The following is a 122,694-nucleotide window of genomic DNA, read 5'->3' on the forward strand; positions in this document are numbered from 1 at the left end:
ACAGCAGTAGCTAACACATGTTTTCACTGCTGAGACAGTGGTAGGAATTGATCTTTACAGCATTGATCCCAACAATCTTATAACCATGAGCAAGACCAAAGCACAAGCAGTACAAGCCTATGAGGCTACTATAGCTGAGAAGACAAGGATTTCTTTAAAACATAAAATAATTTTGCTCACCAGGACTCCTCCAAGGTAAAAGTTTGTGGTTTCTCTATCCCTTGATCAAGAATCATATTACTTAAAGATACCTGTGCCCCAACTCAGTAGATACATGTTGGAATTACAAATTCTCATAGACAGACTCACTAATTTGAAAAACTGGGGGATAAGGCTGGGAAAGCTCAAACAAACCCTGTGATTATTTACAGTATTTCAGCAGTGTGAAAATGACAAAAATACGTATGAAACTCTTCGGTTTATGTCATTGTAAAGGTGAAAAACAGATACAAAGTGCGTCTTTACTAGGAAAATTGATTTGTTCTTAACCATTATGACTACCACAACACAAAATCTTAGTGAAGATAAAGGAGCTTATAGTTTTCATACATTTTGGTAGGTTGGGCAGACAGCAGGAAAATCTAAGCCACCTCATGCTAGAAACAGAAGCTGGGTTGTCTTCAGCAGGATTTTAAGTTTATTCTGGTTCTTGGCACATGATCAAGCCACTGCAAGCATGATGTGGGTACAGGGCTGCTCATGATTATCCTAGTGCCTGCTCTTCAGGAAATTCACTCCTTAATGGAGCAGAAGTTCGTACTTATTGGAGAGTGTGGTGTGCAAGGAACAAGTACAGAGCAGCCAAGCTAACACACGGCTCTGCTATAATGAGTTCATGTGACAAAGTCCTGGCATAGCCCAGCTCAGGGAACTCACCTTCTTCCTTATGAAGACAAAACAACTGCATAAATGTGCAATGGGTCTATCTTCTTCCAGGGTGACCTCCCTGTTTACATCACAAATAACTCTCTTGACTGAAGTACATGCATATTAAGAAATCAGGCACCATCTGTTACAAACAACAGCTCAAATTAAATTAGTGCCTGCTAGATTGCTTATCTTACTTTTAACTGTTGAAACTGTAATCTTTAATAACCTTTCTTTAGCTAGTAAAATCTTTTCATTTTTAGGAAAGAGAGCTCTTTTACAGATGCTGATGCTGAGGAGAAGGTAGCAGCTCCACTTGTTCGTTGAAATCTTCAGTGAAAACTCCCAAGCCTTCTCTGACTTCCAGTAACTTGGATATTCCCAATGGTAGTAACAAGTATTTGCAGGTAGTGCTCAAACACCACAACTACTGCTAATAAAGCTAAGCATTGTCCAAATCTCTTCAGAAAATACTGATTGACTTTCAAGGATATCCAGTATTTTGAATTGTGTTGTTACTGGAAAAAACTATGCTTTAAATTAATGACTAGAATCTGAACCAAATCAGATGGTGTTCTCAGTATAATATACTAACTGGATGTGAAAGCAAGGATATTGATGTGACTCAGAAATTACTGTAGCTTCCCACCCTACAAATGTGGCTGTTGCGAGATTTCTGACCATTGTCTGGCATTGCAGTATTTCTAACAGCTTAGTTCATTCACTTCTAGAACCCCAAACCCAGCAGTGGTAACACTTGTCTACTGCAAAGTGGTGGTGTGAGGTTTTATAAATGCTCTGCACTAAGAAAATGTAAACACTATAAAATACAGGAAGCCGGACTGTCAAACCAGAGACGATCAAATTAAACAACCAGTTCTTTATTCAAGCGCTTAGCTACGCCAACAGCTACTGCAAACCAGTGAGCACCTATAGCTATTGATGAAAAGTGAGGGACTTCCAAACCCAAGACTCTTAACTTGGGTGCTCATATATCAAATTAAATTTTTAAAATTCATAGAGACTTGAAAATGCAGAGCTTATATTCTCCGTTTATATATATATGTATATGTATTACTGTGCTTATATATTTACATATATCATATGTATGCGATACACAATTTGCGCATTCTGCTCCTCCATGTCTGTGTTACAGAAATTCTCTTGCTTCCAGGAATAATACGCAGGTGGTTACAGCTTGCTTCAGTGCACACAGTAATGTTAATAAAATCTGACTTCATGTTGTTTAGTTTGAACCTGGACTGTTGTAAAAATCCTGAAGCTCAGTGTCCTTCTGCCCTTCCATCTTGCCATTACTCTTACAGGTTCCCTCTTCAGACCCTTTCCGGGATCCTTTCCTGGCTTCAGTTTGTACTAATGAGTTTTTTTATATACAAGTTTACTTTAGTGCAGATGGTATTTGTCCACAGCCAGAAACACTTCCCAAGATGTACCATAGCTCAGTAAATAAGTTCAAAAAGCATTTTAGTGAAAATAAACAGTCAAATGAAATATTGCTTGGATCAAAACAGAGACTAGCAAGTATCAACCCCTGCAAGCACCATAGCTGCCCCTTTTCACCTCCCTCCTCTTAATTTTAACAATTTGATCTAGTATGCAAGTATAAGAAATCGAAAATTGATTTCATGACTATATATATATGATTTAATGAGACTTGGTAACTCGATCTGCCAACACCTGTGCTGCATTAAAAACAGGATATTGTGCGTCTCTCTAAACTGTACCAGATAAAACTGTTCACTCAGGGTGTAGTGTACTTTGTGTTGCAGGAGTGTGGTAACACACACTCTCACCGAGGACAGCAGGGAGCCCCTGAAGAAATCCTGGGCATGTTTTTTTCCATATAGGTGGACTTTATTCTTTGTGTGCATGACTTAATTTTATTTAATTTGCCCTCTTTTTTCCTTTTTTTTTTTTTTAATTAAAAGGCAACTCAGGCATACTGTGGATTCTTCATGATAAGCACAGTTCCTATGAAAATATGTCACAGTCCCTTAGAAGGGACAATGGTAGGAAGCAAAACTGAACTGTTTTCATTGCAGCTGAAAGCTCTACTATGAAATGTTAACGAACATTTCAGCATGCATTTTCTTCACATGAATGTCCCATTTACCCGTTTCTCTTAGTGGGCTTTAAGAATAGGCATTGATCCCTCAGAAGAAAAGTTTGTATACCATGATTTGGCTCCTGCATTTGATACATTTGAGAGGAACAAAGTTGAGATAAAACCGCAATGAATAACATGGTATCATCCCAAAAATGAGAGTGCTGCTAACGTGTACTGCCACCAAATGGTCAGTTAAATGAAAAGCACCACTTTCCCCCATACACTAGCCAAAACGATGTGTTCCCAGAAATTACTTACGTGGTCTGTTAGAAGAACATGTTTTTATTAATAAAATAATAAACTTGATATAGTACTTAGTGTTTCATGAATAGAAAATAGGAAATTAGCTGTTTCAGATCCAAAGGGAAATTATTATTGGATTAAATAAAAATGCCTAACCTTTTGAAACCCCATTCCTCTCTTTCATTCTTTCTAGAATGAAGTTCTAGCCTTTGTTACTATGTCCTCACTGAAAGCTGAATATCTCCTGTCTGAATGAGGATTTACCCCTTGATTGCTGCACCAGGGAGCCTTTTTTTTCCCTTTTAATACTTTCCTACAGCTTTTGTTCCTCACGTCTGTCAACATTACTTTGTCCCTTCATTATGGCCATAGACAAAAAAAAGCCCTAATCAAGTTATATGCCTTCAATTCAGTCTGCATGGCTTTGTCTACTGAATTAATCTTACCAAGTTCAAGTTCTGGTTCAGGACTTACTCCTGGTACATCAACCTGATGGCTGATGACAGAGCCACAGTGGGCACTGACCAATGCTCTCCTGTATCATAGCAGTCCCACTGCATTATTTATCTCTGTCCTTCGGCAAACAGTGCCAGCCTACAGTAACCAGTCATCCTGGTGCCCATCTCACCTTATTTAAGAGCTTACATTTGCTTCCTAAATTAAATTTTAAGTTCTGCAGAGAAAAGCCTGTTTCTTCTTATATGCTTGTATGGTGTTAAGCACAGCGGGACCCTGATTGGGACATCTGGGTACTATTACAAAACAAAAAAATGAATCATGCCAATAACAACTAGGACTTTAAAAAAAAAAAAAAAAAGCAGCAAAACTTATGGTCAGATTTTGGCTTTTCCAGCATGGGAATGTAAGAAGTGTATCTCCTTTCTCATGGTCTCATGCATAGACTGTACTAATTTTTTTGAGACTTGGGCTAAATTAAAAAACACATAGTAACAAAGATTGATTTATTTGGGTGAGAGTTACTTTTGTACAGTGCTTCATAGAATCATAGAATCACAGACTGGTTTGGGTTGGAATGGACCTTAAAGATCTTCCATTTCCAAACCCCTGCCATGGGCAGGGATGCCTTCCACTAGACCAGGTTGCTCCAAGTCCCATCCACCCTGGCCTTGAACACTGCCAGGCACAACTTCTCTGGGCCACTTGTTGCAGTGTCACCCTCACAGGAAAGAACTTCTTCCTGATACCTAATCTAAATCTACCACTTAAATTTAGGTAGAGTACTTAGTGCACAGGAGCTCAGAGGGAACTGCAGGCATTACCCCAGTACAAAAGTGCTACCACTGGCTCTGACACCAATGAAATCAGATGGAAAGGTCAAGCCTTGCTTGACAAGTCTTCCACCCCAGGCATGGGAGTCAGTACTCAGCTGAGGGAGAAAGCAGCATTCTGCCAGCATGCCATGGACAGCAAAATAGTTAAAACCCTCAGCCAGTACAGTCCTCTGGGCAGCACCATCCTTTCCTATCTGCCTGAATGGGATTTATTTATCAACACCCACAGGTGTGCTAGAGCTAAAGCAGAGAAAGCTGCTTTTGGCATGAACCGCTTGTTCTGTGAGTTTGGATGGGACAAGAAAAAAAGGGAAAGCAGAAGTGGTGAAAAGAGAAGATAGAGAGTGAGATAAAGCACTGAGATTGCTGGTTGTTAGAGAAGACATGTGACCAGGCTGGGATCATATATATTTTATTTCCTGGCACCACTCTTCACAGAAGTAAAGCTGTCACTCCAGCCTACGTTTGGCAGCCTGGTGGACACAGTGCTGAGGATGGATCAAGGCACAGTGGAGAAAAAGGTGAAGCTGATATCTGTGGCAACATGAAACATTTTTTTGTGAGGTGAATGGGACACCCAAGCTACCAGTGCAAGAATGATAGAGGGAGAGAGCAATGCAAAAAGAGCAAATTTAAGTGCTCAACAGGCAATTAAAATGGTAACAATGGAAGAAGAAAGTATCTATAAATCCTTTTTGTCATTATGCACAGCATAATTTGTAAATATGAAGTTAATTTTTTCATTAAAGGAAATGCTGGAATATAAATACCTGCGGCCAAAAGACAGATTCCAGTATGCCAAAACCAAGCTCTGGTATGCTGTTCCAGACAGCTCAGTCACAAAACTAGACCTGGGTTAACACAAATGTTAGTGTACACACTTAGGCATCTGAGCACACCTCATATTTTGTAGACTTATAAAGGAAAGTTAATTTCATTCAATTAAAGATACTTATGAAAAATTATATCCTGGAGGGCAAGACATAACAAATACTGAGATCTTATCCTATACTTGTCTGTGGCAACAACACAGAGTTAAAAAAGAAATTAAGTCAAGGGGAGACTTTAAAAAAACATGGAAATATTATTCTCAGTTTGCATATCCTCTGGAAAAATTATCACTGTGATGGTTCAGGATTAATTAAGAGTTCTGACTCTGTTTTTAAGATAGAAAGCCAAATATCAGTCACAACAAAACAATAAGCATTGTACATAATGTGATAACCTCAAAGAGTCACAACTGCTGTAACTTCCTGAGAGGTCTCTTTCAAACCCTTGGTGCTCATCCTTCTACACATAAAAACCTTCCACAACTGTAGCTCATAAAATAGGCTTGAGCACTAGGACCTTGTCAGCATTGATTTATGGGTCAGCAAAACATTACCTAAAAACCTGGGGAAATAAAACCACTCAGAGAGGACAATGGGTTTTCTTTACAAAACACACATGCTTAATTTCCATGTTTTGCTCTTCTCTGTTGGTTTCACTCAAGGTGCATTGCAAGTTAATCACTTTTATCGTTTTTTGCATATGAGCATCGTCCACATATGAGTATCCTGGAAAATAAACTCTTCTAGAACTCATGAAATAACAGTGTGCTTTTGCTTTAATTGAAGGGGAAAAGAAAAAGAGAAGAAGAAAGAAGCCTTAGCTAAAAATGAAACACTTGTGCCAGATAGACTAGATCTGCATTTGCAATACCCTTGCTTCAGGGTATTTGGATGTATCCAGAGTTTTGATTCAGACCTTAGGGAGACAGAACACAACTGTAAAACTCTGAGATCTGAGCAATGCTTAGAGTGTATTTGGATATAGAGTTTTGGCTGACCTGTTTAAAGGATGATGTTGTACAAGTGATTACTCCATAATCTAGGCAAGTGCCAAGACATATTTAATAGAAAAAAGTAGCCAAGACAAAAGTTGTTCCTTTTCTTCTTTTTCCCATAAAGAATAATAATAATAAAAAAGGATTCTATACTACATTGTAGAGTTTTGCAGATAACGCTCTGCAGAAGCCATCCCCATTTCTCCTAGAAAAAAACAGCATTCAAATTAAAGGGGGATAATTTCAGATTATTTCTGTAAAATAAGACAGGTTTAAGCTTAGTTAGCTACTGCCTGGTGATCTGTTTGGGCACCTTCACCTTATTGAAGATCAAACCCATGCACTGCTCCCAGGGCTGTGCTTTATCTGTCTTTTCAGTTCTTCTCTTGGCCTCTGCACAAAACTCAAGAAGGTTCAGCCATAATTATTATAGTTGTTAGGTTCCTTTGAAATGCTGGACCAAAACTCAAGTGCTGTAAGAAGCACTGTACTGCATTAGCATACTAAACAACAGGGTAAATTAGCAATGAAAAGGCATAATCTAAATATATGACAAGGAATCTGGATTTTAATCTGCCTTCTGCTAGTGGATTTCTTTGAGTATCATATATCCTGCCTGCGTTTGCTTCCACATCCTAGCTGCTTAGTAAGAGGATAATGATCTCAAAGCTTGTTGTAAGAATTAATTAACAACAATAAGAGTGTTGATAAGGTCAACTAGCAGTTTTGTAACAAGAAAGTGATATTGAGCATGAATGAGTCTTTTCCTGATGAAAAGCTGGTTTAAAGAAAACAGATTTAATCAAGAAAAAAATGCCTTTTGGTCAAACCAGAGTGTTGAAAAATAGAAAGTCTATTACTGAAAGAAGAAGCTCCAGATTAGAAATGCAGACATAGTATTCACTGGAAGAAAGCAAGCCCCTGATTGTAAATATTTGTAAACAGTTGCACCAAACCCCAAATCCACCCAAACACAGAAACCGCCTAGTCTTAGAAAATAGGTTAAGTGTATAAATGTACTAGCTAACATATGGATAAGCACTACCACACACACAGCATCACTGCTAAAATATATTAGATGGGCAGGCTGATGGTGAGATACTTCTTGTGGGATGACACACTCGTTAATTCCACTCATGTTTGCAACAGCTTTATGGTAATGGGCTCATTTTGGTTCCTATTCTGAGAAAAACATCCCATCCTTCCCATTGGCATCTTCAACCCTCTAGTAAGTCCCAGGGCATACCTGGAGACATCTAAAAGGGGGAAAACAGTACAGAAAATTACATTTCAGATTAAGCTTCATATGCGATCAACTGAACAATGTATACACGCAAACCCAACTAGCTGTGGAAGGCAGCCTTGCATGGACAGGGAAGAGCTGGGAGGTTGGCACTGGGGAAGGCTGTGCACTGCACTGCTCTCCCTGCTGCAGTGCCACAATGGCTGCCTTCTACTAAACATTGCTATAGGGTGGGAATTCTTGTGTACCTAAACCACTCATGAACAATTCATAAGCATAATGGGAATTAATTGACTAAAATATGTGCTGTTAGGCAATTTGTCTCTAGCATGTTCTCTGAAAGCTATGTCCATTCAATTTCAAATTATTCCAAAGACATATGGATATAACTTTTGATTTCCTCTGGCCCTCAGGACTCTAATGTCTGAGTACTTTACCATCTGTAGCATACTTATTCTCACAAGACCTCTGTGATGTAAAGAGGGACTATTAAATCCATCTTAAGGATGAGGAATGAGAGCCAGAACAATGCTGGGATCAAGCAGGTGATCTGAGCTTGAGCTGGGTACGAATTGAAGCTTTAATGATCATAGACTAAAGCCTTAATTACTGCATGTTTCCCCCCAAGTACTGTCTTTTCTGGGAGCTTTTTCAAGCTAGGAAATTCTGTAGAGTTGGCAAAAATTCTATGAAAAAGATTTATTTCCTTTTTCACAGTCTATAGGACTTTTTTGCAGATTGGAAGACTGGAAGGCACTGGAGAGTGAAATCTGACACAAGTGAAATAGGTTTACAAACATAGCGTGAAGATAACTTCCTTGATATCAGTAAGATTGGAATTGAAGCAAGGCCTCAAGGAGGGAGGGGATGGGAGAATTTCCTTATAGCAGTGGGAAAAAAAAAAATCCACAGGAGTGATGCTCTTCACTTTTCAGATTGTATCAAATTTAAGAGCACTATGTGGCTATTACCCAGCACAGTCAGCTCTCCTGTATGAGCTGCAGATCAGTTTAGTTTTTCAGCTTGATTTGTAACTCAGCCCCTGCTGCCCCTTATTGCTTTCTGTTCTTCTACAAGTTTCTAGGCCTGAAACATACCTTTTATTTAGGTACTAGATCACATATTACATGTATCTAAACCACTGCCCATAGTTACTGCCTTTCAGATTTGCTAATTTCCAAAAATTCTATATTCTCCAGTCGTATTAGGTTGCATTTTTTTCAGGCTGAATCAGTTTGGTACTTCCAACCCATATTCCTTACCTCTCAGTGTGGACTTTCTTATTGTTATGTCTGGCCTCCTTCACGCTCACTTCACAAACCTAATTACTGTAGGTTTACTTTCCTTTTCCATTGAATCAGTATTGACAAGCAGTGAGATAATCCCTGAGTATGGATAATTCACTGCCAGTTTAACCTACTGCCATTAACTGTTACTCTTCATTTATAACCCTTCAGGTAACGAATGTACCAACCACGTGCTTACTTACTTCCCAGTCAGTTTAGAACAATTTTCCAAGTTTTCAAGAAGAAATGGACAAATTCCGCTCTCATATATGGCTAGATTTACTCCATAGATGGTATCAAACAAATCACTGATGCTGATTTACATGCTGCAGCCAGTACCAATAAACAGAGGATGCTATTCTATCTCTCCTTGACTATCCTGATAGGACTGGTTTCATTTTTCAGTAATTCTTTGCACATGAACGATATGTGATGATGCAAGCATGGAATGCAAGAGCACATGCTCAGGCTGCAAAGTATGCATCACATCAAATGAAATCATTGATGGTAAGTGCTATTAGCTCACAGCAAATACACTTAAATCTATAAAGGAAAAAGTTTAAGTTCTTTTCAATGATTTTGCAACTAGTAAAGGCTTAGAGAATACATACAGTCAATTGCCATGGCTTGGATTACTTATGGCAATTTAATTGTAGTTTTGAAATCGAGCATGATAGATCTATACTGTAAACGCTTACAACTCACAGTCCCATTGTCTCTGATATTCTGATACGTATGACGTATGCAAATTTATTATGAACCACTGAGAGCAAATAAAACACCAGTCTTGCCTCTGAGTTGTACTGCATGAGTGAAACTTTGATTCAGGTTCTGATGTGACTTAATTCTACCTGGACTTACTCAGAATATGTTTTTGATTGAATTACACTAATGGAAAAGCTAGAATTGTTCAGTATTCTGGAGCAAAAAATGAGCAATTTGAAGATAGGTTTTACTGATTAAATGGCATTCTCTGAGCAAATTTTGAAATACTCCTTAAATAATTTTTTTTTCTTTTCTTTTTTACTGGGTAAGGTGCTGTTTCTGAGAAAAGGCAAAATGAAGCCACAAGAGCTTGTGGCAAATGAAATGATTATGGACACCCATACCCCTATTACTGATTCATGTATTTACAAGAAATCCTTTAAACATGTTGCCCAAATGCAAATGCTAGTAATTATATTTGGCCTTCCTAAATATTCCCATTATTGTTTCAGATGAAGACATTTTTTTTAACTTCCCTTACTCAAAAAAGCTGTTATTCCTGGCATGGTATGGCTACCCTATTCTTCTTCAGCAGTAACTGCACTTCAATGGTGGGTGAAGAATGATTTTTATACATACAGTCTGTAAAACTCTTTGGGATCTGTCATGATGAAAGGTGCTCTGTGTACAACACTATTATTAACTTATTGTATTTCATCAGGTTATTCTATTTCACATCATGTCACTCTACTGAAAAAGCCCTGCCAAAAAAAAAAGCTGTGCAATTTCATTAATTGAGAAAACAGACTCCTTCAAGAGGCAATGTAGCATGCAGGTAGCTTGGAACTCCCCAAGAGTTCAGGCTGGCATTGCCAGAGCATGTAGGGACATCTGCGGTTTCAGTGTGCGTTAGGTGTGAAACACTGTGTGTTATAACGTACAGTGAGATGAAGGATATCAACTGAATTGTGAAGGAGGAAGGATAGGAACTGATTATGAAGAATGCTTAATATATCAACTTTTGAATTAATACCTCTTTAGAACTACTGGAAATGATCATTTATATTTCATTAGTTTATGCAGATGGATGTCATTTGGCAAGTTCTGAAACAGTTGTTTAAGCTTTTTAGCAGCTCTAATAGAAAACATCTGAGTCTTCCTAAATGGAAAGCTTCTATTCAATTTTTCATTACTTTAAGAGATAAAATAAAACCATTTGTTATTTTCATTTATTTTACTGGAAAGTCAGTGCCTTTTTCCTTCAATAATCCTCTTTTTTTCCCCCCCTAGCTAGCTATCTGTAACGCTATAAATTTTATCATGTAGTTTTTGTAAAAATTATGGAAGACCATTGCAGCTAAAGAACAAATCCAGTGAAGGTCAAACTTAGTATCTGAATGATTTTTTATAACACTTGTGACTGTGACTCCTAAAGTCTTAATCACGCCGAACCAACTCCTAGCTTTTTGAATGTATTCCAGAACAGGTCATTTTAAAGAAGGAAGTTAGACCCAGAACCAGATCTAATGGATTTTCAAGTAAAAAAAAAAAAAAAAGCAACTCACATTGGCGCTTTATTACTGGTTTTACAAATTCTTACACAAACAAACAAGTACTACTGTGATTAATTTATTGTATTTACAAGGCCTCATAAATCTACAGGCATTCTGTGACAATATAATAACAAGGTTTTTTTGAAGGTTGTAGCTAATAGTCTATCTAACACACTTTCCTTAAGGCTGAACTGCAGATTTGTTCCACATCCTAAGAAAAAGGCAGTGCATTGCTGCACTGCCGCTAACAAAGACCAGAGATGTGCTTGCAATTTTGGGGACCACTTTCTGCTCTGGCCACCTCGATGATGTGAGGAGGCAGTGATTACATCAGATCTCTGACCCTTAAAGGGTGCGTTATATGGAAGACTGGCCAGCACAGCATGCTCTCTCCTCTTCTCTTTGCACTTTTCACACTTCCAAGCTATCAGATGGACCTAAATTACTTTTCTTATTTTAACTGAAAGGAAAAGCAAACCTGTCAGAGATGGATCAGATTGATTTTTAAATCACACTGTTCTGGGCACAGGGGAGTTAAAACTTAACAAGGGTGATTCTTTGGGCAGAACTGTTGATCTGCTTGAGGGTAGTAAGGCTTTACAGAGGTATCTGAACAAGGCTGCATTGATGGGCTGTGGCCAGTGGAATGAGGTTGAACAAGGCAGAGTGCCAGGTCCTGCATATGGGCCGCACAACCCCATGCATCACTACAGGCCTGGGGAAGAGTGCCTGGAAAGCTGCTCACGGAAAATGACCTGGGGGTGCTGGACGTGGGCCAGCTTGTACCCAGGCAGCCAAGAAAGCCAACAGCATCCTGGCCTGTATCAGCAATAGTGTGGCCAGCAGGGCCAGGGCAGTGATCATCCTCCTGTACCGGGCACTGATGAGGGTGCACCTCAAATCCTATGTTCAGTTCTGGATGCTTCACTACAAGAGAGACATTGAGGTGCTGGAGCAGAGAAGGGGAACGGAGCTGGTGAAGGGTCTGGAGCACAAGTGTGATGGGGAACAGATGAGGGACCTGGGGGTGCTTAGTCTGAAGAAGAGAAGGCTCAGGGAGGACGTTATTGCTCCCTACAACTGCCTGAAAGGAGGATGGAGCTAGAAGGTGGCTGCTCTCTTCTCCCAAGGAACAAGTGATAGGACAAGAGGAAATGACCTCAACCTGCCCCAGGAGAGATGTAGATTGGATATTAGGAAGAATTTCTTCATTGAATGGGTGGTCAGGCATTGGAACAGGCTTCCCAGGGAAGTGGTGGAATCACTGTCCCTTAGAAGTGTTCAAAAATTGTGTAGATGAGGGCCTTAGTGACATGGTTTAGAGGTGGTCTTGGCAGTCCTGGGGTAAGTCTGCCTGAAAAGCAGAATTTCTCACTTTCCAAAAGTCAAAAAATTGCTCGAAATTAGACTAGACTGAAATAACTTTTCCTAGACTGCTTTCTGGGGAAGGCACCAGCTAGCAAATGCACCATGGCCATAACCTCTGCAGCTGTGAACTCCTTATTAGCAGCCCATCACAGTCACTGGAATAAGAGTGGTACCTGGGTTAAAGCTATTGCTGCTGTACACTACGTGGCAGGCTGTACTCTCTTCACAGCTCTTCTTTAAATGCATAATAATGCAGTGTTAACATAGAAATAAAAATCTATGTTACAGCAGGATAGTATAGGTTAAATTGAAAACTAAGGTTTCTGATTTCTGAAACAAAGGCAGCTATACCAGAATATTTTTACCACACTTTTGCTAAAATCTTATTGGGCATTCTTCTCAGCCCCCTGTGGCTGTAAGCACAATGGGTGGACTGAGGCATTCGCTGTGCCTATGCTGCTTGGCTTTAAGTCAGCCTTCTTAACAGTATCTCAGTGGCATTTTCCCCAGGCCAATTCCCTTTGTTGAGTTGTGGTTTGGGTTTTTGTTTTTCTTTGTAGTCTTTATTTTTTTACAGGAAAAAATATATGTCACTGAAGAACCACATGAGAAACAGTCTTTGTGACATATCCTCCATCTCAATGGAAATGCCCCCAGTGTTTCATCTTAATGAAAATACTGTAGGGTTGCACTGAAATATATAGCTTCTTATAAGTAAATTCAAGCAAAACCAGAAAAAACATACTTGCTACCCTAGAGTGAAGTATATTAAACTCCACTCATTCATTTTGTTAGAAATGACTGATGAAGGAGAAGATCAACAGATGTAACACAATAAGAAAGAAGGTGAGAAAGTTCCAGTGGAAGGGAGGAGTGCTGGGCAGAGGATGTTGAACAGCTGCTTGCCCCAGTGCCTTGTGTGGCCCCAGTGCCCTGTACGGACAGAATGAAGGTGGTTTTAAGACACCTGTCCATTCAAGACCAGTAAGAGACTAATCACATGGGGTGAACTATATTTTCTGAAAAGGTGGGGTAAGCTTTTGCAAATTGCACTGTGTTCTTGTTGGTAATAATTTGGGTTTCACTACTTTGTAGAACTATCATAAAGAATTAACAATTATTTTACCTTTAAAGCAAATAAATCTGTTAGTTACTGACAATAAATATAACTGACTAGCAAACACAGTGCATAATGGTAATAATTAAATCAATAAATTCCATATATTCGTATTTATAGAGCTTCTTTCAGACCTGGAATGTACTCTTAGTTTAAGACTTGGTTAATCCACACTACTTCTTACACAATTTTAATCTTCCATTAATGGTCAGAAGTTTATTTTTTGTTTATGACAATTACATGGTTATTATGGGTCAAGCAGGAGGCCTTAGGAAAAATGCTGGATGGAAGAGAGGGGGAAGTGCTTTGAATGTTGATACAGATTTAATTCAGAACTCAGTTCTTCCAGGCTTTTAATGATGTTTTCTTTCTGGAAAGACATTAGAGTCGTTTAATTCATGTGACCTCTATAGCACTGAGGACAATGCTTTGATTTTTTTTTTTTCTTTACTATGCTTTCTGTTTCACCTTTTTTATCTGTTCTATTTAGAGGTCTTTGTTACTTATCAGATGTGATGTTCAAACTCTGCTGTAATTACAGCTTTTTTTCTTTCTCACTTTTTGTTTATTAATGTTGATACATTAGATTGTCTAAATATTTTGAGAACTCTTCAGGGATTGATAGAGGGCAATTAATATCAACTGTTGATATTCTCTTTTCTTTTTCCTGTGCTCTCAAGATCTTATCTTTAACCTAGATTAAAGGGATGGGAGAAGGAGAGGAATTCAAATCATTTGGACAAGGATTTAGAATCTAAATGTCTTCAAAGTTGTGCTCAGCTGTTTTGTTTTAGCCTTCTGCAGCGACAGGAATCATCTGAGGACTTTGGATTTGGAGCCAGGTTTGGATTCCTTGGAAACGCCTCACACACAGAGGCAAAGATAAACACACAAACATACACACAAACGTTCAGGCTGGATGGGTCACCTCTAGCTGCATATTTATAAAATTAATCTGGTATCATAACAAGGTTAATAGCGGAATAATCATAGGAAAAATAGATGATCAGCGAAAAACTAGGAACCCTCTAATTGCTGGAACAGTATTGCTAGACCCTGTTCCCTCTTCTATAAGCCAGTCTGGCACGTAAAGCCAGGATATTAATTTTATGGATGAAGCAAAAAGTCTTCTAGAAAACACTAAAATTTTAAATGCTAAAAGATTCTGTCTGTCTCTAATGAGATAAAAGATGGCCCTGAATGTGAGCTCAGCAGTTATAAGTGCACCAGATGCACTGCACTTATTCATGCACACAAACCTCAGTGGGGCAGACAGAATCCCAAACCAGTGCAAGACCTGTTTTACAGAAGCCTTTTCCTAGAAAAAATTGGGCAACACCTGTTAAAGCTGGCAGGAGCTAGAGAAAGCTCTCTTTGACCCCAAAAGTGTGGGAGGTTAGAAAGATGCACTTGGTATTGACTAGTGGACAATTACTAAATGCTGGCAAAAGGATAGCTAGGTACATGATCTGGAAATACTTAACCAAGAGAGCAAAAAGAAATTCATACAGAATCCAGGGCACATCAGTTGTAATTCCCCTTTCCTCTTTAGTCAACTTTGCATTTCTCCCTTTTTTTCGTTTTTTCATATTTCACTTTTTTTGTACTTCTAGTTTATTGCTCAGTGTTTGGGGGTGGTGGGATCAAATTCAAATCAAGATCTGAATCTCATCTATCATTTTTGAGCTACTGCTGGACCCCATTTTGTAAGAGGTTGGAAGGACTGGAACACAGGGTGATGTGCAGAGCATGTATTTCCACCAAGGGAGACTTCCCACAGCTCTGGCCCCTGCCAGGATTTAGGGGTTCTACATTCTCCACTAAAGATGCATATTGTCCTTACCCAAGACTTCCTACCTTTCCTTCATCTTCCTCTCTTCAACTTCCTGTTTTTCACACCCTCAGCTCAGCACCTTGTTTTGTCTCCCCTCCTTCCATTACTGCTCTGCCTCCCTAACCTGCTCCATGCCTCTACACCTGCTCCATCCTCTCTGGTCTGTAGCACCTGTTTGCAGGCATGCTTGGACCATGGAACATGCCAGGTAGCTTGCTGTCGCCAACCTCTCTATAAAAGAGGAAAGAATTATTGTGGGGTAGAAGCCCACATATTGCTTTGGCATATGACAATTGAAAGACAGAAGAAAGGCTAAACAAACCAGATCTGAGGGGCTGATAGGAAACTAAAATTGTTTGGCCTGCCTGGGATTAGCCTTGTTAGCATTTGCATTCTCGCCAGTTTCATCCCACCTAAACCCAGGGAGCTGGACAAGTACCTTAATTAGGAATGTATTATTTTTTAACTCCCTCTAGAAAAAGAAGGGAAAATCTTTCCCAAGTGTTATTCAGCTCACCCTGAGCTCTAGCAACCCCCATCCCTCTACCCCATTCAAAAATGTCTCTCTTTCTTAATAGACCATTAAGGTAGCCTATGGCAAATATGCTCCTAATTCAAGTCCCTCAGATAAACTGGGTAAATCAGACCTTCACATTCAGCTTATGCCACACAGACCTTAAGTCTACATCCATAAAACTGAGGAAGAATGAGAGGTAAAAACCTACAGACAAGAAAGTGATGCAGCCGAATCCTATGTGATGCTTTTATACAGCCAGTTAACATAGTGCATGTTGTTGCATGAGCTGGCACCATGCATTTGCTTGTTGGGACATATGGTAAACAGAGAAGCCACAGCTCAGCTCAGTGCTACAGGCAAGAAACGTGCCGGTCTTTGTTTCTTACATCCCCGGAGACTCAGCCAGTAAGAAACAAATGTTGAGATGTCTGAAAGAAACCCACCAAAATGGGTCAAATAGTGGAATCAGGTCTCCTGCTTTTCAAGGAACATACACAAATACAGAAATTTTCTGCACCTGAGCAATTTGCAATCTCGTGGGTTAAAAAAAAAAAAGAAAAAAAAAATCCAGATAGGAAGAGCCCTGACCATTGGGCTACTTCCAGCTGTGGATCAGCATTTTGTGTTCCAAACTCAATACCTGAACAGAAAGGAAAAAAAGCAGACCATGGCTGGAGACAAAACATGAACTTAATGTGTTTTTTTTTCAGGGCTGACTGAAAACATTTAATACCACTGCATTCAGAACAGTGAAGTGTTTTGGCATCCAGACCATTAAGAAAAAATTACCTGGTTCTGATCTCACAAATATGTAGAATAGTGTTAACCCCATTGAAGAAAATGGTGTTAGGCTGGTGTTAGGGTAGTTTTTCTGAAAAGAAATTCACCTTCTATTATTGGTGACCAAGATTATCCAGGTCTTACTTAATTTCCTATTAAAGTGTCCCATTTTTTAAATACCCATTTAATATGTAAAAATCCTCTGGCTCTGTCATTTTCTCTTCCACAGTTAGTTATTTTATTCTACTGACTAATGAGGGACCATTTATCGGCTGACAAGTTGAGGTAGGCAATAAATGTGTGGTCTTGAGCACAGGGATATGTTGAGAACTGAAGTGTTGAAGAATTACACTTCCCGTGGAAATCCTCAAAATAATAGAATCACAGAGGAATTGACACTGGAAGGGAGCTCAAGACATCACACAGTCTGAGCACTTGCTCAGAGAAGCATTACTTCCAATGTCAAGTAAGGCTGCCCAGTGCCCTGGTAAGCTTTGAATGGAGATTCTATATCCTTTCTGGGCAAATTGTTCCAGTACTTGCCTGATACCATTCTGAAAATGTTTTTCATGGCACCCACAGCAGGTGTCCAATTATCTTGAACTGATTCAGAGGTAGAGTGCTTGCTTCCCAGATTTAAAAAAAAAAAAAAAAAAAAAAAAAAAAATTAAAAGAAAATCAAGTCTTGCCTAAGCCTTTCTTTGGAAGAGATGAAAAAAGTAATATTTTTTCTGGAAACTTTTTTAAAAAATGCTACAAAATTAGATGCCTTCTTTTTACCCCTTGTGAAAGTTGTTCGTGGAAGAGCAGTCTCTCTGGGAACTGGGGTAGCTGGAAAATCTATAGATACCAGAGCAAAATTAAAATTAAAGGGGCAGATAATGGAACTACTAATATTTTGGGGGGTTTTGGACAAATCTGTTGCAGAGTAACCACAATTTTATGTTTTACACTCAGCACTGTGCATTGGAATTAGAACATGAAAAGTCAAGAGACATATAGCTAATTCCCAGCACATCAATGACCAAGGTGGGCAAACTCTGGGAGAGTTTTGCAGCAGATGTCAGTGACAGGCACACACCAGTCCATCCAGATTTCTCACCTACAGAGCGGTATTATGTTTCTCCTGCAAAAATATAGATGCTTTACTTAATAGGGTGGCCAAAGGCATCTGAGTGATTTCGATTTCTTTAGAACACCTCCCAGAACCACACCCTTCATTAATGCTAAGTGGCTCTGTTGCCTGGGACTTTTGTCCTGTCATGCCCTCTTTCCACCTTGACGTATTTTTAAGCTTTGTGGTTATGGTGATCTAGTACACGAGATCTAGTCTGCGTGGGGATGAAATTATATAAACTGGTCTTAAAAAGGATACTTCCTAGAGTAATTTTATGTATTCTAACCATATTTAAAGCTTCTCCTTTGGGTTTCAGAGTACTCTGAAAGCTCTCATACGCTAGGAAATACTTAGTTTAAAATATTGTTTACTCTGTTTGAAGTCCCTCGGTTCCTACAGAATAGAAATACAATCTGTTCTTGATAATTTACAGGAGTTTTCCCCTTTATATTCTAATAGTTAAAGCTGAGATACCTTCCCCCACATTTACTAAACTGTAGCAATGTCTCTGAAACCTCAGTAGTCTGACTTCAACAATAAAACATTTTGACAGTGGTCAAGACAGAACTGAAGATGTTCCAAGATGAATATGTAGAACCAGTGGTAATGCAAAGTCTTTGAAGGATATTCTGCTTTTCCATACCAGGTCCTGATTTTTGAAACTGTTGCTCTATCTCATTCATGTGTTGGTTATGAGCGGCAGATCTATATACAGTCCTTTCAAATACCAGTCTTTGAATATGAGTACATGAATTTTCTTTCAGGGCTGCTAAAAGCAGTGTGCTACAATTTGCGGTGGCCTCCTGAAGAGACAAAAAAAAGAATAATAATCCATAGTTGCAAGAGGCAAAATGACAAATCTCTGCTCAGCCACATACAAAGGCAATGCCAAAGATGAGAAGTCTTCACAGCTTGCATGTATAGCTAAAGTGATGCTGTAATTTGCATCAAGCATTACATTATCTCTGCTGGGTCAAAGAGAATTGTGAAAAACTAAAACAGGTACACATGAGGTAAAAACTAGGTTGAGACTGGTCAGTAATTACTTGAAGTTAATTCTGGCCCTGTTACCTTCCGTTTCACAATCTCTGAGATCCCAAGAGAGTGCGCAAACCAGGATTATCACATATCAAGAGAGTACAAAACAGACAAGACAGTAGAAGTGATTCCCAAACCAGAGTTCCTCATGTACACTATACTCTTTGTCATACATATGCTGGGTTGTAAAAATAACTAACAACTCATATGCATCTTGCTGCATAGAAAAAGCATTGCTAGATTAAACAACAACTTCTGGAAAAAGGTTGCTCCATTTTCTCTTTGTTCAAATCCAAGGAAAAGATCCAAAGCAAAAGCTTAGGTCTACTACAGGCTTGTAAGCTACAGGCTCCCACTAACCCCATTTATTTCTGTGCAGATGAGTATGTGCTTCATTCAATCTTCATAATAAAGAGGCTAAAACTGGACATAACCAGTTTTGAATGGACAGATGTGGGAGCTGTGTGAAACTGGGATGGGAGTTCAGGAAGACAGGTCTGAAAACAGGCATTTCCCTCAGTCCTGAGAAGCATTCCCAAGATGCTTTTACCAAAGGAAAAGTAGCTACAGAAGCACTGAAGAAAAGAATGATTACCCTGGGGTCACTGGAGGAGTCTGTGTAGCATTTGAGCCCCTATTAGGTTTGTTATAGATCACATTAATTTCCCAGGTCTGAGACCTCAGTACTGAGCCCAAAGGAAATTCCATATCAATTTCTACTTTGGAGAGTTTACTTTTACAAGGAAGTTTTATTCCAGACTAGTTGAGTAATCCATAGGCCCTCACTTCATGGTAGGAGGTTACTGGATATTCAAGAGATTTCTTCTTGTAACTTCAAATACCACTTCTTTAGTTCAACTAATCACTTGTGAGTTTTTAATTTGATAAACTAATCACAGGGTCTAGACTTAAAGTACAGGACAATTTTACTTCCTAGGAATCACCTCTAGGTCTGCCCACAATCGTGGTCTGTGTATGGGGGTACCAGCACCCTGACGCCAACTATATAGGTCAGCTGATGATGTACATGGACAGCACATGAAATGCACGACTTCATTAACTTGTAACTTCATTTCTTTGACAAAAGCATGCCCATCTTTATGCACAACTTTTAAAACTTTCTTTTTTATTTTTATATTGAGAGAACAATTAAACTCTGTAATTGGACACCTGAAGTTCTTCGGAAATCTGGGTTCACTTGTCTGTTCTTAAATTTATAAATGACTAACAAAAGACTTGATCAATCTGAGTTCTACTTACATACCATTGTTATATTCTCAACCCTTAGTTAGTAGACCCATGAGCAGTTTATTTTGGCTTAAACCCCACACTGCTTCTGAAATAAATGATTCCACTTTCCCACTGCTTGCTCCCACCTGCACCTTCTCTCCTGAGCTGGCATCAATGTTGGTGCAGCTGCATGGTGAACCGATACACTTGCTTTGTAAAGTTTTTTTTGGCTGCTGCTAGACAGCTTTCAACAGTTACCACATTTGATGGCAAGGCTGGCTACACTAGCTGAAAGCGCTTGCAGAATTAAAAATGTTACACATGTACATACTACGGCATCAAATTCTTTTGTTAGCCTTTTAACACAAGGCCAGTAATCATTAGGATCAGGTTTATTGAAGTTTATTTATTGTTTCATTATGAATAAAAAGAGGTAATTGATAACTCATTATCTGCAATACTTTAAGGGTATTATGAATTTTTGCGAGACCTGTAAGTGTAAATTCTTCAAAAGGGACTGTAAATGTCCTCACTGCAGAAAGCACATAAAGCTGCATGAAACTCAAGCCTGCAGATGCCACACTGCATGTAGTAAGTAGACATGGTATGCTTCAAACTTTCCAGCTATTATTACTTCTCACGGTTTAGATATATAGGTTTAAGGGGACCTCACAAGATTATTTTTAGGATTAGCTATATATTCTGGCCAGCCAGGAAAACCTGAATTTCAGTAGTGGTTTTATCCCTCCATTTAAAACAGAAAGGCAAAGAGACATACATTTATTTTAATTAACATTCAATTTCCATTTGTATGAATCCTGCAAAATTTGAGTAAGGGACATCAGCGCTCTGAGAAAGACCAAGGTTTGCAATTCCCAGAGCCCTACGAAGTTGTTGTACATCGGTACAGAGTATGCTTCTCTCAAGCTGTTATGGGCGGCACATTTACCACATATTCTGGAGACATTCTGCAGTGTATCTAGATTCATTGCAAAGGTGAGGAAAAGAAGGGCTGCTGATGTCTGTCCTTCAGAGCAAACACCAACCAGGAGCGAGTATGTGCAGGTCCTACTGCTGCCTGGAAAGAGAGGTTGCAGATCCCTGGCTGTGGGTATGTATATTTATTAAATAAAATTTCAAAAATTAAAAGTACTTATTCAAAATAAAAATCTGAGGATAGGAGAAGGCCTGACTAAGGAAGAGAAGGAGGCCAGAGGGCAGTCTTGAGGCTGAAATGTGCTGGGGTAAAACAACTGGGATATGCCCTGAATTTAACCAAAAAATAAACCAAAACCCAACAAAACAAAACAAAACAAAAACACCAAAAACCCCAAAAGAAAAAGGGTAACACCATATTTTACTCAAATAGGATTTATGATAGTAAATGTTTGTCTTTAGCTGCTAATTGGAAAAAAGTTGCCACAACTGCAGTTTTCCCTAATATCTTTACCAAGCATACCACTACTCAATCTCCATGGTAGCGATAACCTGGTAAATCATCTGAGTTAATCCACGGAAACATGATAGTGCTTCTGCTCATGGAAGGATTATACTGTTCTGTTAATTTTCATTTTAATTATTGAATAGCCTTATTCCAAATACAGTAGTGGAAAAGCAGAAGCCTTTTAGGAGACTTTAAGGCTTATATCACACAACTTTCATGTTATTAACAAATTCAGATTCAGTTTGTGAAATCATCCATTTGAACCAATTTACTCTATGTATGTACTGAAGGCCTAAGGAAAAGAAAGTCTTTTAAAATCCATGTTCTCACTGAATATCTATTGGCAAGAGCAAGTTGATGAGGAAAATACCACACATGACCTCTGTAGTTCTAAATTTTTTCCAGAGTTGCCACTTCCCAGTACAAGGACTCTTGTGTATTCAAAGCCTGCATTTTGTTCACACATGTGCTACCGTATGTCTGGACTGATTGTCTACATCACTGCTTTCTCCTGTGCCACACTGGTGTCACTATTTCAATGTTGGTTTTAGTACCTGGGTCTCCATGTACTAAATATAAGAAAGAGTTCAACTATTAAAACTTTCTTACTTGGAGTTTTAAAATATGCAGAAGTGATCATTATTTAGACATGCACAGCAAATGCACAATACACCTATAAATTGATGGGACAATTTCAGTTAAGTTTTGATAAGATTTAGGTGTCTAATCTACTCCCAGATGATCCTCCTATAGTCAGTGAAGCTCTACAGCTGCCTCTAGACAGCAGGTATCTTAGGATAAGTATCAAAATTAGGTGGGTGTAAGACCTGATCTGCTTTCTAAAGATGTCTCTACCTCTTCATTAGCTATAGGAGATGCCTAGCCAACAAATTAGGACTCATTAAGTAACCCTGGACAGCTAAAATTAGGTCAAAGTACTTCCATCCTTTCTGACAGACCTCAGCTCAGAACCTTCTCACAGAAACAGCTGCTGCTGTAGCAGCTTTGCCACTTCTCTCCACTAAAGCTCCAGTTTAGTCTTTTATTTTTCATTTTTATCTTAGCTCTTGCAGTTCCTGTGATGCCTTTGAAATCTCCTATGAGTTGTCAGTACCACTTAGACTTAAAGAGACTGTGACTCAAAAGCACCAAATGGATCCTGGCACGAAGACTGTCCAACAGCTTCACAATTCCTCTCAGGTATTCACACACCTATGGTGCTTGGAGTACTTCTCTGGGTTTTACTCAGCAACAAAGCTACATTTTCTGCGTTATTTCTGTTGCCTCAGTGTGCATGCTGGAGTCCCAGGTTTCCTGTTATGCATCATTAGCTTTGTTATCTCTCAGGACATGGAAATTTTCTTTTCTCCTACGTTACCAGCTACACTGAGCCAAATTGAGGTCTGCCCTACGTTAAAATCACTTAGCCAGAATCCTTAAGATATCTTCCAGTGTTTCCAAGGCATTAGGCTTTTCAGTTGATCCTTGTTCCTGTACTGTATTTATGTTGGTCAATGTTCTTGGAGCTCAGCAGGGAAAGGAAGTGGACAATCTTGGTCCTGAATCCTCAGCCTAACCCACAGTACAGCACTCTTTGCTTTTTAAAAAATATTCTATAACTTCTACAAATGAAATGGGTGTTGACTGCATATTTTTGTGTATTTAATGAAAATTAGGATAAAACCTTGGGATTTTTGTTCTCCTTTCAAGGCTAAGAAATAATAATAAACTTCACCAACATTAAGAGAGTTCACTTACATTCCATTATGCAGACAGGTTAAGAATATTTTTTTCTTTTGAAATCTTAACATCCCCAGATCTCTCTGTGATTAGAATTCATTTCAATATTTCTGTTGAATGCAGAGTTTAGGGAAAGTAAAAATATTTTTGCCCTAAGAATAAAAAAAGAATAAGACATAATTTGAGAACTGTAACACTGAACAGTTCACTCTTTACTCTAGCTCTGTAAGTACAATGACAGAGTGACCATTTATTGACATGTTCATTTCAGAAACAGACTACACATTGATCTGAAAATAAGATGTCAGCTGGTGCCCTCATGTGGATATGTGTGCTGTTATATTATAATAGAAAACGAAAATTTTAGTCAAAACAATGCCATAGAAACTTTAGGATCTCAGTTTTGCACGCAGAATTTGGATGGTTTGATTAAGGTATGCTTTCTCTATTTGCTAGCAATGCAGTCTGTCCCATACTTCTTAGTTGTAAGCAGAATTTGCTAGTTGGATGGCAGATTGTAGCATGGCTTTTAACCTAAATATGAAATGCAAAACTGAATTCATTCTTAACTGTGCAGTCACTACCTATCTTCCCTACAAGAACTATTGATTCATACTAAAAAGTAAAAGTTATCAGGTCACTGGCCTTCAGAACTAATCACACAACTTTTTTTTTCCAGGGTCTTAAAAAAAAAAATTCAACAGACTAAAATCTTTCTTAAAAAAAAAATGTCTTTTTTACTTACAAAGAAAGCATTCCAGTCATAAAGGAACACAGAGAAGAACTGAATAAGCACAGGCCACACAGGCTGATGGAAATAATTCCTGTTTGATCAACCTTAGTGGAAGACATTTTAAGTCGGGATCTAGCCATGTTTTTCTGGAAATGTGTGGAATAGGCGAGTAATGAGCATAAAACATGTCCAGTAGGAATACTAATTCAGTTTGTAGTGACTAATTCAGTCAGCTCAACACATCATTGACTATATGATGATTAACATCTGCAGACTGTCAGTAAGGCTACTACATAGAAAGTAGGTATGAGAGATATGGGAGGCATGGGAACACAGCATGAAGCAAACTGCAGACAAACCCTGAGGCAGGGTCAGTGCAGATCTTCTCCTAGTATCTCTTGTGTCACTGTCTCTTTGGAGTGCTTACAAAAGTGTACACATTTTTCACTCTATTATCAAAAATGCTAAAGTTTAAGTGTACAATTAATCAGCATTTTTAAATACAAGCCCAGTATTCTACAGAATCATGAAAAGACTGAAGACAAACCACCTAGAACACTTTAACGTGTATCAAAAGAATTCAGCAGGTAATACAACCAGAACCTAAATCTAAGGTACACTACCATTTGCAGAATATCCTATCACAGTTATGCTGTGTGTACTCCCAGTATATGAAATACTGCTAAAACTTCAACAAAACTTCCATTTTCAAGTTGAGCAAAGCAACTACAATGGTTATAAAAAACTAATAAGGAGGGTACCCACGATCTGTAATCTGGTAGGACAAAACTCAAATTCTGAACTGGTTAGTAAAGAGGTTGGTTTTATTTTCATCAGCCACCCACCGATCAGGTAACTCCTGTGGGATTTCACTGGCTTCAGCAAATTCATATTATAACATGTTTCTTACCTTGTGCAATGTTTCAAATCCTTACACATCATGATAATTAAAAGGCCAGCAATTTAATCTGGGAATATAAACTAAAACTGTACTTCTTATCTGCAGGCATTTCATGTCTCCCTGTGCTAGGTGCTTTGCAAAGGAGCACAGAAGCCAAGTGAAATACTACAGACAAGAAATTTCATCTTTCTAAATGTAGTATCAGAGACATGACCTGTCGATTGGGTAACATTCAAAATTCTTTGCCTTTGCAACTACTTCGTTACATGAATTTGGGGCTTTTGTAGTTAATAATGAAGTTTTGGAATTACAATTTTTTTCTTTATAATGACAGATAACACATTTAATATTTTTAATATTTAGATTATCCAGATCAAATGACAGCTGAGTAGCCCAGTAAAAGGCACTTTAAAATATGAGATTCTATGGGTTAAAACTTGTGTTTTCCTTTGGCATTGAATGTTGCAGAAATAGTTTTTACCATTTATTTTTGAATGCCCTAATGCCGTTTCCCTGCATTCTTCAGAGCATGCTTAATGATCATCCAAACCCCCATAGGTAGCTTTATTTGAATGATGCTGGCATGCATGTTGGTTTAATATAACCTTTAGCTATCCTTTGGGGTAAAGGACAGTATGGAAATGAAAAGAGGTCATCTCTTTAGTAATAATGTAGCTGTCAATGGAAAAGGAAAATACTTTATGCAAAACCTGAAAATTTATGGATTTTTAAAAACCTTATTTAAGAAGTTACATATTTCACTTACTGCTGTTGTGCAACGAAAATAAAAAGAAATTCTTGTAGGAAAGACATGCCCATAAATGAGACAGTTGAACAGAAAGAGTTGTGTGCCTATGAATTATAGTTTCAGACTGCTTATACTCTGTATTCTTTCTCTGTATTTGTGCAATGAATTCGTACTGGAAGGCCCTCTTAAATTGGGTGATCTATTGGCTTAGGGAGCTAACGATTAATTCCAGATGTGGTCATGCTCTTCTAGCCCTTCAAAAAGTAACTACTGCACCATCTGTTTTGTAATAGACAATTTCAAAGAGTGCCAAGGGGAATGTTAAAATCATTGGTCAAATGGCCACATATACCTCGCACACAGGAATCCTAAAGGTCATAGTGCCTCAGACAGATTCATATTTTCACATTTTTCTCTCCATTGTTCCACCATGGAAACTAAAGGAACAGCTCTCCTTCCTCCCAAAATAGGAAGGAGATGTTTTCCAGATTATTACCAGCGTTGACATAAGATGAGGCCAAATTCAGAGCTGAATTCAATGGAATGACTGGAATCCATGGTGACATATCTCTTATACCTGCCACACTTTTGGAGCTCTGTAGATTACTCCAAACAGCTTTGGCTTTCCTTTCTCCCCCCCCTTTTTTTTTTCTTAATGAATTCACTAGAAGAAGAATAATGCTAAACTGACTTCAGATCTGGCTGGTTGCCCGAGATAAATAAAGGGTGCAACAGGTAATGAAGGGTTATTCCAGATCATGGTAATTTTTATTTTTCCTGGTTATTTCAGGAAGCTGGAAGTAAAGAAATGGTGTCTGTCTTCTAAATACTGTTATGCATCAATATCTACATCTCGGGTGTACAACAAAGATGCATGTCTAGCACCAACATAACTTAAATTCTTCACAACAGTAAAACTGAAGTAAAAGAATTTCTCTTAAGACTTCCTAAGCATAAATCTTAACATTAGAGCAGTAACTCATGATTTATACCAAACAGTCCTGAGAAAAAGTCTAAAATGAAAACAAAAGGAAACAGAAAATCTACTAGAGGTTAGACAATCACAATCTTTTGCAGTCCCAGAGAGTTACTTTTGCTGCAGTGACATTAAGTAAATCATTGGTAAAAAGGAAAAAAAGATTAACAGTATGTCTCCAGTTCATTCTTCTCGTTGTGTGTTTTCTTTTTTTTTTTTCCCCCATTACACAGAGTCATGTTTTATACCAATTTTTGTAATAAGTTATTTTAAAAACAGCTTAGGACTTGCAGGCTACCCCACCTAACTTAAGTTTTGTTGACTTTGCTGTGCTCTATCCATTCAACAGCACACTGTAGAAACAGTGTAAGTGTAAGCTTAGTGTTGGGTATACTCTAGCTAGATAGTAGAGCTCAAAGTTTGCTGCTGGTAAGTAAAAAATAAGTTAATAGGAATCCTAACTGTTTGACTCTCTTTAGTATTATTAAAATCGAATTTCTTTAAGTCATAGTCTATTTGGGTGGTGTAAGAGAATTCCATACAGTCAGATTAGCACTTTTTCGGTATTAAACATTATTAAAATAAAGGAAGGTTGAAAAGCAGAATATGAAATGTCTGCTTTGGAGGGCTTCATCACAGCTTCATCTCAGCATTACGAGAGGCTGACACATATAGTGGTGTGGGAGAATGCATACACACCTGTTAGACAAAGCAAAGGCCCCATGGCTCTGGACAAGATTTAATTTAAAGGGTAAGACTCAGTAAATAACACTTAAAACTAGATTATATACATTGTAGCTACTTACACCGAAAGTTGAAGGAAGAAAATGGCTCTGAAAGAAGGATCCAAACCAGAAAATATTTTAAGAGAAAATCATGTGGAGCTAGCCTATAGAAATCATAGAGACAGATTTGAAATCCCAGTCTCTAGAGAGCTAACGTATCTTCTCCAGAACTACAGAAACAGCTTCCATTCTTATGCAGGTGTCTCTACTCCTCAAAAAAAACCCACACAAATAAAGGAAAGCAATATGAACCAAAATTCACTCTTGCAAACTCAGCAAGTAGTTACACCTCTCACTGAGGCTGGTATTCCTGGAAGAAGAGACCTCCAGAATGAAGAGGTATCTAGGAAGAGTTTTGGTTTACACATTCATTTTACACCTCAGCTTAATTCATGCTGTTAAGAACATTTAATTTCTCTGTGTATGTTCTAGAACATAGCTAACAGATTATCCTACTCTACTGCTGTCCTTCCTAGGCACAAATTCTGCCTTTAACTAAGGCCTGAAGACTGAGCCATCCTCTGAAAAATACTCCAGAATTAGCTTAGGTGAGTTACTAATTGGAGCTCAAATAAGGAAAACCCAGAAATTCACTGCCAGTAGCTCCTCTCTCCTTATTTCATAGTGGACCTAACTCTAAATTCAACCCTAAATACAAGGATAAATCTTTCAAAACTCACTTTTTTCTTAGAGGCTAATTTGCTCCAGGTAAGCCCAGCACTCAGTCACCTCACTTTAAGGACAGACAACTGTGGCACATCTTTTGCACAGGGCAAACATGCCAGCCACTTGCTAGCTGGGTCATATATACCTTTTCAAAGTAATTTATTTCATTTAAGATGTATAGATCCAAAATTAAACAGCCCAGAGAAGAAAGAAAGCAATCATTTTACTCACTTGACACATGCTGTCTTGGGGAGAGTTCAATTTGTAATAGTAGTAAATCATTCACAAAAAAAAAAGAATACAGTTTAAATCACTTATTTGTTCCACACAACAGAAGATTACCATGTGGTGTACTAACTCCATGGAAATAACAGTATTTCTAGGGCATATTTTTCTGGAAGAATTTATCACTGTAACTTTTGCTGCCTTCGTACTTCAGAGGCAAGAATTATTACATAGAAAAGTCTGTTTCTTAGCCATTTTTTGAAATGACTGGATAGTAATCCTGTATTTGAAGGTGCTTTATTTGCCCCCCCCCCCCCCCTTTTTTTTTTTTTCTGACATTATTGCATCCATCTAGGACAGACGTTTTCCACCTGTCTGAATCACAGTAACCAATGACGATGTCAAAAACCAGTTTCCCTGGCTGACCTGGCAGGAACAGCTCTTCTTTTATTGTTGTAGGGTTACAAGTGTTACCAGGCAAGCACAGAAATAACCCTGGCCACCCACAAAAATGCAGTTTTGCAGTACAGCTGCTGTGGGCCTGGCCGCAGCATCTACCACATACTCCATGCTGTGTTCTCCTCCTGCGTGGTGCACAACGGCAGGAGGCTGGACATTGTTCCTCCACCACATTTCCATGCAGGGAGCTCCTGATGGTGTATGATCGGCCAGGGAGAGACAGTTGCCACAACCACCTCCACACTGAAAAACAGCCTAACCCAGAATCCTGTATCAGCCTTTTGGAGCTTTTACATGTTATGTATACCTATTACGTGCCTGTGTGGTGCATGTATAACATGCGCAGGGCAGTGGACACGTTTGAAACCACTTGCAACCCCTACGCACTCTGCAGACAGAACCCATATGATAACCCGTCTTAAAGCAAAAAACTAGAGGCTGCGTTTGGGCGATAAACACACAGCCTCTCACCTTCTGCTCTCCCACCATCTCCCACCTCGACTCACACCTCTGTTACCGTCGGTGCGAGGGAAGCGGAGCGATCCCGAGCTGCACTACACCGCTGAGGCAGGGTTAGCCCGCCCCGCCCCGACCCTACCGGAGCGAGGAGGCGCCGCGCTCCCAGCCTAGGCCGCAAGGGGCGGTCCGGGCACGACGCCTCTCGGCCGGGCGCAGGCGCCACCGTGAGCCCGCGGCGGAGGGCTACCCGCCCGGGGACGGGGCTCCATGCGCTGCCAGGTACGTGCAGCCGGCCGGTACCTCTGGGGAGCGGGCACCGGCTGCAGGAGAGGCGGGTACCGGGGGAGGGGGACGGCGGGGCTTACTCAGCCCCGCTCTTCAGCGAGCAGAGGCGCCCGGCGGGCGAGGCCTGCGCGGCGGGAGCAGTACACGGTTCCGCGCTGACAGACACCCTCCCTCGGCCCTTTCCCATGCTCTTTCTGGCAGCCGGGGGAATGCCACAGAGCTTTATCGGCATTAAAAGAAAAGCAACCCAAACCGACAAAACCAAACGCAGGGAAAACTTTTCCTCACTCCTGTTTGGTTTCGGTTGTTTTGGTATTATCGGAGAAGTTAACGTGCAACAGCGTTGTTTTCCTTCGGTAGGCCCCGCTCCCCTGACGCCGTTTGTCCCCGGGCAGGTCTCGGTGTTGTATTTCGCCCGGAGCGCGGAGCTGGCAGGGCTGCGGAGTGAGACCCTCTCGGTGCCACGCGAGATCACCGCGCTCCAGCTCTGGGAGGAGATCGTCAAGTTGCACCCCAGGTAGTCGGCAGAGCTGGTGCCGCGGCTTCTTTGGTAAACACAGGTTCAGCATTTGGAGTTGAGCTGGAACACGTATCAGTACTTCGGTACCATAAACCCAGCATTACCTTGTTCTCATAACCTGCAGCAAATGTGCTGTGTTTTGGCCAGCTGGAAATGCTGTAGCTTTAGGTATAAACAGGGAAAGGCCCAGGTCCAGTAAATGTACACGAAAGTTAAGCATGAGGGGTACCTTGAGGCATGTGGCCTGTTGTCTAGGAGGGCCACAGTGTGGTAAACATGCTGCAGGTGAGAACTGAGCTGTGTTATTAACCTGTGGAGAAGGTGAGATGGCTCAAGGAAGACTCAAACACAGCCAGGGCAATAAATAAGAAATTAATAATAACAAGCAGGTGGTTTTGATCACTTACATTTAATGTAACTGTTAGCCATTGGTCTGAGCTTACAGCGTGCTCTAGAAGGCAGGTCAGGCAAGGAGCTGAAGGTCTGCCACAGGTTTTCAGCCACTTACGCAGTAAATAGGCTTGGCCACTTTTTATCTCCTCTGCTTTGAAAAAACCCCACAAACACCCACTGCTGGTGGCATTTCACAGGGAGTCTGGTCCTGAGAGTGCGCAGGTGTGCCCTGTAAGGACCCATGTAGCACTTACTGCTGCTCTCTGGAGGTGTCAGCAGAAATTCCCCCTCAGGTTAAGGCTGAGAGAAGGTGCTCAGTCCTGTCAAGAATGAGTCTGACAGACAAAGGGACAAAGGTGTAACACTGTTCTGGAAGGTGGAGTAAAAAAAAAAAAAAAGCAATAAAAGTATGGTATAACAGAGGTTGAGGTCCTCAGGATTTAATGCTTAATGCCTTGGAATTTCTGAAACTTTGGACTTAGGTGCCAGAGTCTTCCTTTAGGCACCACCATTTTTTATTTGGCCTGCTCTCAAAGGCAATGAATAAAATTAACCATTTATCAATGCCATTTGTTTTCAAGTGTCATGCTCTAACCAAATGTTGGGCCAGGGACCTTTTTCTTACAAAGAACTGAGTCTAAGTGTGGTTTTGGGGAGGAGGCAGTAGGGAGTGTATGTATTTTACTTTGCATCCTGTGTATTTTACTTTGTGTCAGAAGCCGCAGCAGCACCGTTTGTCAGTTTGCCATAGTTTGTCAACTTTGTCCTTTTATGAATGGTGACTTGGGGCAGTACATTTTGCATGTGCATATACTTCACAGTGGCCTTCTTGGAAAATGCTTCTGCTTCTAGCTTTTCTGGAAAACCTCAACTTAACAGTAGGGTATTGACCACAGACTTCTATTCACATTGCTAATAGATATTGAGACTGCAGCTTGAGCATACTTGACAATGCTTTTCTGTTCCACCCATTTTCCCCAGTGAATTAACTCACAAATGACATTAATTAGAGCCCATCCTTCTAATGGGCACTTCAGTTTCATAGCTGAAACACAGTTTCTTAGTGGCTTGCTTTACTTCCCTACAGTCCTACCCTTCCCCCTGCACTCTGAGACAGTGCTACTGTGTTTTGCACAGCCTGTGCCTTGCCTACTTTTTTCTATCTATCTGGCTGGTAGGAAATAAGATAATTTTTGCTTGTATCCTTTTGGCATGCCTGCTTGTTTCTAGGCGATACAGCTCTCTGCTGTCAGTGTGAGATTTTGGAGTCTCAGACAGTAGCAGTTACCACACCTGCACCTTCTAAAGAAAAATGTTTGCATTCTTTTTCTGGTGTCTTACTGGTGTTGCCTTCATATTCACCATTTGACTGCACTTGGTCATGAAAGTGAGTCCATGTCTCATGGTATCCAGAGCTGTAGACTCTCACAGCAAGGTCTCACAGATGTGAAATCCAAAATTATGTGAAGATCTGCCAGAAAACACACCATATCTGCCTTCTTAGTTCTGTAGCCACTCCTTATTAATAGTAAATTTCAGACCTGTAAGTACAAAAGACCTAAAGCCTCATAAACTGTGAGGTTGTACAAGAGCAACTGTCTGACTAGTGGATCTTCATGAGATCTCACAAACATCATCCCATAATGCCTCTTGCCATGTAAGGAAATTGCTGTAGTCCAGCCAGGCTGAATCAAGGGAGCATTTCCTTCTGATCCCAGATTGGATTATTGCTACCTCTTGAGTTGCCTACTTTGCTAGAAGCTGCTGAAGTGCTGAAGTGGGGTTGGTATGCATTGGTTCATTCTGATGCAGGCCTTTGACAGATGCAGTTCTTGACTTCTGAAAGTTGCACTGAGTTGATTTCTGCATAGCCACCACAAGAGAACCTGAGTAGGAGGTGGGTGTTGTATTTTTGAAAGTGTATTGCAAGCTGGGTTGTATAAGTCTTAATGCTGTTTACCTCAGCGGTGCTAGATAGTGCAGCACTTTGCTGTTTAATGAAATCTCATGTTTAAATGCAAACACTCTGTTTAGAAATCTATTTGTGCTCCTGCCAATTCCCTTCAGGCTTGCTGTCATCCGGGATCAAGTAGTTTTTGCTGTTAGGCAGGAGTACGTGCTTCTTGGAGATCAGCTCCTGGTCCTGCAGCCTGGAGACGAGGTTGCCATCATCCCACCAATTAGCGGAGGATGAATCTACCGAAGTTCTGTTAAGTAAGTATCACTTCTTGGTTTCCTGTGGAGTGTCATCCTGTGCTAAAATATGTCATAGATTCTATGTAATGTTCCAGTAATTTATTTATTTTTTATTTTTGTTTAGGTCCAGAGATGTTATTGCAGTTCTGTCCCTCCATATTGATACTCTTTTGAGAGAGCATAACTTGTTTTTCCTGCTGCAGAAAACATTGACCAGAAACCACAAGTTAGTGCACCAGTAAATGATTAACGCATAAACGGTAAATGAAAGAAAATTGCCAGAGAGGTCAGTCATTGCTTTGAATTTGGGTTTTAGGTCTTGCTATTCTTTTGCAGTTGTTTCTGTCTGCCAGTGGATATGCAGCTTGCCAAGTAAGATAATAATGAAAAACCTCATGCCACTTTTTTAACAGAAGAGATGATACAGAAAAGGAAGTGACTGCTGCATTCTTTTTATTTTATTTTTTTTTTGAATTTGCTGTCAAAGGAACAGGTGTCCTTAGAATAGCTTCATTTCTTTGCATGCATTGAAGTGGCAGTTCATGTATTTTTGAAGTCCCTTCTAACCCTAACAATCTGTGATTTACTGCAGCTTGTTCCTTTCCTGCTGCTCAAAATACTTTGTGTCCTTCTCATTCTTACATGAACTGATGACTGGTTTCTGCTCAGAGAAATTAGAAGTGTCTCCTGTGTCACTGGAACAGACTGATAATAGGAGGTCAAAAATGTCCCGGAGAGGATTAGAAGTCAAATTCGTATTTATCAGAAATCTGTATTTTAAGTTTTGTTTGATTTCTGGATAAGATAGGGAGGAGGGGCTGATAGTCTTGCCACAAATTTACTAGCACAGTGGTCCATGCTGGTTGATTGTACTGTTAAACTGAGGCCTCAGACTAGGTCTAGTTTTGTTCTACTGGAACAGGCTTTCTTATCAGGAAAGAAACTTGTTTGCCTTAAAAACCAGGTCATTGCTTGATATTTGCAGTTGAGGCAAGGCTGCTGAGAAGTGAATTTGCCATGGAGACTGGTCTCTTGAGGCAAGGAAGTAGATGGTGCATGTTTTCTGTATAAATTGAGGCATCAGCACTGAATATAAAGCAGTTGGCCAGCACTAGTATTGCCAAAACCAACAACAGAGTTTGTCTGGTTTCAGCTTTTCTAGTGAGCTATGGATGAAAGCAAAGATGTGCCAAAAGATTTTATCAAGCTCAAGTCTGAAAAGCTCTCTGTAGATGAAGTGTCAGAGCTGGTCATTTCACCATGCTGTGGGGCAGTGTCTCTGTTCATTGGTGAGTTTAATATTTCTGAGCTGGATCTTTGGATGTGTAAATATTCTAATTGTGCACACCCCAAACTCATGCTTCTCAAATAAATAAATTCCTGGACCAAACCCAGGATGTTTAGAAAACACGTTCTGAATTATTTAGAACAAGACCATGGCAGCTCTTGAACAGTTGCACTGGGACAAAGTGGTGAGAAGCTTTCTTGCTGTTTCAGCTGTCCTAGGGCTGAACAGAACAACATCTCTGGACTACAGGATTGCCTGGGAGCTGTTTTTTCCACACCATTGGCCATAACTTTTTCAAGGTGTGAAGTGGGATGTTGTGGCTAAGCAGATCACAGGTCCAAGCCTGTATGAAAGCTCCTGCAACTCAGGTCTTGGTCGAATGTAAACTACCATTTTACCCATGGGAGGGTGAAGGTTAAGCTTTGGTGATAGCTCTGTCCTGTTGCTTAATGTAAATGGTACTCATCTAGAAATCCTTTTGTGTTTAAACTGTAGTGCTGCTGGTTTTCTGACTACTGAGCACTTAAATGTTACATGGGCAAATGCAGTAATAGCACCTTAGCTGTTGCCACAGGAGATGTCCCAGCCTTGGGCATTACAGACTGCAGACTTGTATAAACTAAATTCTTCCTTGCCTATTAAAGATTTCTCTTGTTCAAAGAATCCGTTTACACAGCCATGATTAGGGGAGGTTTTCTGTACTTGCACAGTGCTGATCTTGACTGTAACAGAAGATCCAGGGTTTTATTTGGTATTTATATGTAATATATTATTATATAATAAATGTGTAATGTATTATAAACATATATATTTATTAGTGCTTTTGGTTGATAAATCATTTTAGGTACTACAAGAAATAATTTTGAAGGGAAGAAAGTGATTCACTTAGAATATGAAGCATATATGTCAATGGCAGAGACTGAAATAAAGAAAATCTGCAGAGGTGTTAGACAGAAATGGCCATCAGTCAAACATATTGCAGTGCACCATAGACTTGGGTATGTATGGCCAGACCCCATCCTTTTGCATGTGGAATATTAATCCTTGTGTGGTGCGTGGCTGTGATTACATAGTTGCAGGATGTGCAGGAGTCTTTTATAAACTGTGATGCAGCAAAGCTGGCTGTAGAATCAAACTTGCACTGTGAGATAAGTTTTAGAAATTGTCTTTTCAAAGATGTGTATATAGGTAGCGTTTGCTGGAGTCCACATTTAGCCAGCAGGATCCTTGATGCTGGTGTGATAGTTTGCAAGTGGGGAGAAGGGACTAGATTTCATTCTAGGAAAGGGGAGGCTGTTGGTTTATTTGTTTATTTTTTTAAACATGTGAAGTTGGCAACACTTTTTTTTTTTTCCTCTTTTCCATTGAGGTACCACGGAATGTTCTTATTGTCAGATTTAAGTTAAATTATGCCATAGGGAAAGCTTAACACTGGGAAGGGGAGAGGCATGGTGATTGCCAGCCATGTTTGCTGGAGAGCCTCCTGTTGTTCCTTGAGTCTTGGATAAGCATTTTCTCTTGGGTTCAAAACATACAATGCTAGTGTCTGACATAGTCTTGAACCTTCACAGTTCATTAGATTTCTCACTGAAACTAACAGGGTATGCAGAGTATGTTACAAGCACTTGTTTCCTTTTCTCTCAGCAGAAGGAACTTGAGGTGATAATAATGGATAATATTAGCTCTGAGGGATAGTTTCTTTAGATTTCCTCTATAGGCAACAGAGGGAGTGATTCTCTTGAGGGCTGAAAGCATTTAAACTTAGATTTTCATATGACCTCTTTGCCAAAGGCGTATTACTATAAAGGGATGGTTGGTAGGCAACTCTTGGGGATATTACTCTTGTGAGGCACAAAACAAAATCTTGTGCTAGTTCTCTTAATAACACACCAAACAGGAAGAACTTCATAATTTAGAACTCAAATCTGTCAAAAAGTTTTCATTGCAAAATCTGCATAGTTCGAAGCACTTAATTTCTGCTTTCACAAATTCTTGTGCAAACTGAGATGATTTCTTAGGTTTTCAGATAAGAACTGGCTGTTCCTAACCAGTTATTAAGCCAGTATCCAGTGAGTTTCCTATGTCCTGTTGCAAGTTAGTGATTTTCCCCTCTTAATTCCATAAGTTTTATTATTAAAAAAAAAAAAAAGAATGGGAGAAAAAAGCCTATGTCTGGTGGGTTTATTTATTCTGAATTGTGGAATTCTCACATCTGGTACTGATTTTGGTTGTGGTTTTCTTTCTTTTAAAAAGTGTATAATCTTGAACATGGCTTGACACTTGCTCAGTATGAATGAGTCAGGAGAGTGTGTGGCCAGAATACTGACGTGACATGGCCACAACTTTTGAGTGCTCTTGATGTTAAGCATTAGCTAAAGCTGCTGTTGTTCCTCTTCTCTCCCTAGTGTGGTTCCAATAACTGAAGCAAGTGTAATTATTGCAGTCTCCTCTCCACATAGAGCAGAATCCCTTGAAGCTGTAATGTACTGCATCAATACCTTAAAAGCATCCGTCCCAATATGGAAAAAGGTATGTTTGGGGCAAAACTTGATTTTAGGCCTGTGTCAGAGTCTTGGACAGTTGGTCTGAAGGCTGCTGCTGCTCTGAAGGGAATCTGCTGAAGCATTGCGAGCAGCAGTTGCTCCTGATGGATGCTAAATGTCTAGCACCAGTGGATTTCCTCTAATGCAGCCAGATGCACCTGTGGCAGGTAGGGCATCTAGAAGGCCCTCCCTTGCCTGTACCATCCAGCTCATCTTCCTTTAATGTCATCCTGGGATCAAAGAGAAGGAGCCCTGAGGTTTTCTGAGTGGCAGAACACAGTTCTGCACAGGCTTGTGGAAGAGCTTTGAGTCAGATTTAGGAGCTTTGAGTCAGATTTGCTTTTGACAGCATTGTAGTTTGCAAGTAAAAGTGGCTTTCTTGTATTTCTGTTTTCTCCTCATCCCTGTGGCTTTGAGAAAGCACAAAGCATTAAGCAACAGCACATAATGAAGGGATGAGCAGAGGTCCCAAAGCTAGTATGGGCACACAACAATGTGTGAAGAGACCAGCCTGGGTCTAGAAGAGCCTCATTGTATAACCACAGTGTTGCATGCAAATAATGAGTCTTATCTCTGCCTTCTCTCCCAGGCAGAATTTGCCATGGGGTAAGTGTGATGTTCTCCTTATTACTCCACTTTTCTGATGCTTCTTTCAGGAGACAGGTTGTTCTGTGGTCCCAGAAAGAATAAGCAGAGGCTCAGAGCCCTGCTGAATTTGCTGGGTAGGACTGGACTGCTGCTGGGAAGTCCTGGAGGTTAAACACTCACTGTGCTTTGTGTATTGTAATTTTTATTTTTTTAATACTGACATCTTACATAGACTTAAATGATCCCTGTAAGTGATGGTACAGTAACATGGCAACATGCAAAACGGGCAGTTTCAGATATGAGTGCTGTAGACTCTACAGCTTTTATATAATTTCTTCTAGATCTCTTTCTTGAATCGACTTCAGTATGGATGAGCCCTCCTAAATTTAATAGGGCTCAGCCTGAGGGTCATAATCTGCTCGCATGTAAATCGGTATGTTCTAAGGGTGCTGCCTTCTTTTCTATTTGCAATACAAGTGCTGTATAGTCCTGTTGCGATCAGTAAATAATAGCAGGATGGCTGTTGAGTTGTTTGGCCTGGCTTGTGGCTGTATGTAGCAGACTCCACAGTATTTCCCATTCTTTGTTTGTATTTGCAGGAGATTTATGAGGACGAATATTCTTGGAAAGAGAACAAGGAATGCTTTTGGGCAAATTCAGAAAAATAGCTTAACTCTTAAAAATAAAGTGTTACTGTTTCTAATGAGCATGATTTAGCTTTGAGTTGTTTTTACAAAGAATCTATATATTTTTAAACAGGTGTACTAGACATTTCAATCAGTAATTTGATTAGGACTAAATGAAATAAATGAGTACTAATTAGGTGTTCTTAACTCTCCTTTGAGACCATCTCTGTGCATTTTTGACATGGAGTAATTTTTTAATAGAATTTACCTAAAATTCTTGGTTGTGAATTGTTTTGTCTTCTGTGATACATACTACTTTAATGGGTTTACATTGGTAGTCTTTGTTCACTGACTGTATGGGAGGTCAAAACAGGACAATCATGGGTTTGGGTTTAATCTTAAATTCACTAGTAGTTTAATTTTATATGACTGTAGAGTCATTTTGCAAGCTCTATGCTGTTTTGACATTCTTGTAACATGAAAGCTGCTTGAAGTAGATGAAACATTTTGGTACAGAGAAGCAAATAGAAACTATTCTCAAGAGTTATTAACTTTTTAGTAGTGGTTGCATTCCAGTAGCTCTGTCTCATGGCAGCATTTTTACTGTGCAGCTCATGCTATAAGTCCGTTGCATTAAAAAAATATGGATAGACCTTGATTCAAAGTTAGATCAAATATTCTACCAGCAGCAAACTTGCATTAGCAATAATATGCAAACCTGTAACTGCTTGATGATGTCTAGACATGATTAATTTCGAAGGAGATTTTTTGGCTGTGTAATTGTATGGTGCTGCAGAAATAAAAATCCCCCAGCTATTACGATAAATAGATGACTATAAGTTTAATTAGTTGTAGTAGCTCAACTTTAGACATGTTACGATTCAAAGTCATCAAAGTGGATTAGTTTTTCAAAGGAAAGCAAGTCTACTGAACTTCTTGCAGTTTATATATGCATTTACATACACATTTAGGATTTTAATACAGTTCTCCTCTTGTTAATGTTTTGAAACCTAGTTAAAAGATAAAGAGACTGACATAATATGCCTGTGCTTCCACTGGAAATAATGGGCTGCTCATCTGAGTAAGAGAATTTTATTTACATTATTCACAGAATGACAGAATGGTTGTAGTTGGAAGGGACCTCTGGAGGCCATCTAGTCCAGCCTCCCTGCTCAAGCAGGGTCACCTAAAGCACATTACTCAGGATTGTATGTTAATGTGCCATGGTAGTGTTTCAGTGCTGAGAGTTCAAAGTCTCATTGTGTATGTCATTTTTACTGATGTTGAGAGACAGTTTTATCTATCATTATCAATGTAGACAATGTAGACAACTTAGATACAAAGCAAGGGAAATGAGGTAAAGAAAAGTAAAAATATCTGCTCAAGTTTATATATGGTTACATCACACAACACTTAAATCTCAGCTGTGTAACCCATTTCGTCTGCAGTAAAAATCTACAAACAGGTGCTAGCTATACAAAATAAAATAAGAAAAATAGGTGATGATCTTTTTTCTCCCCAGTGATTTAAGTCAGTCTTAATATTTAGTGATGGTTACTGTATCTGAATTAAATAAGCAAACCCCAATGAAACATACAACTTCAGGCAGAAGCATGGTTAAAAGTGCTTATTAACTTATTGATGTGCTTTCCTCAGTGAAGTGAGAGTCTTTCATCTGCAGGACAGCCGCTGCTCCTTGCATGCTTACACATGTGCAGCCTCCAGACAGTGTGGGCCTTATTATCTAAGCATAGCTGAGCAAATTCAAAGTTGAATTTTCCTTTGCTTTGGAGGCTGGAGGGAAGCCCTCTGCTATTTGAATGACATTTGTACAGAATCCTGAATACACAGTTCTTGTATGTCCTGGTTTCAGGACATAACTATCAAGTAATTCTTTCTGGTTTTAGAAAAGAAATAAATACACAAACTTTGCCATTTTTGGTATTCATTTTCCCATGTTCATGTTTGTTGTTACTATGCAACTAATTAGCATACAAACTTCACAAAAATAAATGGCTAGCTTGCCTTGTAGTGGACTGTTTATGAATGAAGTAAAACCTGTGCAGTGCTTGCATACTGGTGCTGTGCTCTTATACAGAAAAATAGTGATATTAAAACCGTTAAATTATACTCAGGCCCCTGTGACCAAGGGCAGTTCTTGTGTTGCACTAGTGTCTCTCTACTGCTGCAGCCTCCTGGAGTATTTCTCCAGGGTGACCTTAAGTGCACCTTCTCCATCAGCAATGCAGCTGGGAAGGAGGGTGCAGAAAAGAAGGGAAAGAATAATTGTGTACTTCCCCGCAGTGACCAGCAACAATGAATGGAAGACATGTTGTACTGAGTCACAGCTGAGTGTTACAATGTGTGTACACTGCCATGGTCAAAACAATGAAATGTCATTTTGTGTCCCTAGCTGTGCATGAGGCAAGTAGTGCTTTGTTCTGGAACAATGATGTATCAGTCTTGTGTAACTTTGGGTTCTTCAGCTGGCATCTAAAAGCGAACTGGAAATACCCTTAGGAGGGGTGATGTGCATAATCAGAGGTAAAATGTATCTCACTGAAATTTTAAGTCCATGCCTCGAGCTCAGTGTACTGGCTCCCTCTGTAGGGCTACTCTCTCTGCTAGGGTATTATTGTAAGACAGCAAATTACTCTTAAGATAGCTGCCTAAGGCTGTGTCTGGAGCGACCCAGAAGTGCTTCCAAATTTCCAGGCCAGGGGATGAATCCCAGCTGTGTCTGACTGCGTGTCAGGGAAGGATGCAGCTGCACATGTCCTGGTTTCCATACATGCAGGACTAGGCTGCAGATGAGGGGTAGCTTGTGTTCTGGTGAGGTCCACAAGTGATAAGCAGCTGCAAATCCATATATAATGAATGCAGTCCTGGCTTTCTGGGATGAGAGCTGTTTCTCTGCCTTGGCTATGGGGGTTGGGAGGGGAGGGGTAATCCCAACTTCTCTGGGTTTCTCCCAGGTGTGTCACAGTGTGCTGCAGAGGTGGTGGTGGCTCCAGATGTAGACAGATGTTCCAGAGACCAGATGCTTAGGACCGGAGGATCATCCTGTGATTCCTGTAGAGATCTCCCAGATGAGGGGTGTTTGTGGAAAGGAAGAGCATGTCTTCAGAATGAGAATTTTTCCTTCTGAAGAGAAGTCTTGGTCTTTGCTGGCAACATACGAATGCACTGATCCATCCCTTTCTCTGGCAGAACGTCCATATCTCAACATTGCTTAATTTTAAGAATTGCCTTTCCTGATTTCGATCTTTTATTCTGCTCTGTTCTCAAGAGAAGCTCAGCCTGATGCATGCTATGAAAACAGTTACTGATGGATGGTCAGGAAATAAACAGGGAGGGTGACGGGATTGTGTTATGAGGAGCCTACCCAGGAGATGGCAGCCGAGAGACGGCTGTGCGGGAGGAGCCGCTCCCAGCCTGCCCAGGTGCTGGCTCTGCTGGGAAATAAAGGCGTTGGCTTCGGCTGTCACTCACCGAAGTGTCACTGTCGCACTCAGCAATGAAGCCTTTATATTGCTCAGCTTCAAATGAGATTTTCGGCTTTTCCCTCACCTCGCTTTTCGCACAGCCGTTCAGAGAATCTGTACTTTTATAAACTAATGCATTCATTTGCTCCATCAAAAACATTAAAGGAAAAAACTGCTAGAACTAATTATTAACAAAGTGAAACTGTGTGTGAAAGCAGAAAGTGCAACCCCTTCCCTCTTAAAAAGCTCTGGAAACACACTGGAGCTCTTCCATTAAGTGTCCTGTGGAGGCACTTGAGGGAGAGTTAAGAATAGGTTGATGACTATAAGTCAGAAATTTGAGTACCTAAGGCCTGTCTTTAAAAACAAACTAGTCAAACCAACCATACAAGTTCATCTTATCAAGTGGTACGAATGTTCGCATCCTAATGCAGGTCTGTTTTAAAACTTCTATTTTGACTGCTTTAAGAGAGACAAATACCTTTTAAAGACTTAGTACAGCAAAGCCTGTGATTGCATATTAATAATTGATCACAAGTGAGGGCAGAAATGTTGACTTACAAGATAGAACTTGGCTATTCTGAGGCTGTTAAAACTATGTACACTTTATTACCCCTAAACGCAATAAAAAGTTACGGCAATTAGCTGCAGATTTTGAGATTCATTTTCATACTTCATTTTCTTTAGTTTTTGATTTTAGAGTTTTTGTTGTACCTCAGTTTTGGATATAAAGGGTACTACATTGTCAGGGTTTAACTCCAGCCAGCAGTGAAGCCCCACACAGCTGTTCACTCAGTCCCCCCTGGTGGGATGGGGAAGGGAACTGGTCTAGTAAAAGCAAGAAGCCTTGGGCTGAGATAAAGACAGTTTAATGGATAAAGCAAAAGCCATACATGCAAAGCAAACCAGTGTGTTCATTCACTGCTTCCCATGGTTGGACAGATGTTCAGCTATCTCCAGAAAGTAGGGCTCTGTCATGCATAACAGTTATTTGGAAAGACAAATACCATCCCTCCAAATGTCTCCGCTTCCTTCCTCTTCCCTCAGTTTTATATACTGAGTGTGATGTCATGTGGTGTGGGATATCCCTTGAGTCAGTGGAGGTCAGCTGTCCTGGCTGTGTCCCCTCCCAACTCCTTGTGCACCCCCAGCCTGCTTGCTGGTGGGTTGGTGTGAGGAGCAGGAAAGGCCTTGACTCTGTGTAAGTACTGCTCAGCAGTAATTAAAACATCCCTGTGTTACCACAGGGACAGGACACACTACTGGTGACCAATTCTGTACATAGTATAAAGTGCAGGGCATAAGAATGGCAAAATGCAGTGTCATTTTAGATGCCAGTGATGATAACCCCATGTATAGGAAGACCTGACCATGGTAAGGTTTTAACACCAACTATTCAACCAGACCTATTCAAATACAGATAGTTTGCACTACTGTGAACTGACTTAGACTACAGTATAGCTGACCAGTAGTATACTCATGACTGTAACAATCAAGGCGTGAAGTGCAGCTTCTTTGTATATCTAGCAGAGTCATCCCCTTAGGATTTTCATTATGTGCTACTGGAACAAAGACATATTTGGCCCCATTTTATGCCGTGCTTCTCTTTAGGGTGCTGTTTGAAAAATAAATGAGTCTGTGTTAAGCAGTATTCTTGTTTTTATTGTAGTAACACTGTTGGGCCCTCAGGTGGGCACTGCAGTGCTACAGTCCCTGCTCCCATAGAGCTTACATGCTAGCTTTTAGAAGTCAGTTGACTACAAATGTTCTTGTACATCCCAAATCTATACATGTACTCATATGGAACTAAGTCTGATTTGGACTTGATTAGTACTTCAAGAAGTCAGCAACTAGATTTCAAGACCAGAATCAGATCCAACTTGAGTCTGCTGAAGGTACTCCTGACTTTTCTTGCTGCAAGCACAAACGGGAGCACATGCCAAAGCTCAGCATTTTAGAATATTTTTTCACCTGTAAAATGCTGATTTAGAAAAGTAGACCTAAAAAAAAAAACAACACCCAACAACAAACCCCTTGCACATAATACAAAATATACATAATATTTCCAGCATTATTTGTGGCTGTGCCAAGTTAAAAGTGCAATAAACTCACCATTACATAAACTGAACTAGCCATTTAAGTATTAATTGTAAAAGAAAAATAAACTAGTAACTTGATGTGGTTAGGATACAAAAACCTTACCTATTTCTATGCCTTCCCTTTATTTTGGGAAAAAGTACTGTGTTCAGGCTGGGGGAAAATCATGTCTGGGACAAAGCAAACCCAGTGAAGACTGGTGAATTGCGTCTTTGCTACCTAACTAATAAACTGTAAAATCCCCAAAAAAGCTGGATGTCAGATATTGACCTGAACCTCCCACTGAAGGTCGAAGAAGGAAATCTGGCTAGATACCTCCATTTCCCTTGCAGACGGCACCAGAAGTGAAGGATGCTGCCATCTGCGTTGTGAAATTCCCCCTCTGGGCCTGCAGTACATGACCCTGGTTATGAAGGAGCTTCCCACACATAGGGGTATAGGGTGTTTTCTTCCACACACAAGTTTATACATGAACTGAGGCAGACAATTTTTTATCTTTTCTTTCAGAGCATCTGCCCTCAGGGTTTATAATTATAAAGTCAGGAGCTTATTTTTTAGCTGAATGAAATTGCTGCATACTTTTTTTTTTTTTTTTAACTTTTAAAATAATTGTTTTGGGCATAAACTCAACTGATGGCAACAGTCTTGCTTGACAGTCAAGATTAGAATCTGGATTGTTTTTCAAAATGTTAAAAAAAAAACCAAACAACAAAACACCCCAAAACATAACATTTCATAGCTACAACACAAATCCCAAACTCATATAAAAGTACACTGATCACAATCCAGCTGTCACTGCAAATGAAGCTATTATTTGCCAAAGAGATGGCTGGCTCCCAACTGATTACTGATCAAAAGAAACTGAGTAAAACTTTGAAACAATCGCAAGACTAGTTTTTGACGAGTCCCTCAGAAAATAATCTGAAAGGTGCCTAAGCATAATTACAATCTAGTTTTGGGGGAAAGAAAACATGACTTTGGATTCTGATTCAGGCACATTTAAATGTTTTACTCTTCAAGTAATTTAGAAACAATCTCACTTGCATGGCAGTGTACATAAAAACAAAACACACATCTTCTCTCACAATCAATTATAAGCATAAATGCCAGCCATGAGAGAGACAGGCAGCCAAAATGCCAATTTCCCTGACTGTTACCAGTCTTACAGCATGTGCCTTTTTAAGACTGAGCTTTCATTAAAACCAGCAGCATTAATGGCACCTGATAAACTTGAGGTGTGTAACCAACACAGTCACCCAAGTGGTGTGTTCAGAGCTCCTTCCAGAGCATTACAGTACTTTAATGTACAAAACATAAGTTAACTTCATCATGGCATGAACATGAGGGACCAAATAAAATGTGACAGGTAAGAATGTTATACTGAACTTTGGTCTCCTGGAGGGCACTGAGATGCTAAAGAAACAAGTGCAGTAAACAATTTACAGAGCTTAGATCTTCAATATCCCCTGTCCTAATGCACATACTTCCTCAGTGATCATCCCCTTTAATTCACTCCGTACTTTAAGTCAAGTCCTGCAGAATCTTTCATTACAGAATTGAAATGCAAGATCTTGACTGTCTTCCCTATTTATGCATACCTAACCAAACTCACGTCAGAGGGACTGTGAGCTTAAAGCCCAGTGTAACAGTAGTGGTAGTGCTTCTCAAGCTTAAGTCTGAAAACCAATCACAACATTCAGAAAACATGCTGTAATTATGAAATTCATATTTTTTTTTTCTCAGAAAGTATGCAGAAGGCAGCTATACATACTATTTGGCAGTATTTCCCCCAAACAATATATTCAGTAATGTAGTTGTGACCTTAGTGCAAGGAATACAGTGAACTTTTGGAAGAGTTTGCCCATCCAGTTGTCTTGTAGCACCCAGACAGGCATCTTCATAGCAGTTCCCACTTTATAGATTAGTTAAAACAAAGGGTTGCTGGTGCAAATTACTTCTCTAAGACAATAAGGATGGAGCTAGTCAATGAAAAAAATGACTTTTCTTCTCCCAGTCTGGAAGCAGTATTCACCACACATTCATCATCAACTTAATAGAAAATGTCCTTTACACATATGGTACTTGTCAACTGAATTACGAACTGATGCCATTCCACAATAATCTGAAATAAATTGCTCTGTTTCACTCTGCAGTGGATGAGGAGAAGGACTGCTGGCACAATATGTTACTGTAAACTCCGGACCTGCCAGTTCTAAGGGCTAAGTTTGTTTAAAAGGCAAAAATTTCCAAGAAAAGGCACTATAAATCATTTTGGGGGAAGAAAGAGAAAAAAAAAACAAAAAACAACCAACAAACTGTCCTGCAGTTACTCTTATAATAGAGTAGAATTTGTAAAATATTCTCATCTATAAAAAGACACTTTTCTTAAAAATGTTTAAATGTTACTAAGCTTTAAGGCACTCCAGCTGAAGAAGCAACTGGATCACAATTAATGTTGGTGGCTCAGATCTCTTTATCCATGTAACTCATCTTCTTCAGTCTTTGTCCTTTGTTAGTTCTGTAATTTCATCAACATCTTCTATATCCTGTGTCATTTTCTCATACTGTCTCTTGAAGAAGCCAAGCTGTGAGAAGTATTAAAATAACACCACATCACAGTAAGTCATTGATGGTTACTTTACTCAGCTAAGCTAAACAGTGTGGTGGCAGAAATGCATATGTGTACATGCACACACATACAGTGTTTGATTTGTAGACAATTCCTAACTCTAAAATAAAAAGACCTGGCCTTAAACTCCTGCCTGGTGAAACTAAATGTCAAAACAGCAGTGCTGATTAGCCAGCTGACTCCCTGCCAAGATGCCAGCATCTCCTTGGAGCACCAAGGAGCCCTTCAAACACCAATGCCCTGGCACATAGAACTTCTTTCTCCTCCTAATCTTGGTATCCTTTGTAAATGACCTTTTGTCCTCACCCTTCTTTGTTCTCTTTTTTTCTCTGCTCAGTGTATATCTTCTCCTTCCTTGCTTCTGTTCCCTAGCCTTGCCCACTGGGAATGTTATGGGAGTTCAGACCCCAGCTGGAGACTTACAGAAGGAGGCAGGCAGTGTCAAAAAGAAAGAACAATGCCACAGCCCCTGTTTTGAACTATTGAAAAATCATTTATCACCTTCGCATTTGCCAATTTCTATGGGGACCCATTTCAGAATTTTGATGTTTAAAGCCCTTCTAAATGCTCCCATCAAGGGTGTGATGCCAATACAGTATTATTCATACCACCAAACTGCATTTGCAGTTTTGTTCCAGCAACCAGAAGTTCCAAAGAAAACAGCCCAAATGCGTTTGTCCCTCTGCTTTTCTTTTTAATAATATAAACACCTACTTACTTTCCACAAAACAGCAACCAATGCTAACAGCAGAAGGAGTCCAGCCAATATACTGCCAATAACAACACCAACTGGTATCTCAGCTTTCTCATCTGGCTTCATTATTGTAACTGGGATCTGAAAACAGAGGGATTGTGCATTAGGGGTTAAAGTTAACTGCATATGAAGTAGGATTTGTAAGTCAAATACTTCACTAATCAAGCATAACTAGACTGCACACATTCCAGGATCAACACCTGGAACACAACAGGCAGGTACAGCCCTTTCACTGGTGTCTGCAGGTACCTGGTTGCACCACTATGACACATGGCAGTGCCAGTTCAGGATTAGGGGCCCTCATCACTCCTGACCATAAACAACAGGCAAAGAAGCAATGTATTCCTACAAGCTTTCTGCCTCTCCAGTAACGGGAGGTCTTTCAGAGATGTTTCTACAGTGCCCAGACGCACCATCACTAGGTAAGCCAGACATGCTTACATGCAGGTGGGGAATAGGCTGGTGAAAAGCCCCATCTGCTCAAAACAGACTTCTGCATCAGGTGGAGAACACCTACTTCCAGTGGAGCATTGTCAGAGCCTATTACCTGTGGTGGGCAGCTGCAGAAGGCAACACTAATCATGGAGGCCAGACACCACCATACACTCACTGCAGCTGCTGAAATTTCTCCTCTCCTGCTGGGCAAGTGCCTCCTCTGCCTGCTGTCCCTACCTTCTGGGTAGCCACTAACAACTTGTTAGGTCTTTTCATGTTAATCTGTGTTCTCCTGAGACAACTGCATGGTTTTTCTGTTAAGATGTATGGGTCAAACAAGTCAGAAGTCTTTCTAGCACACATACACTTCCTGAACAAGCAATACCAGAGAGCTCCCAGGACAGCATATGGTGTCTGGAAGTTAGTTTTCAGGTGATACCCTATCTAGTTGTATTGGGTATGACCAACTACATAGTTGGGTATAACATGGTTGCTCAGGGACACATTGCTGTAATATTTATGAACTGTCAAATCTTTGGATTTAATCTTGGAATGACATGCATTTAGCATGAAGGTTTTTTCCTTCCTGAAACATGATGAAAGAAGTCACACTGGTTTACTTTCTCAGGGTTGCTTGCTCAGTGAATTTGTCTGGTGTAATTTAATCTTAAGCTTTCTGGGAAACTTGCACTGGACTGACATCTCAGTGATTTAAGTCATTTCTGCTGGAAGGCTCCAGTGTTGTGCTAGGCGTGGCTATGTGTATTCATTTCACTGAGGCAGGATGGCTTTGTGTATTTTCTAACCAAATGGCCATAATGATGATTATAGCAGGTTAATGTTCTGTCCTCCAGCTGGCAGTCCTTTCCAACTTGGAAAAAATCTGAAAGCTTTTACGCAAAGGTACCTAAACAGCCTTCCCACATAGCATAACAAGGCAATATTAATCCATCTGGCTACACAGCAACCCAACTCATCCAAACAAGACAGCCAATATCATATGTATGTGCAGTTTGCCTAGTAATGCTTTCTCCATTAGATTAATAGTGAAGTGGCACTATTGGAGAGGTAAGTCAATGTGCAAGAACAAGTATCTTCTGTGAAGTTAAACTGTGGTCAGTAAGACATCACAGGTACAATTTACCTCATCTACTGTTTTTTTTATATATATATATATATATATATATATATATATATATATATATATATGTATGTACACAGTATGGTTCCTTAGCTTCCAATGGAGAAGGACATGCTTTTATAGGACCTAATTCACCCTACTTACTCTTTTCAAAATTGTCTTTAGGATAAGAGGAACTGCACCTCAGAAATACCTATTCTTTCTGCCTTTCTGCAGATTAGGGTTTATCGAAGGGCTAACTCTGATGTGGATGACTAATGTAGATTTTAACTTCAATGAATCCTACCACCCTGGTCTGAAATAACAGTGTAAGGAGGGAAATAAACTCAGATTGCTTCTGCACTGTCCTGTTCCCAAGAAAGTGTGAATGGCAAAGACTGGGTGTCACTGTTGTCACAAGAATTATATGTAGTGCTGGGTACTGACTTCATTACTGCAGTGTCAAAGCGAACTGTCTGCCCTAGGAAGAGCGTAACTCCACCAGCTGGCACATTTTCCAAGACTTCTCAATGGAAAGAAGCATTTGAGTAAGAATCAGGCTGTAAAACTCACCAGAAGCCACTGTGTTTCTTAAGAGCCCTGTGGATAACTTTCAGGATCTGTTCAGCTAAGAGCTCTAAAAGTCCCAGCTGCAGATGTTTCAATGGCTGGCTGAGGAATTGCCTTTTATTTGTCAAGTGAATTAATCAACAGTCATTTGAATAATTAAATTCTGGTTTTCCTGAAATCACTAACAGAGCTGCTGGTAATGTAAATTTGGCAGCATCAAGTGTGGAAAAATACCTAGTAATACATAGCTTATGACCCAAACATCCTGTGCAATTAATTGGAATATTAATTGTGTATTGTGCATTGTGTATTAATGAGTTTCATCCTTTAGCAGAAATAATACCATGCCACAAATCTGAGACACTCAGGACACTTCAAATGCAGGCATATAATTTTTCTGCAAAAACCATCACATTATTTCCAGAGCTACACACATATTCTCTTTTCTTCTTCAGGCATTGGATGTTTCCCTGAATACAAATAGGTCTGTTGAGAGGTTCTTCACAAGAAATTGTGTGATCCATGAGGAAACAATGTCAAAAATAGTACTGAACAATTTCTTATTTCTGCATTAAGCTAGATCAACCAATAACTACCTGTGTACATATTTAACTGATTTTTCCATTGCTTATGACTTGTTCCACATTCTCACAGATTTGACTAACTTGCATTTTGGTCTTCAGTGGCCTTGGTTATCTCTATGGATAAAGCAGGCAGGTAAATCCTGTAAAAATAAATCTAAACTCCATATTGCAAATGGAATAGCGTTCCTCTAGAACACTCCTTCCTAGATAGGCCAAGAGAACAATGTATCTTTATATTACAACAGCACGATAGCACTAATGTATTCTTCACGTATTGTTTATGTTTGTATGTGGTAGATGAAAACCTTGGAAGAAGAATTCTACACTAATAAAGCAGTTGTTTGGAGATATTTTTGAGATCAGCTGTGTCCATATGACAGCCATTCCAAATGCAAAAAATACTCCACATTCTTTTACAAATGAAGTTAAGGATATTTGCTGGAGACCTGTGCCAAACATCTGTCTACAAATATCAAACTAAATGCACTTACAGAAGTAAGACTACAAATCAGATTTGTGAAAATGTTTCCCAGAACTCACTTATGTACAACAATTAATTCTGTTTCAGAAAGAAGTCCAAATTTTGATCTTTCCATGAACAGGAAGCTAAATAAATTTCAGAAGTTTCTGAATTTTGCTGATAGTTCTACAAGCTATCTGAAATCTGCAGATTCTAAGTCTGGTTTATATAGCAGTTGGCTATATATAAAATATTTTAGTAACTTAAGTGAGGTTGTTTATAGCCAAAAGGATACATTACTTCAATGTAATCAAATGTCATCAGAGTCTGTAATTTGCCATGTACTCCTAAAGGACACTGAAAATTAAATATTATCACCTTAAACTAGTAAAATATAGAGAATTTGAAAAAATATACTTATCTGTCACTTACAGTTAGAGTATTCTCTCCAATTACAAATAAGTCAGGGTTATGTGTATTGATTGTTGCCTCTGCAGAGAGTTGTAATGTCTGGAAAGTTAACTGAAAGAGAAAATTATAAAAAATGTAAAGCTGTATTACAGGGCAAATCAATTAGAATGTAGACGTCCTAAAATAATTCTCTATCTTTAAGTGAAGACTTCAGAATCTGAAAAAAAATCCCAGTATTAAGAAAACTAAAATGGTCTTTTTATTGGTCCCAGGCTAACAGGTCAATGAAGGTAATAGTGTATCGGTAATCCGGGTTTAATTTTGCTGTTCTTACTTGCAATGAAACTAGGGAATTGGCTTTTCTTCTTTAACGTACAGTTCATGCAAAAAGAAGGACTTGATTCTATATCCATTTTTTTAGTTATTTCAAAGCTGTCACTGCTGATAGCTCAGAAGAGATAGGGGGTAAAGTAACAGGGAGAAAGAAAGAGCTCAGCAGCAAATACAGATGGGGATATATCTCTGGCCTTTGAAATGGAAACTGAATGTTCTTTCCTTTCCTCCTCTCCCATCCAGTGCTTCTGTTTTTCTCCATTTATTTTTTCCTATCACTATCTGTTCCTCTCCACTGCCCGAATTCTGACATCACTCCCTCAGCTTAAACAAAGATGATGACAAAAATCTTAAGCCATCTTACTCCCATTTGAAAAGGGCCCTTGTGCCAGTTCCCACTGCCCTCTGTGCATGTGTCACAATGAGAGAAGCACGGCTGTGCACACTGCCAGCTCAGTCATGCTCTTCTCCCCATGCAGCAGGCATGGAGAGCCCCATTTCCTACACCACCAACAGGAATAGCCTCAGGTTTGTGGGAGTCCAGCAGCACTCACCAACCATACCGAATGCAGTGCCTGCTCAGTCATTTTGCCTCCTCAGCCATTTCTCTGTGGCAGGACTAGGTACAGCGGGCTTGAAACAAAGGATGTGCACAACAGTGGGTCTGCAGGAGCCAATGCACACTGACTGAATAGATCATCCTGCACTGTGGCCATCTGCCCAAGTGGTCTGTTCTGCACTCCTAAATGTTTAGAAACCTGCCCAAGCACTATTTAAAGCACCTCATTAATTCCTAAACGCATCTTTCTCTGCTTTGCTTAGCTGGTACCAGCAAGCCTGCTATCCCCTTCTTGGACAGCGACCAACTGACAGTAAATAAAAAGTATGATTACATGCATTTTAGAGCGCTTGCATTATTATTTGCACTGAATATTGACAATCAAATTGAAACCAAGAACATGTAACATGAGAGGAAAACTGTGTCATGATTTTTTCTTCCAATCTCACAGTGGTAAACAAAGAGTTTCCACCCACCTTTATGTGAGGTTAGCAACCTTTCATTCAGATTTCCACCTTCTGTGTACCTGACAGCACTAACAAGTAGTCTTGACCCAGCTAATTTGAAAACTATGAATTTTAAAGATAGACAGATGCTTTCTTTCACACTCTTGCATAAGTGTATTACATTATCAATCTGACCTTTTCCTTTTAAGAGCTGAACGCTAAAGCTGACAACAGCCCTGCTGTTAAACGTCAGTACCTGCCATAAGACTCGCCAGACAAACTAAGGAGACTGTGTCATGTTCCTGGTGCTGTAGGCAAACCCAGAACTCCAAGACAGTTTGGTTGGTTGCCTAGCTAAGGAGCAAACATGGTCTCATTTCAAAAGTCTGGTAATTCATGAGTTACATCCTGGAGGACACACAGTAATTTGAATTAGGAAAGTCAAGATATTATTGATGGAGATTTTTAAACATCCTGTAGGTCTTTAAGCAAGGACTGTTTACTTGACAGCAATTCTAATAAAACCAAAAAATCAATTAAAAAAATTTCCACACCTTTTCTTGCAGATATAACTGGCCACACTAACAGGCTTTTTGATATGACTGAAAATGATCACTATGTAGGCTGTGATGTTCAAAAGCTAAAAGAACATTATTTTCCAGGCTATGATACTGTACTTTGCTATCCTACGTTGAGTTTGTGGAAACTGCAGTTGCCCTTGAATGAATTTAACAGATGCAGAGAATGTTTTGTTTCAGCTGTTAAGATTGTATTCTCACAGTATTTTCTTAGGTTTTATGCTGGACTGAAGGTTAACAGCTCCATTACGCAGCCTCAATACCTACTTTAAGATTCAAGTCTTCAATCTGGAAAGACACACATGTAAAGTAAAGGGGGGTATTTCTAGATCGGAAGGTCTCTTTATTGCACTTTGAAAAATACCAGGTGTTAGGAAATATTTGAGTATTGGATCTGTCATGAAGATGCAGGTAATACTTACAGCAGCAAATGTTCCGTTCCAGATTCTGGTGGACACGTTCACAAAGTACTCTCCCTTCAGCATAATATCTTCCAGTTTGCATGTGATGGTACTGCACTTCACATTCTTACAGTTCTTCCAGGGGTAATAGCAAGGAGAGCATGTGTTAAAAATACACTTTAACAAACATTCTTTTAATATCTTTTGCACTTGCCTTTGCCATTCTGTGCTGCATACAAAGTGCTTGGCTGTGAAGAACATGCACCTTCTCTTCTATCTAAGGTAGATGCAGTATGTGTGAGACCACCCACAGGCTGCACTCCTGCAGTGTGAATGAGGAAGGCCACCCCCCACCACAGCTGTACCCACAGGTACAGCAGCAGGCTCTTAAGGATTGGCTCTATGCCCCTGACCTGTGGTGCTGCAGCACTTAGTCTTACTCACCAGTTCTTTCAAAGTTCTGAAGTTCTCTTTTGTGAAGGACGCAGAATAAGGTCTTTTCCCTATCTGCAGTGGATTTTTCTGAGCTTGACAAGTAACACCTCTGGCCTAGGAAAGACATCAGGAGTTAAACTGGATGGCATCATACTCAGGAGTTTGTAGTCATCATATACATTTGTGGAATGAGATGGCAGCTATGAAAGGCTAGATTATGAATTATATAACACTGGATACTTAAGGAAACTAAGAGACTGTTATGTGGGTTTGGACAGAATTAAATGGCTCATACGGTAATTCCCCCCACCCCCCCACCCCATAGGCTGACCTGTAGGATTTGTCTCAATCTAAAAATTCCATTTTTACTATAACATTCCCAGGAACTTGGAGAAGTTCCAGAATAAAATGAAAAGTCAGCTGTGGACTGTAAAGACAATCCACATAATAGATTAGTATACTGATGACACTGTGGTCCTCCTCCTTCCCTTTATGAGGAAGGAACAAAGAGAAAGGGCATAGATTTTCTGGAGCTCAGCCACACCATGAGGGAAGTAACTGATGTTCATGGTACTGATTAAACCCCCAAACACAGCAGTTTATGTAATTAATTTCTTTACTTCATCAGTGGTGACTGCAGTTATGTACATCAGTGGATTGTCTTTGCTGGTGAATTCTGGAAGATAGATATTTATAGATGCCATCTTTACTGGGATACTTCCTGTTGTTACCTGCAAAGCAAATAACTCACAGTTTATTCAGATAGCTGTACTTGCATATGCATAAATTACCTGATACAGCAAGAAAATCAGCAATCATGGATAAGTATGGAAGAACTTGACTTCTTTTGCACATCAACGTTTTTTGTACTATGACACTTACTAGGGTAGTAATTACATTATGCCAACAGTAAAGCAGAAAGTATATTGTATAGCTTAAGGTCCCTGACCATTTCCTTAATATAGAGTTCATATTAATGGCATGAAATATGTTTTGAAAAGCAAATACTCTGCCACAGCCAACAGACCTGTTATTTAGTCCTTTAGAGTAGCAGTTACAGGAATGTAAATGGAACATAAGTTTCTTCTACGTGGCAGATCTAAGTTTTTCTGACTTATGTAATAAAAGCTGTGATCTAGCTAGTTCCTGTATCTGGTTTGAGGACTTAACCCTTGCTAAACTTCCAAAGTTTCAACGTCCAAGCCTGCGAAGACTTGCTTTTCCTCATGAAGTTGGCAGAAGACAAATACACTCTGTGAAAAAAGCAGTCCAAGTTGGCTTAAAGTTAAGCATTAACCATCTCCTAAGTATGTAAACAGTGCAGAACCAATCCCTCCTCCATTCTTCTTGTGCAGTAAGTGCAAATTTCATCCTTAACCTCATAAAGACTGTAAGCAATTATCCCCCAGCTATTTATTTTTTTTCTTTAACTGATTAAAAACCATCAAAATCAGGCAATGAAATCAGGAAAGTTTTTTCAATTACATTCAGTTACATGTTCAGAGCAGGCTACAGGAGGAGGTAAGGCAGCTTCTTGAACCAGAAACATTTACTAACCTTAACTGAGAAGTTGAACGTGGGGCCAATATCTTCAAAATTATTCACAGTGGAAGGAATGTTATGACCAGAATATACTTCATAAAAGTTGATGTTGGCAAGCCTAGTTAACAACCATAAGACAATCCATTTCAGTCTGGCAGCTGCTTTGAAAACATATGTTACTGGATGTGCCTTCATGAAACAGGTTAGAAGTACAGTCAAAGGAAAAATCAGTCACTTGTACTGCTGTTTGAATTTTACAAAGTTGGGTGAGAACTTACACGGTGTACTGAAGCCTGGAGTTGGAGGAGGCATGTGAAGGTAAGACAGGAGGTTTGTGTGAGACGTAGGGTCTGCTTCCTGCATCCTGTAGTGTTTCAGTGCCATACGGCAAACCCTGCCACACACTGTGACTTTCACCCTTGCAGTAGCCTCCCTCCTCAGGAAGGCCCTCTTGGTACATCTGTAACAGCAGATACCTGCAGATTCTGAGGGAGACCCTGGGCTCTAATGCTTGTTTCCACACTGCCTGGATATGGACACACATACAGCACACTGCTTGTGTGCCCTTGGTCTCCTTTGGGCCACTTTCTATAGTATTTATGGGTTTCAAAATACACAATTTCCAAAGTAATGGGAGGGTGGTTGCAGCCCACCACAGCATGACATTGCAAGTGTGTGAGGGCCGGTGGATGCTTGAGAGACTCAGCCAGCTGGCATCATTCTCAATGACAATGAAAGCATCCCTGTGTAGTGCATCTGACCCATGTGCTTGCTATCTGCGAGCAGCTTTTCCACTGGACCATCCCAGAACTGTGCCAGCTCTTCATTAGCTTTCATTAGGAGGCTAATTTGATCAGTCAAAAAGCAAGCTGAGGAGCGAGTTAACAAGGAGCAGGGGCTATCATGATTGTTACATGAGCTCTTCCTGTAGCACAAGGTGCATATCCATACTCCTTACCAGTGCTGCTCTCCCTGTTTAACCTGGGTAACATCTGTGCGTACAATCCCAAATTAACACGTGCGCAGTCTCAGACATTCTTCCCCATCTAATGTGCTCCTCCATACTGCACTGTGGATCCTTTTCAGTCCTCCATACTTCCTCCAAGGGGTCTTTTCCTTGAAAGGACTTGCACAAGGCCTCCTTATGGCTCAAATCTCCAGTCCTTCCACAACTGCACAGTATCAGCTTCCTCGTCCTTGCAGGAATCACTGGTAAGACTGATTCCTACCCCTTCTACTGGAAACTCAGATTAGGAAATTTTCCCTAGAAGAGTTTCACTTCAGCAAGACAGCACTTTTTTCTCAACCTGTGTATTTTAAGAGATTGGTCTCTGGCTATATTACCTGCCTTAAGAAGGAATTATCTACAGATAGTTATTTCCTAGTGGGAGAGTGTAAAAATGAGCTAACTCTAAGGGAAGCATTTAAAATTACACCTTGGGTTAATGTGTATTTCCTTTAATTCTTCTAAATTGGTTTGTCTCCAAGAATAACAATCCTTTTCTGGCAGTAAGAATTCCTTCATGCCTTGACTTGCATATGAAATTGCATTTTCTCCTACTCAGGAGATGCACCCAAATCCAACCCCCTGTTTTTCTTTGAGTAACTCTTTTATAAATTCCATGCCTGGCCTTTTCTGAAGCATTGAGTTTCTGTTCATATTTCTCAGGTAATTAAATTTGCCGATTCAAGTTTGCACCACCTCAGTTTCCTAGGAGGCTGCTTAAGTTGCTGTACTATTCCCCTGTACAGATGATGTGTATTCTCTTGTGCTGCTGCAAACTTCAGTAACAAATACTCTCTTTCTCCTGAAGTTCTGTGCAACTTTCTCAGGGAGCTGAAATAATTTGCATTGCTGACACAAATGCTTCTCTGCAAGTAAAATAATCTGAGAAATTCTGCATGACTCCAGAATTGGTGTACCTAGCTGTGATGAATGCTGGGCCTTGAATATTCTGAATCTGCTGCTGCACAGCAGGTTATTAAACTAATCTATACTATGGTCCCTATTACTGCTCATGTCATCCTATGCAGCCAACAGTTCTTGTAGTTATGGTTATCTTTGAATATTAATTTCCTGAATTTATTGTTAATGTACATTTTGGAGCAGCTTTCTTTTTCAATTTTGTCATTCTTTGAATAATTACTATTTATTTTCTATCAGTTTATGGTTACAAATTTTGGAACGTAAAGCAATTTTTCACCAAGAATTGGTGACCAAGTGTATCAAATGTAACTATGTGTAGTTTATCCTAGAAATTCAGTAACTGGGAAAGAGAAACACATCTTTTCTTTGATGAAAAGAAAAATATTTTCTCTTGATCTGAGAGTCAAACCAGTGTATTTTTGTTTCAGTTTTGATTTAACTGTAACTGAAATCATTCTTGTTTGGAACAGTAATAGGCTAATTACTGTTTCAGTGCATCCCAAATCACCAGGGGTTTCCAGGGCTGAAGATAAGAGGTTTCAAGGGCATTAATATTTTTTTTTCTCCTGGGGCATTTTTTTCTTTTTGCAGTTGTTCTTTTGTTTCTTTTGATCATTTTAACTCCAGATTTGATCTGATGTCGCTACATTTGAGCACAGAGGCCCAACCTTATTATGTAGTTTATACTAATTATATTACCAAAACTACAAGTACTGTTTGGGTTTTATACCACTTCTAGTTGCATAAACATTATCACAATTGTGAAGAGATAAACATGGTTCTGTGATTTCATACTACGCATTCCATTTTTTTTACATGTAAGTTTATCAGAAGAACATAAAATTCTGCTATTGTAGATGTCTTGGGAATTGCTTATGAATTTCAAAATTAAAGTTTTACTGTCTTTTTAGTGGCCTTTCAATACTGTTACTTTATTCAAATGCCTTAGCAAAAGTGACAGTGATTCTGCATTATTCAGCATACCTTGTGAAGTGAATTTCTGCATCATATCGCAAAGGAATTGATAAGCTAATCCAGTTGTCCACTTCTTGCTCTTCCTTACTTTCACTGTTCATCAAAACACATTTAAAGTCAGGTTTTATAATATAATTTCATACAAAAGAGATATTAATACCTAACTTGCTTTCATATTATTATATACTTTACCTCAATGCATGAAAACTTAGAACTGCCACATTCTGAAGATTTTTCAGGTTAAAATCAAAACTAATATCAAAGGATACCTATGGAAGAGGCAAGGAACACACGGTAAATGAGTTGGTGGTACAACATCCAAAGGACTCCCCAATAGCAACATAATTGTTTGTATGTGCAACAATCTAGAATTTTATCATCTGTATCTGAATTCTCTGCTGTGTAAACCAACCATCTCCTGTCAAAGTATACTGCCTTCTTGAAGGGATGAGATTCACAGAGCAGAAGGAGCTACCCCAGGTTCGTGCAACAGGACGGGTTTGATTGGAATGATCAGGCAGCTATGTGTGATGCTCTCTGGTTTTGCCCTCAACCCTCACCTTTCAAGAGTCACAAAGATACAGCAGCATTTGAAAGCTGTGGGCAGTGACAAATGTGCTTCAGGAGTACTTTTTCTTTTGGTCTGGCAAGAGTCACAAAAGCTTAGCCCTTACTTTGCTTCTTTTAATGCCTCTGAAACCCAAATGGAAGTTAACTGTTGCCATATCTAAGAAAGCCTCACCAGCAGTAAATGCAGATTTAGGGGAAAATAACAAAAAAGCTTTTGGTATCATTCAAGGTTATTTAAACGTGCTAGATGTACCTGTTGTCCTGTTCTGAAAACAGGATAGCTTATTTGGCAAATGACTGTACTTTGTGCTGGTCCTGTCTCACACGAGACTTCAGTCCCATCATTCTGCAGAAGAAACAGACAGAAAAGTCATCTTAGTATCAGGTTTTGATAAAGAACAGGGGAAGTTTTCAGCCTGTGTTTTTAACAGGGCATGTATGATGCTAAGTAGTAGCAGTATAAATAGGTATTATGGCAGTAATTCCTGAGACACGGCAGATGGGTTGAGCACAGGCAGTGCTAGGAGAGAGGCTGGAGAAAGGTGGGGCCAGTCCCATGTGATTTCTTGTGAGCTCTTAGACTTTTGTGCTGGGCTTCGAAGAAAGAGTACTGGCTGGAGAGTACAAGTCAACTCTAGCGTTAACTCCTACCATGTTTTTTTGCAGCATTTTTACAGAACTTTTCCAGACATATTTACATGACCTGAGGGCTACTTAAGTACTCTCACTGTAGACGTTAGTATGCAGAAGGGGACCCTATCATACCTTTTGCAGGGGAATCTACAATACATAAAAGTTTATTTACTACTTTGCAGAACGTTTAGCGTGTCATCATCCTACATCAAAGACAAACTTGTAGACCTGACCAGTTACCATTACTTTAAAAATAATTCATTAAAATGCACTGCCTTTTGTTAGGAGCATCCCAGCAGATATTTGCCATTCAGGAATTACACTACAAAAAACAACACAGAACAAAAAAAAAGAAAACCAAACAAACAAAAAAAACAACCCCCAAAACCAGCAACCCCCAAACCCCTCCATACATTCTCAGTTTATGCCTTTATTCCTGCTTTGAAGCAGGCACATTTCTGGTCCTCACTTACAGGATGAAATACTTCTAAAAAAATGTGATTTTAAAGCAAAAGAAAATCCTAGCTCCAGTGTGGTCTTTTGGCATGAGCGGAACAAGCAATATTGCTGCATAACAGGATGGGAAGATAGAGGGGCACCCTCAGTGCTGCATGGAGTACTTCTGCCAGTTCATTGTTCAGGAGAATGCTGCTCTGGGGCAGTGATGAATGCTCCTATCCCTCCTCTCTCTTTACTATAGGGATAGCTCTGGATTTCACCCCTAGGATTATCACGCACTCCTCCAGTAGTGGCCTGACCACGTAAACCAAGGACTGAAGTCCAGACTTCATCCTTCATTAATTGTTTGAAAGCAACAGTTGAGATCATAGACTAAACCAAGGACTGAAGTGCAGGCTTCATCCTTCATTAACTGTTTGGAAGCAACAGCTGAGATTATACATTTACTGCATTTCCCAAAATAGTATGTATAATGCCTTTCTCTTCCCTTTTCTAAGACAAAATTCATTAGAAGAAGAGCTTCTGGTACAGCAATCATTTCAATATGATTCACTGTATGGCTGGAACACGTGGCCTTGGCAGTAACACTATTTCTAGATCCAAAGTCTGTGCTTTAAGGCTGCATCATCGATGCTGCATATTTGATTTATCAAATACAAATTCCCTGTGGCACAGCAACTGCATTCAGGCATGTTATTAGGAGTCAAGTAGAAGATGTGGGTGCCAAGGCCTGAAGTGAGGAAAAGATGACTGAAATACTGAGGTGAGGTCAAACTCAACGAGTTGCCAACTTTCATGCTGAGTTGGCAGTGTCTCTCCTTGACCTAAATAAACTGATATGCTGAAGGGAATAATTCTGTATCCAAGAAAATAAATTGGGAGAGAGGTTTGCACATGCATTCTTTCCTCGGATAGGCACTACTAGAAATAAAAAAGTAAGAATTCTCTGAGAACCTCAAAAATTAGTATAAATAGCAGAAACAGTGAGGTTGGGTGTCACATACCGGTAAAGACGATGAAGCAAAAAACAAGTTGTCTGAAAATGTAGCCTGGATTCTGGTGTTATATGCATTTTCCTTTTTATTTCTCAATTTTACACTGAATGTTAGCCTTCTGTTTTTGCTGCTGACAACAAACTGCTGTTTGCTGTTGGAAAATAAAGTCCATTGTTGTAAACAGAGATACTAGAACAGCTGTGGATCATGAAAAATGTGTTGCCTGTAGCCAACAACAAATAACAAGCACAACAGGACATTTCCTCCATTCTACGCACTTAAACACTCTGCTTTCTAAACCCGTTGACATAAGAGACTCTGTGATGGTGTTTCTTAAAACCAAATAGAATTTGTGTCTTCTCAAAGTGCAGAACCTTGACTACGTATGGTCAAAATCACTTTGCTGAATTTTCAAGGGCTCTGCCCTCATGGGAATGTGGCTAGAGAGTGGGTGTCAGGCTAGGATGGCAGCTCCCTGTCTTTCTGCATGCTGCACATGTACACATGTATCTGCATATGGACTTGGAAAATGTGCTAACTGAATGGCTGACCTCGGCTCCTCAGTGGCACAGCCTGCTGCAGGATCCTCTCTGCTCCCCACAGAAGGGACCAAGATGCCTGCAGCAATCACTGCTGCTCTCCCAATGTGCTCCCTGTTCCAGCAGCAGCCAGCCAGCCATGAATCTTCTGAATGCTCACTGTGTCCTCATACCTAAGGCAGCAAAACTTGGATTTATCTAAGCTGACAATCCTGCTCCTATATCTGTGTTCCTACCATACTTCTTTTTTCTTGAGTAGATATTCAGACAGAAATGCTTTATTATCCCTGCCATTTCTAAGTAGATGTTGAACTAGAAAGACATTCTCATCTAGAAATTCACTGAGAGCCTACAGGAAAACCAGCTGATGGAAACTTAACACCTGACACAATTCCACTGATTCAGCTCTTACCCATCATCCGCCTTCCGCTGAACATTCAGAACAAGATCACAGATACAAAGTTCATCTTCACCACAGTCTTTAATAAAAGGAATCTATGAAAAACAAAACATTTCCTGAGTGACAGGGCTCAACTCTCAAAATTGTGTGCTGATAGTGGAGTGCAAACACTTTTGAGGTGAAGCACATTCTTGGTTTGCAGATAAGAAAATCCCTCTGAAGGGCATTAAATACTGACACAGGAACAAGTTAACACTAACATGTTATTACACCTCAACCAATCCATAAAAACAGTTAACCCATGACAAACAGGATGTAATCAAAGGGGTTTCATCCCTCTTTTATGTATTCCTTTACTGTAGGATAAGCTAACCTAAAATAGTTCATCTTTGCCATCACCTGGAAGTGCACATCAAGAGTGACATGGCTCAACCAACAGGCTTGTGGCTGATCAGCCATGGTGGCTGACGTGTGTGAGCAAGCTCAAGCAATATAGACAAAGGTACAAAATGAACCAGGGAACACCCTCAGGTGCCTGTTGTCAGACCACTGACTTAACTAGAACACCAGTTTTCACTTACATGTACCTCCTGGGTGTTTGTGGGGCCCACACATTATTTACATGTGTACAGCCATGCATTTTTTGATAGCAACATTGCATACTTACACTATAGGCCACAGATGCAGGAGAATATATATCAAGGACAGGGCTGGACACAGGATTTGCAAGGCCAATGTCAATGCGCAAACTAAGTGAATTCACTGCATCAGAAGGTTCCTGTAAAACATATGGTTCAAATGATAGCTGTCAGCACAGCAAACAGAGTAAAATTGGTAATTTTACTGTAAATTGAGAATGCACAGTAAAATATTTCCTCTAAACAAAAAGCAACAATACAAAGCTACATTTCTTGACTGAAATAATTTTCTGAGATTGCCAAGTGTGGGCTCGTCTTGCTAAACTGCTTTTAGTGCCACTTCCATGATAGAATTCATTTTTCTAGCATCACCCCTGGAGGCTCTATTCAGCTCTATTCAGTCACTTTTAGAACTAAGGAACAAGCAGATTCTCTGTTGCAGAAGCTGGTCCTCAAAAGCCAGAACCAGCTGAATTCCATTCTCACCTGGCTGCAGAGGTCAAATTCCTATTCCATTCTGCCTTATCACAGAGAGCAGCTGGGCCTGAGCAACACCAAAACACAATGTACCTCGTCCCCTCTGTTTCTTGGTACTGAATGCGTACTTGCCTAGCCCTATGGCTCCACAACAGCACTAAATGTGATCAAGTTGAAGATATTTGCATTGCAAAGAAAAGCAGGAACTGAAGTCCTCTACTGGACCTAGCATTATGCAGACAACTTAAAGCAGCTTTCAGGGGTGTGTTCAGTCTTTGGTTCTAGAGAAAGATGGAGACTTGCTTATTTGTATTTTTTCCCTAGATATATGCCTGAAGCTAGCATTCACCAGAAATGTGCCTGAAAAGTTGTTAGTTTGAGAGAAAACATTCGCATGTATGTCTTAGTTCTGACAGAAGAATTCACTCCACAGAGGGAAAGTAAAATCTATTGAAACTATAGACAAAGGGCTCTGTGTTTTGTCAGAGCTGAACTACATAATTAAGAACTGCCTCTTCTATCCTAACAAGCTGTGCTGAATTTGACAGTTATTAATTTCTTTGAAATCAAAATCTTACTAAGTATTTTTCAGTTGTGGGGGATTTCAGAAATGTAAATCATTGAGTACACCACACATGAATTTCATCTTACAGACAAAAATTTCATCATCATCTTCCTCTGATAATTTTTGTCACAATTGCACTTACCTGTACATTGAAGATGTCATGAACACAAGTCTCATGACGTACCACAAGATCTCTCTGCATGTACCTTTCATTATTTTCTTTGAACAATCCTCTAGAAGACACCCTAGAGGACTGGAGATCTGCATCCAGTGTTGCATTGTACTTTATAGCTACAAGAAGAACAACAGTACATTCTTTGCTGAGTATGACTGCCTATGATCTCATTACTACGCTTAATGCTACAGAGTGACCAGGCTTTCCAAACCACACTAAATATTTTACTTTTTTCGTAGCTTGCTGCACACAGAGCAGTCTCAAAATGAAAAAAAAAAAAAAAAGCTCTTGTGCTTTTCAAAGCAGTCAACCAGGTTTAAATCCTTCTCATCCACAGACAGCACATTAAATGACAATCAATCCAGTCTCCAGTGCAGATGTCTTGAGTCTGCAGCTGAGGCAAGAGGCCAAGCAGCAGGGCCAGGATTAAGCTAGATAAAGGGGATGTGGAACAATATCCCTGAACTCTGAGGAGACTGTAAAGAATCTGCATCTTCTCTTCAATCACATAATAATTTCTGTCTTCTTCTGCTCATATTATGACTAATATGCTGTGGAAGTTCACTGTTATTTTATAGATCAAATCGTAAGTTCCTAAAAGCACTATACATAGCACCAAAGCAGTCCAACTGGTGTTATCCATGACGTTTAACTAAATAGCTTCATAAGACGCCAGTGTTGGTCTCCGAAATATTTGGTTCATCTTCTCACTAATGACCTGTTCTGGGGTTTGTTGAACAGCAAGGATACAGCTCTACTTTATACTGCTGATTCCTCAGTTTTCAAAGATTCTGGAGCCAGTGATTAAAGTAGGCCTTAAAAACACTTTCTCTAGCATCTGATACTGCTTTTGCCTTTCTTGACCTTCAAATATGTGTTTAGAATTTCCACTCCTCATTTGAATAATGGACTTTTGAAAAAATAAGACAAGTCATTGAAATACTCTTACCCACTTGATTATTTCTCTTAGCAGGTCTAAATGTAGCCTGAAAACATATTTTGACAGTTATTTCTGTGTTCTTGTTCAGCAGACTGATTTTCTCAGGTTTAAATGATGCAATTATGGACACATTTGCAATGCTTCGTGACCTGAAAAATATTTTTAAAAGGTTGCATGTCATTGCCAAGAGCACTGGGTAATGTAGAAGCTGTTGTCTATTACTATCTGTAAATGTAAGTATTTTTTGGTTCCCAATGTAAAAATCTTTTAATGGCACTGGTAGAATTATTTTTCTTTGCATAAAAGTGATTTTTTTTTAATAAAATAGCTTTCAGTAATGACAATAAATACTTCATTATGTCAAATTAATGGATAATCAATGTGTTTATCCTGATGTTCTAATCCTTCCCTGAAGATAACAGAGGACAGAGCCCTTGTCCTGTTTGCCTAACAAGCAACCTTCTGCTCCTTTAGGGAAGTTACTGACCTCTTCTGGGAGGGTGAAGAAGGGTAATAAGGTAATTCTTTAGTTTAATTAATAATCTAATTTTCCAGAAAAACAACTTTCATGTAATTAATCAAGATTTTGAAAAACAGTTTCAAAGGAACCCTGCATGTAAAAACCAAACCAAACACTTTAATCAAAAGTGAAATGCATTAATCAGACCAAATGCTAGTGTGAAAGAAAAATGAGCATCTTCATTAATCAAATCTAAAAAAAAATTCTGGTACTTCAAGGAGCACCATTTTATTTAATGAAATGCCCACCAGCAGCATTTTATTGTGGACCAAAGGTCCAAACTGACCATTTTTGATAATCTTGTTTCATTATGAAATAAGTAGCAATTTAGTGATTTTTTTTCTTCTTACAGTGGGAGTCTCAGGTGAAAAGACAGGTGACAGATAGGAAAGCAAGCTGTATTTTAATTTAGCTTCTCAAGCAAGTAGTGGAAAACACACAGTACTTAGGGAAGCAGAGGATTTGGGCTCTGTGAAGCCTTTCTTTATTTTCTGAAAGTACTCAGATTGCTCTGGCAAAGGCCAGAAAAGATGGGCTTCTCGCCAGAAATAAGTGCCAACTCTTTCACTGCTTTCTGTCCTTACCCTACAGGGTTAGCCTCTCCCCCATATCAGCCTGCCAGCTGGTAAAGTTCATGCAGGTTGTTTGGAAAGTGGTAACACCTGTCTCAGGCTCGCCTATCAAAGCCACTATGGCTACTGAAGAACAACCTGCTGTTACAAGGAATCACAGAATGGTCTGGGTTGGAAGGGACCTTAAAGACCACCTGGTTTCAACCCCCTGCCATGGGCAGGGACACCTTCCACTAGACCAGCTTGCTCCAAGCCCCGTCCAACCTGGCCTTGAACACTGTGAGGGACGGGGCAGCCACAGCTTCTCTTGGCAACCTCAGCCAGTGCCCCACCACCCTCACAGGAAGAACTTCTTCCTAATACCTAATCTAAATCTACCGTCTCCTTGGCACCACATGCCCTTGTAAAAAGTTCCCTCTCCAGATTTCTTGTAGGACCTTTATGTACTGGAAGACTGTTATAAGGTCTCTGAAGCCGCCTCTTCTTCAGGCTGAATAAGCCCAATTCCCTCAGCTGATCTTACTAGGAGAGGTACTACAGCCTTCTGTGGTCATCTTTGTGGCCCTCCGCTGGACTCACTCCAACAGGTCCTGTTGTTCTTGGTCCACAAGGTTCCCCTTGTGTTGGAGGCTCCACAGCTGGATGCAGGGCTGCAGGTGGGATCTCATGAGAGCAGAGCAGAGGCAGGATCACCTCCTTCAACCTGCTGCTCATATTCCTTTTGATACAGCCCAGCATATGGTTGGCTTTCTGGGCTCTGAGTGCACACTGCCAACTCATGCTCAGCTTTGCACCAAAAAACACCAACTCCTTCTTCTCAGGGCTGCTCTCAATCCATTCTCTGCCCAGCCTGTATTTGTGCAGGACCTTGCACTTGGCCTTACTGAACTTCATGAGGTTGGCACTGGCCCACATCTTGAACCTGTCAAGGTCTCTCTGGATGGCATCCCTTGCAGTGTGTCAACCACACCACACAGCTTAATGTTGTTGACAGACTTGCCGAGGGCACATCAATCCCAGTGTCCATGTCGCTAACAAAGATGTTGAACAGGATCAGTCCCAGCACTGACCCCTGAGAAACACCACTCATTTCTTGTCTCCAGCTGGACATTGAGCCATTGACCACAACTCTGAGTGTGACCATACAGACAGTTCCTTACCCACAAAATAGATCCACAAATAACTCTCAAGCAAGCCCTATTCCCTGCTGCTGCCCCTTCCCTATGGACCATGTGTCTGCACAGCAGCAGCAGCAGGTAGGGATGTCTCCTGGCCCTCCTCATCTGGGCCCAGGACACTCCTGGCAGTCTCTGCCATCTGGCTTTCCCTGAATGCCCTAGCTCTGCCTCCCCATGCTGCCTTGGCTTTCAATGGTTTGATGATACATGCTTAAAAGAGGTTTAGTCTAATGGTGTTTTTCAGATACCTATGACAGCACTGGTGAGGCAGTAAGTGTGTTAGCTCTGAACACATGGAATAAAAGAGCTGTTTGTTTTGTTGTTTAATTAACTAAATGCTCAACTTGCATCTGAATCATTAAGCACTTCCTTTCTAAAAAAGTTTACCAACCATAGCAGAATCACATTTCCGTCAGCACCAACTGATAAGTCAGTAATGTCATTGTCATCTAAGTCTCTATGGCCATCTACTGATCTTCCGAAGAATTGGAGCCGTTGTCCAAAAGCAGAGTCCGATCCTAAAATTTTCTGGGGAAGAAAGTTTGGATACTGAGTTTGCCACAAGCATGCTTAAGTCTGTAGATAGTAGCCTAAGCAACAGATTTTCACTCATACTCCCTGTATATACAATGTATTGTTTAAATGAAGTGCTTTTGTGGGTGTTTTCTCCAATGCTTTTAAGCACTTTTTCCTCCCCTGTTGGAGCAGACAATGGACTGGATTTTTCTGTCTTGGGAGTAGATCAACTAACTGACTGCTGTATGCCAGCTAGTACTTACTGGAAACTTTTTAATCTTACATTGAGCAACTCAAGGAATAGGAAGCTTAACAGAACTTCTAACAAATGCTTTCTGCAACTAGAAAGTCTGCATGGAAAAGTGACATTAAAATTGCCATTATATTAGCATATAGGATATGCAAAGACTCTTGAAAGTATTTTAATTTAATACTACATATTTATAATTTACAGAGCTGGGATTTATTTAATTTTCATTGCTGTAAATCAGCTCTAAAAACCTGAATAATGGATGTCCAAAACTGCATTGGAAATTAGGTTACTTCATACACAGGCACCAAAAGTGGTAAGAGGCTCAGATGGAGCATCTTTTCCTCTATATGCTTCAGTTATAAGCACCACAACATCAACCAGAATGGGCTGAGGCACGAAACTTGAAATAAACCAGGAAAATAACACTAGTCCTTTAAGAGGATGAAATAATAGCCAACTGACAGAAAATCCTTCTGTTTGCATCTAGCAGATCTAAAGGCACTGAGTATAGCATTATGCAACAAAGTTATTTACCTGAGAATATTTGGTACGTATAGTCTTTTGAAATCCATTGTAAATGTAAATTGCTCCAGAGTTTTGGTTTTCCAGTGGTGCGCCTATTACAATATCGTTAAAGCCATCCAAATCAATATCTGCAAGTGTTGTGATTGCTGATCCAAAGCGAGCATTTTCTGACCCCTGTGGACCTTCCAAGAGTGCTTGCTGATCCAAAACTCCCTTTAAAAAAGGAAAAAGAAGAAACAGCAAAATCACTATCATTGCACCAGATTAGACAAAGGAGTAGTATCTATGTGCATTGTTTCTTGTTTCTGTTTTCCAGTACATTCCCCCTGGACTGCTCAACCCTGAATTCCTTCCCCATTGTATTGTCCATTCAGTTTGCATTATGTCCCAGAATCTTGGCAAGCATTACACAGCAAAATCAAAGCATGCTATGCAAAGCACTAACAGCAAATATAACCATACGCATGAAGCTTAAATGCTCTCACTGTCCTCATCTGACTGTTCTGAAAGTTTCACAATACATTGAAAAATACAGTTTCCAGTTTTGGATTACAATTTTTATGCAGAGGGAATAGAAATTATGTAACTGGACATAATTCTTTGAAACAGAAATGGAATTTCCTAACTAAACTAATGCAAAAAACATGTGTCCAAATGCTAAACTCCTGACCTCTGCAGTGCAAATGAAGAAAGAAAGAAAGATTGGAGATCTTTATAGTTAAATAATCACATTTACACTAGCTTAAATTCAGCTCTCTGGCAAGTATCATTCTCATCTTTAACCTCAGTTATCATACTGTGCTTAAAATTTTAGAAATACAGGCCAAGTCATTTATGAAAAATGACCAGAAAACTGTTATTTGCGCAACACAGACAAGCTGCACACAAAACCGGGTTCCTTAAAAATAATAAAAAAATATTTTTTTCATTATACTTTTAAATAATCTTAAACCTTATGTTTGACAAAGACTAAAAGTTGTAAGGATAGTCTTCCCATTTATTCAGTTTCAAAACATGGAAAAAAAAACCTTTCATCTTTCTTCCCCATTTGTGTCTAATTCCACAGTCAAAGACCAACATCAACTGCCAGCAGCACCACTTCCAGCACCTCCATCTACCCTGAAGTTTCTTTAGCATATACAGTTTCCTGTGGCTCTGTAAGATGCTGCTGAAGAGGATGGTCCTTCTCTATTCATTTGATTATGATCTACCTAGTTAAAAAGACCATGTTCTGTTTTCTCTGATGGATGATGGGTATTAATTTACTTTGATATCCAGATGTCCAGTGATTGCCTGAAAGACTGTTCAAAAGTACCAGAGGCTTGAGGACTATTAGTACAGATATTCTGAAAACAGTACAGGTCTGAATAAAAAAATACAGTCAGTCAAATAACACTGAACAAAGGTGTCGTGGTTTAAACCCAGTCAGGTAACTCGTTCACTCACTTCCCCCCCCTTTTCTTGCCCTCCCCCTGCTCTCGGAGGGACGGAGAGGAGAATCAAAAAGAATGCAACTCCCACGGGTTGAGATAAGAACAGTTTAGTAACTAAGGTATAACACAAATCACTACTGCTACCACCAGTGATAATAATGATAAAAGAAATAACAAGGGAAGAGAATACATCATCTCACCACCAGCCAACCGATAACTCGCCCCCCCCCCAGCCCAACCAAGCTCCAACCGATACCTCCTCCAACCCTGCAGTCTTCCAGCCCTTCCGGCTAACTCCCAGTTACATCCTGGGCATGACGTGCTGTGGTATGGAATACCTCTTTGGTCAGTTTGGGTCAGGTGTCCTGTCTCTGCTTCCTCCTGGCTCCCCCTCCTCCCTGGCAGAGCATGAGGCTCACAAAGTCCTTGGCCAAACCTAAACATCACTATCAGCTCTGTTCCCAAGCTGAAAGTCAAAACACTGCACTGCACCAGCTACCAAGAAGGAGAAAAATGACTGCTACTGCTGAGCCCAGGACATTATCCACCCCTTATTCCATACCATTCACGTCATGCTCAGATCCCACATTTTCAATATACCAGGACAAAAGGAGACAACATGAGTAATAGCAACCATCCACTGTGAAAGTCTACAAACAATACAGAAGCTGGCAAAAGAGCATTTATTAGAACTGTTTGGGGAATACTGTTAGGTGTTAAACAGATTTGCCAAAGTCAAATGGAAAATGATTAATTAGCAAAAAGCTTGAGCTAAGTTTTTCAGAGAAATGGTCAATCTTGTGTTTGTGTACAGTGCCTTCCACAGGACCTAAAATCAGGACCAGGAAGCCACCTAGAACAGCAGCCCCCTGGTCACTAGTAGTGATTAGCTACTAACTTGCTTATTGACTCCATTTTGCCCTGTGCCAGCTGGTTTATTTCCAGATTATGTGCACAAACAGTTCTGGGGAAAGTCTGCAGCTGCTCCTGAAAGCAGAATAGGCAAGATCGCACTGAAAGGGCTCCATCCAGAGTCCTCTAACCAGGCAGTCTTGGCACAATTTACCCCTGCCCTTGTGCCACAGCCTGGGAAAAGCATGTGCTCCTTTCTCATTACAAAACCACCACTCACAATATTTCTAATGCTTTGAAAAACATACAGTAAATAGCGACTTAGGCCCTGAAGAGGCTTTAGCATGCATGTGGCCAGTCTGCTTTGGAAGAAGCTAGTCCAAAGCAATGCCAGCTTGAGCCAGTCTTCTGCAACATGTAACTGCAGTGTAGATCACCCTTCCGCTCACGCTCTGATTTAACAGAATAGATATTGCCACTAAGTACTGTGGCAATTTGGACCGCTTTTTCCTTGATAAAACTGTAGTCCAGGGAAAAGCAGTAAATCCCTCCAGCTACAAATGAACATATCAGCACTTATCATGGATGGAGAGGCAAGATGCTTATGCCAGCTTTGCTACAGTGCCATTCTTACCTTTGTGATGGAAAACATGTATACTCTCCCTTCCTCTTTCTTCAGGTCATTCATAAACATTGGTGCACCCACAAGCAGCACATCTGTCACAGAATCCCTGTTAACGTCCACTGAACACACTACACTGCCAAAGTAGGAGCCAATCTGAAATCAGTAGTAAGAGATTTTGAAAAGCATAATGTTTTAACACCTTACTCAGAAAATTTACACACAGAAATAGTCCAATACTAATGAGTGAACCTACCCATTGGAATGAGATTACTATATAACATACTTCAGTGTTTGAAGAACCATATCCTTACAATGTGTCCACTGTTTCTGCCCAGTAGTGGCTGCTATGGCTTTACTACTCGGCAATAAGAACGCAGAGAACAAGCTATGGGAAGTATGGGTTTTTTATATTAAACTGTGTGCATGAAACAACCTGATTTCTGGTTGTCTTACAAACATACAAAACCAAAATAATATAAAATCACTGGAGAAAAAGATGGAGAAAAAGAGAATGAGTTTCTAAATCTCTCTTTTGATGTCATCTATTTCACAACTTCTTGGGCCAAGTGGAGCTCACTGAGCCTCTCCCAATCAGAAGTGTTGACAAATAAGACATTAAGCAGCTTTGTACATTATCTTTTACCACTAACTGGATGTCTTCCTAAAATACTGTTTAAGAATTACAGTTAACTTCATTGAAATAGTCTAGAGGCAGAAAAAAGTTCAAGTGGATTCTAAATGCATTGCAAGAAAGGAATTTTCAAAACAAATTGCAGTTTACTGCTGTGTCAATAAGAACAGATGCTTGCCAAAATCCGCATTCATGACCAAAATACACTTGCCTGCTCGCCTCTCTGGGACTGCACAATTGTGATATTACCATCACTGTCAACATCATAAATCACTATTCTGCCAGTGTAGTTGGATCTTGGAGCGCCAGCAACAAAATAGGCGGAGCTCTGAGTTGAGAGAACAGCAACAGAATAACCTAGGGAAAGAAGCCAACATGTGTAGGAGACCGTTAACTAGAAGCTGTCAGTTGGTTATCCATAGAGGTGCAGAGGATGAGTCAATCTGGTATGTTAAGTCAAAGAGACTGATGCTTCCAGACAAGAAGTGAAGCTGTCACATATGCATCAAATTTGCAAGAGTCTTCTGGAAAGAACAATGACACACAGATCAAGTTGAAACAGGTTTGCAGAATAGCATGGACAATAGTTTAGCCTACACAGACCACAAAAATGTCATGCTTGTGAAGGAGGTAGGAAAAAGAGTGCAAAGAATGAAGAAAAAAAGAAGAAATATGAGATGAACATTTGGGCCAGCCTTCAAAGTAGGGAGGAACACCTAGCTTCTGCAAAGCTTGCAGTGCAGTTTCCCACAGCTCACCAAACCACAGCCCAATGCTTTGGCTGAATAGAACACGCTATATTAGTACTTGTCAGCTGAAGGGCTTAGTTTGATTGAAGTTCTTTGAACATTTTAATCCTCGTTCCCATTATTCTAACATTATTTGCTTTCAGGAAACTTCTAATACCTGCAAATATTTTAAACATGTATTAGCACTATAAATCTAGCATTAGTACATATTTTGCATTTCTGTGGTTTAATTACAGCAAATTTATTTTAACAGAAGAAAACAAATTCATCCTTTATAAAGACTATAAACTGAATAACAAAATCCCAGTAATTGGGCAGAATGTGCAGGTCTTTAGTAAACTACCAGACAATGTGAGAAGCACAGTCTAAAAGGATTATGTTTTCATCATTACATATACCAGCCTAATTCAGGTGTGTGTTCAGACACCGTTTTTCTAGGGAAAGAACACCACTGGAAACTTGAAGTTCAACAAGCAATAACAGGCCAAGATTTTATTCTGAAAGATAAGGCCACATGGTCCTAAGTAAGACAGCATACAGCCATTTCAAGTGTGAGGGCTCAGTACAGCACAGGGGCTAATCTAGCAAGCTGTGATATGGTAGCTCCCCTAATGGAAGGTATCCCTCCCCATGGCAGAGGGGTTGGAACTAGATGATCTCTTTAAGATCCTTTCCAACCCAAATCATTCTATGATTCTATGATTTAGAAGGGGCTTCCCCAAGCTCGCGAGAGAGACCTGGTATGGAGAGCTCTTGGCTGGGGATAGAAGGAGGTTAGAAGGAAAATGAAGAGATAGAAAAGACAATTGCATTGTTTGCTTCAAAAATATTAAGGCCAGTATTCTAGAAGTTCCTTGTGGAGACGTGATGGAAGGAAATTACCTTATCTTTTAAAAATTATTCCAGAAAAGGGAGGAATAGAAATTCTGAGGAGATCAGACAGGCAGAAGAGCAACTGCTCATTAGTTTACATTTAGATTTATTCATTATGCTGGATACAAGTAATACTAAGCCATAGGAAAAACAGCATGTTATTTGCAAGAATAGCATCTCATTAAATAACATGAAGGATAAGTTAGTCATATGTGCTTCATGTAGCAGCATTATTCAGGGATAAATCGCCAGAGCAGGCACATTATAGGTTTGCAGAAAACATTTCAATGATCTGAGAAGACAAACTGACTGGCTTTACTGGGTCACAAAAACACATGTCAGAAAACATATGGGCCTTATAAATGAGGCCTCTATTAATCTGCAGCAATACTCCTGAAACTAAACTGAATTGGATAAGGCCAAGAAAAGCATAAGAACAGATGAAACAACAGCAAGTCAATTCAGTTCAGTCAATTCTGAAATCAGTTCTTAACAGGAATCTGGCTAGAGCAGAATTTTCTAAGTTATTCAGAATCTCAATGAAGGTTTGATACGTGTCCAGATTTGTATTTCAGCTCCTTACCTAGGTAAGAACTATGATTTCTGTCCTGTAGGATCTTCTCAAACACATGGCTTGGAAAGGTGGTGACTACCTCTGAAGACTCCTGTACTACTGTTCCACTCCAGTCATAGGCCCCAACGGCGCCCAGCAGCAGAACATCCTTTAAAAAATAAAAATCAACATTTTAGAACTACCTATTTTAGAAAAAGTTTTAGCAAAGCTGAAGTCATTATGCATGATTTCCTACATTGCTGTGTTTAAGGCAGTGATTTACCATCTAATGGAAGCAGGTTACTGGAGCTGCTTATTGTTACAACTCACATGCATTAATTTATCACCCCTCTCCTGCAAGAAGGTAAGTGACTGCTTTAGCTCCCATGGCACTCCAACTCAAGATGAAATGGGTTAATTTAAACACTGATAATTTTCTAAACATGTCCACCTTGATGTTGATCTTGCTTTATTCACTCATGATCCTCAGGAGACTGAGGATCACAAAAACAAAACTAAGAAAAAACAAACCCCCCCTTTTTGTCAACAACAGTGCCAATGACAGGACACAAAAGCTGATGGAAAAAGATACAAAATTTAATTCCTTAAGTAAGGAGATGTCCTTGAGAGAATGCTTAAAGATAAAATCCAAATTACTATGGCTTCTTATTCAGAATACTTCATACAGAAACACTTAGACTTGTACACGGAAAAGAAACATAGTTTAGATTTTTCATATTATTAAAATTCTTCACTGAACTGAGAGATCGCTATAGCAAACTGCAATGAAAATAGGATATATAATTTTTCTAAAGAAACTCCCATATCTGTCTTAATTTTTGACATTTCCTACCATCAAATGCTTGGTAAATTAAAACTTCAATTTGTGCAAATACAGCGATACAAGAAAGAAACAACCTCCCTGTATTTTCAGTTGAAAGCTGTTTGAACAACACTAGAATTTTACAAAGAGGACCTACTTGGTCAAGATAATCTTAAAATTTATTAGCATGAAAAATATATCTGCTTTACTATTCTAAGTAAAATATTCTTTTAAGAACTTATTAACTTTATAAATATTAGGCAAATTCTTTTCAGACTTGATTTATCTATATCTTGGTGACTGCCTAGAAATATACCAGCTTTAAAATATGGTTTCAATTTCTATGAGTTACTCAACTGCAAACTATTAACTTGGGGAAATTGAATTTTTCATGCTACATGAAATCAGAAATCACTGAAATCACTGGATTAACACCTCTCAAAATCATTGCATAAAAGAAACACTCAAGTTGACAAGTTAACGTATTTTTTTAAATTTTAGAGATATACAAGCTACTAGAAGTAATTTTTGTGGTATTCAATTAAAAGAAAAGATGATAATTTGACATTCCTCTGCTTGTAAAAAAATTAGTCAGAATGGTTTTTGTGTCTTGTTTTGTTGCACTTCTAAACATTCATGTCGAGATAATTACATCACACTTTATCATTACATAATTAAAATCACATACCTGTTTTTGTGAGTAATATGCACTGAACCCCACCTGTGACATTTCCATTTGGAATGTATCACCTTGATCTGTACCTGGTAAAACAAGATATTCATGTATCGTTAACCCTGTAGAACCAGACAAGAGAACCAATCTTGCTGCCTCAGTACAGCTACATACTGCTGTACATTATTTTTTTTCCAAATCCACCAATTTTGATAAAATATTTCCAATGCTTACAAACAACAGAAATGTGAGACCTGATAAACTGTAGAATATTTGGAGAATTTAATGGCGAACTGATAAGATAGAACCACAATACTATGAGTCCCTTCCAAAAAAGGCAGAAGACCATGATAAAGATGCCTTGAATCTGCTTGCACAGTCTTGTCACTGTAGATAACCTCTCTGTTTCCCAGGAAGCACTAATAATACACTGAAATTAGCAGCTTTAATAACTGGTATATTCATGACTTTCAAACAGAGTATGAATTATTATTGTCATATAAAACTTATAAAAACCTGTTGTAATTGTCTTGAAAAATCCTATGACATCCGGGAATATTTCCTAAACCAGACAGATGAGCCTCAAGTAAAGGGAATTCAATGGGAGTACACAGCAAAACTCAAGAGGAGGAGGTCAAACAATCCCTTTGACTTCATTGAGTGCGCCCTCAGCAAGTTTGCTGATGACACCAAGCTGTGTGGTTCGGTTGATACACTGGAGGGAAGGAATGCCATCCAGAGGGACCTTGACACGCTTGTGAGGTGGGCTGATGCCAACCTCATGAAGTTTAACCATGCCAAGTGCAAGGTCCTACACCTGGGTTGGAGCAATCCCAGGCACAGCTACAGGTTGGGCAGAGAAGAGATTCAGAGCAGCCCTGCGGAGAAGGACTTGGGGGTGTTGGCTGATGAGAAAATGAACATGAGGCGGCTTCAGTGTGCGCACACAGCCCAGAAAGCCAACCGTATCCTGGGCTGCATCAAAAGGAGCGTGACCAGCAGGTCGAAGGAGGTGATCCTGCCCCTCTACTCTGCTCTTGTGAGACCTCACTTCGAGTATTGTGTGCAGTTCTGGTGTCCTCAACATAAAAAGGACATGGAACTGTTGGAACAAGTCCAGAGAAGGGCCACAAGGATGATCAGGGGACTGGAGCACCTCCCGTATGAAGATAGGCTGAGAAAGTTGGGGCTGTTCAGCCTGGTTCTCCAGGCTGAACACCCTCCAGAAAGCTGTGTGGAGACCTCATAGCAGCCTTCCAGTATCTGAAGGGGTGTTATAAGGATGCTGGGGAGGGACTCTTCATTACGGACCGTAGTGACAGGACAAGAGTAACGGGTTAAAACTTAAACAGGGGAAGTTTAGACTGGATATAAGGAAGAAGTTCTTTACTGTGAGGGTGGTGAGGCACTGGAATGGGTTGCCCAGGGAAGTTGTGAATGCTCCATCCCTGGCAGTGTTCAAGACCAGGTTGGACGAGGCCTTGGGTGAGATGGTTTACTGTAAGGTGTCCCTGCCCATGGCAGGGGGGTTGGAAGTAGATCATCTTAAGGTCCTTTCCAACCCTAACTATTCTATGATATGCATCATAAGCCTGGTAAAGGACAGAGGTGAAAGAAGGGAAGATTTTATCCTGAGCACAGGAAGGTTGCAGCCAGTAAAAGCTCCTTAGGGAAGACTGAGAGCAGCTCACAGGTCTCTCAAGGAAGGTCTAAATTTGACATTAAAAAAGCTGAGTTTAGGGGTGACAAAGTGTCTCTTAGTCACTTCTACAGCACATTCCTCCAAACAGTACACCTAGTCTTCTGATTTGTGTTTTAAATTTACACTTGCTTTAATTCACACAGGTCAATCTGACAGGCATAAAGTTATACCTTTACTCCTCCAGTGGTAATAGCTCTGAATACATTTGGAGCCATATGGACAAGCCCACAATGGATCCCTGAAGCCCATGACTTGACTGAAGTTTTCATCAACTGCAGAGTATTTTCCACAAACTGCAGAAACTAACTTGAAGCTCAAGCTTATTAGGGGTGGGATAGCTGGGGGAACACCTGCGCAAACCAGAGCCCCCCTGGGGAGCAGGGATCAGCCTGCAGTTCCGGCTGTCCCTTGCTTTCACAGTACTACACTGAGGTGAGCTAAATAAAATCTTTAGCTCATCAGCTGGGAAAATTTCAGAGACATTGAGAAGTATTTACCTTCTATACTAAAAATGCGCTCTCCAAGTGTTCCTGCTTCTTCCAGTAGTGCAGCCTCAGATGACACATTAAAGAAATACTTGTCTGTTGGATAACTAGCAATTCCTTTGATTTCTTTAATTAAGTTTTTAGTATCAAGCTCATGCCTGATTAAGTATCCCAAAACCTTGGGTAAAAAAAGAAAACAGAAAGAAGAGTGAAGGAAATCATGGTGTTAACTCCAATTTTACTTTTTTTTTTACTTTTTCATCAGTTGAAGACAACCAGTATTTTGCTAGTTCATGGAGATTGATCCTAACTTAGTTTCAGTCTCATCACTGCAATAATGTGTGCATTATATACAACTTCTATATAGCATGTGTACTTTCATACATATACAACAAAATAATCTTTCAAAAACTGCAATAATATATATAATTATAGTATTACTTACAGCAATGCCAAATCTGGTTATGTTGTCTTCGTTGCATTTACCTATCACTGCTTTCAAGTTGGAGCCATCATGTGATTCACCATCGGTCACAACAACCATTACTTTTGTGGCTGTTGGACGTCCTCCTGATTCAGGTGAGAAGGCATGCTGTCTGTTACAAAATATTGGGTTTATCACATGTCAATTTATAATGGAGAGAATTCAGTATATATACTATAATGAATGTGTCCATCACTGACTTTTTAATTTGTAAATTAACAATCTGCAACAAGAATTCATGTAATTGAATTACATCAGAAATGTAATCAAAGAAGTAGAGAAAAATCCAACTAGGATTGGGCATTATTTCTGATAAAAATGCACATGCCAGGGAAAATAATATTTTTTCTGCACAAATGCAAAGGGTGGTTTTTTTTTTTGTCAGAGCTATTAATGTTTTATAACACCAGAGTAGCCAGGAATTGGGTCCACCAAGTTCAAATATAAGAAGAGTATTAATAAAAGGTTCCTCAATACTACTGCAAATATCAACTCCACTGAAGACTGAGTATGTTCCCAAACAAATTTTTCAAGGCCATTTGATTCATTATGTATTTTGGCCTAGAGTTCTGTCCTGCAAAACAGCATCTTCCTACTGAGAAACAGACCTGGTTTGTGTATGTATTCTGGCACAGCACATTTTGCATGCTGCTGGTGCTGCAATGACAAATTGACAACAGAACACCAATGTTAGTGGTCCCACTGAATCCCTAGATAAACCTTTTATTTCTTTTAATGGTTTTGTATCTTTCCTAAAAGCTTGTCCACAGTGTTCAATGAACTGTCGTATTTAGACATCTGTGACACCTCAAACAATTCTGTTCAGTACCAGAACTACTTTAGTGTAGGGTTTAACCCAATAGTTTTGAGCAAATTTAGTTTACTTATCCTTCTACTGTTTTGCATGTGGCACTCTAAATGTACCTGAATGATTCTGCCTGGTGTTGAGAACCTCCTCAGAGGCTCCAAGCATATGCACTCCCAGTGGGAATGAAATTCAGGATGTGCTCATTGTCTTGTAAGATAAGTTACAACAGTTGCACAGTAATCATCAGTATGTTTTACCTTGCATAGTCAATGGCTTTGAAAGTATTAGTGAGATCTCCTCCCTTCTGATACGTTCTCGCCATTGCTTTAACAACCTGATCCTTTGTTTCATATGTACTCAAGTTGAACACCACACGGGGATTATTAGCATACTGAATTAAACCCACCTATGCAATAAAAAAATTATGTTAGATCATCATGCATTACATTTACATATAATCATGACACTTATTTATCTATCATATTGGAGTAAAAGATCTGCAGAACACATGGGATGGGGTTATAATTTCCTTCCAACACATATAAAACCAATTAATATTAACAGGTTTGGAAAGCAAAGAAAGCTATAATGCTCTTGCACCTTATGTCATTTATTATGGACTACATTACGTTAATGCAAACAATCTGAAATAGCAGGCATTAAATGTTTGCTTGGTTACTTCTGGAAGAGCTGATGGATAGCGACAGTATGAAGAGCTCTGGGAAAAATGAGAAAATAACAAAAATTCTACAAGCTGACAGCACCTCAATCTGATCTCTTCTAAGAAAATCCTAAAGGTTAGTTACTTGACAGCACTGCAAACCCTATTTATTTTTAATAGAGGTGAAGCTAAAGACATAAGCTAAGTGCATTTAATATGAAAGAAAAAAAAGAGACAATGCTAAAGGTGAGGTTCAGAAAGGACTGAGCAGGAAGCCTAGCTTTTAAGCACCTCACTTCCAAACTAGCCCAAGGAAGAAGGCAGCCTTTGGGAGAGAGATTTCCAGTGCCCCAGTCTTTGTTCCCAGAACTGTTTATGGAAAATGGATAACTGCAAAGACAGAAAATGTTTAAAACAAAAAAAAAAAGCAAGTAGTAAAATTTTCCTTACCATCATCAAATTAAAAGGAAAAAGAACACAAAGGTCAGAGAGTAACCAAGCAGGAAAAACTATTTTAAAGATGCAGCAGTTGAAAGTAAGACCCATATGAAAAACCTGTAAAAAATCTATTCTACTTTCACCACATGCACACAGACTGTATTTTAATTACTTTCACACATAAGGAATGAAAGAGATCTGACTCCCCTAGCTATAACCTAGACTTTTATTTAAGTTGGTTTATGTTTGAATCAAGTTACTAATCCCTTTCGAAACAGGTTAGCTGTGAAATAACAATACTGAAAAGTAAGGACAACAGCATAACCTGTGGCTTTGAGGGAGTACTGTAGTACACTTGGTTTCCTTTACATTTGCTAGCAAAACCCATTGTCTTTTTGTTTTTTGGTCTCTCTCTAAGAGGTCTGTGACTTACCTGGGTTTTGTTAAGGCCTATGTCTAAGCCTTGTACAAACTTTTTCAAAAATGCCCGCACTGCATCCCAGGGATAAATGCTGTTTGACTCATCACAAACCACCACGATGTCTATAAGGGAGGAACACTCTAAAAAATAAAAGCGGACATTAAATACACTTTCAGTCTCAATACAATTCTTTGTCTAAATTCAGAGGTGCACATCTAGGTCTCACACAGGCAACACTTCAGATCAGGAAGCTTTTCCCCAGAATGAGGACTCAACAGAAGCATATGCAGATTTTGAGCCTGCACTGGTGCTGTGCCTCTTAATTCAGAGGAGCGAGTCCATATTTATACTGGCATTGGGTCACAATTTGTAAGTCCTTACATGTGAATCACAGGACTTTGCTACTTGCACATATATTTTAAAAAACAAAACAAAACCAAAAAAAAAAACAAAACCCCAAAACCCCCACAAATTAGTAGTCCCTGACAGAACATATCTTGATTTTGTTTGATATGCCTTTTTAATAGAATCTGTTTTGCACATGTTGTCTTACTTTGAATAGCAGGAGTAAAGCTTCGTAGGAGCTGGAAACTTGGATTGATTTCAGAACAGACTCCTGTCGCATAGTATTGGCTTCCACACTGCTGTGCCCACAAAGGACCACAAGTCTTAAAAGTAACAACAAAAAGAAACTATAAAAATGACAAATATTTGTCTTACTTCATCTGTACAGAAAAGCACAATAAGCAGAACTACAGCCATATAGGATCAGAGGAGCCCTCTTGGGTAATCAAGCAAAATCCCTTGCAATCACAGCGTATCCCTCTCACAGGCTTTCTCACTGAATGGATTTTCTATTCATGATCATCTTAGTGCCTCCTTCTGCAAGCTGGTCCCTCCAGACTATGCACAATTATAACAACTAGGGAGTGTGACCTGATCTGCAAGCAATCGGCGCTGCTTTAAGCCACCTGCTCTACAAGCTATAGTTTAAATCTTGGGTTGGTATTAGCGCATTTGCAGAGAAGTTCTTCTACTAACCAGGAGGTGGCACCAGACCCACGAGCATGCAGGACGCTGCGAAGATGCAAGAGTTTTTGTTTTTCTCCCGGTAAATCCGATTACCTCCAACAGTGCGAGCAGACTGAAGGGTTTAGTGATCAGTGAGTACACACACATATATTAGATTGAAGGGTTTAGTGATCAGTGAGCACACACACATATATTAGTTTGAGAAGCCTTGTTCCCAAGGGAAATTCACTTTGTGAAAATAGTTACAACCTAAATGTTTTCATCGTCTCAAGGGAGGGTGCAGCCACACGTTATGCACTGTCCCATTTAGCCCTCAGCTACATATTTCACTGCCTTTCAGGGAAAATAATCTTGCTTCTTTGCTGCAAATAATCTCTGTAAAAAGAAACTGGCTGCATGACAGCCACACCTCTGATATTAGAAGGATAGGTGCAGAAGTACCTACATAAAAAAGATGGACACAGAGACAGTATTTTTTTAATGAGGATATTTGGGGGACCAGGAGGGATTTTCTTTTTGAATAAAAAAGATGTTAGGAACAGAAAATGCACCATCTCTATTTAGGAAGAGAAAATGCACCATCTCTATTTAGGAAGAGAAGAGAGAGTGAATGGCACTATTACCCTTTTCTCAAGAATATTGAAAAAAGAAAATTAAAGGCAGAAGTAAGTTGAAAATCACATATTGGTTTACCAGTGGTGGGCCACATCAAACTACCTTAACATATTTGACAAGATGGCAGATTTTCTACACAAGAGAAAGGAAATACATCTACATGATCTGATCTTGAGATAAGTGCTTTTTAGCTGCTACATGGGGCATGATTAGTTTTACTGGAAAAGATAGGTATTTGAAGAGGTGAGAGGTACAAAATGTCTATATCGGTAACACAGGTAACATAAAACTTCTATATTGGTAACTGTGAAGCTGGAAGAGTGCTACTAATCTTTAAATTAAAGCTGTTTTTTAATTTAAAGTTCTTTATAGATTAATCTCATTTGCCTATTTTCTAGTTTCCTTTTATATTAATGGTAACTCAAAATTATGATGTTAATCTTTAATAAAAAAATAGAAATGTTCTAAAATGTTCTACTAAACTTCGCTGTTCTTAAAAAAATACACAAAAAACCACATTCAAATGTTCTAGTGTTGTAACAGTTAGAGACTTAAGATGCAACATTGATACAGGGGAAACCTGGGAGATCACATACGAAGAACCGAGGAAGTTGAAAACTGGAATAGTAGAAAGGGGCATAGATGTGTCCTTAAGGACTAATGTTAAGAAATGTGGACATAAACTAGTTGCTCACTGAGTGGAAAAGTGAACAGCAGACTGATCAGGCACTGGCTGATTGCAGGGTGAGGTAAGCTTGCAGGGAGCATGCAAATCAAATATGGCCTAAAGATATGTGAAAAGAAGCACCTGCAGCTGAGACAGGGAAGTTAAAAATACACTATATAGTGCCCTAGAAACACTCGTGGAATACGGCAAAAATTTGTGTTTATTTAGCAAATCAAAGGACAAACGAGCAATTGTGGGGCATTAAATACAGAGAGGAGATTTTACATGTTAAATACAGAAAGGAGATTTTACATGTAGGAGACAGGAGCTGTTCCTTTCAACTAAACACAAAGTACTTCCCCAGAACCAAACTGACAGAAACACAGATGAGAAATCTGGAAAGAAGATTGTTAACCATCACTGAAATTCTTAAGCACCTTTCCAACAAGACTAAGCATGCCTCAGAAAAATGTAATGTGGAAATTGCTGCCCTGGACTTAGGATACCTGTGGGAAGCAATCACATGGCATCAAATTAGCAGAACCAGCAGGACTCACAAGCTACAGCACAGACATGCCAGGCTGGGTCATGCTCCAGCCAAGCAGTGCAGGGATGCAGCACAGACATGTGCAAGCTGAAATGGAGGCTGAAAAGCAGCCACGGGAGGAAGGAGCACAGTAATCGGGGGGGGGGGGGGAAGAAGCTCTGAGCTAACCCAAAGAGTCCATCACAGAGGCCAGCTGCCAGAGATTGTGTCTCAGAGAGAAGCTGCGGCTGACAGCAGCCTGCAGCGACAATCAGACGGTCTCCTCTTAGTTGTGGCAAGAATTAGACAAGTCCTGGAGCTTTTGGTATTTGTTGAGGCTAAGTCACAAATAAGCACCTGTCTAGTACCCCATTTTCCTTATGTCAAAAAGAGCTCCGGTTGCCAAAGACATGGCTAACTGTTCATGTCTTACCATTCAACGTAATTTTTTGTTACTTTATGAAATTTAAGGAGAGTCAATCAATAATGTATGGATCCAGAAATTCTTTTTAACTGAGAGAAGTTCAAGTACTATTAGAAAATACAAGTTTTCCTGCGTGAGATGTGATTTAAAATCACTGCAATTACTGATACTGGTTAAAAGTGGGTATGCATAGAAGGATTGCATTAACAGCAACCAAAGGTATTATCCAAGAGACAGAATAAGACTTTTCTAATCAGTGTCTTCTCAAAACATCAAGAAGAAAACTTGATGTATTTGAAGTTCTGATTAACTTTACTAACTCCAAGAATGCTGCTGGAAAGGTTGGAATTAGACTTAAGTACTTCACTGAACTGAGCTAGGTGGTAATGAAAATAATAAACATTTGAATATTTTTTGCAATTATTAGGAAGATGCAACACAAAAATGTGAAGCTGAAAGTGAATCTCAAAGTTCCTCTGCCTTCAGTTTGTTGTTTCACTTAATTACTGCAATGATGCATCAAACTGGAATACACTTACACCGCAACAGTTTTCATGCTTATGGTTAGGATTGTAAAAAAGACTATTAAGAAGGCATCAACCTCCTTTCAGTTATGCAATCTGTTTTACAGGCCCCAAGGAGAGTGGTTTGCAAAACATACACATATTTTGTATATATCCTCCAGCTTACCAACCAAATAAAACATATTGCAGATCCATGGAACTAGAAATGCTAACATCTCAGGGTAACAGCCTCTGTGCAAGTACATATGGAGGGAGGCAGACTCCATGCTGTCTTTTGAAAGTGTAACCAGAACTATACAAGACTGTCTTAGAGACATGGTGGAAATACTCTTGCCTATGTTGTCTGACTCACTACAGAGTCTTTAATTATGTGCCCTTCCACAGGACATTTATATAAATGATGGGAAGATCCCATAATTTTCCTGATTTTTAAACAGGTAATGACAGTAGGATGGAATATTTTAAAATATGCAAAATATGTACTAATCTATGCTGCATAATAAAATATATTCAACTTGGACTTATAAAAAAAAAAATGCAGAGAATTCTAGTTTCTTCATTGTCTTCAGGAATTTCTGTGTGTATTGCATATGTCCTTGATACATACCAAAAATCCTCCGGTTTTTGAGTTCTGTATCAGAGTTAACCCAAGGTTCATGACTTCCTTTATCTCAGTCACATTTGAAATATTTATTAGGGCTGAAAGAAAAAAAGATTAAGTAATGACAGAATAGTAAATAAGATATAGAAGCAATTTAGTAAGTTAGAATTCATTTTCAAAATCTTGATTTCTCAGGATCTAAGATTCCTTTTCAAAATGGCTGCCTATGATTCTGACACAAAAGGAACAAAAGCTAATCTTCATCAAAAATTTACTGTTAACTGTAGACATGAATTCAGCATGTCCATTTAGAGGACCTGCACTTGAGGGAGCCAAGAGCAACAGGGAGGAAGAAATGGTATTTTTGTGTATTTTTGACTAGCTGAGTTGCTGCAGCTGAGCAGCTACTGTTACATTCCTCAGCACACCAGACTCCTCTGATCCAGTATCAGGCTTTAGACAAAAACATGGAAGGAGTGGTGGAGGACAGAAATGATCTGCACCACATATAAACATAAAACAGGCATTGCAGCACACGCTGCTGCCCTGTATTTCCACTGTATCCAAAAGTGAATCCCATTTCATGCTCAGTTTGCAAACACACAGAGGCAGAAAAGGCTTCCTGTGCACAAACACACTCGTCCCTCATGCAATCCACATTGGCAAGTCCCCCTGGGTATCCCAGCATGGACCTCGCATCTGCATGATACCTGGATCTGAGGTGCCCCTCAGTTGGCTGGTCCAGCTGAGCAGCTTGCTAGTGCACATACACACAGATGCCAGGTTTGGGGAAGATGCAGACAGTCACTGCACCAGAGCCCCCACCAGTCCCTTGGCCTGTGATCCGTGGTTCTGCTCCTGCTGCCAGCATGGGGCCCTCCATGACACAGAGCCCTGGTCCATCTGCCATGAGCTGGTTTTGGGACACATACTGTTCCCAGCCCATAGCTTGAGGTTAAAGACCCCAGTTGCTGCAGTATCTGGTGCTGAGATCAGAGGTCAGGACACGCATAGCCCAGCCTGACTCCAGCAGCTGGCACCAATTTTGGCTCACATACACACAGGTCTCACCTACAGCTGGCAGTGAGTCCTTGAAGCATTCACACACATATACAAACAGAGAGATAAAAGTTTTAACAAGATAGGCCTGGTATAAAACCAAGAAAAAAACTGAACAACTGTAGCAAGGCATTATTTGTTACAACTTACCTTGTAAATTCAGTTTTTTACATGTGGTTTTGGATGTACCAACAGGACATGCATAGATATCCCCAGTTCTGTTAGAGGGATAGCCACTCCAGGGTGAACCAACCAACAACCTAAAGTAACAGGAACTTCGTTAGGTCTTTAATAACACTGGAAAAGTTCAGTAGCACTACTACATAGCACACTTTAGGCTAACAGATAAAAAGGCTTTTACCAGATGTAGCACCTAAAGCGCTCAAGAGTCTCCTCCAGAGCTGCTCAGAAGCTTTACTTGATGTAAATACAGTGGATTCAGCAGGGACAGCTTTGGTGGAGGAGCCTCTGGGGGTTAGGCTGCCTCAAATGCATTTACTGTTGTTTCTGTGACAGTCTGTCACAGTGTCAGAAGAAATACAGCCGAGATACTAATACATACAGATGCATATAAATTTTGAAATATATACATTGGCGATTGAGACACAAAAAAAATTGTCTCGCCAGTTAATAGTTAACTTAGTCCTTTTGAGTTATTATTTTAGCCGATAAGAAGCATTTCCTGCAGGATCTGCTCAGCAGCAGTCAAATGCTTATGTCTGAGCTTGAGCACTACCACACCTTGACCACACTGAGTCAGAAAGAAAACACTGCAGGTGGTAACAGTCTGCTGCACAAAGTGTTTAATCCTGAACAAGAAAGTTAAGACTTAGGGTAATTTGTGCCTACTATACAAAGTGACTCATTTTCTCAGACTCTGTGTCTGCCATGAGGTTTTCCCTCCAATATCTGTTCCTGAAGACCACTTCAATTTTACCTGAAAGCCTTCACAAAGCCGGGAATACTGCTTGAATACCTATTTTTCAGCATAGGTCTATGAGAGAGTAAAACCAGCAGACAGTATAGGGCCACAAAGGGCTGGCAAAGACAATTCATTATACAGTTTAATGTCCAGTGAAATAAGGGTAAGGAAAAACATCATAAGAAGATGATCTCACGATATATGGAAAAAAAAGTGAAAGTTCATTAGAAAGCAGAGACTGGGTTTTCACTCCAGCAGCAATATGGCTTTCCTTTCATACAGATTAGTCTATGGTTATACTTAATTCATTTATGGGACAGTAAGAGGACAAGAAATGGGATTCCAGTGTAGAACGTGGAGTATCATAAGAAAACATCTTTTCTAGTAGGTCAACAGGTTGCTAAAAGCAAAATTGTTGTTCTCTGAAATTTTGTAAGTAGCTACAAGATAACAAGCCAAGAAACCTGGACTTGGTGCAAAGCGCTCGACACTGTCCCACATGACATCCTTGTCTCTAAATTGGAGCGACATCAATTTCATGGATGGACCACTCAGTGGATAAAGAACTGGCTGGATGGCTGCATGCAAAGAGTTGTGGTCAATGGCTCAGTGTCCAGCTGAAGACCAGTAACGAGTGGTGTCCCTCAGGGATCGGTGTTGGGACCGGTCTTGTTTAACATCTTTGTCGCTGACATGGACAGTGGGATTGAGTGCGCCCTCAGCAAGTTTGCCGATGACACCAAGCTGTGCGGTTCGGTTGATACACTGGAGGGAAGGAATGCCATCCAGAGGGACCTTGACACACTTGTGAGGTGGGCTGATACCAACCTGATGAAGTTTAACCATGCCAAGTGCAAGGTCCTGCACCTGGGTCAGAGCAATCCCAGGCACAGCTACAGGTTGGGCAGAGAAGAGATTCAGAGCAGCCCTGCGGAGAAGGACTTGGGGGTGTTGGTTGATGAGAAAATGAACATGAGGCGGCTTCAGTGTGCGCACACAGCCCAGAAAGCCAACCGTATCCTGGGCTGCATCAAAAGGAGCGTGACCAGCAGGTCGAAGGAGGTGATCCTGCCCCTCTACTCTGCTCTCGTGAGACCTCACCTGGAGTATTGTGTGCAGTTCTGGTGTCCTCAACATAAAAAGGACATGGAACTGTTGGAACAAGTCCAGAGAAGGGCCACGAGGATGATCAGGGGACTGGAGCACTTCCCGTATGAAGATAGGCTGAGAAAGTTGGGGCTGTTCAGCCTGGAGAAGAGAAGCCTGTGTGGAGACCTCATAGCAGCCTTCCAATATCTGAAGGGGGGCCTATAAGGGTGCTGGGGATGGACTCTTTGTTAGAGACTGTAGTGACAGGACAAGGAGTAACGGGTTAAAACTTAAACAGGGGAAGTTTAGATTGGATACAACGAAGAAGTTCTTTACTGTGAGGGTGGTGAGGCACTGGAATGGGTTGCCCAGGGAGGTTGTGAATGCTCCATCCCTGGTGGTGTTCAAGGCCAGGTTGGATGAAGCCTTGGGTGACATGGTTTAGTGTGAGGTGTCCCTGCCCATGGCAGGGGAGTTGGAACTAGATGATCTTAAGGTCCTTTCCAACCCATAATATTCTATGATTCTATGAAAGCTGAAGAAGGACTTTGTACAGGGACAGGTGGTGACAGGACAAGGGGGAATGGCTTTAAACTGGGAGAGGGTAGATTTAGATTAGGTACCAGGAAGAAATTTTTTCCCGTAAGGGTGGTGGGTCCCTGGCACAGGCTGCCCAGAGAAGTTGTTTGCCCCATCCCAGGCAACGTTCAAGGCCAGGCTGGACGGGGCTTTGAGCAACCTGGTCTAGTGGAAGGTGTCCCTGCCCATGGAATGGGATTGGAACTGGATGAACTATAAGGTCCATTCCAATCTAAACCATTCTGTGATTCTGTAATTCCAATGCAAGAACCTTGTACTATTAAAAGAACGCGTTGTTATGTTTCAAAGCAATTGCTACATATCAAACAAACTTTTCAGGAGTCCTCTGATTTTACTGCTGCAAGTTTATAATTAGTTTGGATAAAATAGCTTTGATAAAAACACAGTTTTAGAAGCACAAGTAAGAGTTTGCATCCGTCTTAGCTTTCTCTAAGAAAATACTGCTAGTTGCATATTTTAGTTTACTTCATAGAAACAGCTTGATTCGAAAAGACCTTTGAGATTATAATGTCCAACTGCTACCCCAGGACTGCCAAGTCCACCACTCCACTTAAAGCCTTGTTCGGGATAACTTCAGATTCTGTCTCATGTGTATCAGAATATTTTAAAAATACCTGCTGACTTCTCAATTCCTTTGTTGAAAAACAGTGATTACACAGGCAGCAGGAACAGGATTTTGTGTACTTCTACCATCTCTAAACATGCCATTCATGTTCATATAAATAACTCTCTATATAAAACCACTGTATGTTTAGAAGAAGCAATTCTCTCCCTTTCAGCATGCATACTTATGCACACTCTGGGCCTTAAGGTGCTCAGCAGTTATGTGAGCTCTGAAACTCATGTTTCCCCCAACCTCAACATTAATTCCAACCTAAACATCTATTTAAAACAAGGAATTATCACTCTTTATACCAAATCCACTTCTAGGACTCAATGTTCACAACAATTACACTTTTGTTGGAACTAGCCTTGTGGCTGTTGTGTGATACAGACAGAAAAATGTAAGCCAAACAAGGCAAACTCTTCTAATCTTAAACCCAAACCTAAATCTATGCCAACTGTGTCCAAAGCAAACTTAATTTTGTCTTTCATTTAGCTTGCACTCCTCATACTTTACAACAAGTTATTATACTGTATTCCCCTTTGTTGTATTAGCTTTCTTTGTAGACTTGTAGCATGAAGAAATCTCAATGCTATAACTATACTGTAAGCCAAAAAATGCCACCCTGTACACAGAATTTAACACTTAGAACTATTACTGGCACTGTGATTTTCAGAAATGAATAGTTATTAACCTCTTTCCCTTATTTGACTTAATTAGCCTGTCCTGCCATCAATACTCTCCTGAGAAAAAGTTACTAACCAACTTTTGCAAAGCCTAGCCCTATATATTTGGTATTAATTGTCAAAGGTCCTAGGAAATAACTCAATTATTATTTCTTTCATACCCTGAGCCTTACTTAAACTTAATAATAGCCTTAATCTGTATTAGAAATCAGCAAGTTCTTCTTGCCTTTGAAAAGTAACATAAACTATTACAATAGAGAGTTACACAATATCTGGGAAAATGCACGAGTATCTTTCTGAAACATCAGAAGTGAAGAAAGCAGAAGAGTATCTGGGTAGCATCCTGCTAACTACAGAGTATTTTTTACTGTGATTAAACAGGATGCACATAAAGCAGAACGAAACAGAATGGATCAGGAAAGAATGTAAGAAACGAACACTAAAATACTTGAAAATGCTTGTAATACTTGAAAATGCTTGTTTCCAAATAAACTGCATAATGTATGGTGTATTAATTAAGGATCCTTTTCAGCCATGAGTTAAATATTTTTTTTACAAAACTTTCTTATGTGTCCTTGTAGACTGTCTTAAAACAATACTATAGTGATTAGTGTGTAACACTGCCACTGTTTTTACTATTTGGCTCCTTAATAAGGCTCCAACACTGTACACAAAGCAATGGAACTACAGGAAGTCAAAGTTCAGCAGCAATGCCATACCACACAGGCTGCAGGAGTGGCAGATCAAAGTGCAACAGGAATTATTTCTGGGAAATTACACCATGACAAAGCTAGTAACTGGCAAAGTGTGATGTAGCAGAAAACAAAATCAGAATTCACAGTGAAGGGCCGAATTCCCAGCTGTTGTCAGAGCAAGTTTTATATTTTCTCATTTCCTTTCTTTTTCTTTTTTTCATGCATTTGCTCTTTCATGTGTCTTCTAAACACAAAGATGGCTAATAGGAACTAGGAAAACAGAAGTAGAAAGGACCTTTTAAATCATCTGGCCCTTTCCCCTACAATTACAGGAAGTGATGAATAGATATGAAAACCAGAAAACTCTTCACTCTCAGAGATGCTTCTATGCACACCCTGAACCACTTGTCACCATCTAGAACTTCCAATCTCTTGAAGAAAATACTCAAAACTTCAAAAACTACAGTGAGCTATGGCAAGAAAGTTTAATTAACAAACTTAAAACGTCTAGAAGACAGAAGGCAGAGCTGCTCCAAGCAGTGAAGAGGCAAACTGTAAGGCATGCAATCAGACTAAGCAAAAACTGGACGAAGAACTCAGTGTTAGCAGTGGTCCTGGCACTGAAAAGACAGAGCTGTAACAATAGGGGCTTTTTCTTAAAGAAAAAAAAAAAAAAGTTGGCAGAAATTACCCTCCTCATTAAAATTATAAGGCTTTAAAATGTATTGATTTCAACAACAGTTGCTACACAATGTGTCTTTTCAGCAAAAATACCTCATTTGTCTGAAGAGGCAGGACACCACCTCGGGAGAAAGGCCATTGGGCTGTGAGGACTAGTAGGAAGTATGTGGTGATTTTTAAAACTATTTAGTAGTGCAGTGATTATGTGATACATCAGCAAGGGCAGCGTAAAGTGTCATTACTGACATGATACGGAATGAAACAAGATACTTCAGAAAAATCCCATGAAAAATTCCAAAACAAAATTTAAAAAATCCAAATCATAAGCACACAGACACAACTGAGCAGTGTGACTGCAACTTGATACCAACCAGCTCCTCAGCAGCAGTCTGAGACTTTAGCACTGTTGTGGGATGTACCCACAGACTGAAGACACATTTGTGTAGAACAATGCATTTAGTTATATACTGTTATCCAATCTTCCTCACCTGGGACAGATATAAAACCAAGTATGAGCATGAAGTAAGTATTGCTATCTTTGCAGAATGTAGTATCAGCTTCTGTTCTGGGCATGCACATTCAAGACAAACTTGACAGGGTACAATCTGCCTTTCTAAAATATTGTGTTTATAAAATGACAGAACTTGATCTCAGTTTAAGGCTCAAATACAGTTGATTTCACGACAGGGAGAAAGAGTGTAAACTGAATGATGTTTCTGTAATTACTTGTGTGATGGGCTGCCTAAACTTTTCTTACTGATGAGCTTCTTTGGTGTTCACAATTTTCCTTGAGTTCATTAAAGAGCTTCTGTTTAGAAAATTCCAGCAGACACCGTGAAAAGCTTGAGCTGGGCTTGACTTGCAAGTTTGTCCTTATTTATGAGCCTCACATGCCATCAATGCTCATCAGTGCACGGCAGTTCAGTGTCCAATTATCCTGGATCATCTGACTCTAAACAAAAAGGGCTCCCTTGCTGGTTTGTGTCATGGTTTTCCAACATGTATAAGCCCCCTTTATAGACCTGTGCTGCTGGTTTGACTGTCTTCGCTCTCTCTCTGAACTCATCTTCAACAAAAGTGATAACATACCACTGTCTGAAGTCCAACTTCTGCAAAGATTTTCCTCTCTTTATCATTTTCTATAGCTTTTATTGCCTCAGGAGATGTACCTCCCAGAAATACAGCTGAATAATGTAACTAGCATCTGTTGTTTTTTTTTTCTGTATCTCTCCTTTGTAATCTTTGAGAGAGTACAGGAGGATTTTTAAAGCTGTATTTGATATAGCAGCATGTTATTTTATTAACAGAAGTGAGGTCTAGGAAGTGATAAAATTTCTGGAAGATCTCAGATTCTGATAACCTCTCCTTTGGAGGAAGATGCCACTCCAGCAACATTTGATGTTGTGAGCAGCCCCACTGTGCCTGAACGACATTTTCAAGTGCATCACATTCTTGGTGCACAATGATGGTCTCCATAAAAGCATACAGTGATAAACACTTCCCTCTAACAGAAAGCAGCATCCCATTCTTATGCAAAGCTCAGACTGTTTATCTCACTCCTAACTCAGCCGTGTCAACAAGGTCTTTGCACACAGACTGTAGCCTCTGCATTGCTTGTAGAAGAAACCAGCTCCACTGAACAGCTTGAGCGGTGTTGGGCTCTTAAATTTAAATACTGCACACAAGAAAAAAAAAAAAAAGGAAAAAAAGGAAAATAGCTTAGAAATGAAGAGAACAAGACAGTAAACCATGACTGACTTTTTTTTAAGATTGTTCAGTGATTTCTTGAGAGGGAGACTGAAAAGACCTTTTCTTCACTGAAGAGCCTCTAACAAGTCATGGTTACTCAAACAAGAGCTGCTAGAATTCCCCTGATTTTTGGAGCTATGATCAGACACTGTGCAGTGAATGAACAAATAATGAAGTGCCTGTCTACAGAAGTTTTCCAGATTCATAATATTTTCATGCTTGGGAAGAGACTGGTTGGACTCAATGATCTTAAAGGTCTTTTCCAACCTAAATGATTCTATGATTCTGTATAATAGGAAAAGTTAACCGAAACTTACTCGATTTCCTGAACTTTATCACACATGATCCAAGAAAGTGGTAGTGGAGGGGTTTTATTATAAGTAAAAATTAAATAGGGAAATACAAAATGGAAATAGGTTCCAGACTAATCCTGGAACCTATTTCTCCTGTTGCAAGCTTGTAGATAAACGTACAAGGCGGCTAAAACATAGGACATAATTTCTCCATCTATAAGCCAAAGCATTCAATTCACTTCAGCAGACATTCCTGAGCTCCTTCAATGGCTTTACAAAGAAGTTTCAAAGGAAGAGAGCTCTGATCTATGGGTGACTAAACACACCATTAAAGCAGGCAGAAACACAGTGAGAAGCTGCTACGTCAGTCAAGGAGTGGGGGTAGGCTGAGAGCCTACTCAATGAGTTCTCAATTCAGAGGACACAGCTCTGCTCTCCTCTTACTCTTCCTCCTGGTCACTGGTGTTAAACAGTAATGCCAGAGATGCAGTGACATCTAGGTAATCTTACATCTTTACATACGCAATCAATTGCAACTGCACAGCGTCTCTGTGCACAGCTATGCATAAATATCTCAGCTCAATATTTTTGTATGGTTGTCTTCTGCAAACTACTGTAAAATATATTTTCAAATGCATTTCTGTGAATTTCAGATTTTGACATCTTACTTTCTTTTTACTGAAAAAAGTTCAGCTACTTACTATTCTCCGATCATCACTTGAGCAAACATGCCACTTTGTCGCTATTTTGGTTCTGACACTGTTTCAAACCACAGAGAATGATACATCAAAATATTGTCTCGGCCTATGATAATATACATGACTTGTGCGACTTTCTGCTATAGACTTAATATTGTGCATACACAAATAACCACTCAAAGTAGTTAAGTACCACTGAACTATTTATAGTAATGCAGTCCTTGCTATAAAAGACACATTAAGTTTTGTGGTTGCTGAGACTGCAGAGGACAAAATAATGTGTCTTCCACTGAATGGACTTACTCTGGGTTAGTATTTTCAAGTTCTTTCCGAAACAAACATTACTATTAAAAATATTTTACTAATTGCTCATCAAGTCCAATGTTGTGACAACAGTGGATTTTGCATCAAATTTTATGGCCGAAGAGATGCAGCAGACAACAAGGCCTTTACTAAGTTTTTGTTATTACATACAAGCAAACATGCCGTCCCTTGAGAAGTGAACGTTTTATGCTGTATCATACACAAAATGATATAAGCTCACTTATTTTAATATTAATATTATCATTAATTAGAACTTCTCAGCCCTAATAATTTGTTTTACCTCAACAATGTTAAAATGGAAAAATATCCCGTGTATATGTCATGTGTAACAAACCAGGAAGGGATGAAATGAGTTAAAATTTTACAGAAATCATGAGTCTGAGGAAACTGGTGTATTGGACATGAAAGTAAAAGCTTAACAGAAGACTTCAGATTGCACACTGTAAAGGGAAAAAAGCCTGAACCTTCAAATGCACCCATCTTTAAAATATTTCAACTTTTGTTTTAATAATGTAAGTATTTATTCTAATATGAAAATGAGTTAATCAGAACACATTTAAATGAAATGCAGAATAATAAAAGAAAAGTAAATTTCAACAGTTTTTTCCCTAACCTTTAACTGGACATATAACAAGCTGTTCAAGCTTACCATTTGCCTTGTTCATTTATAATCTGTTGAACTGTATATCCAAACTGTTCTCTTGATGGACCAGAAAATATTTTTGCTTCTAGTATCCCAACGTTGTAGGCTTCACAGCAGTTATGAAGAATGCCTGTTAACAGAAACATTATGATTACCACAGAAGCAATTAAAGAAGAATTTTGATCCCAGTGAAAAAGGCTCTTCATCTGTGCCAGCTCCCCCAGTGCAAGAAAATAAAACGTAGCCTTTGATACATACAAGAAAAAAAACAGCCCTTTTTCCTACAGCATCCATCTGCCCATGCGTAATGCTTGTCTAGCACTCTTTACATGTATTATAATATTGTGGATAGAGACAAATGACTCATTCATTGTTTGCCTTAACAAAAGTTGCAGCATTACGAACAGGAATGTTTTAGCTGAAGGGAGGCAAGAAATATGATTCAGAGGTCTGTTATCCTCTTTTATCTTAAGGCATAAGTTATGCTTATGGCACAGCAAACACAACATCAGCCTGCTGAGGTACAAAGAGTCATAAATTGGAAAAAGACCTTTAAGACCATTGAGTCCAACATTAACTTAGCACTGCCAAGTCAACCACTAAACCACATCCCTAAGTTCTGCATCTATATGTCTTTTAAATACCTCCGGGGATGGTGACTCAACCACTTCCCCGGGAAGCCTGTTCCAATGCTTGACAACACTTTCAGTGAATAAATTTTTCCCAATACCCAATCTAAACCTCCCCTGGAACAACTTTAAGCTGGTTTATGTTGTTCTATGCTACCTGGGAGAAGAATCCAACACCCACCTCTCTTCATCCTCTTTTCAGGTAGTTTTAGAGAGTGATAAGGTCCCCCCTGAGCCTTCTCTTTGCCAGACTAAACCCCCCCAGGTCCCTCAGCTGTTCCCCATCACACTTGTGCTCCAGACCCTGCACCAGCTTCTTGCTCCTCTCTGGACCTGCTCCAGCACCTCAATGTCTCTCTTGTAGTGAGGGGCCCAGAACTGAACACAGGATTTGAGGTGCAGCCTCACCAGTGCCAGTAAAAGGGATGATCATTGCCCTGGCCCTGCTGGCCACACCACAGCTGACACAGGCCAGGATGCTGTTTGCCTTCTTGTCTGCCTGGGCAAAAGCTGGATCATGCCCAGCTCCATCAATCAGCACCACCAGGTGCTTTTCCATGAGCAGCTTTCCAGCCACTCTGCCCCAAGCCTGTAGCATTGCAGGAGGTTGGTGTGGCCCATATGCAGGACCCAGCACTCTGCCTTGTTGAACCTCATACCATTGGCCACAGCACATCAATCCAGCCTGTCCAGATCCCTCTGCAGAGCCTTCCTATCCTCCAGCTGATCAACACTTCTGCCCAACTTGGTGTCATCTGCAAACTCACTGTGGGTGCACTTGATCCCCTCATCCAGGTCACTGATAAAGACATTAAACAGAACTGGCCCCAGTACTAAGCCCTGGGGAAAAGCACTTGTGCCTGGCTGCCAACTGGATTTAACTCCATTCACCGTAACTATTTGGGCCTGGACATCCAGCTAGTTTTCATTAAAATGAAAATGCACTGACTATAACTGCTAATAACTTTTATATTCTAGTGTCTATCTTCAACTTAATGTTTGAAAGACTGGAAGAAAAAACAGATCTTCTACTGCATCAGATAATCTACACTTTTGAGTCATTTTATTATCACTCCAGAAGCCTTTGTTTTCAGTCCAAACAGTCTGAACAGTTGTCCAAACAGGAAAACTTAGAAATACAAACATGCAAGATATAACTTCAGTAGTAAATCATGACACTTAACACTGAAACTCCACTTTGCTCTTGTTATGGCATTAACTGTTTCTTCCTTGGGCACTTGCTTGAGTGGGAATAAGGGTATGCCACTTCATGTCATTCTGGGGGGGGTACTGAAAGTGCGGGCTAGGGACAAGGTCCTAAATATCATGAGTTTGCAGGGCCTGATTTTTTTCTGATCAAGAGCCGTAGGTGAACATCTAGGAGAATGTCCACTACAGAAACTGCAGGAAAAAAAGTCCCCTAAAAGCCAGGAGTAGATAAGTCCTCCTCCAGCTCGGAGGTGCCAGGACTGAGACAACAGTGGGATCCCAAGAACAAGCCACAGCCCAGCTGAGGAACATCTCAGGGCTCCTGAAAACCCCTCAAAAACGTCAGCAGTGGAAGAAACAATCACAGGTCATGTTTTCTGTGACCTGTGATTGCATTGTGCAGTTACTGCCCAAGGTTCACAGGTGAGGCAGGTTCACACTGTTGCTCACTGGTTAGACAGCATCCTCCATGTTTCCCCTCCCTTCCTGTGTGCCCAGTCACAATGAGTTTACACACAAAATATGCCTCACCATAGTTATTTAGTCTGAGTCATTTTGTAGTAAATTGGCAGCCTTTATGATAATTCCTATAACAGAGACCCTTTAAAGAGACGTGTCAATCTGCATGGAGACCTCATAGCAGCCTTCCAGTATCTGAAGGGGGCCTACAAGGAAGTGGGGAGGGACTCTTCATTAGGGACTGTAGTGATAGGACAAGGGGTAACGGGTTCAAACTTAAACAGGGGAAGTTCAGCTTAGATATAATGAAGAAGTTCTTTACTGTGCAGGCGGTGAGGCACAGGGGTTGCCCAAAGAGTGGTGAGTGAGGAATGGGTTGCCCAAAGAAGTGGTAAGTGCTACATCCCTGGCAGTATTCAAGGCTAGGTTAGATGGAGTCTTGGATGACATGGTTTAATGTGAGGTGTCCCTGCCCATGGCAGGGGGGGTGGAACTAGATAATCTTAAGGTCCTTTCCAAACCAAACTATTCTATGATTCTATGATCTTTGGCATCTCCAAATGTAAGACTAAATTTGAAGAGTTCCTCTAATTTTGCTGGCAGAGAAGACGTTGTCGTAACTCTCTTCCAGGTCCCAACATCACCTTTGGAAGAGAAGTTAAATGGGATTATATCAGCATAAAACAGCCCATTAAGTAGCTCAGCTGTAATAGCAATAACAATAATAACATCACAACTCTAGTGTGAATATTAAAATCATAACTGCAATTTTGAGGGAAAGTTCACAACATGGAAAAAAATTCCATGAATTCTGTACCTTTTTTCCCACAGAATAGAAAACACAAACATTACTAGCAGAAGACTAAATACTACTCACTCAGTTACTACTTTTTTTACCACAAACTCATAACAGGAAATCATATTAGCTATTTCAAACAACCATTATCTGCAGCTAGCCTCTGGAAAGCAAGAAATCACCCTTTGCTAAAAGTATGGTTCCTTGAGAAACATCGTTAGAGATAAATACATTTCCTGAGTCATGTTATTTAAGACTGGGGAAGAGAATGTGTGCAGACATATCATCCTGTGTTTTCAATACTTCGGACATTAAACACAACCACATATATTCGTAGCTTGTGTCTCATTTTTTGGGGAGGGAAGAGTTTTATGATCTAATATACTTTCATTTTATCAAACTATTTTGCTTATGTGATATCCTAGGTTTATTTCTGGGATTGATGTTTCCAAATTATATATCTTCAGTCAGAAATCAAGCACAATTTACCAGTGCCCCATTCTCAGAGGCTACAGGAGAATATACTGCAATGCCATCCCACATACAACTAAAGGAAAAGAGTGACTCTCCAAGTTATATGGTGCACATGGAAATAAATGCTGGCTTTTGAATGAAAAGCCTAAAGTATCCAAGAATGATAAACATTTCTAGGCTGACCTCAAATCCAATGGCTTCTAGGGAAAAACTCTTGAATCTCTGGACTATTACAGTCAGCAGCAACTCACACTGCTAGTCAAGTGGTAACTTTGCTAAATGTCTTCTGTCTAAATGCATGGGGCAACCTCAGTGCAAATGCACAGAAGATTTTTAGAATCATGTCAGAGGTGAGGGGTTTTTAAATGTTGCAGCCAGGGCAGAAATTTCCAGAACTGGATAAAACTATAGAGATAGATATCACAACCAACGGCCTGAAGCGATGCTCCCTTGCTGGTTCAAATTCCTTAGGGTGCTGTCACAGGTCAGACAGGGGCAACACAACACATGCTGGCCTATGGGTTGCCTGTCGTTCTTCCCCACTTGTCTTCCTGCAGGCACTGCAGCAACCCTTCCAGGGACACTCTTCTGGTCCTGCTTTCTCCAAGATGGGGGCTGATTCCAAGGAGCAAAGATAATGCCTGGCCCAGACTGGGGATTTTTCAGCTCCTTGCAGCTCCTCAGGACTTAGGGAAGCAATGTTCTTTTTTTCTCCCCAGCTTCTCACCCTGTCTCCTCACTGAACCATTCCACCCATCTTTCCAATTTACACTGGGGCTTGACTGTATTCTTTTTAACAATTTGCACTACTGCAACGTCAGAGCACTGCTCTTTGAGGGCAAGAATTTCTACCTAGAATAATGAGAGAAGTGTCTGCTGGGCAGGTCTCTTCTCAAAACTTCCTCTATCGCCCTCGCTTGCTGGCCAGGGAGCTAGTCAAAGAGAGCAAAAAGAAAAGAGCTAAAAAGCAACCAGGAAAACACACTTCTGAAGATGTGAGGTCATTGACAATCTTCTTATGGATCAGCTTTGTCTCTTGCTCATGACCGCTTTGGAAAATCAAAGTATAAAAGCTGGAAAATACACTGACCCACCAAGAACATTATAAGATAAACCATACATTCAGCATATTTCAGTCACAGTTGTTTTATATTCCACATTTTTATAATCATTAGCAGGTTTTAAATATTTAGATCTACTCCACAAAAATCTTACTTAGTTTGGGCCTAGCTAGTGTATACTTGCTATAACACACTAGGCATTTTCCTGCCATTTTCCTCTGTCTTATATAGTGCTTACACTATAAGGAAATCTTTTATCCATTTTGTACATTTATCTAAATACAGTATTCAGAACAAGAAATTCAAGCATTTGTAGCCAAAAAAAAAAAGAAAATGCTAAGTTTCCTTGAAACCTATTTTAAGCCTGAGCCAGAATAAGAGGGTCTCTTATGCCTTAAAAAAGTGCCAATCGTTGAAGCATCTAGATTCAAACTACTGGATATTCTAGGCTGGAAATACTCAGTATCTGTTGCTGCCTTCAGGCAATGAACTTTGATAATTTAGAATCTTGCAATAGAGAAAACTAATTCACTATCTGGATTTTAATAGCTTTTGGTGACAGACTTCTATGTGACCTAACAATCATGATAAGATTAGTTGGGCAAGTAAAAATCCACTTCCTAACTTTTGTCTGTAAATGGCACTTTATTTACAGTCACATAAACAGACTGAGTGGAACAAAGGAAGCCAGAAACAAGCCTAAAGCTTTTGAAGGCCCCTCTGAAGACTTCAAAAGCAGCAGTTTCCCTCTGTTGGCTGGGTAGGGAGCTTGGGTGCTTTGGCTTAAAGAGGACACCTTCCTCAAGCAGAATAGCTCCCAAAAACTTTCAGACATGAAAAGTTAGGAAAAAATCATCAACGGGATAGATAAAAGGATCCGTAACCTTTCCAATAAACTCCATTATCTCTTTGCATTGTATTTTTTGTCTGGGAATTCCCATGTTTCAGCAACTGCATTATTGCAGTGTATACCTGCAGAGCTACAATGTAGGAGTATACCTACTTATATACTTCTGCACCACCATTTTATTGCTCCTAGTAGGATAAAAACCAATACATGTTCTGACTGTGCACCTTTAAGCCTGAACGTGTGGGAATTCTTCTGTAACTATAAATGACATGTCTAATGATGGCTCTAATGCCTTTGTTCGCTGCCGTTGAAGTACAAGCTGAAGCAAGTTTATTGAAGTAATAGTTCGTATTAGGTACACACAGTTCCTAATTGGTTTGATTTTGTAAGCAAAGCTCACAGCTTAAAGTGAGCAAGCAGAAAATGTCTGTTGGGTAATCAATCATTTAATGTCATAATTATAATAATTATCTGATTGTAACCCCTTATTCAAAGAAGTTTTTTGCCATACTGATTAATCGAATTGGATGAGAAAAAATGAAATCAGATTTTGTGTGTTTAATTACTTGGTTTGCAAAATGAGTTTATAAAAGTTTAATAAAATATGCTAAGAATTTTATTAATTTGCATTTTGTGTCATAAGTGTCATAATGAACACATCATTTTGTTTGCAGTCTAAATAATAAAATTGACTTTTCAGTCACTTTATACTGCGTTGCAAAGGTGATGCTCCAATTTCAGATGGCAATACATGCCAGAATCCCATAATCATACAGACGCAGTTATACCACATCTCATCTCTCAGGAAATCACCCGGTCAAATAGAGGCATTCACTGCTGCTGTTATTTATAGCTGGCATCAAACAGGTCTGGCAATCACAGTATAAATTAAAAAGAAGACACGATGGAATTTGACCACTGAGTCCTAAGGATCCACCTCACACTACACGTTAGTTTTAAATTTATCTAGTATTAACTTTGCCAGTAAGAAACTTTACAATGAAGGAAACTTCATCACCTTTTTTTCCCTAAAGGTATGGTGTTTGCTTCTTTCAACAAGTATTAGCAATAGAACAGAAAAAAATTTGTTATATAATGCAGCAAAGCAACCATTTGTCTTTATGAGTGAGCATTCACACCACTAATAATGCCAGAAGAGGGAAAAGAAAGAGCCTCTGTTGTCAGCTCCCCTCAGCTCAGTATCACAGCCACAGGTACAACCACTGCCCGTTTTGCCATCTCTAACAGGACAGAAGACCCTGACAAACCCAAAGTCATCAGCATGCTAGGGGATTTGAGGGTGGAAGGGGAAAGCATGTAGTCACTACAGAAGAGCAAGATCATGACCTTGCATTAGGGTAAAACCAAGATAGAATTACACACATCCTTGCACAAGATTTTTTAGTCCATGAATGGTTTGGAAGAGGCGGGGGTGTGAGAAGTGTGTCAAGAAAATCTGACTGGATTATTATCTGCTTCCTGAAGCAGTTTCATAGACTAGCAGCCAGTGAAATGTGTACAGCCTACATTGCCTTAATTGCTCAGTCTAGTGTTTTTAAAGTAGCTATTCTTTCCAGAAGAGGGTATCATTACTTTACCCTTTATGTTAGTATGCTCCTAGAGAGCCACTACAAGTTCCACAATGAAAATTTTCCCTTTGATCTCAAAGATTTCTTCCTCCAAATAACGTATCAGCATGGCCCTGAAGCCTGTCAGACCCTGCTGGAGACACAGAAAAGACAGGGGTAGGAGAGCTGAGAGAAGTCATAACTCTTGCTGTCTACTGGGTTCATCTCACAACAGATTGTGAACACTGGCTCAAGCTTTCATCATAACTGAAGTATATCTAAGAGCTCCCTTTGAGGTGGATTTTCTGGTGGTTTGTGCCGTACAAGGTCACACTGGATCTCCTCAGTTGTCTGGGAACTTGTAAAAAAACCTTTTGTCCTCTCTCCCATACCCAACTATTTATTCTTTTTCATCCCTCTGCAAAAATTTGCAGAAACCAGCTCACAGGTTCTAAAGTCAGTAAAGGAATACAGGCACTTACAGATACCATTTGCACTATAATCACCTCCTGTCCTTGAAATATTAGGCAGAAGGTGGAATGAAGGCAGAAAGGGAAAGTAATTAAGTTATGAAAGAGGGCAGTCAAGTAGTATTTGCTTCATGTTAAATGTATTTACTGTTACTTTTCTCCTGTTTTTTTCTTTCTTCCTTTTTTTTTTTAACAGCAACAATATTTTGGTGTAAGAGTAAGAGTAAAGTTACTCTCATTATTCAGAACCTATGTTATCAGACCAATAATCCAACTGTAATTAGTCAACTGTTCTTCCGGAGTAAGCTTTTCAAATTATGGGTTGTTTTAATAAATCCATTGTGTTTTGAAGGTTTTACTGACAAGACTGTAAATATATAGAAGACAAAACAAGTTACTTGATTCCGTTGAACTGCAGTACAGATACTCTTCCTTGTGGCTTTTTTCAGAAACCACTGAGCAATTTTCACTGCAATGACCTTGTTCAAGGAAGAAGCAAGTCTACCCAAAAAAGGAACCCACCCTCCCCCCACAACGTGTAAGTCTTGAGCCTGATCTGCTTTACTGTGGTGGTACACGCACTGTGCACATGCACAGACAATGACATAAAATCAAGCTCATGTAAAGGAATTCTATACTGGTTGCACTGTTTGGGGCTTTTCTGTAAATAAGCATAAATATGAAAGACCTTTTCAATACATCTTTAGTATGCTCGGTCAGGGCTATAGGGAATCCAACCCACTTAACGGAAAAGTATATTACCCTTTACCCAATATGGCTAATACAAGTAAAAAACATTTTCTCATTAATTATCTCCTGTATATTTACTTCTCTATTTTTGGTATTTTTTTCCTTCAGTATATACAAACAATGGCTAGCAGGTATCCAGCTCATGTACTGAAATAGCAGGTTTACAATCACAGTTAATCTGTTTTTATTTTAAATCAAACAGCTTTCTTACTGAGAACAACCTTCTAAACAAAGACAACAGGAACCTCTGACAGGAATCAAAAGGAGCAGAGAATGCAATTGGCAAGAATCTGGACTTCTCGTACTAAAACTCTTGAGTTTCTTACAATCCTCACTTCAGTTACTTTGTTGATATTTCACTATGTTTGCAGAAGCATTAAAAGGCAAGTCTTCATTATAGTGCTTCACCTATTTGTTTTACTTTAAGACTGACACTTTTTTCACATCAGCAATAGTATCTCAAGCTATTTAATAATTAATAGAGATTATAATGCTCAGTGTAGAAATAAATTATATGCCACAAACCCCAAACCAACCAACCAAACAAAAAAAAAAATCCAAAACCAAACCCAACCCACATACCCAGAAGAAAGGAAAAACAATGCCTCATTTAGTAATAATACTCTCTCCTGCCCCTCTTCTTCCACTCCCCCCATCAAGTTTTCTTGGCTTAGTTGGCCAACTTCTTCTTCCTGGAAGTAGGTCAGCTTCCAGGCTGAAAGCCTCCAAGCATGTGAGAGCCTGAGTCACTGCCTTTCAATTACAACTGTTTATGATCCAAGAAGCTGCACTGAAGTGTTACCAATAACATGCTATAAAAGCAATCCAAACATGATATGACACATAAATTGTGAATGAAAAGTTGGAGAGACTGGGATAACATGACTAGGTGCTGTCTATTTTACTGTTCTGGCACTGCTGCACAGTAAGAGATCTAATTAAATTTACCCATGACTGCATTAGTTACTCCAAAAGACTTGTCTTTTTCCTGATAACTCCCTATTTGTAGCCCACACATTGCTCTCCTTAGGGCATACAAACAAAATGCTCTTCATCAGGAGTTAAAAAATCTCAACTATCTACTGTACATACAAGGACTGACTCCAAAGAAATGCTTAAGAGCAGTTCCTGCAGGACTGACAACTTCCTGTATGTTTTTACTATAGACAGCAAGTATTCAAGCCTACTCAAATTTATTGTCCTGGCATGTCTCCATCATTAATTTCAGTGGGAAAACTTTCTTTTACAGAAAACACACATAAATGGCATCTTTTTAACATGACCTGCAGTGTTTCTTTTCTTTTATCATGGAACAACAAACAGGATTATTTCAACTTTGTCCTTAGAGTACCACAATTTGTTCTCAACAGTACCACAAAGAGATTAGAAGTACATGAGGCTAACAATCTGTACACACATATGTTATATACAAAGTTATGTCACTGACTTCACACGTAATGATTAAAAAACTTTGCATGCTTCCCCATGATAAAAGCTGACTTTTCAACTGGCATTTCACTCCAGCAAATTCTCTTCCCTTGTGTCCATATTATCAGTTGTTGACCCTTCTTTTAAACCACCATTATTTCCAAATATAGTCAGAGAGAATCATGCACCACGTTACAACTGTAAGGGAGGAAATGCATGTCATCACAGAGAAACCAATGTGACTGCTATCTCTATACTTTATTTGCCACATTTGCTCATCTCAACTTCTATGAAATCATGTTTGTACACAGACAAAAATGCATACTTCACACAGGTCTCAAGAAGACAGGAAGGCAACCAAAGGTGTCTGTATTTCCCTACCCATATCACACTCTAGGCTTTTTGAAAATTTCAGTGTATTATACCATATTAGTATATTGTATTATATTATATTATATCATTGTTAAATGTGACCTGGAAAGGCTAAACCAGAAAAAGGCTGAGGGACCTGCCATCACCCCCCTCTGCCGCTCCAGTATCATAGCCTGCAGCAGGAAGACTGCAGTACCATCACACCTTTAGGACATGGTGTTTAGGACCCTGCTCCTCCCTCACAGCTCCTCAAGGGCTAGCCAGACAACCCCAGAAACAACAACAGTCTCAGCTGTAAAAAGTTTGCTACATCAGCTTCCTGCAACAAGAAAACCTCCACAGGATATATAATACAATAGTTGGAAGAGCTATAATTATCAGAACTTTTGTTTTCCTATAGCAGACTTAACAACTATTCCTCCCCCCCCCCCCAATCGTAATGGGAGTTCTTGGCCTGGCAGCCTGAATGTTAGGTAGATGGTCTGAAATTCTTTTTTAATACACATTGAAATGATCAATTCTGGTACCAGGCAGTGTATAGGCAGAATTTAGGCTCAATAAAATGAGGAAAACAATCCAAGAAACCCAGGCTTTGGTAGCTACCTAACCTAGAATGAATTCAAAATTATCTGACACATAGGTTGCATAGTGAAAAGTTGCATAAAAATTTAGAATATGATACAGTTGTAGAAGCACCCCTAAGAGCAAGGTATCCTACCCTGCTGCAGACTCACTCTGGTAGAAGCATTGCCTCCTGTGGCTAGAGGTAATGAATGCTTCCCAATTAAATAGTTTCTCCTCTAAGTGATTTAACTGAATAGCTAAATAACTTCATTTATGCACTGTCTACTTAACAAATGTGAATTGCATTAGCAGTCCAAAAGGACCAACTCAGAACCCCTATCCTCCCAGCTAAGTGCCACAGACATTAGGCCACAGGCAAGATTTGGTTTTGCTTGTCTGTCTGGAAACATAAATGTGCATCCCAGGATGAGCAGAGATCTGGTTTCAATATTGGACAGTGTTTCTCTTGGCTATTTTATTGCCTTGTAGCAAAGACGCTTCTGGGAAAGTCTGGGAGGTGAGGGTCCACTGCCATGAGCCTTAAGGGAGAACTAAGCCGATGTTTCCCAGGTGACTATTACCATCACTTTTAAGGCAGCTACGTCCTGATAAAGCTGAACTGGACACCTACCACCCAGAATTCTTTCCCCACCCTTGACCTCAAGGGAAGGAGGCACCTCACACGGGTGCCTGAGACAGATGGAGTTCAAACACCCCGCCACTGTTTAACTGCATGAGCCTTCCTGCTTTGCAACCAAATGTTTTTCATGCACTTTAAAAGTGTCTGAATGTCTCTGCTGCATCCAAGGCACCTAACTCTGCACTGTGGGGCAGAGGAATGAGGTTTCAGGGGCAGTGGGACTGCAGCACGTACCCTCACAGTCCTCAGCCTGCTCACTAGACACTGCATGCCTGTGGTCAGGTGAGTGACTAGCTATCTCTAGTCAGGGTACGGAAAGAAGTTATCTTTTTTTGTAAAATGCAGTCATTGTACATTTTGGGGTCAGAGAAAAGGACCCAGGTACATTTAAGAAGAGCTTTCTGGAGATAATGCTTGCTTCTACAAAAGCAGAACAGTTGCTTTTTGTCTTCAGAGAAGCGAAGCCTATTGTACCTGTCAACTTCTCAGAAAGACAACTCCAGAGACTCATAAAGTTTGTTGGGCTTTTTTACTGTTCAATATGATGCACTGGCCTTGGGCAGTTTGGAAAAGAAAAAAAAAAAGAGCGAGTAGTGACAGTGAAATTAAAGGATATTTTGCTGCATTCAAACGAACAACTATTATTAGCAGAGCTACTAAAGGATTACTATACAAGCAGTGTTGCTTGTCCTTTCTTCTGTTTATTGTTTTGCCTATTTTAATAAAAGAATTACTTTTTTTTTCAGTAATTCCTACTGTTCTAAATTTGACCTATATGTATTTTAGGCATATTTAAATGGGAACTCTATTTGGTGGACATACTTTGTGTCAGGACACTTAAACTTTTCTTCCACTTAGAAAATTTTCATTTGAGAAACTGCAGCTAAATCTGAGTTTAACATCTATCAATCCAATCAGTTCTATGTGGATCTGAAGTAATGCATATAAAGATAACTGAATTTTATGCTACACAGTAGGCATACTGGATTAAATTGCTCTCATATTCATTATTAGAGCTCTACTCTTATTGTCTTATATTTTACAGCTAAGAAAATAGAATCAATGAAAAACTATTTAAGAAAATGTTGTGCCTTTCTTCAGTTAGCAATTACCGTTCTCCTCAAATAGAAAATGCAAATAAGGATAAAAGCACAGAAACTATTGAGTCACACACCCTCCATTGCAACCATAACCATCTAGGTCACACTAGTTGCCATGGGACAAGATATCCCATCTGCTTCTGTCCAGAGAGGTGTATATAAAGGGGGTTCTTCTGTGGTTTACTTTCCTTATTGTAGCAAGTTGCTATTAAGAAATGAGGCCAGTAACCCTTGACACAGGTTGCCCTGATTTGGACACCTACATAGATGTTCAGCTAACTATAAGAACAGGGCCAGCCAAGAGTAAATTTAGGCTTAAAATCCAGGAATTTCCTGATATGTTGTTTTAGCAAATTATTCAATGAAGTAGAATTTTTATTTTTTTATTTTTTTTACTCGGTGCACTTTTGCAGTTGAAGGGAGACATAAATTCAACAATCACAAGAACTAAGAAGTTATGAGAAGTGACTGCTGTGTATGTGAAAAAGGTAGACAGGCTGTTAGCTAATCCAGCTGTTTTACCTGTGGGCAGCTGCCTTACTCCTGGGGCAGCATAAAGCATGACACAAACACTTCCCCAAAAAGTTCACTACTTCTAATAATGGCAGCCACCGCCGCAGTAAGCTCATGAGCCAAACGTGAGTCAGCTACTCCTCATTCAGATAAAAACCTGATCTTGCCATCAGTTGAGGTAGTTATTTTCTGGATAATCCAATGGTTAAGGCAGCCTGGGCATCCGCAGTCTTATTACTGCATACAGCTTTGTGCTGCAGCCTTAACACAGCACCAACTGCTGCCAGCTTCCTTGTTTTTATATTATAGTTTTATTTTCTGTTTTATTATTTTTTCTATTTATCTATTTTTATTTTTAATCTTAATTTTTTAACAGTTATTTGTTTATATATTTATATTTGAATGGTTCTCTAGAGAAGCAGACAATTAGACTGATAAATAGACATAAGGTAAAAACATAATGCAATCTTTCCCCACCACCACCCTCAAACACCATTATTTCCCGTGGTATTTCCACTGTGCAATATGTTCCTTTCCAAAGAGTCTGTTAACAGTAATTTTCCTCAAGGTTTCTTTTTTGTCTGTTCTTCAGAAATAACGAACAGTATTAGCCAAGAAAATTTGCATGATTAAAAAATATCCTGTATGAAATAAAGAAAGAATGATGAACTTGGAAGCAGGATACAAAGGGCAAAATAGATCACGAATAAGGCACGAGAGTTCCACCAGGGCTGTGCATAACTTCCAAGCCCTTCATCCTGTCTACCAGTAATGTGAAAGGGACAAAAGAATCCGTGACATTCATCATGTGTGACATTCAACCATGCAGATGTCATTTGGTTACACACAAGATGTCTTTGCTCGTCCTGCATTCAAAGAGCCTGTGTTGATCTTACTTCTTTGCCTGTATAATACCTCTTTTAAGTCCTGAATAGTATGTGAGTCTTATGAGATTAAAAAAAAAAAACAACAAAACTGCCTCTCCAGGAAAAAATAAACTAACTTAATGCTCTGAAGGTCCTATAATGCTGTTCAGGAACTAATTCAAAGTAACAATTACTAGCACTCAGAATATTGAGTTATTTGGTAATTCAGAACTCCCAGCCTGATTTGGAAGCAATGGAAAGGCTCACACAGCTTATGTTGACTCCACTAGATGTCTTTAGTATTCTTCACCTCCAGAAAATGAGTGCAGCATGAGCAGGAAGAATGTTATCACATATTGCTTTATAGCTAATATAGGCAGAAGGTATAATTTATCCTGTGTAATTCACATTAATTTACTTTTATTATCCTTTTATCAGTGCCTAGAGAAAAGGGTATGTTCATATAACTGTTTAGCACAGATACATGTCAGTCTTTCACCTAATAGTTTATAAATAAAAATCCTTCTCCATTATCTTTTTCTACAGGAATGGAAACCAAGGCTGAGACAGTTCTCTGATGTCCTTGTCTAATTTCAATGGGAACAGCACAGCCAATTTATTTACACAAAACTAAACTTATCAACTTGCTTTCCCTTGCTGTGCAGGGTCTGAAATCCTAACACAGTGCAGTATCAAAGGGCCAGAGATCACTACGTGAAAAAGAAGGCCTAAACATTAAAACTGCTAATGGAAATGTCCTAAGCCAAGCAGATAACATGTGTTGGTATGCAAGTGCACGGCTATGCCGATGAGAATCCAGCCTGTGTCCCGTCTGCATTTCGGCATGGTCACCATGGAAATGGGAACTGGCCTGCACAGAGCCTAACAAAGGGAACCTTCAAATGAAAATAGCAACACTGGATAGAGCCTGCCCAAGATTCCTGCTGGGGAAAATGACTTGCTTTACTTGTCTGAAGATGCAGAAACTCCCTTTTACCTGCATTAACCCCGAGTATTTTTTTCACATTTAGCTGTTTCGATGTTAAGCCACTGGCAATCTCCATTACAAAATACATACAAAAATACATTACATGAAGCATATGCAAACCCCACTTTCACTCGTTCAAAATTAACAATAGTGAGGAAAGACCACAATGAGTAACATATATATTGTGGGTAAGAAACACAGTAAAACCAAGTAGTATTAGTCCTTTTACTTCTTTGTCTTCTTAAATGAAAATTCTTTGTCACTGAATCAAAAAAGCAAATAACAATTCAAAAACTGTTCCAGAGCCAGACAGCACACAGTTAAAACTCGTTGGTAAGGTCTAACATTGACTTTGCCTAAATTATGCACAAATAAATATTAACTGTTAATGAGTTTAGGAGTGTGATGGTAATACCCCGCATGCTTTCTAAAATAAACATCACTTGTAAAATACTAGTCCTGTAATACAGCATGAACGAAGCCTTACTTCAAAGTGCAATGCTGTGAAAGGCAAAACTCCAAAAATAACATATAATATTGCCCCTACGAGCTGACAAACTCTCTTAGAGTAGGGAAAACTAGAGAAAGTTTTAGTTTAAGAAAAATTCATGTTTTAAAGTCCTGCCTTCAAAAAATCTCCAGATTTTATAATTATTTTTTAATATTAACACTACTCGTAAACACAATAATTAACCAGCAAGGTAACATAAGATGATCACAAATATGGAGAAAGGAAGAAATTAAGATGGGTTATACAACTTTAAATTGATGTGTGTGCATTTGTGTTAAATCATACACTGCATTCACCTGGACTTCTGGTTTCATTTATTGCACCAAATGTGCAATTTCCACTTCCTATTCAGTTATAAGTTTAGTGTTTGGTGCTCAGTACATGGCCTTGTACTTTTTACATATGCTATTTCAACCTACTGAATTAGCAGCTTCCTTGAGGATTCACCTCTACATATCTTGACCATTAACATGTAAGTATTTGCAAATGTTAGAGAAACTACTTTCAGCATTTAGTGAAATGAGAGATCATCTTTAACTCCATTAAAAAAAAAAGGTCAAAAGTATTTACCACTTTTGGCTATCTAGTCACACAGCTAAAACCTTATTTTTTCAGAACACTTAGCACATTCAAAATGCAATTTCCATTTACTTCATTCACAGCTGTGAATACACAACAGCTGTGAATGATAAGATGCACTTCCACAATCAGCTCAATCCAGTGAAAGGGACTTTTCCAGCTTCCCTCCCTCCTCTGGTCATGAGTTCCGACTGTCTCCTGTACCAGCGCTAACAAACAAATTGCTCAAATGAACAGGATCAGTTTAGCTCATCTCCAAAATTGACCTGGCCCAAAAAAGGGAAAAAATTATTTGGGCAAATGGGTCTCTGACCTCTTCCCCAGATCAAGCCACAGTGGTAGCACAGGAAGCTGGTGGGAACATACTATCAGGGATGGGCAAAATGTCCTTGCAGCGTCAGCCCCACATTCAGGTCAGCTTAACCAGATCGTGAAAACGCAGCTTCAGTTTTGAGAACCCCTGGCTGAGCAAAGAGAAAGAGAAGAGCACAATAGGTCCAACCACGTGTCAAAGATCTGATTTAAATGACTCGCCTGAAATCACACTCAGCTTTTGTGACAAAAATGGAGAGAAAGAATCCAATTTTGCAAAGGGGGCAAAATATTCCTCTCTCTTCTTTGCACCTTTCTTGTTCAAAGAGCACCTTCTAATTCCAAAACTAAGCAAGGCAAGAGTCTCAGACTCTTCTCTGACCACACTACCTTACCCTGTCCAATAGCCAGCAATAGCATGATGCACTGGTGTGCAGAAGGGACAAATCCTAACAAATGGCAGGTACTTCCTACTGTTTGCACATTAAACTCTGCTCTTTTATCACAACTTCCATCCCAGTTTTAACAAAAATGATCTTACGAAAGACTGGTAGTAGGGTCCTCTCCTAATCCTCTGTACAGTTCTACAGCCCATTGCAAAGACGGTCCTGAAGACAACATGACCTTTTTCATCAGCAAGGGTCAGATACATACCAAACAGAAAAAGGGGTTACACGTGGAAATTCCAGATTCTAGCCAAAGTTTCAGAGAAATTCCTCTCCCCATCTCAGATAGAGCTGCTTTCTCCTCCGGGGTGCCAGCATCCCACAGGGAGGCTTGAGGACTCATGGTCCTCAGGTGGTGTACCTGTGACCTAAAGTGCATAACCCTTATTTAGGTGTGATTTTCACTTCAGAGTTAAATAGTATGAGGGATGCAAGCTTCACAGAATGGGGATTTTAAGAACATATCAGAGTTATTAATTTCCTGGGTTATGGAAGGAAGGTGCATGGTGGCTTGAAGGGCTTGAATTTGATTTCCTTCATTAGGCATGATCCCCCAACACTACCACTTGCGATTTGACCCTGAAGTAAATTATTCTCATAAATACGAGAACAAGCAGATTCACCCAGAGCCCAGGAATCAGCTAACCAGAATGGACAATCAGAAGACCAGGATCCAGAAGCAAACTGGAAAGCAGTGTCTCAAACAACTTTGGAGATTGCTGTAAAAACACCAGATAACATGAGAACACAAGTGAGAGAGTTTTTATGCTTGCAGGTGTAGACATAGGCCTCACACAGAAACAGCTCCATCCCACTACAACACCAACAGTCTGACCAAGCTCTGCACCAAGGATGGCCAGAATGTATGTTAGAATCAAGCTGATAAAAATGTTTCTTTCCAGAGAAATTCAGCTTTCCAAAGGTTTGTTACTTGGCCAAATTTTGGTAGATATTCAAGACAATGCAAATAGCACCTTCCTGCCAAATTTCAAATATCTCTTCTGAAGCATGAGGGCTTTCCAAAGAAAATGTTAACTAGAATTGAGCCCAGGAAAGCTACTGTATTTTCCACTGGCCTCACTCTCAGAAAGAGCTGAGCTATTTTGGCTGATTTTTAACAACAGTCTAAAGAAAAAAATGGATGCTTAAAATGTAATTAAAGAACTACATATAGCAAACCTATAAGCAGCTATAAGCAGTGTGTTACAACAGAAGCATCAGGCTTAGTTGTAGAGTGTCCTGTTAAGTCCTTCTCTTATTGTTACTCCTCTTAATATAATCTACTTCTGTATGCTATATACTTTTTGGTCAACAAGTAACAAGGCTGGTAGCAAAGTCATATTATCAAAATGGTAGTTCTATTGCATTTCTATTCCTTTCTTCTTGTAGCATCTACAAAGTTTTAATGACTTTCCAAATACAAAAATACAGAACAACAATGAATAACCCAGACCTTTACTAACCATTGCATTACTTTTAGTTGAATTTGGAAACACAATAGAACAATACCCCATGTGGTCCACTTAATACAGCTGATAATTCAAAAGTAAATATACTGACATAAAATCAAGTTTAAAATAAACTTGGAATATTTTCTTTAAGTCTTGACTAATTCAGCCAAGTTAGCCCACTTAAATTCAAGAATATTGTCTTTGAAAGTAAAACAGTCCATCAGAATTCAATCAATTTGAAAATTATTATGGGAGAGCTGTAACAGCACCACCACAGCAGGACTCTTAAGTCACCCAGGGAAAACTCCCCTGAAACCTTCTTTTCCCTACTGCTACTTCAAGATCAAAAAGGCCAGTATTAACTAAGCAATTACATCCACTAACATCAAATGTCACAACACATCTGAAATCAAATTCATGACAGCTTTCAACTGTAAAAATGAAGACAAATCATAGGTAATGCCTGAACAAAGCAGACCTATCCCACATCTGTCAGTCTCATTGCCAGGGGAATCCTCCTCTCACTATCAGTCCTTATCTTCTGCTTTCAGCATCACTCTACAGATCTTTGTAAATCCTAAAATCCCATGAATTACAGGCATGTTAATGGTCTTGGTGTGACTGTAGCCAGGAGAATAAACGACTGATTAAGCAAAATGCAGACTGAATGTTTTGCCCATTGCCACTTTGAAGGATTTTTCTTCTAAACCAAATTACCACTTGTTTGTATACTGTATATCTCATCACAGGTTAATATTTTTGTATTCGATTTCATACCCTGCAGCTGCACATTCCACTGCAGCGCTCGCTATACTTACCGAAAGAACAAGTTAGAACAGCTCATCATGAGTGAAACTCATTTTCATGCTGCTTCTTCAGTGACTTGGTAATTAAGGGTTCGTGAGAGTATACAGTAATATTAAAACTCCGAAAGTACTTGGGAATTTGCTCATGGCAAGTGAATATGATGGCTTATAGTTCCCAGGAAAATATACGCAATGGTAATTTAGTCAGCCAAGAGGCGGAGCAGATGGTTGAAGTTTCCCTGTCCTCTTCCAAGGAGTGACATCTGCTCAATGGGGTGGGAACAGAACTAGAGGACTCCTGCAAACTGGGAACACCGTTCACGATGTTCTCATCATCTTCCTCTCAAAGAAGGTATAACCAGCATATACCCGAAAATTCACACATCGGACGGCACCCATTCCCTCCACCCCAGCACACCCACGCTCCATCTCACGGGAAGGCGAACCCCGCGCCTGTCCAGGAGTTTCGGGGTTTAACCTGCTTTAAAAACGCCTCCAATGCGTTGCACTCCACACCCAGCCACAGCCACACACGCCTCTGGCCCAGAAACCCCAGAGGCGCTGGCAGCCGGGCACCCACCACCCGGCTTTACTCCATCCCCGACGCCTCGGTGAGAGGCGGCGGCCGCAGCCGGACCCAATCCCACACGAACCCCGCTCCGCTCCGCGCTGCTGCCGCCCCGCGCTCGCGGGGGACACCGACCTTCCCGGGGAGAGGAGACCGACCTACCCAGAGCAAGGAGCAGCGGCGGAAGCGCCGCGCCCGCGGAGCCCATGGCGCGCTGCGGAGCCGTGCGGAGTGAAAGCCACGCTGCTGCCGCTTCCGAGCGGCTGTTTCCCAGCGCGGCACTGAGCGCCACCTGCTCCTGCCGCCCCGAAATACCCCTCCTCCTCCTCCTCCTCCTCCTCCTCCTCTTCCTCCTCCACGCCCCCTGCGGCCGGAGGCAGCTCCCCCCTTCCCCCATCGCCCCCCCGGCCCCTGGGAGCTGGGTGGCGGGGTCCCGGCTTTACCCTGCGGGGTCCGCTGCGGGTTGTGCCCCTCGGCTCTCCCCCGTCTCAGTCCCTAGAGGGGACACCCGCGGTCTTCCCGCTGGGGCTGCACAGAGCACGGTTGCCCAGTGCTCTGCGCCGCGGGGGAAGGCGGGCTGCGGGGCGAGGGAGCCGGGCCAGGGTGTCCTGAGACGGTGCTTTGGAGGAGGGGGGATGCTTCTGTCCGAGTTTTGAAGTCAGGAAAATGAACCACTGTAAGACGTGGGCTTATGTAACATCATAAAGTCTCTGTCTTCCTCCAGTATTAAATTGCACATTTAACGATATTGACTCTGTGTCTTCTTTAAATGAAATTCCTGCAGAATGTGTCCTCTGCTATGCAGGAGTGCAACAGGATCCAGGAGCCATGCCGCAAAACTGATCCAGAGTTGGCAGCGGTGGAGAGGATGTATTGCCTATGCAGAATAACTGCCTACGTTGGCTGAGGTGTCATGCCGATATCCAGAGAGACAATGTGAATCAAAGCCAGTAAAAACTGAAGATTGCAACTTGCTAAGAAATCAGGAAGAAGTGCAAAGTGCAGGGTACCTGTGTGCTGTGCAACTTCCAGCCTATCCCATCTTGTCAGCACTGTCTGAATGTTGTATATTTATTTGACAAACATTCATTTTCTCCATCCCACAGTTCTGGTAAACATGAAAATATGTGGCACTACCTTTTTGTACAGAATGTATTCTATTTTGTAGCAACAATTTATGCTGAATAATTCTTAGCTCCTGGCATTAACACTGTGTAATGAAAAAGACAGTTTGCCTGGAAAATTGAAATAGAAATACTTCCCCCTTCTCAGTATTTAGGTCATGATCCTTTAGGTGTGAGACAGACTACCTTTCATTTCAGGAGTCCTGTAAAAGTATACGTGTGCTCTGTTTCTTATTTCTTTTTAACATTCTGAATCAAAATTACAAGTTAAAATGAAGAAGCCTTCCAATAGGTAGGATTGTTTAACAGGTATTTATTTGGACTTTGGTTCTTTATGGGCATCATGTGCAGTTCTGGCATCCTCAACATAAAAAGGACATGGAACTTGGAACAAGTCCAGAGAAGGGCCACGAGAATGACCAGGGGGCTGGAGCGCCTCCCGTATGAAGACAGGCTGAGAAAGTTGGGGCTCTTCAGCCTGGAGAAGAGAAGGCTGTGTGGAGACCTCATAGCAGCCTTCCAGTATCTGAAAGGGACCTAAAAGGATGCTGGGGAGGGACTCTTCATTAGAGAGTGTAGTGATAGGACATGAGGTAACAGTTTAAAACTTCAACAGGGGAAGTTTAGATTGGATATAAGGAGGAAATTCTTTCCTGTAAGGGTGGTGAGGCACTGGAATGGGTTGCCCAGGGAGGCTGTGAATGCTTCCTCCCTGGCAGTGTTCAAGACCAGGTTGGATGAGACCTTGGCTGATATGGTTTATTTTGAGGTGTCCCTACCCGTGGCAGGGGGGTTGGAACTTGATGATCTCTAAGGTCCTTTCCAACCCTAACTGTTCTATGACTCTATGTAGTACAAGAAGTTCCTCTAGGACATTAAAACCATTGATAGAAGTACAGCAGGGAGCTGTCCCAGTATAACTCACGTTGATTTATTTCATATCTTTACTCTGTTAAGACATACGGACGTGTTACTCACCCTAACATGTGAACTTGCACTTATGTGCATTTCCCAAGACACTGTCGGTGCTGCACTCTGAAGCTCTTGGTCAAGCATTACCAGAAATGGCTGACGTGTCTGTCAGAGCAGTCCCTGGGTTTCCTGCTCAGGATGTCACAGAAGCCCTGTAAACAGACGCTTCAAGGAGCAGCTTCCTGAGGCAGGGATGTCAGCTTCAGTACCAACTGTCATCCAGTGACCAGCAGGCAATTTGTAATGGGCAGAGAAGCTCTAGCCACTTCTTTTCCCATCTGCACTGAGTGTACAAATATGTGTGCCACTCTGGGACAAGGAGGAAAATCTGTGCCTCCATAAGGAGGAAGAAGAACACTAATTAAGGGGTACTAATGAAAGGACAATAACAACAACAACAAACATCCACAGAATAGAGAAAAATAGTTTCTTAATAGTTGAAATGAACCTAGAGGCCCCCTGTGCCACACCCTAAAATAACCTCCGCAGACTAAGATGTCTCAGTTTCCTAAGAAACAATGTCTTTGATTCAGTTACATCATTCTAATTATAAATATACCCTGAGGCTACGAAACTTTCTTCCTTATCCAGACACAATGTTGAAAAATAGTTTCTCACACACAAAGGCTGTCTCCCACGGTATTGCTTCTCAGACCAACATTTGTCTGTACCTACAAAGAATGGGTCGGAGAAGAATAAATACTGTGGAAATTATTGTGTTCTTTAACAATATTCCTTTAGATGAATACATCTGTTTCAAATGGATTATAAGGCATTTGATAACAACCCTCTCATATAATCCTGAACTGCTACTGTATATTATAGAAAAAAAGATATTCTGCTTTTTTCAGTATTTCATTGCTTTTACTCTCTTCAGCTATTTTACAGGTATTACATTTATTCAGAAAAATTATTCTTTATTATAGTTCACCTACACTGATTAAAAAATAGTCAGGGAACTCAGGGAACAGTTTGGTTAGTGCTCTTTATCTTTGCAATGTAGAATGAGGCCTTGATATGCACCCTTTGGTCTACATGTCTTTGCTGTCTATAATGTTTTTTTACAGCACCCTGTTGTGTCTGCTTGTTAGTAATCACAGGGACACTTGCCAAAAATGCAATGTCTGCCTGAACTGGTTTACAAAGTTTCAGGCTCAGTTCTATGCAAATATAGATAACTTGCACATTAGAAGAAACTGTTTTGTTGGCAAGAGCCAAATAAACATTCTTCTTCACAGCAAGGACTGTGGGAAGCAAGTTGCTTGGTCAGTTCTATTACAAAAAAAGATATTTTTTGCATTTTCAAGAAAAACTAACAAGTAGCAGAAGGAAGGTACTGAGCAAATTTTGAAGAGATATTCTGGTGAACACATAATTAATAATCAATTTTATTGTGGAATTTTACAAACAATATGTGTTATCCTAGCTTTTTAATGTGATGATACAATGTACAATTAATGCCAACTTTGTTGGAAGTATATTCAGGTGTTTATATTTTTGTCACTTGTGAGGAGTTGCCCCAGAATCAGTTTTTGTGGTATGCAAAACTGGGGAGTTTTTTGTTAGTGTATTTCTGGGAGGAAGTTTTGTGAAGGTGATGTAATTTACACACAGAAGGCCAAGATGCATGGTTCCAGGCCATTCATTTGACATGATTTGTCTGAAGATTTTGGATGGAAGGGCTACCAAGTATCAGTTATTTTTCGCAGACACATGATGTCTGTAACAAAAATGTTATGTTAAGGGCTGGACTGAAGGAAAAAAGAATAAGCTACCAAAAAAAAAAAAAAAAAACAAAAAAACACAAAAAACACAACTAAAAAGGAAATGTTAAAATTAGCTGTGAGGATGTAGTTTAGACATTAGTAATAATTCAGTTTTGAATGAAGCTGGAAAAGGTCAAAAATAATACACAAATGAGATTTTAGGAATTATTTAGGCAGTAAGTAGAGAATAAAAGGGCACTTCTCTATGTTTCTGTCCACACCACTATTTTTTATCACTTTGTACAATTTTGGTTCAATCATCTCTAAATACTACAGTAGAACTAGAAAAAATTAAGACACGGTAAGGAAGGTGGAGTATGGCTTTGATATCAAGACTAATCAATTAGATCAGTACTCTTTGCTCTCAAAAAGTGATGCCTCTAAAAGGACATAGTAAATATGTACTAGAAGGGGCATGGATCAGGCTGATGGGGTCAGTTGTACTCTTGTCTTTACAGTAAGGGAGAAAGGGATGTCTGATGAAGCTGTCACATGGCAAGGTCAGGACAAACAGAAGATTCTTCTCCCAAAGAGCACGCAGGTGAAGATTGCAGTGCTGTAGGGTGGTGGATGTTTAAAGCTAACCAGGATTCCCCATCAAGGTCAGGGAAGAGAAATCCACCTACGATTACTAAACACATTGAGCCTTCTTCCTTGAGCTGACGAAGATCTTGAGCTGCCAAAAGGCAGGAGGCTTGAAGAGTGCTTGTGGGATGCTGGTCACCTGTCTGTCTTAATCTTATGTTTTATGTTTCTGATTTGGCTGACATGACACAGAACTTGGAACTGCATGTCTGACACAGTATTGATTGTCTTAGTTGTTTCTCCTATTGGACCAGGTTTTAGTTTTCTATTCAATTGATTGAATTATAGCAAATAATCAGGAAGACAGACTTAGCGTGTAAGGATTGGTTATTTTTAGTAGTTAGGTCATTCTATGATTTAATTCTAAGCCATTATTGAAAATATGATTTCTGATTTAAGTTTATATTTCTGTAGTCTTAACATTGTATTATTAACACAATACATGCTTTCCCCTACTGGGAATCTGCATTGAGGGAGAAGATGTCAGTGACACCTGAAAATACTCTGTAGTCTCACTGCCCTTTGAAAGCCTCTGCATGCAAAGGGTGGACAGCTAACACAGGCAGAAAGAACACTTCTTTGTGTGAACTTCTGTGTAAGTTTCAGAAATATCTATACTGCTGACTTGAAGGCAAAAGCAGTCATGTAGTTCAGGAGGCTTGGCGTGTCAGACAGCTGAAGTAGTGTGTAATACATGGGGTACTATGTAAAGTGGTATGTTGAGCTCCTTCCCCAGGAGTGCACACACATGCACATACACTTGCCTGTGAGGCAAACTGAGCCCCACATTTAGTGCCTGTTCTCAAGCTTAGTGTTCATGGTTGAGGTTAACAAGGAACAGCAGTTACTGGATGCACCTTCCACAGCTGATGTATTCTTTCTGTCTCACTCTTTGGCTGTGCTTTTAAGCCAAGCGAAGTCTGGACTCAGCCTCCTCTTTGCCTGGCTGTGCATGTGCATTCCCAACTCCAGCTCTTGTGGTTGCACTAGCACTTGCACAAGGGGGTAAGGAGGCAGTTGGGGCACTGTGGCTAAAAACTAACACACACACACACACAGACACACACACACACAAAGAAAATTGCAGATGGGTTACAAAAGCAGACAAAAGCGGATCAGTTTAAAAGCTGTGGAGTTGCCTCTGTTACCTCCTGATGCTTCCTCTGAGAATTCAAATTCACTTTGGGAACCTCCTTTTCTCACATGGTGATCAAAAGTAACCTACCTTGTTCCATCTTAGAGTACAATTTTTAAAGTAAGTAATCTGTTTTCGACAAAGACTTAAAAATGAACAGAAAAGGGCTGGTAGAGATGATACTCAACCTAAACCATGGTAAAACATTTGAAAGTCCATCTGGGTCAGCACGCACTCTGTTTCTTAAGCAGGCAATATGAACCTCTGAGGGACTAAATGGGATTGAAAATTTAAGAACTTAAGATTTCAGGGAGAAAAGACAGCAGCCATAGGTGGTTTAATGCTCCTTTTCACTGCAGGCAAAGACAAGTATGCCACTGTTCCGACCTGAAGAGCAGTCCTGCAGGAATAATACTCATGTCCTCACATCTCCTGATAAATAAATATGAAACTGATATCTAGGACAGGGTTCAAAGTAAAACCTTCAAAAGGCATATAGGGTGGGTGTCATGTCCTCAGCAACAGCTGTATCACTCTCCAGTCTTGCTCCTGATGTACAGTATTGCTTTGTACTCTAGATGTACCAGAACACATTCAAGCTATTTCATGCTATTTTCACTGAACTATGTTCTACCTACCACAGAGTATATACATGTTTCTATGGATTCTTTTTTTCTGGGTGAACAAAGCTTGTGGCTGTCAGTGGGAAATTAAAGTAATAGGAAATAAGGCAGCCAGTGAAGAAATGTTCCCACTCACCTCTGATCCCCAAACGTGAGGCCTTATAGGGGAGCCTGATAATGCAGCCTATGTAATTTCATGCCCTCTAGAGCTGCTGATGTGCTAACCCAGCAATTTCCGCCCTTTTATCAAAGCATTAGCCTTGATAAAGCGCCAGTAATCCCTCAAACTCAGAAAAATAGTGGGTATCATCTTGAAAATATTTCTCAGATAGGAGCTGTGACTACATAATGAGAAGACCTTCATCTCCTCAAAATATGCCTTTATTTACATTTTTGACCATTTCTATTTTGAAAACATAGTGATTGTTTTCTGGTTCATGGATTTAAGACCTATCCATTTTTCCTTGTTATTTGCCTGTAACAAAAAGTTGCTCAATCATTTGGTAGGCATTTTTTTAGCAAACCTAACTCCCTTCACAATTCTCACTGAATTTTAAATTAATTATGTGAGAGAAATTTGTCTTAATGCATTACCTGTTTTTTTTCATTTTCTCATATTGTTTGCAGGGTAAATGTAATAAGCTAATGAAAAATAATACTGAATATACATAGCTGCTGAATTTGACCAATTCTCAACTGATCATTTGCTACAATATTTACCAGTAGCTACTAAACCTTGAGTTACAAATGAAATATGAGGTAGGTGGGTAGGGGATAAAATGTGGTACGGGATCAAGTATCATCTAGTTGACTGGAGGTACAAAAGTGTTCCTTATCAGGTTGCAGAAATCTTATTCTATAAGAAAAATTCTCTTGAGGGAGCAAACAGGCCAGATCTCAGTAAGTGGAATGAAACCTGAAGGTTCTTTACATGAAAGTATGATCCATGTTGCAGCAGTATCTTATAAGACATATTGCTCTCTAAATATACTTGCCAATGGCTGTTTGCTGAGAGCTATAGGCATCTTTCCAAATACTGGAAATTCATGACATAAAGGAGGTCAGAGACTGTGAATTATTTTTGTCATATCACTCAAATAAGCAGGGAAAAGCAACTCATTAGTCTCAAAATCTACAATATCAATAGCACCAGAACTTTTCTTGTTTGGCTAATGGGGTCATGCAAAGTTTCAGCTGAATCCCAGAAGTTCTGTAACACTGTAACAGCGTCTGTTGCATCATAGTGTAAAAATGACAGAGGCTCTTGTCAGTGAGATTTTATGAGCTGGCAAAAAAGACAATGAGCTATTAATGGCTATTAGCTTGGGCCATGAGATGAGAATACTCAGCAAGGTTTGTGTATACAATTCCCCAGAAGGAAAGAATATGAATTACTTTTCTCAGACTATGTCTACTGTCACAAAATTGCAAAATTTCCAATGCTTTTGAGGGAAAATTGAGGAGATACTCTGTTTTTTGTCTTATCCTCTCTGATAAGATGGAAAGGCTCTGTAATGGAAGATGGTACGAAGAAACTTCCACTAGAAGAGATATCCTTTTTCTGTACTCCAGAAGGGAGAACGAGTGAATAAACATGAATAAACCTTAAGGACCATATTGGAACCAGATACGTGAAACTTTGCAATAAATATTAACTTTCCGTACCAAATCAAGCTGAACCATAACTGAGAAGTGAGATTTCACCATGGCCACCGCTGAAGTGAAACAGAGAGTGTGCAAAGGGTTTGGACAAAGCATGCCAAGACAAGTGGCCTGCTAGATCTAAATGAGCGATCCATTTTGAATACTTCTGCTTCCCTTCTCCTATCTATGAAAATCCCTAGAGGGTGCAACATTCAGTGAGCCCTTGAGGAATGTCTGTCTTTTCTGAGAAGACAGAACACTGAGAAAAGAGGGGCAGGAGGGTAAGTGCATGAGAGAGGAAATGCAGTAATGGAGCACTATGCCCCACTGTAGTAGAGTCAGAAGTAAAATCTGCCTGAGGGTCTAGGGTCTCACCTTTCTTTTTTGACTGAATGAGCAAAGTCCAGTGTCTTTGTCAGTCCTCAGTCTTTGTAATTAAAACATGATTACATTGAACACAGCTCAGCTTATCGTCTGCTTCTTTAAACAGAATTCAGTTGTGCTGTCTAAACTGTGGTATCAGTCAGTTGTTACTAAAATTTCATCAGTGCTTTAATCTTTATGAATCTTCATTCTTACATGGTTCAAACCACGCTCTCTGTACAAACTGCTATTGCCTTTAAAGTGTTAGGGCTGCTTCTGCTAAATGCAATGAATTATAATCCAGTTTGTAAAAATGACACATATTACACTCCTCCTTGCTGTGAGAAAAGATTCTAATTTTGTTTGTTGTTGTTTTTTTTTGTAAATTTAACTGAAAAGCAATTAAAAGAAACAAAAACTAGATTTTTTTTCTGATTTTCATTGGAACAGTCCCATGGAAAATGTCCAGCAAACTCAGGTATATACAGAGCAGGACTTTTGGTGAGCACTCCCCTGTGACTAAACAGGATGTTGCTCTTAGAGAATTGTGATTCACCATCAAAGTAGTCTCTGATGAGTTAACAGTTTTAGGTAATTACATGGTTTGCAATGTTTTCTAAAAGTTAATTGTGATACAAAAGGTGTAATCTTTGTCTTCTAGGAAGTTTTGATACAAATGTTTACTAGCCTTTAAGAAAATGTGACTTATTTACAACTATACAGGACAATGGATTCTGGGTCACAGGAATAAGTTGTACATAAAAATCACTGGATAGGAGGAATGGTTAGATGAATAAATGTGTCTTCAACTTTTTTTAATGAAGTGTCAGGAAGTCGTATGGTCATCTGAAAAGCTTTCAAATGTAGCTATAAGTACAGAACCCATACAATTAATGGCAATGTATTTCTGACAGCTTGACCACATTTAAGCTTTCCTTGATGTTATGCTGTGCAAGAATGCAAGAATTTCTACAATAGGCAGGTACATGGATTCAGTTTTAGGTACTGAGATGCC

General features: G+C 39.9%; 3 protein-coding genes and 2 long non-coding RNA genes across 7 annotated transcripts; 3 read left to right on the forward strand and 2 right to left on the reverse strand.

The window, feature by feature from the left end:
* Positions 1 to 14,940: 14,940 nt before the first annotated feature.
* On the reverse strand, positions 14,941 to 21,407 carry LOC134156351 (uncharacterized). The gene is made up of 3 exons (XR_009961891.1): positions 20,922 to 21,407; positions 17,298 to 18,678; positions 14,941 to 15,688 (listed from the first exon to the last, which is right to left on the reverse strand). It is a non-coding gene; the product is annotated as an uncharacterized LOC134156351 (long non-coding RNA).
* An 8,007-nt stretch (positions 21,408 to 29,414) lies between these two features.
* LOC134156333 (molybdopterin synthase sulfur carrier subunit-like) lies at positions 29,415 to 41,847 on the forward strand. The gene is made up of 7 exons (XM_062604285.1): positions 29,415 to 29,558; positions 29,960 to 30,081; positions 32,545 to 32,691; positions 32,798 to 32,959; positions 33,827 to 33,962; positions 36,367 to 36,490; positions 39,400 to 41,847. Exons 1-3 carry the CDS (start codon positions 29,547 to 29,549, stop codon positions 32,669 to 32,671), a joined length of 261 nt encoding a protein of 86 aa, XP_062460269.1. The 5' UTR covers positions 29,415 to 29,546; the 3' UTR covers positions 32,672 to 32,691; positions 32,798 to 32,959; positions 33,827 to 33,962; positions 36,367 to 36,490; positions 39,400 to 41,847.
* LOC134156332 (molybdopterin synthase catalytic subunit) lies at positions 33,827 to 37,799 on the forward strand. The gene is made up of 4 exons (XM_062604284.1): positions 33,827 to 33,962; positions 34,806 to 34,959; positions 36,367 to 36,490; positions 37,692 to 37,799. The coding sequence occupies exons 1-4, from the start codon at positions 33,842 to 33,844 to the stop codon at positions 37,758 to 37,760; spliced, it is 468 nt and encodes a 155-aa protein (XP_062460268.1). The 5' UTR covers positions 33,827 to 33,841; the 3' UTR covers positions 37,761 to 37,799.
* A 997-nt stretch (positions 41,848 to 42,844) lies between the features above and the next one.
* On the reverse strand, positions 42,845 to 113,736 carry ITGA2 (integrin subunit alpha 2). 3 transcript variants are annotated; one of them, XM_062604274.1, is made up of 30 exons: positions 113,630 to 113,736; positions 94,064 to 94,187; positions 85,224 to 85,333; positions 84,021 to 84,112; positions 80,179 to 80,293; positions 79,638 to 79,765; positions 78,363 to 78,511; positions 77,259 to 77,409; positions 76,826 to 76,991; positions 74,642 to 74,715; positions 73,161 to 73,299; positions 71,167 to 71,312; positions 70,334 to 70,477; positions 67,424 to 67,627; positions 66,512 to 66,648; positions 63,860 to 63,999; positions 62,878 to 63,026; positions 61,723 to 61,833; positions 61,068 to 61,150; positions 60,126 to 60,267; positions 58,283 to 58,375; positions 57,652 to 57,728; positions 57,469 to 57,552; positions 54,573 to 54,675; positions 53,636 to 53,746; positions 53,025 to 53,129; positions 52,602 to 52,715; positions 50,285 to 50,374; positions 46,648 to 46,764; positions 42,845 to 45,885 (listed from the first exon to the last, which is right to left on the reverse strand). In XM_062604274.1, exons 1-30 carry the CDS (start codon positions 113,673 to 113,675, stop codon positions 45,796 to 45,798), a joined length of 3,534 nt encoding a protein of 1,177 aa, XP_062460258.1. In that variant the 5' UTR covers positions 113,676 to 113,736; the 3' UTR covers positions 42,845 to 45,795. The 3 variants fall into 3 exon arrangements, with proteins under 3 accessions (XP_062460258.1, XP_062460259.1, XP_062460260.1); XM_062604275.1 differs by lacking the exons at positions 94,064 to 94,187; positions 113,630 to 113,736 and adding an exon at positions 91,077 to 91,151; XM_062604276.1 differs by lacking the exons at positions 79,638 to 79,765; positions 80,179 to 80,293; positions 84,021 to 84,112; ... (1 more) ...; positions 94,064 to 94,187; positions 113,630 to 113,736 and adding an exon at positions 79,058 to 79,141.
* Positions 63,952 to 73,336, forward strand: LOC134156334 (uncharacterized). The gene is made up of 4 exons (XR_009961886.1): positions 63,952 to 64,368; positions 67,377 to 67,436; positions 68,481 to 68,819; positions 69,459 to 73,336. It is a non-coding gene; the product is annotated as an uncharacterized LOC134156334 (long non-coding RNA).
* Positions 113,737 to 122,694: the final 8,958 nt, after the last annotated feature.

Source organism: Pezoporus occidentalis, unplaced genomic scaffold (genome assembly GCF_034315485.1).
Source record: "Pezoporus occidentalis ecotype Australia unplaced genomic scaffold, CSIRO_AGI_Poc_V1 ctg85, whole genome shotgun sequence".
Lineage (NCBI taxonomy): Eukaryota > Metazoa > Chordata > Aves > Psittaciformes > Psittacidae > Pezoporus > Pezoporus occidentalis.

Bases quoted from the DNA above. Each gene is read 5' to 3' on its own strand.
- LOC134156333 (XM_062604285.1), top strand. The intron at 30,082-32,544 runs GTAGTCGGCAGA...AATTCCCTTCAG, and splicing joins ATCGTCAAGTTGCACCCCAG to GCTTGCTGTCATCCGGGATC.
- LOC134156332 (XM_062604284.1), top strand. From the start codon at position 33,842: ATGGATGAAAGCAAAGATGTGCCAAAAGATTTTATCAAGCTCAAGTCT. The intron at 33,963-34,805 runs GTGAGTTTAATA...AAATCATTTTAG, and splicing joins GGCAGTGTCTCTGTTCATTG to GTACTACAAGAAATAATTTT. The intron at 36,491-37,691 runs GTATGTTTGGGG...TTGTATTTGCAG, and splicing joins CCGTCCCAATATGGAAAAAG to GAGATTTATGAGGACGAATA.
- ITGA2 (XM_062604274.1), bottom strand. From the start codon at position 113,675: ATGGGCTCCGCGGGCGCGGCGCTTCCGCCGCTGCTCCTTGCTCTGG. The intron at 76,992-77,258 runs GTAAGTAATACT...TTTTTACCCAAG, and splicing joins TAACCAGATTTGGCATTGCT to GTTTTGGGATACTTAATCAG. The intron at 73,300-74,641 runs GTATGTGATTTT...TATTTTTTAAAG, and splicing joins CATATTACTCACAAAAACAG to GATGTTCTGCTGCTGGGCGC.